The sequence below is a fragment of the Tenrec ecaudatus genome, chromosome 13, assembly GCF_050624435.1.
Source record: "Tenrec ecaudatus isolate mTenEca1 chromosome 13, mTenEca1.hap1, whole genome shotgun sequence".
NCBI lineage: Eukaryota > Metazoa > Chordata > Mammalia > Afrosoricida > Tenrecidae > Tenrec > Tenrec ecaudatus.
Genome location: NC_134542.1, coordinates 112944618 through 113088796, shown reverse-complemented (window position 1 = coordinate 113088796; position 144179 = coordinate 112944618). Strand labels below are relative to the sequence as shown.

General features: G+C 40.5%; 1 protein-coding gene across 1 annotated transcript; it reads left to right on the top strand.

The window, feature by feature from the left end:
* Positions 1-28695: 28695 nt before the first annotated feature.
* HNMT (histamine N-methyltransferase) lies at positions 28696-74914 on the top strand. Its single transcript, XM_075530022.1, has 6 exons — positions 28696-28854; positions 35112-35164; positions 57183-57290; positions 58302-58432; positions 65276-65369; positions 74014-74914. Exons 1-6 carry the CDS (start codon positions 28718-28720, stop codon positions 74367-74369), a joined length of 879 nt encoding a protein of 292 aa, XP_075386137.1. The 5' UTR covers positions 28696-28717; the 3' UTR covers positions 74370-74914.
* The last annotated feature ends 69265 nt before the right edge of the window (positions 74915-144179 follow it).

Here is a 144179-nt window from a genome sequence, read left to right as displayed (position 1 = left end):
TTTTAATTAAAACAACCTTGGAGAATCACAGAAGACATAAGAACCTATTCTTCGTCCCTGACTGTTTGGTTGTCTCCTAAAATGAGGTTTTGCCAACATGATGCAAAACCCTGGTTACATGATTTGTTTACATATGCAGGCTGCCTCCTGGTGCTCTGTAAGGAAGACCTGGGGCAAGTGAGACAGACAGAGAGAGAGAGAAATTGTCATTGAACATCCACTGGGTATCTTTTCGTGCTGCTCTGGGTATATAGTAGGTAAGATATAGTAGGATAGAGTAGTAGGTGAGAGGGAAATCAGTACTTGGGGCAAATTGCTCTTGAGCTAGGTACTTTCTGTAATCACTTCAATTGTGAACTCGGGAAATGTAGCCTTCCTGGCAGATTCTCTGCTTCTATTGGATTGCTTATGTCACTCTTTGTCATCTAAGACACCAAGTATCTCCTTCTCTCTGCTCTCAGATGTCCATTTCAAGATCTACCAGTCATTTATTTATGTCCACAATAGGCCAACTTATCCTTGATGTTTAGACATCTCAGAAACAAAAATTAGAAATCCATCCCAATGTATGGAGGAGACTCCAGGTGTGTTCCAGGAGAATTATGCTTCATTGGGTTTTCAGGAGCTGACTACCTAGGAACATATGGCTAGACCTTTCTTCCGAGTCATCCCTGGCTAGATGTGAACCTCCAACTTTTGTTGAATAGCCCAAAATGCTAATTGTTTGCCCCACCCAATTGAGACTCCAAGTCTCCATTTTCAATCGTGTCTGCATTCCATTCCAATGTCAGAGATTAGCATTGTGCTAGTCTGGGTAAACTAGGGAAACAAATCTACAGAAACTCATATATATGTAAGAGAGAGTTTTACATAAAGGGTAAGTGTACATTAAGAAAGCATCCCTTAAGACTTCAGGTGCTATATCTTTTGGTAGCCGGGCACTATCAGCTTACTTCACCATATTTGCTTGTGCACCTATTGCCTTCAGCAACTTCAGGCACTATATGTTTTGGTAGCTGGACACCATCAGCTTTCTTCACCACATTTGCCTGTGCACCCATTGTCATCAGCGATAGTGCCAGGCAGGTGAGCATCCCAGACTGCCGAATTGTTAGAACAAAGTGTTCTTGTGTTGAGGGAGTACTTGAGCAGGGGCCCACTGTCCATCTGTCTCCTTAATATTAAACCTATGAATATATGTACATAAATCTATTACCCCCTCATCATATATAAATATATTTACATCTTTATATGTCTGCATTTAATCTCTATAACAACCCTTTGCCTCCTAGGTATTTCCTATGTTTCTTTGAACTTTCCTCTTGTCCCACGATCATGTTCTGCCTCCCTGGAGGATGGACAGTGGAGAACTAGGTGAGGAAGACATCAGATGGTATAAGATATGATAAAATAATAATTATTTATACATTATCAAGGGGAGGGGGAGCTGGAAGGGAGGGGAAAATGGGGAGCTGTTGCCAGTGGCTCAGGTGGAGAGTGGGCATTTTGAGAATGATGATGGCAACATATGTACAAATGTGCTGGACACAAATGATGTTTGTACAGATTGTAAAAAAAGTTGTATGAACCCCTAATAAAATGATTTTTTTTTAAAAAGCATTGCAACCCAGTACTGTCCAAGCTCAAAGGTCCAACATTAGCCCATATGTCTGACACCAATCCACAAAGTCCTCCATCTCACAAAACAGACGCAATGATGCCTACTTCAGGAGGAAAGCCGAATCAGTGCACGTGTAAGCATCTCAGTGCTGGCAGGGATCTCCACACGGCTGTTCCAGCACCCACAGCTGCATCGGGGTAGGTCCATGTGACTTCTCAGGGATGTCTTGCAGGAAGTGAACCTTGCCAGCTGAAGCAAGGAACTGGCTAAGGCAGCTGCACCCGGGTCTGACCATCAGAAAATCAAAGAGATCCCAGAACTAGAAAGGTGAAGCTCACTGAGTCATTCATCCCTCCGTCCTTCAATTAACCCCACATGTGTTTATCAGCCTGGTTTTCACATTAAACCTTAATTATCTCAATGTGCAGAAACGAGGATGGGGAGACTTGCGACGTGTTATCAGGAAAGACTATTCCCTGGGAGTGAAAAAGAAGACTTTACGAGTTGGACTGAGAGCGTAGTAGCAACAAAGACTCCAACATAACAGTTGTGAGGATGGCACAGGATCAGGCAGTGCTTCCTTCTGTTGTGTATGATGGGGTCGCTATGGGTGAGTACAAACCGGATGACACCCAGCAACAGCAAGAGAAGTAGTTTGTTTTTAAAAACTATGGAAAACGAAATGAAAAGAACCAAGACTCACCTGTCTACTGGAAACAGCCACGTAAGAATATGTGAGCCCCCAGATGGGGCAAAGGAAAGACACAGCATGGAATCACATTTGTTCACGGAATTTCAGATCGTTAGTGCTCCTGCCAGTACTCCATTTATCATGAGCAAAGAGTCGAAGCGGTAGAACACCAGAGTTTTGGATGACTCAGTGACATTGCCCAACTCAGGCACTTAGCAGTCTACAGAAAACTGGACTGGTCCCCGTGGTTTCAGTTGAGGTGACTGCGTGTTCTAGCAGAAGACAGGACCACATTCTGGGGAAGGGCAGACCCAAAGAGCAGGCAGGATGACGATGAAGAGAAGAAAATGACCAGAGAAAGAAATCAATTACCAATACAATATGGTCGTTGTATCTGCAATACGTGGCTGTAACAAATTACCACAAATTTAGTAGCTTAAAACCTGTATTTGTTCTTGTGAACTGTTGATAGTAAGAAGTCTAAAATGAGTCTGACTGGGCGAAAGTCCCAAGGCTGCAGTCGTGAATTCCCTTCTAGAAGCGCCCGGGTGGCTCTCTCATCTTTTCCAACTGCTTTGCATTTCTTGGTCCAGGCACTTTTTCATCTAGAAATTCAGTGGGGTTTTCCCATGATACCATCTCTCTGGTCATAACTCTCCTGTATCCTTCTCCTAATTTTAAGGAGTTGCTGGCTACATTGGGAACCTCTAATTGTTTTGTTGTCATACCGCAGCAGACTCTTTCTTATTTGAAATTTGATGCTTGGCAACCTTCATTCTACCCACAAACTTTATTCCCCTTTCCCACGTAACGTACCAGGTGTTTCAGGAATCAGGACATGGATACCTTTGGATATTCATTATTGTGCCCACTATAGACTTCATGTATTTGTCCTCTCAAATGAAATTTGTGTTGAATATTGCTGAAATGTCAAACATTGTCAGCATAAATGAGAGATGCTGATATCATAAAAAGAGTTAGAATTTTCATTCTAAAGAAACATAAGAGACCCAAAAATATTGCCTACACACAGTCAGCAAGAAAAGCCTTAGTGAAAGAGTTAAGCACTTGGCCAACATCTTTGATGAAACCTACTTGTTGGCAAACCCCACTTTTGCATCATGAGACCCTAAAACTAATCATGGACTAAAGGTCCATAAGTGTCAAACATATGCAGATTTTCACATAAACACTGTTTTTATTTCCTATCATTCATAGAATCTGATGTCCTCAACAACCCCAGTGTTGTGGGAGAGAAGCATTATCTAGTCTAGCAGCATTAAACTAAATTGATGTCTAAAATACTGAATTTAAAGAACAGTGTCTGATCCAAGAAGCCCAAAGTACAGTGACACTGGTGTGCATTTAAACATATATAATATGCACCGTTTTTATTGGAATATAACAATGAGTGGGTAAAGATATAGATGGGAAGCAAAACATGAAGTCAGTGCACAGAGGGGAGAAACGATCCATCGATTGGAGAGCATTTGTTATAAAACTTTGCAATAAGAGTTTCTGGGAACAAGGAGGAGGCCTGATGGCCTTGTGATTACATTTCTGGCTGCTAACCACGAGGTCAGCCGGTTAAAACCACCAGTCATGTTGAGGGAGAAAGGTGAGGGTTTCTACTCCTGTAAAGAGTTAGTCTCAGAACTGCTCACAGGGGAAGTTCTACCTGTCCTATAGGGTCACTGTGCATCGGAATCAACTCACTGGCAGTTAGAGTTGGTTTTTGTTTTTGTTTTGCAGGGGGGGGCAGAAAGTTGAGATGGTGGAGTCTCCAGGCAGCATAAAGCATTAAGTAGTCTTAAAAGGTACTTTTGTTCGGTACTTTTGTTCTTGAGAAATGATCAAATATTCTTGGTAATGGAATATTGTCCTTGAGAGTAAATCTCCAGTCTCAGAATCTAGATCAGGTACAAGTGTAGAACCATACACAATGTTACTTATTCCTTGAAGAGTTTCAGATTTCTAATATTCTTTCTTTATTACCCTAAGTTTGCTCACTCTCACGTTATCATTCCTGATGGACAGTGCTTTCCAACATCTCCATTATTCAGTAACTCAGAAGAGAGGGGCGAGCTTAAAGCACAAGGTCAAAGAGAATAAGAGCTAGTACACATTTGTTGAATCAAAAGGTAGCTGGATCCCCTAGATCTCTTTATATTCAGTAAAGCAAAAGAAAATAAATCACTCAAGGGTTATAGGCTTTTAGCTCTAGAAGATTATAATGCTATATATTTCCTAGAGGTTAAAGATTATTTAATACATCAGTGTTATTTCCAAATTTAACCACAGACTCATGGATAATGAATGTGTACCATCCTGTGACAAGAATCCACTTTTTTGGGTCTCTGGGATAAACTCCTTTAGTTAATTCACATCCAGAAAATGAACTTACCAGTTGATTTAGTATTTCAGGAGAATGGTGGTAATGCTAATTTCATTTTGACTGTATGGAATAATTTATAACTTTATAAAGTGAGTTTGCTTGTGCTTCATAGGAATCATATAAATAGACAGTATTATGTATTTTCTCTTACAGAAAGGAAAATTTAATTTCAGTGGAAATAAATATTTCTCCACAGTGGTAGACACGTGATCTCTATTTGGGTTTCCAGACCCCGAGTTACAAATATAAGCTGGGTTGGTTTTTTTATGTACAAAAAGAACATTTTGGCTTTGGCTCATTTTCTACTGGACTCTGCCACTGAGGTCTGGAAGAACTACTTTGTCTTGTCATCCAAGAAAAGTTCAGAGAACAGAACAACGTTTAGTGAAGATAAGAGAACTTTTCCCTGTTGCCCAGGTGTAGCAGCCAGCACTTGTTTGTGCAGTGTTGCAGCAACATTCTTGTACACAAGGAACATTTCAATGGAGTTGTACTTGTTGAGGGAGGCAGAACATCAAGACAGCAACATCCTTGGGGTTAATCCATCTTCTCCACATAGCTCTTGGGATTCTCATTATGGACAGCAGCTAGATGCTATTGCTAGATTCTTACTAGGGGCTGCCAAGTCAGCTTCAAGTCACAACAACCCTATCTATGTACAAGAGAACAAACACTGCCCGACCCTGCACCATCCTCAGCCCCTCGCCAGCCACTGTCAATCCCTGACATCCAGAGAGGCCTTTCTTTTTGCTCCAATCCTCTGCTTTACCAAGCCTGATGTCCTTCTCTAAGGAGTGGTCCCTTTTGATAACATGGCCACAGAGCACGAGGGAAGTATTGCCATCCTAGCTTCGAAAGAGCTTTCTGGCTATACTTTTTCCAAGACAGTTTTCTGTTTGTTTGTTTCTAATTCTCTGGCAGTTTATGATACATTCAATATTCTTTTCCTACACTGTAATTCAAATGTATTGATTTTTCTCTTGTCTTCCTTATTCATTGCCCAGCTGTCATATGCATATTAGGTGACTGAATATGGCATAGTTTGAATCAGGCCCTCCTTAGTCCTGAGAAGGGTATCTTTATTCTTTAGTTCTTTAAAAAGGTTTCTTGGTGCAAATTTGCCCAATGCAACACACCGTCTGATTTCTTACATTTATTCCTGACTTAAAAGCTTATACTCTTTCCTTTTGAATAGCTACCTCTTGGATAATTATAACTAATATTTTTCTAACTAGCTTTATATGATTCATGTGAGTCACAAATGATATAGATGCTACTAATTCTCCACAAACATTGAAAGAGTCAATACTCAAGTAGCTTTTCTTCATATTAACTGTGATTCTATTTATTTGCTATTTGCAAACTTGTGTGTTTTTCCTCAAACAAAAGCAAGGCCATGTGCATATTTAAGGGGTAAGTAAAATTCCTGGTACAGAATATGTGAATAATGAGTATTAGTTTTCATACTATTTGGCATACTATTTCAAGAACATGCAATTCAGAACAAGACCAACAGAAAGAGCATTTGTCGTCCTCAAATGTCCTCTTTTCAAGCCACAGAAACTGATCCTAGAAGCCGATTATGGCAGAACAGTTATTAATTTTGATTTTCCAAGGGATTTTGGTTCTCTCACAGACTCACGGAGCTCTAGAGAAAGGAACAGATATGGAGGCTGTTCCGTCAGAAATGTGTCTGAACTGATGCCGTGGAATTAGTGTGACGTGGACAGTGTGGCTGTGGCTACTGCCAGACCTGCCTCCACTGTTGCCCAAGAAAGCGTGTTCTGCGTGTTACACCCATTGCCAGCAGAGGAAGCCTGCGGCCTCACTTCCCGAGTCTCCACTTCCCATTCAAGTGTCTTGGTGAGTTGGTCTGAGCTCTGATTGAAGGAGTCTTGTTATCATCCCTTCATATTCTTCCTGCCGATGCAAGTGAGGTTGTACAGCCTGTGGTTAGCAAGTACCTCCACCACAATCCACCAGATGTAGAACTGGCTTGGATGCTGGATAATCAAAGATAGTGACGGATGTATATTATATCTTTGGTCCAGATCACCGGTTGCCTTTGAATAAATGCCAACGCATGATGATTTCATGTAGGTCAAAGGAGACCGGTCCTTTGCGGTGTTTTTAATGGGTGTCTTTTCAGAAGTAGAACTCCAAGCCTTACTTCTGAGTTGTCTCTGCATGCACTTGAGCCTCCAACTTTTCAGTTATCAGCTGAAATTGTTAGCCTTTTGTACCATGCTAGCACTCCTGACTTCAGATGAGTCATTCTTAAGCGTGGCTGCACAGGTGAATCTCCTGGAAGTCGAGAAGGGAAATAAAATGACAAAATACCATGGAAAACCATTGAATCAAAATCTCTTGGAGCTGGGCTTCAGACCACCTTGTAGTTAGTCCAGTATTAGCAAGGATTCTAATACACAGCAAGAATAGGAAAAACACCAGCCCACACAGTCTCGGGAGTATGAGAGTAAGTCTAAAAGCATTGCTACACAATCATAGAAGCCATTATGAAACACAAATACCCTCATGTGTACTACTGGTTCCCGACATATCCACCATCCAGGTTTATGCACCCTGCATGCAGTCTTTCCGTCTCTCTAGCCTTTATCCTGTGGTCTTCATAGGAGTAGCAGCAGGACGAACCAGGAGGCAGAGTATGGAACAGAGTAATAGACTTTCCAGCCCACAGAGCAAGTAGAGTTGAGTGCTATGGGCAGGAGACTGGCTTGTGGAACGGGCTGCTTCTGGACCTTAACTGAGGGAGCTGAGTTTGCTGAGTGCCTTTGAATGGAGGCTTACAGCAGAGTGACACGCTCTTTGGGCATTTATTAGCAGCCCTGAAAGAACTTTGTAACTTGTCCTGACTGAACAACTGTATCTTGAGCATTTTTTTCACCTGCATTGCAATCTGTTCACTTCCTTAACAAACCCTCTAATCATGGATATTGTCTATAAATTCTGTGGGACAATTGCAATGAAATGATAGATCCTGGCAAAAAAAAAATAGAGAGTGTTGTGTTTGAGAGAGATATTCGTTACCTTCTACTGTGCTACCTTGCAGAGCAGTTTGTAGTGAGAGCGGGGCACCCCTAGTTCTGCTGTTCTCAAGTATATGGAGGCTGGCATTCACTTGGTCCATTAGTCCATTGGATGGATCGTTTCCGTGAGTCTTTAACTTTTATCAGTTTTCTTTGCACAGGACAGAAGGAGACAAATAATTGCACCTTATATGGGTGCTCACGAGCTTCTAAGACTCCAGCCCCTGCTCACCAGAGTGAGATAAAGAACACCGTCTCTGTGAGCTGTGTTATGCCAGTTGATCTTGTTCCCTGAGACGATGGTCTACAGTCTCCACGTCAAATGACGCGTTCCCTCACGACGTCGTTACGTATAAAAAGTTTTCATAACTTTGACCCCGGCAAAAATCCCTTTTAATTTACATTCATCCATCTAGCGCTGCTAGTTTTAGGATTTCATCACACCTAGTCTGGTGCTCTTTCAACTACGTTTGCAAACTTTACTTCTTAGAAAACTGCGTTTCTTATGTAAAAGGGGGCAAAACCCAAGAACAATCATCACAGTTCTTCCTTTCAGCCCCTCTAAGTTTCACAAAAGAAAATGTTTTTAAATCTTTTTGACAACATGAAATGTCTTTCCTTTCTTCCTCTGATGTGTACACCAGAGCTGGACTTCCCTGGTATCAAGAATTAGCTGCAATGACGTACTTTCTTCTTACCAGAAGAAATGAGACAGGACGAGAATGCAGGTCACAGCTTTCACTGGCTCCATACAAAGGTTGGCAGGAAAATTCTCTGGGAAAGAATTATAGGCACTAGCTAACAGTCGATTCCATCTATTAGTCATACCTGTGTGGTACCAATGTTTTATATACTCTTCTGCTAAACAAAAAGTTGGAAGTTCAGTCCCATTTAAAGGCACCTCAAAGAAGTACCTGGTGAGTTACTTCTAAAATATTACTTGAAATAAACCTATAGAACAATTATACTCCAACATGTATAGGATCACCATAGGTCAAGCTGCCTAAATTTGAACTGGTCCTTTTCGTGGGCCAGGAACCATGAAAGGCACTGGGGGTCACACAGAAACACGAGGGAGGAAACACATAACTCCCCATACTTGCAACATTTCAGTTTAAATCTTTGAAGATGTTCCAAGTATATTACATGTTTTAAAAAAAGAAGTCTAAGTTGCATAGTAAGGACTAAGAGGTTGCAAGGGGGTAGATGGGGGAGCCTACTTTGGTTTGAGGTACCCAGGATTGTACCCCAAATGAAAAATATTTAGATATTATTCCATGAGTTCATGTGGCCTGGTCCAATCTGAAAGGAAACCACCCTATTTACTCCATTTGCCCCTGTTTAAGAAGAGGTCTTTGGACAAACAGATGGGTATTTGCTCACTGGTTTGCTATTTATACTTCGAAACATATTGTTGAACACTGAATCCACTGCAGAAAGCAAAACACATACCATCTGGCAAAACCCAAGTCTTTTGTGGAATTTCCTGGGTGCTTTCTGGGGGTCATCTTCCTGATCTGTGTTCTGTTAACAGGACTTCACATTGCTTTCCTACTTAGACTTTTCACATTGTGCAATAAGACACACACAAAAAAAACAGGGGCAGGTTATCCTGTAAGTAAGTAAGTGTTTACTGCCTAATCTTGTGTTATCTTACCGCACCAACTGTTCACTACAGATTAGTAAGCCAGCAGGAGGTGCGCCTGATTTCCTTTTGCTTATTGGGTATGCTCACCACTTGTCATGTGTCCTAGTGTGATTGCCTATGTGCGGCTGCACTGCTGAAAGCTATGGCACCAGGAGTTCAAATACTCCCAGGGTGGGCCAAAGATAGCAGGTTTCAACAGAACTTGCAGACTAAGAACCAACTGTGGAGAAGGAACAGAGAAGGTCCACTGCTGAGGAATTAGCCACTGAAAACCTTCTGGGTAGTATCAAAATATTGTTGATACTGAAGACCTCAAGAATAGAAGCAGAAAGGTGTCAGAGGAGGAACCCTCGGGTCAGAAGCTCTCAAAACATGACACAGGAAGAGCTGCTTTCTCAAGTAGAGTCAGCCACAGTGATGCAGACGGAGTAAAGCTTGTGGGACTAAAGTCTTCAGGCACCTTCCTTTGTTGACGGGGCACAACTCAAAATGAGAAGAAACAGCTGATAGCATCATTAGAAATCAGAAGTTGGAGTGTACGAAATATGAATCTAGGAAAACTGCAAGTTATAAAAAAATCATTTTCATTGCATAAAGTTTCCAAGACATAGAATTAGAAAACCCAGAAGGAAGAACACTCTCAGCAGATCTGAAATGACAAGGACTGAAGAAAAACTCCAAGCCTTGAGTTGAGTATTAAACAAGGGCATGGGCACAAAGAACTAGTTGACATTCCACCATTCCCAGGGTATCATCTAAGCAAGAACAAATGGTACTAAAGAAAGAAGTTCAAGTTGTGCTGAAAGCATAACCAAAAAAAAAAAAATTCAGGAATTGGCAGAACCAATTGAAATGTTTCAATAAGCCAATCAAACACTTGTCTGTGCCAGGAAATTTGGAAGACAGTTACATGACCAACTGACTAGAAGAGATCCATATTTATACTCATTCCCAAGAAAGGTGATCCAACAGAATGCTCAAACTCTAGAACCGTAGCATTACTACCACATGCAAGTAAATCTCTGATGAAGATCAACCATCACAGGTTGTAGTTGTACATTGACAGCTATCTGCCAGAGATTCAGGCTGCCTTCAGTAGAACACACAAGACAAGCATATCCTTACTGATGTTAGATGGATCTTGGCTGAAAGTAGAGAAAACCAGTAAGATGCTTATTTGTGTTTTGTTGATGTTGCAAAGGCATTCGATTTTATGGATTCTAACAAACCATGGAGAGCCCTGAAATAAATGGGAATTCCAGAACACTTCATTTTGCCCATGCGGAACCTGTACATGATCAAGAGGCCGTTGTGTGAACAGAGAAAGGAAATCATGAACGGTGTGTGGCTGGTGGAATATGCTCACCATATTTCTTCATCTGTACGCTGAACAACCCATTAGAGAACTGGTATATATGAAGGAAGGTGTTGCATCAGGATTGGAGGAAGCTGATTAGCAACCCGAGAAATGCAAGTGACACATCCTTGCTTTCTGACCTGAGGACAATTTGTAGCACTTACCTGGTAAGGATCAAGAATTGCAGCCCTCAATATGGATTCGATTCTCACAGCGATTCCAGTAGGTGACTTCATGACAAAAGAAGAAAAGATTGAAGCTGTCAAGGATTTTATCTTGCTTGGATCTACAATCAGTGCTCAGGAAGGCAGTAGTCAAGAGGTCAAAGGAAGTACTGCATTGGATAAATCTGCTACCTCTTTAGAGTGTCATAAAATCGGGGAGGTTACTTGGAGGACTAATGTGCCCCTGACCCACGCCCTGGTGTTTTCAATCACCTTATGTGCATGTACAAATTTGACATTGAATAAGAAAGACAAGAAGAATCAATGCATTGGAATGAAGGTGCTGGCAAAGAATGCTGAATGTGCCACGGACAGCCAAAGGAATGAGCAAATCTGTTTTCGAAGAAGTACAGACAGACAGACTGTTCCTTAGAGGTAAGGACGGCAAGACTTTCTCTCACATACTTTAGACATGCTAGCAGGAGAGACCTGTCCCTGGAGAATGGCATTGTGCTCGCTAAAGTAGAGGGGCAGCAAAAAAGAGGAAGGCTCTTGACAAGGTGGGTTGACACAGTGGCTCCGATAATCAGCTCAAGCACCGGAACAACTGTAGCGCAGGACCAGTAGTGTTCCGTTCATTGGGCTGCTGTGGGTGGGAAGTGGCTCAGTGGCACCTAACAACAACAATTGGGTTCTGTCCATGTCACGAAGTATAAATTAGAAGAGGCATTGGTTCTGTAAGAAAGTGCTGCCTAGAGAGACAGATACCAGCCGTATGTGGAATTGTTCATCTTAGATTAGTAAGTAAGCTCAAGTAACCTCTTGCTTGATTTACTGATTGGGAAATCTGATGCTGTAAAATAAGTACAGATTATTTATTGCTGTTAATCCTCATCTACCGAATGAGGGAAAATCCCTCTGACATGTTCTCTTGAAGATGGTACTTTTCCTTATCAACGTGTTGAGGAATTGGATCTCGGGCACTCTTGTCTAGGTTTGCATTTTCAATGTGATGCTGTCCACCAAGGAGACTATCTTTGATTCAGAGATTGCCTCTCCTTGGTAGGTCTGAGCTACCCTTTGCCATGCCTTTTCTAAGCCAAGTTTAAAAATGGTGAATATGTGAACCCTGAATTATTTGCAATCAATCCTGAAAAGACAAACCCTAAATGAAAACTGTTAGCTCACTGCCCCATCCACAAGCCAAAGATTTTACTCATTGTGCCTTTCCCACTCAGTTGCTCTGAGCTGGCAATAATTTGGCAATGCATGGCATAATGAGCTGCTAATTTGAAGGTCTTCAGTTTGAATGGAGAAAGACAGATGAGGCCTTCCGCCCATGTAAAGACTTACACCCTCAGAAACCTTTGTGTGGTTGCTGTGTGTCTGAATCATCTTGACCGTGGTGGATCTTTCTATATGGTGGGTGAATGAAAGTCAGTGCTTGAAGCCAGGTATCTATAAGACTCAAGCTTTTCCTGTCCCAGCCCACGGACTGTTCTAGACCACAGTTCTCTCCCTTATAAAACAAAGGCCCCAATCCCTACCTGCATGATCAGATTGATAGAGTTAAAAAGATCTATTGTAAGGCTACAAAAAAATCTCTACAAAAAACAAAAACAACAGCTTCAGATGAAACTGGAAATCGTAAACGTGTAAGACTAGGGCTATGCTCCCGAGATTTTCAACAGCTAATTTTTCTTCAGAAGTAGATTACCAGGCTCTACTTTTGAGGCATCTTTGAGTGGATTCAAATTCCCAACCTTCCAATAGTTGCCAAGTGCGTTAGCGATCTGCACCTTCCTGACAGGATTATTATGGCTTTCTTCTTTTTCCTGCTCCCTACTTGGAGATTCAAGCAATCTTGGGCATGATTCCCTGGGTTGGCCTAACTATTTTGAGGTTGAATTTGTTAAGAAAAGAAATCCAGTGTGCATTCACAAGAACACAAAACAGAGCTCTCCCCATGCCAACTTTCTGTGGGAACCATTCCATCCGTATATTTCTCCACCACTGCGTGTCCTTTCTCAGGTCTTTCCACCACCGTAATTAATTTGAGGCCATGGTTCCCAAGGTTTTTTTGTGAAAAAGGAGTCAGAAGACTACAGCAAAATGTTGGATGAAGAGGTGAGAAAAAAGTTGGCCTTGAAATCGGAATAAAGGAGGTGGATAATATGAGGTTAGATGTTAAGTTCATATAAAACAAAACTGATATACATTTCATAAAAATTTCAAATCTTGGTAATGTTTCTTTTTTCTTTTTCATAAAAGCCAACAAACAACAACAAGAAAAAAACAAAGTGGCCCTTGAATCAACTCTGACTCATTGAGAGCCCATGAGTTTTACAGTAGGACTGTGCTCCAATCAGGTTTCCTGCAGTTGTGAGCTTTCCAAGGTGGATGACCAGGATTTTCCGCCAAGTGCTTTGAGGTCGGCTTGAACTGCCCACCATTCAGATAGTGGCCAAGTACTTAACCATTTCCATGAACCCAGGACTTCCAGCTTGTAATTCACACTCAGTACAACTCATTCTTTTTGCTGTACAGTTCTATGTGCTTTGACCAGTGTCCCTGCCACAGTCAGGGGACAGAACATTTCCATCACCTTGAAAATGCTCCAGGAGCTGCTCCTTTGTCATCAAACAGGAGGACTGTTGTCTTTCAGAGCATTCCTTTCACTGTTTTGCTAATCGCTCAGCCTTCCTGGTGCCAAAGGCAGGCCCTGGGGGTGGGGGAAGTGTTGTGTTTGCAAAAATGAACAAGATCTCCTAAAAAGGCCATTTTCAGCACAGAATTTCAACCCTGGTACAAAATTAGAATTGCGCTCAGTGAGAAACAGCCTTTATTAAAGTGAGTGTAAATTCTTTCAGGAGAATCCCAGGTTTGATGTAACTTTTAATTAAGTTTCTCAAAGGCCAGAGCCCATTTATTCTCCCCTCTGTTGGCCTGCTCTTCACAATATGCAGGGTTCTGCAATCATCAAGGCCTCGCTTTGCATTCTTATTCCAATTGGAGTTTTTATACAAAAATTTGACTCATTTCATGTTTTTTTCTTCCTAAAATCATTGGCATGAATATCGTCAGAATCTTCCTTCCTCTTGGAAATCACTCTGGGTATGGCTGTTAAGAGAGTTGAGCTATCTCCTTTTAACACTGGATTGCAGTGAGTATTTTAAAACCAAATTAAACAAAACGAATTCCCTAACCCAATTAAATTCTGATAGGCGCACAGTTTCATCCTAACTGGAGATGAAAAGGTGATAAAAGCGAACCGTTGAAAAATGATCCTAGCAGCACGCTTAGGAGATGCATGGGAGCTTTTCAGTGTCCATGTGACTAGTGAAAGGTGAATTACTGTAGAAAGTTGTAACCGGCTTTTAACTTCCAGCCTGCCTCTCTGCTGTCTTCACACTAAAGGAAGCCTGCACTGCAGAGGGAGCACTTGTGGCAGGGAAAGAGCACCATGTGCCCATTGAATATTAAAAACAAAACAAAATGAGTTTGAGTGATTGTGGTCGTTCCATAATCTGCTGTCAATTTGAGATTTACGAGTGAAGGGGTGGAATTTATCTGTCAATCAAGTTGCAGCTTGATGACCTCATTTAGAAGCATTGAGGAGACAAATAGCTCACTGGAGGCGGGACACTTGCTCACTCCCTGGGAGGCCTTTCTGACTAGAAGTCACATGAAGCCTCCCTGATGCTACCAGAGCCCTGGGAGCTGGAGGAGCCATGTGGAGACCCCTGCTGAGATGCTTATAATGCCACTGGATCCACAAGACTTCCCACCCACTGGCCTGTGATCTTCCTGCACTCAACATCATTGTATGTATTTTATGAGTCTGGAGAGGACTTTATAGATTGGTATCAGACATCTGGGCTAATATCAGATTTATGAACTTGATCTGAACTGGGCTGGGATGTTTTCTCAATATTCAATTGCTCTTGTATATAATATTCTTTCCTAGACACAAGAGTGTCTATGAATTTGTTTCCCTCATCTCCCCAGACTAGCACAGTGATGGTGGTGTTTCACAGCCCCCATGTCAATTGGAATTCCCCCAAATCAAGCTGTGGAGTTCAAGGACTAATCTCACCTACCTTCACCATCTTTCAACCAATCTGCATTTTGTTGCTGCTACAAAGGCATCAATGGATATATTAATTTGGACTATCCATGGGAAAGTTTTCAAAAAATTTACTTAGACATATTGATAAACAGAGCTTAATTATTTTCAGCTGTCTGAGAGCATATGGGTAATTACTCTGCTCCCCTTATGTTTTCCAAATGGTTAGTGCATTATGATGGTACCATTTCTGCTTAAAAAGAGCAAATTACTTTGACACCATTTTGGAGAAATCAGGCTAACAAAGCAAGAATGAGACTCAGAGTGACACATTTCTTTAAAATAACATCTTACTTCCAAACTGAACTATTAGTTGGGCCCTGAATAACAGGTCTGGGTTCAAATAATCTTAGAGTTTTAGAATTGTAAGGGAGAGAGTGGGATCTAATTTTTTACAGTTAAGGAATCACAAGACAAGTCGGGCTTAAAAATTTGCTCAGTGTCACACAGAAAGTTAGCAAGAAATGAACCAGGGTTGTCACTTCCGCTATTGACTCCCTGTTTGAACCTGAGAAGAAAGGAATCTATCTACCATAGATAGTTCTGACAAAATGAGAAGCTCAAGGAGGACCCGGTGCCCACTGGTGGTCTTTACTAATTAGCCTGTGAAGACTCTGAGGTTTTCAAAAGAAATGCAGCCAAACAAATAAGCTACCCATAAAACAAAGCCAATTGAGTTAGTTTATTGTGCCACCCTGGCTTATAAACACATGTGGGATTAATTGTAGGGAGGAGGGATAAATGGCTTGGTGAGCCTCACCTTTTTAGTTCTGGGGTCTCTTGCTTTGTGATGGTCACACCAGGGTGTAGTTGCCTTAGCAGTTCCCTGCTTAAGCTTGCGAGACGACTTCCTGCAAGACATTCCTGAGGAGAAGCCACATGGACTCCCGACTCCCCCGATGCAGCCCTGGATGCTGGAGCAGCCATGTGGAGACCACTGCCAGCACTGAGATGCTTACACATTCACTGAGTCGGCTTTCCTCCTGTTGTTGGCATCTTTGTGTCTATTTTGTGAGATGGAGGAGGACTTTGTGGACTAATGTTGGACATATGGGTTAATGGGTTAATGTTGGACTTGTGGGCTAGGTTGGGATATTTTCTTGATGTGCACTTAACCTTTATATAAAACTCTCTCTTATACATGAGTTTGTGTGGATTTGTTTCTCTAAAGTACCCAGACTAATACACCAATTTACTAAATGACCTTAGGAAGCAACTTTGAATACAGAGTGCTTCTCTGGTTAGCACATTGTGATAAGAATGAACTTCAATTATTTTCTTAAAATTTAAGTCATAAGAGAAAGATAAAAATAAAGAGTAAGAAAGAAAAGACCACCAGCAATATTTTTATAAAACCAGAGAAGAAATTTTTGCCATGGAAAAAGTGAGAAGTATTTAAGCCTGGACGACATCGTGGTGGCACAACACAAAGAGTGTACTCAGTGGCGCTGTGCTATACATGTAGAAGCTGTTGAATTGGGTATTTAATTACACCTTTAACAGTGAGTACGAGGAAGAAGACAATGTTCTAACATGTGGTGATGACTGTACAACTCTTCTTGATGTGATTCAATTACTGAATTGTATGACATGTGGATGAAGTGCCAATAAAACAGTTGAAGTGATTGAACTATGGAATGATATATCTATATTAACACCCCCCCAAAAAAAATTTTAAAAATTGTTTAGGAAATTTGTCAATATTCTATTTATTTTTATACTTTATATACAGAAAACCATACAAAATACAAATAGGAAGCAAACAATCAAATAAACCAAAGCAATAAAAATGACTAGACAAAACAGAAAAAATCTCAATAAAAAGCAGAAAATATTAAAAATGTTTACAAATGTAAAGTGATTCAAGGGGAGATAATAAGATAAAGTATTATATTTTAATCTAACTACATGTCCCATAATTGACTTTAAAATGTACTCTGTCTGAAAGCAAGAAGATTCACATCCCTTGAATAGGATCATAAGGGATTCAACAGAGGCTTAGTCCATGAGCGGACCCTGCAAATGCATCTCAGGCTTCCACTGTCATACATCATTTTCGGAAAACCTAGTGTTCACAATGCAAACTCTGATACTGTTCCCTCCTTTGGATTTGGATTTTCATATTTAAAATCCTTGGATCACACAAGTTGGTGTGCTTCTTCCACATGGACTTCGGGGGCATCTCACTTAGATGGCTACAAGTTGTAAGACAGCCTTTAAGACCTCGTGTGAAAAAAAAAAAAAGACCTCATGTGTTGATCATTCTGGTAGCTTGGCACCGGGTTTCTTTACCACTGTAGCAGGCGTATGCCCACTGATCTCTATGAGGATGAGTATGGTACGACAAAGCCATAAGAACTCACTGTGTTTAGAATGGGGCTAGAATTAAGTAGGAGCTCATTTTAAAGCTGCTTCAGTTTTTAATATTTTCTGTTCTCTTTTTCATGAATTTTTATCTGTTTTTTTTCTACTCATCATTTCTTGTTTTTGCTTCCTGTTTGTGTTTACATGATTTTCTGCATATGAAATCAAGGACACATATATCTGTAGAGACAGCAAATAGAGGGATAATTGCCTAGGGGCATGGCAGGGAAGGATGGAGGAAAGTGGAGAGATAACAACCATGTGTATGAGGGAAAATGTTCTGAAATTGATGGTGGTAATGGCTGCACAAATCTTTTTATTGTTGCATTTAAAAAAATCGTTTTATTGGAGGCTCGTACAATTCTTATCACAATCCATACATACATCATTTGTGTCAAGCACATATATACATTTGTTGCCATTATCATTCTCAAAACATTTGCCTTCTACTTGAGCCCTTGAGATCAGCTGCTCATATTCTCCCCTCCCTCCTCCCTCCCTCATCAACCCTTCATAATTCATAAATTATTATTTTGTTATATGCTACACGGTATGACATCTCCCCATCCCTCTTTTCTGCTGTCCACCCCCCAGGGAGGAGGCTATATGTAGATTCTTGTAATCGGTTCCCCCTTTCTACCCCACATTCCCTCCACTCTCCAGGCATCGCCACTCCCACCACTGGTCCTGAAGGGATCATCTTTTCTGGATTCCCTGTGCTTCCATTTGCTATCTGTACCAATGTGCATCCTCTGGTCTAGCCAGATTTGTAAGGTAGAATTGGGATCATGCTATTGGTGGGGGAGGGGGAGGAAGCATTTAAGAACTAGAGGAAAGTTATATGTTTCATCGTTGCTAACATGAACAATGACTGGCTCATCTCCTCCCCACTGAGGGGGTGTCCAGTTGTCTACCAATGTGCTTTTAGTCTCTACTCTGCACTCACCCACACATTTACCATGATATGAATTTTTTGTTCTTTGATGCTTGATACCTGATCTCTTTGACAGCTCGTGGTCACACGGGCTGGTGTGCTTCTTCCCGGTGGGCTTTGTTGCTTCTGATCTCAATGGCCACTTATTTATCTTCAAGCCTTTAAGACCCCAGATGCTATATCTTTTGATAGCCAGGCACCATCAACTTTCTTCACCACATTTGCTTATGCACACATTTGTCTTCAGTGATTGTATCAGGAAGGTGGGCACCCACTGATATGATTTTTAGTTCTTTGATGTCTGATATCTGGTCCCTTCTACACCTCATGGTCAGACAGGCTGGTGTGCTTCTTCCATGTGAGCTTTGATGCTTCTCAGCTAGATGGCCACTTGTTTATCTTCAAACCTTGAAGACCGCAGATGCTATATCTGTTGATAGCTGGGCACCATCAGCTTTCTTCACCATACTTGCCTATACACACATTTTTCTTCAGCAATCATGTCGGGAAGGTTGACTTCACAAATCTTAATATGAGTGAATGCCTAAATTGTATGATATGTGAAGTATATGCCAATAAAACAATTTAAAGAAATTCAACACTCATGTATGATAAACTTTCTCAGAAAAATACTAATAGAGGTGGAAAAACTCTACTTAAAGATTATTTATTTTAAAAACTACAAAGCACCACTAAAACAAAGTAGAATAGTGTTGCTTTTTAATCAAAATACATTAAAATCATCCAACAACAATGACTAAAAAAATAAAAGAAAAAACCTCAATGAAAAGAAAGCATAAAGTCTTAAAAACTGGAACAAATTTAAGATGGGTCAAACAGGAATCAAGTGACAAGGTGTTAGGTTTAACCAAATTGTTGTGGTTCGTTGCCATCCAGTTGGCTCCCTATCACAGCAGCCCTGTGCACAACAGCAAGCAACACTGCTGGCCCCTGCACCCTCCTCACGGTGCCCCCATCTCACCCAGGGTCTTCCTCTTTTCCGCTGCCCCTCCACTGTATCAAGCATAATGTCCTTCTCTAGGGTCTGGTCTCTCCTGACAAGATGCCCAAAATATGTAACATGAAGTCTTGACATCCTTGCCTCTAAGGAGCGTTCCGGCCATACTTCTTCCCAGACAGATCAGTTTGCTCTTTGAGGAGACTATGGGACGGTCCACATTCCTCATCAACACCACGTCCCAGGGCATTAATTCTTCTTTGGTCTTCCTGCTTCAATGTCCAACATTCGCAAGTCTATGCAGCAATTGAAATACCATGACTTGGATAAGGCACACCTTAGTCCACAGAGGAACGTCTTTGCTTTTCAACACTCTAATGAGATCTTGTGTCGCAGGTGTTTCCTCATCCCACTAGTCTTTTGATCTCTTGACTGCTACTCCATGAGCATTGATTGTGAATTCAAGCACCAAAATCCCCGACAAGCTCATTCTTTACTCCATTGATCACCATGTCACCTATGGTCCAGTGGTGAGGATTTTGGCCTTTTTTACATGGAGCCATAATCCATACTGAAGGCTGCAATTCTTGATCTTCATCAACAAGTGCCTGAAGATCTACTCACTTTTGGCAAACAAGATCATTTCATCTACAAATTGCAGGTTGTTAATAAGCCGTCCTCCAATCCTGAGGCCACATTCTTCTTCATCTAATCCAGCTTCTCTGATGATCTGCTCAGCATACAGACTGAGTAAATATGGTGAGAGGGTACAACCCAGACACACTTTTCCTGGTTCTAACCCAAGCAGCAGTCCGCTCCTATTCTGTTCTCACAACTGCCTTTGGAACCATGAAATGTTCAGGAATTCCCATTCTTCTCAACGTTATCCATCATTCATTATGACCCACACAGTGGAATGCATGGGCATAGTCAATAAAACACAAGTAGACATCGTTCTATTATTCTCTATTTTGAACCAATATCCATCTGACATCAGCAATGACACCTTTCTTCCAATCCTCTTCTGAGTCCAGCCTGAACCTCTGGCAGCTCCCTGCCAATGTACTACTGTAACCATTGTTGGATGATCTTAAGTAAAATTTTACTTGCAGCTGGTATCACAATCAACCCTGCTAACATTCACGTACAGTGGAATCTTATAGCCCATTCAGTATCTTCCTTTACCCCCTTACCAGACCCAGCAGAAAGCAAAGTTCACAGGGTGGAAGTAACTTAGGCTAAGTCTAGAAGAGTCCTATTAAATAATTCACTGGATTTCAAAGCATTTGTCTTGATTAAACATGAATAGCTTTTCCAAGTGATATGTGTAACTTCTTGCTCTATACCTAGTTATTTATACAGGACACAAGCACTGCCTTTCATTATAAAAACCTGAGCAAAATCCTCTCTTGGGGAATCCTCAGCTTTGAGTGAAGAGTGCATGCCTGGCTTGCAAATCATGCTAAGATTAAACTTTCACCATTTTCTACAATTTAACTTTCTGTTAGGTTTGACAGTTATATGATGTTGAACACTCATCTGCTCTGAATATCACTTGGAGATGCCAGTAGTTCATCCTTAGAAAGTAAGAGTGTTAAATCATTATTAATAAGAGTATTAAATGGTTATAAATAATTACACCACATCCCACTGTGCTGAAAAACATGTAAAAGCATCAATGCCACTATTGTCTATAACCTTTAAAAAGGTCATGGCAACTGGTAGCTGTGCTAAAATGTTGCTTCAATTTTCAGTGAGAGAAAGAAGGATTCTTGAAGGTTTGCAGTCAACTCACATCAGTACCCAAGAAAATCCTAGGAATATTATGAACCTCCAAACAGATAGCCTATGTACATTTAGAAGAGAACATGATGATTGCTGAAACCAACCCTTAACCACATGCTAGTCATGCCTAAATGAATATCATTTTTCGAGGCTGCCGCAACAGCACCAATCAGAGAAATGCTATGGAATTTCAAGAGGGCGCTGGAAGCACTCCAAAATTTTTCATATTGTGAATATCTAGAGAAGTTATGAATATGTATATACATCTTAAAGATTGTGGGTTCCGCACTATAAGAGGACCACTCGTATAAGACTAAGGAACACTAATGTGTTGCAAAGGTGAAGTAAGGGCTTAGCTGTTACGTTAAAGGGTGGCGGCTGCTACCTACCCAGCAGCCCCAAGAGAAAGACCTGACCATCTGTTTCTGTAATGATTACAGCCAAGAACACCTCGTGAGGCAGTTAGTTCTTCATTGTGCAACGGAGTCACTGTGAGTCAGAATGGACTTGATGCCACTCAACAAGCTAAGATTTGAAAAGTAATCATCTCCACTGGTTAAGCTCACTTTGTCGCATTGCATTTTTCCCCCCAAATACCATTTTATTAAAAAGGAATCTTGCAAATTCTAGGTTGTCCAAAGATAGAAGCTAGACAAATGTTTTCTATAAAAGGATGTTGTACATGAAGAGGTGCCCGAGAAAAAGTGAAGGAGCTGCCAAGGGTTTTATTAAACTTGGATCCATAATCAACAGCCATGGAACCATCAGTCAATAAATCCCATAGAAAGCTATGTGGCCCTTATCTCAATCTAGGAATAAAAATTCTATATGATCCAGCAATCCCTCTGCTGGCTATATATCTTTAAAAATCATTTTATTGGGGACTCATACAGCTCTTTTCTAAATGCATCCATCCATCCTTCTATTGTGTTAAGCACATTTGTACATGGATACATACCTTAAAGAAGGAAGAGTCATAACATGAAAAGACATATGCACATCCATGTTCATTACAGCACAGTTCACAATTACAAGAAGTTGAAAACAACATAGATGTCCACACAGAGAGGATGGACCAAGAAAATCTAGTACATACACATAATTGAGTACTATGCACGACTTAAAAAGATGACAAAACCATGAAACACCTCAAGGCATGGATAGATGTAGCAAAAATATTCCACAGTGAAATTAGCCAATCATAAATGAACTAGAAAACTGTGTTAGTCTGGGTATAACTAAAGAAACAAAACTCAAAAAACACTCATAAGAGAGAGTTTTATATAAAGGGTAAGTGTGCATTCAGAAATAATCCCAACCCTGTCCAGTTCCAGCCCATAAATCCTACTTAACCCATATGCCTGACACTGATCTACAAAGTCCACCTCAAACTCACAAAACACACAAAATGACACTGAATGCAGGAGGATCACAGGCCAGTGGGTAGAAAGTCTTTGAATCCAGTGGTGTTGTCAGCATCTCAGCACTGGCAGGGGTCTCCACGCAGCTTCTCCAGCACCCAGGGCTGCATAAGGGTAGGTCCATGTGGCTTCTCCTCAGGGATGTCTCACAGGAAGTGAGCCTTGCCAACTGAGGCAGAGAACTAGCTAAGTCAGTAGCATACTGGTCCTACCATCAGAGAGCAAGAGAACTAGAAGGGTGAGGCTCGCTGGGCCATTTATCTCTCTGCCCTTCCATTAAACTGCCCTTAAATTAATCCCACGTGTTTATCAGCCAGCCTGGCACAATAAACCTTAACTAGCACACAAGCCTATAGGGAGAAGGCAAAGATATGACAAAATCATAATGCAAAGATGAATGTTATCAAAGTTACAAGGCTTTCAGAAATTAAGGGCATGAAGACATATCCCTTTGAGAGAAATATGGAAGGCTTCATGTGATAGAGCAGAAAGAGTGGGAGTATCTTAAATTACTGAGACACAAGTAGCAGGTGTAGGCTATGATGAAAGGCACTATTATAAGGAGATATTAAAGGCAGGAAAACATAAGGAAAAGTCAGAGGCATTATTTGAAAGGAGAACACAGTAGTAAATCTCCAGGGAAGTGGAATTTGAGTCTGAATAGTAACTTGGATCTTCGAACTACTTTGTGGGACAGTGGGGAGACAGTAAACATTTTTGAGGGAAAAGATGTGATATTGCTAAAACTTTGCCTTTGAAAAAGTTAATTTGGCAATAGGAATACAATTGACTAGCCTTTTCAGGATTGCTAAATCAGGACAGGCAATAAGAAAAAAAATAATAAAACACACACGCATACAATAACACAGAAATGTGGGCAAAATAAAATCTCAAGTAAAGGTGGAATCAATGGGAATGGAGAAAAAAATGACAATGAGACCCACAGGATGATTTGACAGCAGATGAAAGAAGCAAAAATTTGGGGAGTAGATTTTATTTCAGTTAAAAGAATTTCTTAAAATATAATTTATTTACTTTAATTATTGTTCTTAAATATATATAGCAGAACATACATTATTTCAAAATTTCTACATGTATTGTTCAGTGTCATTGATTCATTTCTTCAAATAGTGTCTTCCCCCTCATCTTTCTTTTCCAAGTTTTTCCTTCTCCATTCATACAAATTCACTGCATTTTAAATTTCCTGTGTAATCTTGTGAGTTGCTGTTGTCCACTTCATCCCACAGAAACCTATCTTGAAAGAGCAAAATGCTCAAGGCAATCTAACCAGTGTTTGCTTTTAAGAAGCCTTCAATGGATTTCTTTGTTGTTGCTGACCTTGTTTTACATTGAAATTATCTCAGGGCAGTCTTGCCCAGGGGTTCATCAGCCTTCGTGCCCCCAGAAACTCCGGGTTTCTGTCGGTAACAATCATACCATGAGCAGACATAGGCACACCCATGTCTCTCACACACCCGTGTTCACACTAGCTGCTAAAAGATGTTTTTCAAGAAGAGGTTTAGGTCTCTGCTTCTAGTCAGAGTAGCACACAGTTGGGCCAAACTAACTCTTTGCTCAATATTAGCAGGAAGAAACTATTTGGATTGAAAGATTGCCAACTGGAAGATGGTAACACATCCAAATGTCTGTGGGAGTTAACTTGTGAACGTGCAAGTGGTTGGCTAGAGGTGGGGGGTGAAAGAGAACTTTCTCCAAAGATGAGCAAAGGACAGGAGGGACTAGAACAGGGTTTGGTCAGTCATGGTCTTAGGCCAGATCCAGGTTGCTGTCTGTTTTTTTTATAGCCCATGAACTAAGAATGACTTACATTTTTCACTGTTTGTGTCAGTGTTTCCAAAAGAAGGAGCTAATGCCCTCTGGGGGGCCACTGAAACAATCCAGGGAAAAAACCTCAAAGACAAAACCCACTGTCATTGAGTTCATTCTGACTCATGGCGACCCTGTAGGGCAGAGGAACTGCAGGAGTAGAAATTCTCATCTCTTCCCTGGGGAGTGGCTGGTGGTTTCTGTCTGCTGACCTCACAGTTAGCAGCCCAAGGCCTAAGCACCACACCACCAGTGAACAATCTAGACAGGTTGCAAATGATAAAATTCATAGTTTTCATTTTAGTGATGAGAAAACTAAAGTTTATGTTGCAAAGTTACGTATGAGGCAGACAAAACTCTACCTTGGTCAATCGGCATTTCCAGGCTTCCTATTTCCCCCAGGCACTGGATCTTGGAGAATGAGATCTTCGCCAGCAATAGAATGAAACAGGACCCCTCCCTCACACAATGTACAAAATCTAACTTGAGATGGCTCAAAACCTAAGTATAAACTGCCCAATTATAAAGACCATTGATTTGAAAATGGGGACAAACTGAAGGAACCTAATACAAGTCATAAATACACTATTGAATATAATAAAAATATCCACACTATAGAAGACAAAATAAAGAATTGGGACCTATTAAGAACACCAACATTTATGCACACCTGAAGACATCAAAAGAGTAAACAGAGAACCCACAGATTATAAAAAAATTTTTAGTCATAGGGTATGAAAACAATAAGAGATAATCACCAAAATCTATCAAATTATAATATCTTATCAAGGAAAACACAAATAACCCAATCAAAAAATGGGCACAAAACATGAGTAGACGATTTATTGAAGATGACATCCAGATGGCCAACAACCATAAAAACAAATGTTTGAGTTTATTAACAATAAGATAAATTAAACTAAAGCAACCATGGGACACTATCTTACACTGATAATATTAGAAAAACTCAATAAAACAGAAAAGAATCATTTCCAGAGAGGATGAGGAGAGATCAGAACACTTGTACATTGCAGGTAGCATTTGTAGAACTGCACAATCACTAAGGAAACCAGCCTGGGACCCCCTCAAACAAATCCGAATGCCAGTACCTCCTAAGAGATCCAGCAACTCCCCGCTGGATATATCCACAAAGAAGTAAAGAACGCGACACAGACAGACATATGCACACCTGTGTTTATTGCAGCAAATTCTACAATTGCGAAAACACGGGACCAACCAAAAACCTTTATTATAGAGACATGCACAAACAAACTCTGGTAAATTCATATAATGGAATAATGCGCATCAATAGAAAGCAATGACAACTCATTTAAACACCTCAAGACATGGACAAAACCACAGGAGCTGATGCTTAGTAAACTTAATCTGACAAAGACAAAAATTTAATAGCACCATTATTATAAGAAAAAAACAAAGAAAAAGAAAGCTGGTTTATATACCAAAAGACAAGACTGATGACTAAGAGGAGGCCAGGAATGGGGGAGGGAACAGGAAGAGGATAGGGTATTGAGGAGGGAGGGATGGACAATGTAGTGGGAATGGGGTGGGGGAGGAAGAGAACCACATTTATGAAGGGTTTAACAGGATACTGTTGTTGATTTTATTTGGGGGATGGGATATATAAATATATACAGCGTACTTTTAACAAAATCCCCCCATATTTCTGATCCCTCAAAATATTGGCATGAGTGGCTTTAATAGAATAAAGAATAAAGGAGGAAAAGTAAAACTGAAATGGACTTGGAATCTTTGGTGACAAACATGTTCATTTCACACACACACACACACACACACACACACACACACACACACACATACCCCACTGACTCTAAGGGAGACCAAGAAAGCTTACTTGGAAATGCTTCAAGGGCATGTTAGGATGGAATCAGAAGATGGGAATGGGTTGGGAAAACACATTTCTAAGAGACTTATAGGAATTAGTTCATTTAATTTCCATACCTCTTCCATCAGTTTGTTACTTTTATTAACACACTATTGTTAAGAAGGAGAAAGACTGGCAGTTTACGTTCAAAAAGATTACCGCCTGTGGGGCAGGTCTACCTTGTCCTATAAGATTGCTATGAGTCATAATCAACTCGCTACCAATAGTTCAAGAGGTCCCTGGGCTGTGTAAACACTACGTTCTCAACTAGTGGTCCAGTAGACTGCTAACCCTAGTGGTCCAGTAACTCTAGTGGTCCAGTAGACTGCTAACTCAGAGGTTGACAGTTCAAGCCTACACACCTGCTCCTTTGGAGAACGAGGGGGCAGTAAGCTTCTGTAAATATTTATAGCTTTGGAAACCTTAAATAGCAGTTCTACTCTGTCCTATACGGTCACTATGAATTGGAATCAGATAGTAGTGTGGGGGGGGGGAACTAACTTAAAGATTAGTGGTTCAAAGCTACCCAATGATGCCACAGAAGAAAAAACTGGCAATCCATGCCCATAAAGATTACAGTCAGGACAATCTATGGAGCAGTTTGCTCTGAAACACGTGGGATTCTCATGCGTCTGGATTGAGTAGATGGCAACAGGTTTGATTTAGCTGGATCTTGGCTAAGGGGCAGCCTTCTTCAAGACTACTTTCAGGCAAAGGACTGAGAGTGTGTATACTCTGAACCTTTGGGTCCTCTGGGGATAACAGATAATATTTAGTCCTACCCAATCCTAAGTGTCCACCATCCAGTGTTCAGATTCATTTTTGGAAGGAATTTTAAGACTGAGTTTAGCACTATGTCCTATATTCCTATTTTAACATTTCCTTCCCACTACCCTCATTGGCTTTTTTTTTTTAGTGAATTTAGTCAATTTCCTCCCTAATGGCTTATTATAAATGCAAAACAAAAGGAAAAAGAAAAAAAAAGAAGACATCAAACCAACCCATTACCATTGAGTCTATTCTAACTCCAAGGGACCCTCTATAGGGTTTCTAAGAGCAAAATTTTTGAGAGCAGATCGCCTCACAGTTCTCCTATAGAGTGACTGGTAGCTTCGAACCACTGACTTTGCAGTTAGCAGACCAACAGCTAACCCAGGGTACATGAGGGCTAAATATTCCTCCCATTAATAAAAAAAAAACAAAAACAACAGTTAAGGAGTTTGGCTATGAACCAAAATGTTGCAAGATCAAGTCCACCCTGAGTCACTTTTCTAAAAAGCATCCATTAAAACCCTATGGTGCACAGTTCAACTTTGAGTTGAATTGGATCGCTGTGAATCAGATTGCCGTCAGGGCAACTTTCTCTCCGGAGGAATGCGGCAGATGGGTTAAAGTCCAATATTACCAACCGAATGAAATCTGAGTCATAATAACGCTCTAGGACAGAGTTCAACTGCCCGTCTAGGTTTGATGAAATCTGCATAAAAGTAGAAAGCCTCATCGTTCTCCTGCAGAGTGGTGGGGGCGTTCAAATTGCTAGTCTTGCAGTTGGGAGGCCTATTGTAATCCACCAGGCTACCAGGGGAACCTCTTGATAGTGTAGTGGTTAAGCACTGGGCTGAAGTCCTCAGAGTTGGCAGTTCAAATCACCAGCAGCTCTGCAGGAGAAAAATTGGGCTTTCTACCCCTGAGTTGCAGTCTTGGAAACCGACAGGGGGGTCACTATGAACCAGCATTGCCTCAATGGCAGTGAGAGCTGCCGCCAGGTTCCCCTAAAGTCAAGTATTTCAACAGCAACACACACACATAAAAATAGTCCCCGATCCTAGTTACCCTCTAGGACAAGGTAAAAGTGTCCCTGGTGGGTTTCTGAGATGGTAACTTTACAGGAGGTAGCAAACCTAGTCTTCATCCATCAGAGTAGTTGGTGGTTTTGAACTGATGACCTTGCACTTAGAAGCCCAAGGTGTAACTCATGACGCCACCAGGGCTTTAAAAGCATATCAAGACATGAAGCTTTCCCACAGAAAGCACAGAGGCAACTGAGAGCTTTGCTATTGCTTATTTATTTGTTTTTGTCAAACATGTCCGCAGCTGTTGATGCCGGTAGCCCGTGGCTGTGGACACCCTGCGTTTATTCTCGTATTTACCACCGCTGGTCTCTAAGCAACTTGACATCTGCTGACAAAACAGGAAGTGATCTGAATGCAGGCTTAGCTTACAAGACTAAACAAATTTTACAGGCGGATTTACTGCTTTGCTTCACTCTTCCTGCTGCTCATAAAATAAGGGCGGAAGGGTTAAAGTAGCAGCGCAAAGTCCTGTGCAAACACTGGCCCAGGAGTGAGCTCTGCACACAAGATCCGGTGCCAGTTAAACTCCAAGCAAGCTTTTTTTTTTGGCAGAGACTGGGGGTTGGAGGGGGGGGCGGGGGAGAACCAGAGGGAACTGGGAAAGAAGGCAGGACAAGTGAAACATGGCATCTTCCATGAGGAGCTTGTTTTCTGACCACAGCAGATATGTCGAATCTTTCCGGAGGTTTCTCAGCAATTCCACGGAACACCAGTGCATGCGGGAATTTATGGACAAGAAGCTGCCAGGCATTGTAGCAAGGTAACAAAAGGGACGTTGTTTTGTCAGAAAGACAAACAAGTGATAGATGGGGCGAGCCCAGCCCAAATGGCTGGGCTCAGGGATAAGGAGAGCAGTTGAGTTCGCCCCTTCTCCTGCAGGGAGACCAGAAGCTGGCTTTAAACATGCAAAGCCTCAGATGGGTGCTGTTTTCCCAGCTGCCTGCAGAAAAGCCTTCACCATTTAAAGGCACAAACCCATAGATACAATCTTTCAGATTTTTTTCTGCCCTCCTCCAGAGTTTACGTTTCAAATCGGTCCCAAACGGAGCCTGGTTTTATTTCCACTGGAATAATGAGTTGGGTCCCCCTCCATCCTCCTTATGTCAATTTAAATTCATTTCCCTTCTCCATTATTATGGTTATCACCCTCAAAAAAAAAGATTGTCTATTCCTTTCAACTTAATATTAACAACGTGGCCCAGAAAAAGGGAGCGTTGTCCCGTTATCAGTGAAACTCTCAAGTTGCTGCTCATCTTGCAGACTTTTTGGGGGGTGATTAATGTGTTCAATTTGTGCCAGCGCTGATAAGCATTATGACTGTAACGGATAATCCGATCGCCTATCTGGGAGTGGACTGCTGTAATTTACCCTGCTTCCAGAAGTAATGATGGAAAGCTAGGAATATGAGGGCAATGATTGACTGTGGATCCAATTTGCAGCATTACAGGGTCGTCCTATTTCATCTGTTCATGGATCTCCCTGTCAGCCTGAACCCCTTTCCCCAGGGCAGCTCCCTAGCCTGCCTGGCACAGGCATTGTTGTAGGAATGTAGAATTCTGGATTTTTTTCTACTTTCTATTCTTCGTGGTGCATTCTTTTCTATTTTTCATGTTACCATATGTATGTAATATAATGGGTGGCACAAGAGGCTTGCAGGAGGCTGCTAACCGAAAGGATGGTGGTGGGGACTTGCTTAAGGCCTCAGAATCTGATTCAGTAAAGATCCAACCAACCATCTCATTGCCATTGAACTGATTCAGACTCCTACGGCATGTGAAAGAAAACATGACTGTCACATAGCTACAATATACACAAGAAACTCAAAGTTACCCAAAGAGAATACGAGAACTGACTGACGGGGTATGCAAGGCTATGATCTTTATAGATATACAAGGCTATGATCTTTATAGAAGCAGACTAGCGCATCCTTCTCCCAGGGAGCTAGGTTTGAACCATCGCCCATTGGTTACAAGCCCTTTCTTTAACCACCGCAGCCCTGTGCATGTAGTGGTTACAGGTTGGGCTACTAATTGCAAAGTCAGCAGTTCAAAACCACTAGCTACTCCACCAGAGAAATGTAGGGCATTCTAGTCCCTCAAAAATTTTAAATCTCTGAAACTCACCGGGGTGCCCTATGAATTGGCATTAATTTGATGGTAGTATTTTTGTTTTTGGTTTTTTTAACAACAGGCAAAATGATAGCAACACTCCAATTAACAAAGGACGGTTCAATTATTTATTTATTTGTCAAGGGGGATGGAAAGTGGGCATGTTTGTGCAGCTACTTTAATAAACCCACTTTTGGAAATAGAAGAATTCATATTAGGAAAGAAATATCGCAAAGAAACAGATAAATGAGTTCAGTGTTAAAAGCAGTTGCTTCTAGGAACAGAAATCAGGGATGGGCAGTGGGTGGGGCAAGTGAGTGCTAGTTTTGTTTTTACTGTAATTGGAATAAGTTCCCTGGAACAGTTTAACTCTCTTTCTCTTTTTTTTTTTTTTGAGTGCATTCAGTTTCTTGATAAAATGAAAACTTAAATGAATAACTAACTTGCTTACAACTCATACACAAGTTTAAGCAACGATTTTAAAGGTCTTTCAGCTTAATATTACTCAGACATCACCTTTAGGAACAAGCATTTTGTTTCTCTCAGTTAAAGTTCCAATCCTAACCAAGAAGTTGTTGTTTCAAACCTACCCAGAGCACCTTAAGAGACAAGCCTAACCACTGCTTCTCATCGATCATAGCCTTGAGCACACTACGGGGCACCATCCTACTCTAAAATGCATGGCATCACCATGCTTGGCATCACCCTTGACTCATCAGCCCCTATTTTTATTTTTGAACGCATGATAGTTCAAATAAATCTTAATTGTATATATGTTGCCATTAAAATGATAACGTGATGGTCTTTTAAAATCCTTAGGTCTTTCGCAAAGTTTATAGTTAGTTTTCCCAGTGAAGTGATAGACATCTTGAAAACAGGAGGAGGGTCATCTTTCATTAAGCACCTCTTCACACCAAATTGTTTGGCTGAAGAAGACCAAGGGTCTGGATAAACGTCAGACCTAAGCACAAACTGAGTTCTGAAAATAAAAAACAAACTTAGAAATTAGCCCACCACTTTGAATTTTAGAAATTTAAATAAAAAGAGTCAAGAAAGTAAACTATGAGTTAGTTCGTAGATCATAAGTTTTCTATGCCTCTTGTTTGTTTTGACTTTTGTATCATAGCCTATCGTGTATTAATTACTAATGTAATGACTGCCATCCAGTTAGTTGCCTTCCACCCCCAACTCCTGGGGACCACACTTGCTGCAAAGTAGAACTACTATTTAGGGCGTCCTTGGTAGAAATATTTACTGGTGATGCTGTTGCATATGCATTGGGATCCTAAATTCAAGGTCTCTGGTTCAAACCTGCCAGATGTTTGTTAGTGAAAAGATGCGGCTGGCTCATTCCATAAAGGTTTACAGCCTCAAAAACTCTAGGAGGTGATCCTAGTATGTCTTATAGGGTAGCTTTGATTTCCTGTAATATGATGATTATGTCCTTTCACATACAACTTTTAGGGACTTTGCTAGTTAATAATTGTCTTGATTAGTTTTCTTTGTAGCTATCACTAATTAAATAAACCATTTATGATATATTCAAACAGATTAAGTAATTTGTTAGCTTCCCTCCTCCCATTTCTACCCCACCCCAACCCCCCATCACCATGGGAACATCTTTCCTGAAATTTCTATACCTTTTTCAGAGCTGTTTTTTCTCTTACATCAGGGAATTTACTCACACTCTGAGAATTCTTTCTCCTTCCAGTACCAGGTCTCCCAAGTCTGCACACCTTGGCTGTCTTTTCTTGGTTTCCGCAGCCGGGTTTTCCCCCTCTCTCCTCAGCTCATCTTTAAAGGTTCACAGAACAGACACATGGAAAATAAACTTTCTCGAAACTAGATATTTGAAAGTGCATTTGCTATCAGTTCACCTTTGTAATAGTAGCTGGGCATAGAACTCTATCTAAAGATGATTTTTTTTCAGATATAAAAAAAACCCTAAAGGTAGTTTTCCATGTTTTTTAGCAACTAGAGTTGTGGTGCGATTAATTTTCTGATCTTTAATATATGGCCTGTTCGTCATTTCATTTGTCGCTTGTTTCCTGTGTTTGGAAGTCTTCGGAATCACTCTTCGTTCTAGATGACTACTACACTCGTGGATTCTGAGTCATCTTAAAATTGTAAGAAAGTGAGTTAAGGTGTAGGCCATGTTGATTAGGTTAGGTATCCCCTAGGAAGACTGGGTCACCTACTTCTTAAAAAAATCAGCCACTGAAAACCTATGAGCACCGTTCCAATCCAGCATGCACGGGGCTGCCATGAGAGGGATGGAGTCAATTCAACGGCCACTTGTTTTGGTGTTTTGGTCCTGCCAGTTGAGAGTCAACTGCTTCAGTTTTAGGAAATGTAGGTATTATTTAATCACCCTTCTCTTATGTTTACTCTTTCTGGAACTTCTCATCAAATGTGAGAGCTCTTGGATTGAGTTTCTCATTTCCCGCACCTTATATTTCCAGGGTTCTAGGCCTTCTGTTACATCTCTGCTGTTATATTTTTAATTTTGAAGAAGCTGTTTCCTTTTCGTAACATCCTGTCCCTGTGTAAGAGCTGCAATGTCTTCTCGTTCCCAGGGTGATAAAGCTGCACCCCGCTCCCTGTAGCTTCCTGCTGAGTTCCTTGTTTCAGTTCCTGTGGTTCTCGGTTGCTCAAGTCAGGGAGGTTCCGAACTATGTGATGTGCCTTAGATAGCTCTCCAGTCCAACAAGGAGACACGAAAAACAGCTTGAAGGCTTGCATTTGTAGGGACAGGGTATGAGTTGAGGACAAACAGTGGTAATTGGACATGGACTCAGACTCAGCCGCTTCCAGAAAGGTCCTCAGGTGGCAAGGCGTGAAAGCTTGCACATTGGGATACCTTATTTCCTATCTGTTCCCTATCTGGGGAGAGATGGAGTACTGTACAAAACAGAAAATGGCCAAGTTTTTGTATTGTTTGTGTAAAAATGGAGTGCTATTGGCATCTAGTTAATATCATCAGCATTAACGTTCCAAAGCTCATTCCTATGGGAGTAGTTGAGATAAGCCCCAAACTCCAACCATTTCACCTATTTTCACATCGATATACCATGGTGCTCTCTACTACTATACAATGTTCAGACAGAATTCAGTCAATATTCATGGTCATGGGGTTTATTAGGGAAATAAATTATTATAATTCAGGACCAGACTTCAATCTGGATATTGTTCTTCAACCAGAACAGCCTCTTCTCTGCCCTGCCCACAGTTTCTCTCTGGCCTTCTGCATCTCTTGGCTTTTGCCTTGCTCACGTGAGTGTTACAAAACCCTTAACTCTGCTGATTAAGTGTGCAGAGACACCCTGCTCTGCCAGGAAACCTCAGTCTGAAAATGAGCAGCGCTAGCTCCCTGGATTGGAAAACTTTGCTCCAACAAGCACCCAGGGACATCCTGCTCTTCCAGAGAGCCCTCAGCATTCTCCATCTGTGGACCAGAAAACCCACTGCTTTGTCTTGGCCAAGTCTCCTTATTCTGCTGCCTCTGCTACTGTACCTTCTTTGCCATCGGTCACTAAGCCCCACCATCTTTGGTGTCATGGCTCTCTGTCTTTTGGATGGAGCAGGGGCGGCACTGGGATTTTGGATCCAAAAGACATGTTCCACTCCTGGTTCCTCTTTCTTGATGGTGGTGAGATGCTTCCTTCCCACCTCTGCTGTTGGTCATTTTTAAGTCTAGTCAGGTGGTAAGGGGACCCTAGTGGTGTAGTGGTTAAGCTTTGGAATACGATCCACATGGGTGGCGTTTCGAAACTACCCATGGCTTTCTCACTCTTTCCTTCATCCCTCTCTAGGTTTCCCTCTTCATCAAGTTCCTTTTTAATTGCACAGCCTTCTGATGGCTGCCCTCAAACTTCTTTTAAAATTGCTACTATCCACGACGTTCCTATTGCCAAACGCCTGGGGGATTCTTCTTCGCAATTTCATTAGTCAGCCCACTCGGTTCCCTCTGGCACTACTGATGATGTTTCCCCTCTCTAGCTCTCCTACCACCCCTTCGAGCGTAGTTATTTCTCTTCCCTCCCGATGGTGGAGTCCGGGAACGTCTCTATTTTAGGTTCCATTGTTCTTCTAACTCTTTGCCATCTCAGAGGATCATGGCGTCTTCTCTACTGGTTTTTAATGATGGGTTTTATGACGCTAATTCTTTAGAATATACCATTAATCCTTACTTCTTTCTCACCCAGATTTGATTTTGCATAGGCAAAAGCCCACTGAATTTATTCATCACATATTTTGGTAAGACTTGTAAACTTTCCTTTCTCACACCATCCTGAACTCAAATGTAATCCCCCCTGATTACTATTTATTTCCAAGTCTGTCTGCTGCACCCCATTCCTAGTACCAGTGCCAACATTTAAAGATGCATCACCTTACACTTCAATTTGAGAGCAAACTAGGGTCTTCTTAATTTTATAGACTCGATGTGTAGAACAGGCACACCCCAGCGCCTCTGCACATAGTCCATGCTTGTTAAACAAAATGTCCTCCATGTGAACGTGAGGTGAAGAATAGACAGGACACAGACATCTTCGCCATCAGGGTCGAATTACCCATCTTCACCTCCATCTACAGTGAAAGCTTCCGGGTGGAGAATGGTCACTACTTTGATGTTTTTCTCCGATCTCTCACCAGATGGTATTTCCCACCGACCTCCAAGATGCTTATTGATGTTGCTTCCAAAATCTCTCACTCAGATTTAGAATGAAAGAAACGGCTATTTCTAAAGATTTTCTCAATAATAATGTAGCCACTGAAATGATTTAGCACTTTCATGTGGGTCTAGTTTTGGTTTACTCTGTTATTAGCCTGTTTGCTTCAAATTAGCTTGATAATCAGATTTTATAGAACAAATAGAAGTTTTACTTTACTGAATTTTTTTTTTTTTCAGGATTGGGGACACAAAGTCAGAACTTAAGATCCTGAGCGTAGGTGGAGGTTCAGGTATGAGTAATATTTTCATGTTTTAATTTTTCATTTCACTTAAAAAACACTATTGGATGACAATTGTGCTAAGTCTATAGGAAATGTATTTTCCTTTCCTTTTGCACGTTCTTAATCCTAATAAGAACAATACCATTTCAAGTAAAATTAATGTCTCCATCGATTTCTAGGGTTTAGGACGGTTCACATGACCAGTGTAAACCATTTGCTGCTTCTGATTCAATGCCAACTCTGTCTTCTAAGCATTTGAAACATTGTCAAATCTCCTTTTATGAATATTTGCTTATTGTGAGATTATCTAGGTCACTTTTGTGAAGTACTGTGCACACCATCACTGCTCCCATCAAATGAATGTATGTCTCTTTTGCAATAAAAATAAGTAAATAAGAATGTTTCATCTCGAGGTTCTAGTGCCACATCACCAACATTAGTGCCGGATTGACTGGCAGCTCTGAAATGGAATATGGGAATTTTAGCTTTAAGGTGGTAAATTATGAATTTATTCTCTGAATAATTTTACTTCATCATCACCTTTCACCAAGAAAATAAAAAACCCACAGAGGCAAATAATGAAGGATATTGACACAAACAATAGAGTGTGTTTAAGTTAAAATAGTTTGTTATCAATTTCTGATATTCTAGGTCCAAAGGATTAATAGTGATGAACTGCCCAACGGGTGTCCTCTAATTAATTCATTTAATCAGGACAAGCATTCCAAGCATGCTTCGAATATGAATTTCAAGGAGCCAAGAGGCAATGTGGCTGCCACTTGATAGTGTCACTTATGCTTAGACAAGAAGAGAAGTCCTACAAGGAAAAGTAATTAAAAACAATCCCTATCATGGCTGAGTTAATTGACCTTTTAATATCAAGTTAATTGAATTCCAAATGTAAATTTGTCCAGATGCTTATAAGCTATCTAGCGAGAGGAACATTTGGCCCTCACAGTGAGTCGGTACATAAAGGTGGAGAGAGAAGCTAATATAGGGACTCATCGAAACAAAGAGAGCAACATTCAACATTCTTCTGACGGAGCCCTCGCCTTGTATTAAAAACACACCCTGCCTCGGGAGAACAGGGTGCCTCTCAGGTCATTCTTCATAAGAAACATATCAGAAGCAGATGAACTCCAAGAGGAAATTTAAGCTATGGACAATTAGGTCTCACTGCCCAAGATATAGAAATGAATTCAAAGCAATATTTTAAAATCCTTATGTCTGTGTGTCCTGGACAGAAAGATAAGTGTCTTTGGGGGCGATGGGTGCTCTGTTTCACTAGGCTTGAGTGTGCAGGTCAGACCTGGGAGAAGGCTATGGAATAGCCTGCTATAGACTCTCTGTCGACACCATGCCAAGATACAGTAGATGACTACACCGCCAGGAATTTGCTACCCCTGCTTTGGAGAAATGGTCCCCCAACGTATTGTGCCCGAGAGTTTTGCACATGTCACTGATCCCAAACCCTGGAAAACAAGGGCCTTGTCGCTATTGGTAGCTTGTGCTCAGCTCCCATAACGCATCTCAGAGGATCACTTTTCGCTCTCAGTTTTCAGGTGTTTTTGGATTCTATTCGTGTCTTCTGAAATCCCAGGCACCAAAAAAACATGTTCTCTGGCCTTTGATGCCAATATTCCTTCACTCTGTATTCATCATCATGACGGCACTTCTCCATACCACACGAAGAAAACATGCCAACCAACTAAAAGCCATTATAAATAGAATCACAGTTTTTATATCACTTTATCGCAGGGACTTATTTGGTTTCTTTTCAGAACATTGAGGAAGGGGTGCATATGTACACTTCTCTCTTCTGCCTACCGTCTCTACTGTGGGGAGACAGTCTGCAGTTCAAAGGAGAATGTGAAGGTGTGGGGGTGGTATTTAGGAGCACAATTCAGAAATCAAGGATTATTAGGGCTCTGAATTGTTCAAAAGAGAAAATTGAGGACTTTAAAAAACATAGACTTTAAATGATCAAATGTATCAATTATTAACTGTACTATTATCCATGGACTATATGTTGAAATGGATGCACCAAATATTATGTGACCTGAAAAAATAAAGCAAAGGAATTTAGAGGAAAATGAATCATGGCTAGAAGTACACATTCTGTAGCTCTTACAGAGCCCAAACTGAGAAGTTCGAGGTGTGTGTGTGTGTGTGTGTGTGTGTGTGTGTGTGAATGGATTTGTCTATGAGTTCTAATGAAATACAATGAGCAGCCAGGATGGCTTTATTCAGCCTTTTGAAATAATCAGCAGTTGTTTGGGGTATTGAAAGAAATTTCTTTGTGTTCTAAATCTCACAGAACGCACTTTTAGGTTCCTTTTCGACACTGGAGCTTCCTAAAATAAAACCATTCAACAGAGTTTCATTATTGTTCAACTTTTAATGAGTGTTGTCTTTATGCTGGATGGTGTGCAAAGAAAAGGAAACCCATTTTCTTTCTGTTAATTTATAGTACATAAATGTATGCCTGAAAAAATGTTCAAGAAGACAGTAATGGGCAATGCATTCTACTAGCCCGAGCCTCTGCTTAAAGGAGAATCATTTTATCCGGGTCATTGTTCAGTTCTTAGGGACAAACACCAGCAAGGTTTATAAAGATTGAAAATAATAATAATTTAGGTAATCTCGCTTTAATTTACTTTCTACTTCTCTCTTTTAATCAACATGTCTACTTTATAACCTTACCATATATAGCATAACTCTATACATATTTGTGCATAATATTTTCAATCAACCAAAACAGCTCATATAAAATATTGTTAGTATAAACCTGACTTTACATTTTTCTTTTTGTGTATAATTTTTTGCTGATCTATGTTGTGGCAGTCAGGTGGTTTTATTGTCCCCAAACACACTTAACCTAGTCATCATACAGACGTTTAAAAACAAAAAGATTTTAGAAGTCAACAACACCCTCATTTTGTAAATAAGAAACCTTTCAGGGCTGGACAAAACCCGGATCTCTTGAATTCAGTACAGTCCAGCAAACTGTGTTACACAGATATAAAAGGTAAATATTAGCTCAGCCATTAAGAAAGTAAGAACTTTCTAATATCTCGCATTAGAAAAACTACTTTTTATCAGATGATGAATCTTATCTCCTTTCATGAGAAATGCATTAAGGAAACACAGATAATTAATTTCTTAAACAAGGTGGACAGAACTACTCAGAGAAAGGATATCATTAAGGCAGGAATGGAAAAGCCAGGGTATCAGATTTTGAATCCAGGAAGTGGTAAGAAGCAGAGGTTGGTGTTTACAATGGTTCAAAGTAAAAGTCTAAGTCCACAAGTCAGGAATGATTGGGAAATACAGGCAATTGGAGGATGATGTGTCCCTAAAGACACCCCTCCCCACCCCACCCCACACACATGCACACACAAATCTGATTGTTACCTTCAGCTAGTTCCTGTTGACTAAGCATAAAACACTTTGCCCCTAAAGACTTAGCAGTTATTCAAAGTTCCAGAAAGCAATTTATTAGTACAAAACCAGAACCTCCTGGAGGTATTCCAGGTACATTTCAGGAGACAAGAATGACCTGGCTCTCCAGGCATGTAATCATAGTATGGAAGTGTGCTTCTCAGATATGCTGCAGAAGGGCCTCAGGCGCTGGTTTCTTGGGTGCTTAACCCATAAAGCTGCTCTCAGTCCTGAAAATGCCAGGTTAGGTGGAGCCTTCCATGCAGGGTCGGCCCTTCTCCAGATGGTACACCTGCCACTTTCTATCGGCTGGTGGGTGCCGAGTTGTGTCCGTCCAAGGTCACCATCTCTCAAACCTACTCAGAGATAGGAGACCACTGAGGCAAGGACATGCAGGGACACTGAAAGTTCCCAGGGTTGGCAGCCACATGGGCCACCAGCCCCAGAAGACTGACACAGGGCCCCAGCACACAGCAAGGAGGAGAGGCGCAAGCTCTCCACAGGAACTCATAAACAGGCTGCCCCGCGAGGAGACCTCATTCAACGATGCCCTGATTGAGAAGCACCTTACCCAGTTGGCATTCATTCAAGCGGAGTTCTGGTCTTCATCCTATAAACTCTGGCCTGTCGACTGGCGATGAAATATTGAAATGCTTGATAACTAGCCACTCTCTCGTAAATAGCCACCCTGACTGCCTAGGGCTTCCTCAACTGAGCTGGTCTTGCCTGCCTAGGAGAAGCATCCAGAAACAGAAGGATAGATGCAAGTTCTTTGACTTGTATCTTTTTCATTGGCTTGCATTGTTTTATTTTGAGCTGTGGTTTCCCTAGTCCTTAGGTAGGTTGTGTGTGTGCATGTGTGCGTGTGTGCGTGTGTGTGTGCATGCGTACTCAGAGATAGGAGGGTCATTCAGTATTCATATCTCCATATCAAGAGTACCATTCAAAACATTAATTTTAGTTCACAGAGTTAGCCTGAGAAAATAAAGATTTGCGGAAAACATCCATGTTTTTGTCAACTTTTTCTAAAGGCATAGGTTTATGTATGTGTGTATATATATACATCATATATGTATATATATAAAATGAACTATATATGAGCAAACTGGTGGTGTCGTGAGTTATGTATCGGGCTGCTAACCACACAATCAGTGGTTTGAAGCGAGCCACTGCAACAAGGGACAATAATGAGGCTTTCTACTCCCCTAATGCGTTTCTGCCTCAGAAATGTACAGGGGAAGCTCTGTCATGTCCTACAGGGTTACTCTAAGTCAAAAATAGCTGCATGGTAGTGAGACTGGCGAGTTTGGGGTATATGTGTTATTATTGTTTAGTGTTGTCGAATCACTTTCAACTCATGGCAACCTTGTGTACCAAAGGAAAGAGCTTTTCCCAATGCTGCAGCATCCTCACAATTATTCCTGTTTGAGCCTATTTTTGCAACCACTATGTCAATTCATCTTGCTGAATGCCTTCTCTCGTTTTCACTGCCCCTCTCTATTTCAGAAAGCATGGTGGCCTGGGCAGGCTCTAGTCTCTGCTGACAACATGTCCAAAGTGAATGGTATATATAATATAATATATACAACATCAATATGATGCTATTGATGAGTAGTACATATAAGTATTGTATGTATATGAGTATTATATATAAGTATATACTATATTCTGAAACCCTCATAACACACACATGCATGCACACACACACAAAGGAGAAGATTTCAAAATAATGGGAAAATGAAATTAAATGATAATGGAATTTTTCTGTGAACTTTTTGGAGTGCCTTTGTTTATGGCTAATATTAAATCCATTAGCCTACAGAAAAAGGAATATGTGTAGGCATTTCAAATAAGATATTTAAAATATATATTTATATATTTACGGTTTAATTGTTGGTGTGCTCATTAGAAAAAATCAGAATAATAATCCATAGGCATAATGTGTCTACCTCAGTATACTAGGAAACACCATTTAATCAAATGCAGAAAAAAGACCCCTTTTGGTTTTCTCTAACAATCCCATTGTATTTATTTTATTTTCAACTTCATACTTTCTCTGGGTCTTGAGCTTCCTGTAGTATTCAAGTATTAATTTCTAGCCAGTGATAGAGCAAGTGCCCCAATTAAAACCACCATTGTCTAACAGTGAGATGGTGGTATGGACTAGTCTCCCTGTCTCCCCTGGATACCTCCGTCTGTTTGACTGAAGCCCAAGCATTGTCCCCACATGTAGTTTCATGACAGGTTTACTCTGCCCGATTTGGATTCCCCTGTAATAGTTTTATACCTGTACAAATATGTAAAGAACAATCTCAGCTGCAATGCAGTTTAGCAGAGTTCTGCTCCAGAGCGTGGGGATTCTCCCTTGCCTAATTCAGCGTACCCATAGCAGTGAGGGTGTGATAATGTCTCTGTCTGCTCCTTGCGGTACTCGGTGCTTCCTGTGGAGCATTCCCCGGTTCTGATTCCACAAGGACCCCAGGCTTTCAGGTGCTTTTCCCGCACTGGAAGACAAATGGCAGCAGATTTTCATTTTGACCACGATTAATGCGGCCAGCCAATGAAGCAAAGCTCCAATGAGAGAACTAGAGGGAGTCTTGTGGCATTGACCCACAGGCTGCAACAATGGACTTCACACAATCATCGTGGAGACATGACAGGCCCGGGCAGTATTTTGTTCTGTAGGAGAAGGCCTGCCATGAGTTGGTGCTGACTCGCCAGGTAACACCTAATAACAACAGCATCCTCGCACGGATGTAATCACAGCAGCCAAGGTATTGCTTGGATTCTATCTGCTGGTTCAGGTGGCCATCCCCCAAACTGGTCCTTGGGCATAGAAAAGTTAGAAGTCAGCACCTCATTAAGAACCTGGGAGTAGCTGATCCATGACTTTGAAGTACTATGTCACGTATAATAGATAAGTGGGCAGGATTATGTGTATTTGAGAGGTCCAGAGCCTGGGTGTGTGCCCAGGGTCTACTCTTAGCTTGTCATTCTGACGGAACGGCTCCCATACTAAGGCATCTAATGTGGAAAAGGGTAGAGAAAAAGTGAACGGAAAATAAACGGATGGGAAATTTCTTTCACACTGCACCCCCAAATCAGATTGTGCTCACTCGATTGCAAACCCAGAGTTGAAATTATTTTTTATCACCAAACAAGGAGTTATCTGGGCAATCATTCTCTCTAGAAACATTTTTTTTTCGCTTGATAGAAAGAACAAGAAGATAATCATCTTAATGCAACATGTAATAGAATCCATTTTTTCCTACTGATAATCTAAAGAATTCACATGTGTTTTGATAGGAGGAACGAAGCACAGCAAGTCTGAAATCAAACGGCAGGAGCTTTCTCGGCAGTCGTTCATCCTCCTTTTGCCTGACCTGCAGATGTTCTTCACAGGGGAAGCCCCGGGGGTCTCAAGCTGGGACTCACGTCTCGTTTTAGGTCACTGTCAGACATCAGGAACACATGATGAGGATGCTTCTGAGTTGGTACTGTGTGGCAGAGTTATTTCTTACTAGTCACTATGACTGCCTGTTTTAAAAGGCGCCTCTTCATTCCCCTTCATTTCTGGCCCACTCCAGGCTTTTATCAAAGGCTACCTTTCACATGAAGGTGACTTGACCCCCCACCTGGAAATGCAGAGCCCCCACACCACTGCTTTGACCCCTTACTTCACTCTGCTTTGTGTTCACCATGGGGCTTTACACAGATGCGTGGTTGGTTTAAATGTCTGTTTCACTCACTGTGGAATCCCCAGGTTTTAGAAGCTGGCCTTTAAGCAAAGTTCAAACTGTTTATTCAGTACAGTGCTTAACAGCATCAGTTTGGATTGAGTCACTATGATATTTCGTGAACTGTGATGAATTACCACTCTATAATTCTTTCAAACAGTGGTTCTCGACTTTTCTAAGGCTGTGACCCTTTAACAGTTCCTCATGTTGTGGTGACCTCCCCCCTCCCCGACCATAAAATGATATAAAATGATTTTTGTTTCCACTTCATAACTGTAATTTTGCTACTGTTATGAATCAGTGACCCCTGTGAAAGGAGCGTACGACCCCCCAAAGGGGTCGCGACCCGCAGGTTGAGAACCACTGCTCTAAGCCCTCAAGATGTCCCTGTATTGTCTCTAATTTATATTTTTAATTTTCTGTCTTAAACCCTATAACTATTTTAATGTTTTAGTCTCAGATTTATAGACATTCATCTTTATAAACCCAATATTTTGGTCATTCCTGACACAATAGTTGTTTGGGGGAAAAAGAGAGATGAAACACAAACAACATTGCAACATACAAAATCCCCTAATCAGTCCTTGCCATTGATCACATAATTGTTGGAACTTTCATTATTCTGTCTGAAAATCTGAGCAAGAAATAACTATTGGGACTGAGTTTTAGAGCAAATTAGCTAAAATTATTTATAAATTTGATGTGGGAAACAAAGAAATTGACACAATTGATTTTTAAAAAGTTACCTCATGCTCTTTGGAGTAATTGTGAGTTAAATTTCCCCATTTCATAAATGAGGAAATGAGGTCAGGAGAGGTTAAATGCTCTATTAAAGTAATCCAGGAGTCTGATAGTCCCATAAGGAAAAATGAAAAAGATTGAACTGTTGACTAAGGCTGGAGAGAGCTAATTATATCATGATGAGGATAGTGAAAAATTTGATACAATCATGTCATGAAATTTTACTGTCTGTCTCAGAACATAGCATCAAACAAGAGTTGCAGTAGACTAACAAGAAGAGCTTAAAATAGATGAAGCAGAACACGGAAGAGCCTTTCTTTCTCGTTTCCTGGCTGAAATATGCCCAGGCAAAACGGGACAAGAACTAGAGAGAGGGAAGTAAGAGCCAACAAACTGCGGACTGTGAAAATGATCCTCACTTTGTTCTTCAATGTTCCTGATCCTTGAGAAGAGATACTGACACCCACCCATGATCTAAGTGCAAATTACCTGGGTCCTCCACGCCCTAAAAATCCCATTCCCTTATTGTGGTTTTCTGAAAGTCCTACACTATTGCTTGCTTTTGCAAACCAAAAGGAGGCTGAAGACGATTTTAATTCCTACAAAATAAGGTGAAAGTGAAACAAAGTGCTCAGTGTCTCTTTTTCAGCAAGAGTTAGAGAGGCCGAGTGTGTCCTGAATAGCCAGGTCAGTGGGACCAAGCTCCTCCCGGGGACTGGGCACTCAGCCCCAAGCTGCTTCTAACTGTGACTGTGGACACGAGGCTACTGCTATTTTACGTGCATGTTATTTAACATGATTTCGTAGCTTATTTGGGGGTCTTGACTATTGCAATTTTTGCCAATATAAACTCCTAGTAATTGCTTCTTACCTTTAATTCATCAGTACGTACACTCTCTTCTGGGATGGCGGGGAGAGCTGTGTGTGTTTGCTTCAACACTTGGCTCCAGGATCAATTATTCACAGGTTAATGCATTATCTCACTCAGGGAAGAGCCGCTGGAGAGCTTTGCTGGGGATTGTTCTCCAGACTCCCCTCTCATTTAAATATGCTGCTGTTGTGTCGTAGCAGGGTGGGAGAAATCTAGTCTTCCCAAGTTATGATTCTCTTCTTTCTACATTTCCCCCCTCCTAGTCATCAAAAGAAAAAGCAAGCAAACACACAAACAAACTCACGTCAATGCTGACTCTCAGAACCCCTGTGGGTCTCTGAGACTATAACTGTTTCGGAAAGTGGAAAGCCAAGTCTTCACCAGTAGCCATCAAAGTAGCCATGAATTGCAAGTGACTACTAGTCTGTTCATGTATTCATGCCTCTATCTATCCACCCACTTATTCAATTAATTCTCTACCTACCTATCCATATTTTAAATCAAGAAATTTTTTATTTCTGCAGCCTTCTTGGCTAGTGTCCTTACCTTGATAGACTGTCTACAGCTCATAAGACCAGCCCTTTAAGTTATGAGATAAAGAATATACATGATTTAACGTACAATCATCGAGGATTTCTGAGAAAGCGTGGCCACAAGATACAAGCATAGGAAGTGCATTAACCACAAACAAGAAAATCACAGAGAGAGGGAAATCGTGTACTTTCTGGAAGCCATAGCAACAAATTAAAAGCTAAGTACCCCATCACCTTGGTGGTGCTACTCTCGGTCTCCATGTCAAAATCCTTATGTATCTGGTCTCCGTGGCCTCTGCCACTTCAGGCAGAGATCATGTACATGCTCCTCCATGATGGGCGGGGTTTCTCTTTCTGTTGCAAGGAAGGCCCATCTTATAGCCCGGGGGCTGGTTACCAAAAGTGGCCCGTCTCCTCTATTAGGGTGATACATGCCTCATTTACAGAGTCCCACTCCATCATTTGGTGGGAGCGACAGAAGAGCCATATTAAGAAATTTCACTTCATCACACATCTGACCGTTGACACAAGAGGAAGGAGAATCAAACTACATCCACCCAAAGCCGACTCCTCTGAGATGAAGGCCATACATCCCTGCCATCTTTCCTTCTTTACAACGTCCGACAGCAACCATCCTCTATATTTCTGCTGGGTTTGATCATTGTTTATGTCCAGACAGAACTCAGACAATATTTATGACTATGGAATTTATTAAGGAAGTTGGCAGGTTAAAAAATGCTCAGGACACAATTCTTAAGTAATCAGTGCTTCTTCTCAGCCATGTCTGCAAGCACTATTCTCTGGATTGTGGATTTATATTCACATTGTCCCTTGGCCTCTGTCCTGCTTGGACAAAGGTCGCAAAGCCCTTGTAGGGCTATTATTAAATGCCCCAAGGGCACTCCACTCTACCATAAACCTTGGCTCCAAGGCATGAAGCTCTTTTCTGTGGCACAGCAAACCTAGCCCCCCAATTAAGTGCCTGGAGGCACCCACCCTGCAAGTGAGTCTTCTGCCTCATGATACCCACCCAGCAATACCCATTCCACAGGGTGGGAAATGAAGCACTCTATTTTATAGGAGCCCTAGTGGCATGCATACTAGTTATGCATTGGACTGATAACTCCAAGGTCAACAGTTCAAAACCACCTGCTGCTTCACAGGAAAAACGATGAGGCTATCTGTTTCCATGAAGAGGTACTGTTTCAAAGGCCCACATGGGCAGTTTCACCTGTCCTATTGTGTCATTGTGAGTCAGAATCCCTTTGATGGAGTTTTGCATCTTAGGCTCTTGTGCTACCAACCCTATTTCTGTCTAGTGCCACACCGTTAATGTCACCTTTTGTCTCCTAGGTTTAGGAGATCTAGTGCACAGGGATCTTGAGATCCAAAGGATGCATTCTGCTCCTGCTGGTAGTGAGTTCTCCCCTCCTACTTCTGAGATGGCTGGTTTTCCGTCCAGTTCACTATAGATTAGTAAGCACAAACCAGTCCAAGTGTGCCTTACTTGTTTAGTGATCCCATACTGATCATCATATCTTCTATGTACAGTGGCACCATTCACTAAAATGCAGTCATGCCTTATTAAATCAAATATATGTACCACATATATGGGAGAATACTTCTCCATTTTAAAGAGTCTATTTATATATGCATTCTATCTACCACTGTGCCGAGTGGGAACTGAGACTTTATATAATTGTCATATGTTGTAATATTTCTTCAAATAAATAGCAATTATAAACAAAAAAATAGTCCCCACCTCCTGCTTCTGAGAAACTTCTGAGTTCATGCCCTTCATGACGACAATTATAATGAGCCTTGTTGATGTCATGGCAGAATCCCATCAGTGTCTTCCCCGGCCTTCTCTTACCCAGACTCATCAGACTAGGGTTATCGGTGGGAGTTACCAAAGCTATGGCTAGAAAAACCACCTTAAGGAATCCCGGCACTATAAGAACCTTTATGGTACAGTGGGGTGTGTCCCCAAAAATATATGTTGTAAATCCTAACCTCTAAGCTTGTAGTTATAGTGCCTTTTGGGAATGGATTCTTTGTTATCTCAGTGAGGCAAAATTAGTGTAGGGTGTATGTTGAGTGAATCCCGTTTGCAATACAAAAGAGATTAAAGCAAACAAGTGAAGGAAGCAGAGATGGGGGAAGAGAGATGCGAAGCAACAGGATGGTCTTCAAGGAGCTGATGCTCAAAGATACAAGGACCTTCCTCCAAAACATAGACAGAGAGAAGCCTTCCGTCAGAGTCAGTACTTGAAATCCATACATCTAGTCTCATAAATGGTGAGAAAATCAATTTCTGTTTGTTAAAGCCATCCAGTTATGGTATCTCTGTCCTTATAGTACTAGATAATGAAGACAGCAGTGCTAGCCTTTGAAACGTAGTCATTGTGGAGAGCTTAAATAATTGAAATAACCTGAATGCCAAATTGTTGATAATTCAACTGGTTCCATATTTCACCATAAATATCTTTGGATAGTCATTTGCATATTAAAATTAGCCAGAAACATTCAAACCTGTACCTATTTTATACCAGAGAAGATTGGGGGCGGGGGGAGGGAGGAACTGGGTGGGATGGTAAGGCAGATTGTGTAATTGGGAAGTGAACATTTGAAAATAATTTATTTAAATAAACTCTTCTTGAGACAATATTTGAAACATTGTAAATTATAGATAATATAAAAGAGGAGAAGGGAAAGTAACTAATTCAACTATACAGAGATGACCACTGATTATAATTTGGCACATATTTTTCTAAACATTATAGAAATAAAATACTCCATCACCCATCTATTTGGCTAACACATACTTGGACTTGCCTAATTTTGTTTCAATGGCTCACATTGGTCAGCTGTGGAAATCAGTTCCATGATTATAGTAATCTCAGAGTCCAGAACTGTTTATTTTCCTTGCTTATTATTTTTTTTGAAGACCACTAGTGACTCAAAGGAATAAATGTTTGGCTGCTAACTAATGACCTCCAGCAGTTCTAGGGAGAAAGATGTGGCGATTTGTTTCCCTAGAGATCACTCCTCTCCAATGTAACACAGAAGGTCATTAAGAGTCAGAGAGACATTACAGTACCTAACACCAATGATATACAAAAAGCAAAAGATGAGAAAAATGGAAAAATATATAAAAGGAAGAGTGATATCTTAGAAGAGAATTGTTTAGTCATTATAATTTCCTTATTTGTGGTAGAAAACATTGCAAAATTTTTTTCTCCTTCTAGGGTGACATTTAATATGTCATTAATGAAAAGTTAGGACTCAGAATTATGACCAAGATGCCCTATGTCTTATGGGCCACATGTGAAAACACTGACTATAAAATGATCATGGATTTTCTTATTCCTCTTTAAGGGTTTTCTGGACCTCAGAGTTAAAGATTTCCAGAAGGCTTTAGAATCTACAGGGCCCAGGTGGTGGGATGAGTTACTCACTGGGCTGTTAACCAAAAGGTCAGTCGTTCAAACCCACCAGCCAGTCCTCAGGAGAAAGATAAAGCTTTCCCCTCTGATGAAGAGTTATAGCCTTGGAAATCTAAAGGGTCCACCCTAGAGGACCATCATGAATTGGATTCGACTGGATGACAGCTGATTTGCAATTCACAATACAAGTAAATTGCTGACTTCCTCAATTCTTTTTCTTTATACCTGCATCCCCCACCCCCACTCCAAAGAAATCAATTTCCTGATTGACTGAATTACAAATTCACTTTCTATTATCTTCTGACACAGGACTTTGACTTATGTTCTCTCTAGAAGCAAGTGTTCATGCTATGATTCCTGCTCAGAAAGCTTCAGCTGAGAAAAAACAAATGGTCTCCTTTCATTTTCTGTTTGTTTGTTTGAATATCTTACTGCTGACTCATGATACTATAGGGTCTGATAACCCCTCACATCCCTTTCATGGACAATCAAATATGCTCATTTATTTACTCCAGCATCTTAAATGCATTTATCCTCTTTTAAAAAACTCGTGGGAGTCAACCCTTTGCTAGTGACTCAAGCGATGACTAACTCCGACCAGGAAAGACCAATGAGTTTTACCAGAGTTGCCAACTGCAGTCAACCGATGGGGAATGACTGCCTGTGGGATCCAGAAGCTGCTTCCACACTCTGTGGGAAAGAACCCTAAGGTGATTCTGTGTAGAAGAATTCAGATGAGTAGGGTTAGCCTTATGAAATAGGAAAATTGTGACAGATTTTATGTCAACTTGAACTTGTGTAAAGGTAGAGTCAATTCGGTCAATACTGATGCCTCCTAGGAGATATGACCATTTTATAAGAGAGACCCCACTTCTCCTTCACCTTCTCCTTGCTGGGATTCTGTGTCTGCCTCCAGGGGAACACTGGACTCGGAGCTGTCACTTTGTGATCTTCCAATTAACCTTGGATCCACAAAATTGCACACAGCGACCTGTGATCTCCCTGCATCCCAATTCACTTTTCTGCATTATCAGCCTGCATTACATGGGTCTGAAGCATCAAGTCCATGGACTTGGTGTTGGACTGGGCTGGGTTGGCTTCTTGATATAAACTTACTCCTTCAGATAAAGTTCTTTCTTTCACATATATGATGTCACTTTTTGTTACTCTAGACAACCCTGCCTAACAGAAACGAAAGCAGAGTACTGGAGGCAGAGGACAAAAGAATATGGTACATGGGGAAGAGAAATGAAAGTCATTTAGGTTTCCTGAAGCTGTGCGTGTTAAAGTTTGAAATTGTGAGAGGTTAGAAAAAAATAAACATTTGCTATTGTGTTCAGTCTTAGAAAAAAAATAAACAATTTCTATTGTGTTCAGACTTAATCCAACTGATCTAAGTCATTAGGTCTAAATCAGAGGAATTGATGAGTTTGTTTAGGTTAGGGATTTGAATGATGGTGTGGTGATGGCTTGGAGTGATAAAAGACCCCAATGTCCAATGACCTTTTAGATTACTATCACAGCATTTTAAGATATAGATACTCTGTGCCTTAATAAGTGTAGCAGAGATGGGGGTTGAGTGGGGGTGGGGGAGAAGAACAAACATTTAGTAGGAGATCTTGCTCATGGTCAAAAAATTGAGAGAAAGGAAACACCATAGCTAATGGAAAGGGAATCGTATTGGTGAATGTTTCAGGAAAATTTAACCAAATGTGAAGAAAGCTGATGGTTCCTGGCTATCAAAATATATAGAGTCTGGGGTCATAAAGGCTTGAAGATAAACAAGTGGCCATCTAGCTGAGAAGTAACAAAGCCTGCATGGCAGAAGCACACCAGTGTGTGTGATCACGAGGTGTCAATAGGATCAAGTAACAGACATCAAAGAACAAAAAATCATATCATCGTGAATGAGGGGGAGTGTGGAGTGGAGACCCAAAGCCTATCTGTAAGCAACTGGACATCCCCTTCGAGAAGGGTCATAGGGAGGAGACGAGCCAGTCAGGGTGCAGTATAGCACCAATGAAACATACAGCATTATTCTAGTTCTTTAATGCTCCCTCCCCTCCACTATTCTGATCCCAATTCTACCTTACAAATCTGGCTAGACCAGAGGTTGTACATTGATACAGGTCAGAGCTGGAAACACAGGCAATTCAGGCCAGATAAACCCCTCAGGACCAATAATGAGAATAGCGATACCAGGATGGTAAGGGGAAGGTTGGGGAGAAAGGGAGAACCGATCGCAATGATCTACTTGTAACTCTCTTGCTGGGGGACAGACAACAGAAAAGTGGGTGAAAGGAGACATCAAACAGTGTAAGACATAAACAAATAATAATAATTTATAAACTACCACAGATTTGTGAGAGAGGGAGAGTGGGGAAGGGAGTGGGGGAAATGAGGAGCTGATATTAAGGGCTCAAGTAGAAATAAGATGTTTTGAGAATGATGATGGCAACAAATGTGCAAATGTGCTTGCCACAATGGATGTATGTATGGGTTGTGATATAAGAGTTGTATGAGCCCCTAATAAAGTGATTAAAAAAGTAGAAAATATAACCAAATGTCAAATATTTAGACTGTAGTAGAAGATCTAAACTACATATTTATTGATCTGTTTGTCGGCAAAGGCCTATATAAATTGCTGTTAAATCCAAAGCATGAAAAACAGGACATAAGGCCAGGGAAATATATCAAAGAAGTTATTTTATGGGAACAAATTGTACACATACTGCAACAAGCAATAAATGCGCCAGTCATAATAAAAGCAGCAGAGTAAAGAGGTGCTTTATGAATGCAGTGATGTCACTTCTTGCCCAGCTCAGGAAATTTGAGAGTGAGCATTGGAAGGAGAAGGTTAAATAACGAAAATCATTTTAACTTTTTAAAACGTGTATCTATTCAACTCAAAGTTGGGTTTAATTATTGTCCAGTTTATAAAGTGATTTCTTTCCAAAGCTGTTTTTTAAATAAAATGATAATATCTTGTTAAAAACTAAAAATATGGGATGGCAACAAGGAAAGCAGAGAGCACGTGAGAACCGCAGGCAGGAAAAGAGGAAGTGTGGGCGCCCTGCTAAGGATGTCACCAGGGGATTTTATATGTGTGAGTTCCTATGTTAGTAATTTCACGGTCTCCTCTTGTCCATTCACTTTGCTAGAGATCCAACCGTGAAGGCTTGGGCGATGCCTGTCCACAGTTTGCTCTGAGGACCCAGGGTTTCTGTGTCTCCATTGCAATTCTATTAGCATGCCTTTTGTTAATGCTGAGGAGGAAGGGTGGCCTGGATTTGATTATGATAGATGATTCTGGTAGTTGGGAATGAGATGAGATGGAAACAGGCCCTGAGGATCTAATAGGTACCTGGTGCCATTTGTGGAGATCTGAAATGCCCAGGTCCATCTTAGAAGAAAAAGAGCTCATCAAGCCCCAGGGTGAAAATAATTGCATCTCCACCCTTGGAATGTTAAAATGTTGGATTTCCAATCCCTATAATTGATGGTTCTTTATTTAAAATACATGGCGAGGCTGAAAAAGGCCAGGACAGAAGTTTCAGTCTTTCATCCCTTAGGCAAGTTGGAATCGCTCTATTTCTCACTATCGCACAACTTTTCTCAGAAACCTTTTCTCTTGCTTATTTCTTTCCCTCTTCCACAATAGTAGCTATAGAGAAAAATAAATTTCTATACATACTGTGCATATTTCTGAATAGATATATATCACGATGTCATTACTACTTTTAAAATTTTCTTATGTTTTAGTATCATGTCAGAAGAATAAACATTTGGCATTAGACATATGGGCCTTTAGGCTTAGTAATATCCCCTGAGTCTCAAATGCCTTAAATTGCCTGTGCTGGTTGGGAATAACTTCATGGAATTCCTGTTAGCACGGTGGTCAGGATTAAGGGAGCTGCTCTACGTAAAGTGCCCAGGCAACGTTTTGTCAGGAAATGGCAGCTAGAGTTTTTGTCTGCCCATTTGTCACACTCTGGAGGGTTGGGTCTTGCTGTACTGCCAGGAGCTATATCACCAGCCTTTCAAATACCAGAAGGCTCACTCAGGGTGAGCAGGTTTCAGCAAAGCTTCAAAACAAAGAACAGGATACAAAGAAGGAAGGCGTTGTACACTTCTGCAGGATTAGCCATTGAAAACTTCATCTGAGTGAAAATTGTCAGAGTGCCTGAAGATGAGACCCTCAGATTCAAAGGTACCAAAATATTACTGAAGAAGAGCTGCCTTCTGAAAACAGAGCGGACTGTACTGGCATGGGGGCGGTAAAACTCTCCGGACCCTCGCTTGCTGATGGTACACGACTCACTCTGAGAAAGTACAGCTGTAAACCTCTACTAGGAATTTCAGATGTATTAAGTATGAAAATAGGAAGATTGGAATTTTAAAAAATGGGCTGGGATATGTAAAGATTCATATCCTAGGCATCAGTGAGCTGCTATGGCCTGATATTGGCCATTTTGAACTAGACCATCAGATAGTTTATTATGTCAGGAACGGCAAATTTAAAAGGAATGGTGTCACATTTATTGCTCCAAAGAACAATTTAAGCATCTTGCAGAGCAATGATGTCTCTGACAACATAGCAGCTGTTCAAGGAAATCTAATCCATGAGAATAAACGATCATATTAATCTGAAGGTGGTGGGGGCAGGATGGTTTTGTGGTGCAGTTTGAGATTAAGAGGCATGCGCCACATACTAGACTAGTGAAAGCTTATCGTGAACGACAGGGTTGGTCAATGAGGCAGATCATATTCCAATTTGATGGGCAGCCAATCAATGAAACAGACACACCCGCACAGTTGGAAATGGAGGCTGAAGATGCCAAGGATAGCTTCCAGCGGCAGACAGGGGGCGTCTTCTAAAGGGCGACCTGCTCCTTTCCTCTGGAACTCTGGTCCTACCGACCGAGAATCCGTTCTCAATTAGAAAACCCCAGTTAGGTTCCACCACAGCCGATCACCACAGTATGTAGTTTCTGCTAGTCTTTCATTTCCCCTTCCCTGATCCCTTATTGCACATCCTGTAACTGTGTGCGTGCACAAGCATACTGCATTCTCATTCCTTTGTTTACTTTGATTTTTACTAAATGGTTTGATGGACATCAAGTGGAGACGGGATGGGGAAAATGCTGATTCTGTGGACACACCCCCTTCTCCATTCATGGCATGCGCATTCCGCTCTGCTCTTTTATATTCCTCTAAGTTCTTTGCCTTCACTGTTTAACAACAACTCTTGCGTACTTTGGAGAATTTTAATGTTTTTCATTCATCATTGTAAAACCAAAGACACTTTTATAACTTTTTCCCACGTGGCTGTTACATGTGGGCAATCTGTCTTTAAGCAGGGGTAAATTGCTCTCAGAGAAATGAAGCCAGGATAGTTTTTCTCTTCAAGGCAAGTGTCTGGTTGTTAAACTAAGCCACTTCTTTAATAAATAGTGATTATACACGTGGATTTCAAGAGGTAACATATCATCAAGAACCAATGGCCTGAAGGAAGAAGTCCAAGGTTTACTGAAGACATTATTAAACAAAACAAAAACAAGGCCTTAGGAATTGACAGAAGACCCACTGAAATGTTTCAATAAGCTGATGAAGCACTGAAAGCACTTGCATATGCAAATAAATTTGGAAGACCTGGCCAACTGACTGGAAGATATCTGTATTTGTACACAACCACCCCCATTCCCCCAAAGGTGACCAAACAGAATGCAGAAGTTCTTGAACAATATCATTAATATCACATGCATTTAAAATTTTGCTGAAGATTATTCACCAATGCTTGCATCCCTACATAAACAGGGAGCTGCCAGAAACTCAAGTGGAATCCAGAAGAAGACATGGAATGAGGTATATGATTTCTGACATCCGATGGATCTTGGCTGAAAACAGAGAATACCAGAAAGATGTTGACTTGTGTTTTATTGACGATGCAAAGGCATTCAACTGTGTGCATCATAACAAACTATGAATAGCTTTGATAAAATGGGAATTCTAGAAGGCTTCATTGTGTTCACACAGAACCTGTACATGAACCAAAGCACAGTAATTTGCACAGAACAAGAAGATACTGCATGGTGTCACATCAGGAAAGGTGTGTGTCAGGGTTGTAGCCTCTCACCATACTTATTGAATATGTAGACTGAGCAATTAATCTGAGAAACTGGACTATATGAAGAACAGTATCAGGAATGGAGGAAGGCTTGTTAATAATTGTGATAGGGAAATTAAGCAACATTCCTTGTTGAAAGTGAGAACTTTAAGAAGCATTTGTTGATGAAGATCAAGGATTGCAGCCTTAAATATGGATTACGATTCATCATAAAGAAAACTCAAATCCCCACAACTGGACCACTAGACAACATTGTGATAAATGGATAAAAGTTTTAATCTTGTTTCAATCCACAATTAGTGTTCATGGAAATAGAAGACAAGCAATCACATAACACACTGCATTGGGAAAATCTGTGGCACAAGCTCTCTTTAAAGCATTGAAGAGCAAGGATGCCATTTGAGGACTAAAGTGCACCTGACCCAGGCCGTGGTGTTTCAGTCTCCTCACAGGCATGCAGAAGTGGGACAGTGCCTAAGAAAGACCAAAGAAGACTGGTGTATTTGGATAAAGGTACTTTTGAAAACACACTGGAGGTGTCATGGACTGCTAGAAGAACAAACACATGTATCTTGAAAGAAATAAAACCCAAATGCTCCTCATAAACTGTAATGACAAGATTGTCTCACATACTTTGCATGTGTAATCAGGAAAGACCGGCCCTTGGAAAAGGACATCATGCTTGGTAAAGTTGAGGGGCATGTAAAAAGAGGAAGTCCCTGGATAAATGGATTGACACAGTGGCTGCAACTATGGGCTCAAACATAAGAATAGTCGTGAAGATGGCACAGGACTGGACAGTATTTTGTTCCATTGTACATCGCGTTGCTGTGAGTCATAACTAATTCAAAGGCACCTAACAACAACAACTACAGCACAATATGGGAATACATTTTTCCAGTGATGAAATTTTAGCATCGTAATTGACAGTGTTGTGAATATGTCTTATTTTACTTATTGAAATAAAAATAAGTGTTGATTGTCTCCTACAAACAACAGCAAAATCAATGAATGAATGATGGTTGACCTTTTTGTTGTTAGGAGTTGTTGAGTCAGTTGCTACTCGTGGAAATTCTATATATAACAGAATGAAACACTACCAAGTCCCAAATCAGCCTCATAATTATCATTGTTTGAGCCCATCGTTGCAGCCTGGGTCAATCCTGCTAGATGATCTTCCAAGTTTCTCTTCCTCCTGCTTTAGAAAGCATGATATCTTTTTTTAGGAGTTGGTCTTTCCTGATAGCCTGCCCAAAGTATGTGAGGTATAGTCCTCACATTCTTACTTTAAAGAACTGTTCTGGTTGCATTTCATCCAAGACAGTCCATGATATTTTCTGTATTCTTCCCCAACACCATAATTCAAGTGCATCAATTGTTCAGTTGTCCAACATTCAGATGCAGCTGAGCTGATTGAAATTACTATAGTTTGGGTCAGGGCTATCTTAGTCCTCAAAGTAACTGCTTTGTTCTTTAACTCTTCAAAGAAATATTCTGCAGCAGATTTGCCTAATAGAGTATGTTGCTTGATTTCTTCACTGCTGTCTCCATGAGCATCAATCATATATCCAAGTAAAATGAAATTGTGATAATTTCAATATTTTATCCACTTCTCATGATATTATCCATTGGTCATTTGGAAAGAGTTAGATTTCCATTGGTCCATTTGGAAGGAGTTAGATTTCCTTAATGTTGAGTTGTAAAACGTATTGAAGGTTGCAACTCTTAGTCCTCATCCCCTTCCCCTTCAATAAGCAAGATTGTGTCATCGGCATATAACAGGTTTTCAATAAGCCTTTCTCCCATCCTGATGCTGCATTCTATTCAGACAGGACAACTTTTCAGATTCTTTGTTTGTCATACATATTGGATAAATGTGATGAAAGAATATAGTCATAAAATTTAATAAATAGATTAAAGATTATCTGAAAGAATAAAATAGAGGCATTCATGAATGACTTTCATAGTTGTTGCTTTTTTTAATCACATTGTTGTTGTTGTGATTCGGTGCTATTGAGTTCGTTCCAACACATGATGATCCTGTGTACAAGAGAAGAAAACAATGCCATCCTCGGAATTATTGCCATGGGGAGCCCATTGTTGTAGCCGCTGTGTCAGTCAGTCTTGTGGAGAGTTGTTTTCTTCCTCACTGAGCACGCCCTTCTCCAAGGGCTGACCCCTCCTGACCTGACCGCTTGTCTAAAGACTGTAAGGTGAAGTCTCACCATTCAGAGGCATCTAAAGAGCATTCTGGCTTTGCTTTTCCAAAGACATATTTATTTGTATTACTGGCAGTCCATGGTATATTGAATGTCCTTCATCAGCACCATAATTTAAAGTATTAATTTTTCTCTAGTTTTTGTATTCATTATTTCGCCTTCACATTATGTGACACAAGTTGAAAGTTTTTTGTTAGGTGAACCGTAATTCTCAAAGCTACACCTTTGCCATTCATCTATTTATTTAGCTCCACAAAGATTTAACTTAAGGATTTCTCTCTGAAGCATCACATGTTTTTAAAATCACATGTTTTTAAAAACACACATTTTTAAGCAAAATCACGTTTTTAAGGAAAACTATCAAATGTACATCCATTATTTCTCAACATATAGACACTAGGGCAATATACTTCTAAAGACAATGTTTCCATCTCTCTAACTCCCCACCCCCCATTTTATTAGGAGCTAATCCAAACATTATACCATTCCATGGTTCAATCATGTCAAACAGTTGTACAATTGTTCCCCAAATCCGTTTCCAGGCATCTTCTTCCTGCTTGAACTACTTGATGTCTCCTCTCCTGGGTTTCGTTGCTTTCGTGCTTTGGAGAGGTCTTTTACTACAGCTTCCATGTACACAAAACTCTTTTGAATTCCCATTCTTCGCAATGATATCTATAATTTGGTATGATCCTCACAGTTGAATGCCCTTGCATAGCCAGATGAACATTACTATGCTTACTAAAATCTAGTTGTTATGTATTGCAGGTGTTGTGGCAGGCAAGAATTGAGCATTGTTTTTATTCTGGACTTTTGTTATAAAAATAAAATAATCAACCAGCTCAAATTGTTCTTCCCTTTAATCATTTCTTCCTCCAGTGACTTGACCCTTATCATGTGCTTGTCTTCTAGGTGAGATTGACCTTCAGATTCTCTCCAAATTCCAAGCTCAATATCCAGGAATTCAAATAAAAAATGAAGTTGTTGAACCAAGTGCTGAGCAAATTGCCAAGTACAAAGGTATCTGTCTGTACCTTGTGATGCTACCTGCCAAATCCTATCCCCAAGGGCTTATCATCCCCAAAGTGTCCCTTGAATCATTAACAGCATAGTTTCCTGTGGCATGCTCTTTGGAAGCTTGTTGGTAGAAGAATCTAATTAATTTGTTTTCTTGGCAGGCATGACTAAACACTTTAAATATGAACCGTAAATAATTAGACTCCTTTTCTTATCAACTCTCCATCTATTCCCCAGTCATCTTTTTTTTCTTTTAAACTGTTTATTCATAAGGTCAGTCATTGCTTAATCAGAAATATTTAAATGGAATTCCCACCCTTAAAGCACTTATGTTTAATGAATTACCCTGTGTTGATTATTATTATTTTCTGAAAAGAATCCAGTCAGGTAGTAAATATTTCAGGCTTAACAGGCCTGATAGTCTCTGACTAGAGTACTCAACCCTGCTATAGATGCATAAAAGCCACCAATGACAACATGAAAATTCATGCATGATGCTGTTTTTCAGGAAACCTTTATTTATGTAATTCTGAAATTTAATCTGTATCTGAAGATTATGCAATTACCACGTGTCTTAAAATATTATGATTATTTTTAGTCTTTTATCTATTTAAAATGTGAAAAATGTTTTTAGCTTGATGTCCATACAAAAAAGGTAGGCACCTGGGCTGTAGTTTGTTAACTTCTGGTAGCAAAATCATAGCTTTTATTTCACATCAATTTCGCATTGGAAAAAACCTACCCCTATTTCCCCATTAAGAGTAAGATCATGTAATCTATGTGTGACCAGGATTCTCATTGTTATTTTTGATTGACTCTTTAACTTCTAATTTCATTTAATTCAAGAAAAAAAATCAGAAGGAACTCTCTGATCTCCCAGAGCTCTGTAAGAAAGAAAAATGTGCCTTATACCTGTTATGTATATAACATTGATTGCATTAAAATTCTAAATGGAAATGGGTTCCACATTTGCAATTAAAATTAATGGCGTGCTACTGCTTCTCTGTATTTCAGAACTTGTAGCCAAGACATCAAACCTTGAGAACATAAAGTTTGCTTGGCATAAGGAAACATCGTCTGAATATCAACATAGAGTGACGGAGGAAAAAGAGCATCAAAAATGGGACTTTATTCATATGATTCAGGTAAGAAATATTTATTATAATATACTGTCAGACATGTATCGGAAGGCTGCCTAACATTCTAACGTGTAAAGAAAAAAGAAAAGTCTTCTGATTGTAGTTTTGGTAAGTGAACTTTATGTGTCCAAATTGAAGATAAAAATTTTGGAGGTGACTTCATGGCAGTGAGTTTGGTTTGGGTTTAATGAATTGGAATTGATTCCATAGCACTGAGGATAGATTGCTTGTAAGCATTTAAAGTTCTTATTTTTTAAATTCAGTATACCTCCACATTTATTTTTTTTTAATGTTGGGTTAATAATTTGTTTCTAGGAATCATTCTAGGGTTGAAACTTATGGATAGTTTTGAGGATATTAGAGTGATAACATATCCTATCCTATTAATTTCCTAATAATATTAGCAGTCTAGAGTGCCTTCACAGTCCCTTGCTGTGGGCTTTACTAGGGGACCTGGCTAGTGGGCATGTAGAAGGAGGAGCAGGTGAGGCGAGTCTTCAAGTCATTCAGCTTTACTGATAGCGGACAGCCACACTGCAGATAATCATCTCCTTGGTTCTGCACGGACTGACAGGATAATGGATTTGGAAGTGGGGGTCTCTTGTGTAAATGATATGGAGCCATATTTCCAGGGAACACAGATAGTGCTGGTTATCATATGGAAGGTATAGACTGTATTCATTTTCAAACATTTCATTGTGATTGAGGTGAAAGTTTACAGAGTATGTAGCTTTTCCATTCAACGATTTACACACCGTTTGCTTCATGACGATAGGTGTACTCCTCTCAATGGAACAACAATCTTCCCACTTCTTCCCTGGGTGCTCTAGTTCCATTTTTTCTTCTTTCCTACCACTTCCTACTCTCTGAATGTATTTGGGGGCAAATATTGCCCTTTTGGTCTGAATATTTGGATTGCTTGTGGATATTATTGTCCACCTGATAGGCCTATCTGGTTTTTGCCTGAGAAGTGATCTCCAGGAATGGATTCAGTTCCATATTTAGGGGTTCAATGATCTCTATCAGACCAGCCATTCTCCCTTCACCCACTTTTCTGTTGTCTGCCGCCTAGGGAGTGGGTTATATGTAGATCATTGTGATTGGGTCCCCCTTTCTTCTTCCCCCATCCCCCTACTCTCCTGGTATCTCTAGTCTCATTATTGGTCCTGAGGGGTTTATCTCTCCTGGATTCCCTGTGTTTCCAGATAATATCTATACCAGTGTACATCCTCTGGTCTAGCCAGATTTGTAAGATAGAATTTGGATCATGATAGTGGCGGGCAGGAAGCATTAAAGAACTACTGGAAAGTTATATGCTTAATCGGTGCTATACTGCACCCTGACTGCTCCTCTAATCCTTGTGACCCTACTGTAAGGGGTTGTTCAGTTGCCTAAAGATGGGCTTTGGGTCTCTACTCTGCACTCTCCTCATTCAAAATGATATGATTTTTTGTTCTTTGATGCCTGATACCTGATCCCTTCGACACCTCATGGTCACACAGGCTGGTGTGCTTCTTCCATGTGGGCTTTGTTGTTACGAGCTTAATGGCCACTTGTTTACCTTCAAGCCTTTAAGACCCCAGACACTATATCTTTTGATAGCCTGGCATCATCAGCTTTCTTCAGCACATTTGCTTATGGACCCACTTTGTCTTCAGTTATCCTGTCAGGAGGGCGAGCTTCAAGGAATGCCAAGTTAATAGAACAAAGTATTCTTCAATTGAGGGAGTACTTGAGTAGAGGCCCAAATGTCCATCTGCTACCTTAATACTAAACCTATAAATATATGTGCAAAGATATATGTCCCCATCATCATATATACATGCGTATTCCCTGGAGATTTCATTGCTCTGTTCCCCTCGCTGTTCTATTGCACACCCTTATTGCTTCCCCTCAGTGTGATGGGGTCAGATCAGGCACAATTCCTGCACTGTCTCCAGTGTTGTCCTCCATAGTGCTATGGGTCAGTGAGGGACATCATGTCTCATAGTGTGCTTTGGTTGCTCTGAGCAGGGATATCATCCTCAAGGTTTGAGGGGCTAGGACGTGCTCCATTCTCTCTTCCTCCTCCTTCATTTGCTTCTGTGTGTTCTGATCATACATATCCTTCTTCCTGAGCTGTAGCTTCAGTGCTGTCCTCTGAAATGAATTCTTGTGCGGGGAGTGGGGACTGTTCACATAGTTGGGATTGGGGCCAGCCCCGCAGACCTATTGGTCCCCTGCTTCATGCCGGTATGTTGCATTCATATCTTGGAGCACCAGGTGGAAGTCTGGTCCCTCTTTCCCTGTGGAGATATAAACAATGCCCTCCCCTTGGGTGGGTTAGTGCCCTGTTCCCTCATTACCCATTTATTTTTTTCTCCACCCCCCCGCCTCCTTATTAGTTGGCTACTATATGTATCCCTGGATTTGGTTTGCCTCCTGCCATACTATCTGGACCTCACCCCAGGAATGTTTGTATACAGTAGTGTTTTCCCTATGGCCCTTTTGCATTTTTTAAGCTTACCTCAGTGGAATCATGTTGTACTTGTCCTAGTGTGTTTGTTTACTTCGGTCAGCATAATTTCCTCCAGTTCTTCCCATGTAGTGATGTGCCTCGTATGCTCATCACTGCTTTTTAGGCATGCGTAGTGCTCCATTGTATGTATGTACCGCAGTTTTGAAATCCACTCAGGTTTTATGCAGTATATTTGCCCAAATGTAATACTTAATTTGGTTCCTCAGTTGAGGCTTCCATGATCATTGATTATGGATCCAAATACAATGAAATCAACATTTTCTCTCTTTATCATGCTGTGGATGTTTTTGTTTTCCCTGTATGAGTTGTAATCCATATTGAATTCTGTTGCCCTTGATCTTCACCACTAAGTACTTCAAGTTTATTTTGATGTGTTTTTTTATCTTGAGCAAGCAAGATTTTGTCACCTGCATATGTAGGTTGCTAGTGAACCTTCCCCTGCATTCCCTTTCACATAGTTCACGTCTCTGATTGTTATATATGAGGTTAAGTAAAGTGGATTGTTGCCATTGTTCCAGTTCATATGTCCATGGGTTTATTCCCCCCCCAAAATCCAACATGCTTAAACATGAGTATATGGCTGTAAACAAGTCCTTTCAGTCATACCCTTTACTGAGTTTACTTAAGGTGCCCTAATTTTTAAAAAAAGTCCAATTAAAACCTTGACTTCTAAGGGAATCTGCTGGGCCAGTTAAATTCAAGGTCAAGCCATTACTCAGAAGGTTACGGTGACTGGGGGGAATTCTAAGGAATAATTCAGCTAGATTTTCTTGAAGAGCACAGAACAATCACTATGTTTTATTATGAAAAAATATCAAGAAAATTAAAAATCACAATGATGAGAAAAATCCAGGAAGGTTGGGCTAAGGCTTGTTTTCCGTGCGTCACAACAATGCTCACCTTTGAAGGTAGCAAAGGCCGTCCCATGAGACTTCTGTGGGCAAGCCTCGTCTCATCTCTCCTCAAGTCCTGATTCCGTCCCTTCAGACATCACTTTTATTCCCCAAGCTGAAGGATTACCGAACGTGAACAAGATCTGAATCCTTCAAGGACAACCAAGTTGCCATTGAGGTGTTAAAGAGCCCAGGATTCTTAAAGGGAAAAGGTTGAAGATATGGAAAGACCATCTTAAGAAATGGATAGACCTACATGGAGGATATGCTAAGAAACAGTAGCTTTACATTATATGATATTTTTGTTTAATAAAAGTTTCTCTGAATGTGGTTGGTCTTGCTCTCATATATAGATATGAGAGATACAGAATGTACTCACACATGTGTGGCCATGTCAGCTGCAAAACTTATATATACTTCTGGGTATATTTGTGCATGCTCTCTCACACCTGTGTTCTGATTAGAAATGTTAAAGTGTTAGTTAGAGTGTTCTGCATAAATCTAGGAGGTTGAATTAATTGTTCTCATCTTTATCCTTTCTGAGGTTTTTTCTCATTCTGTCTTACAATGAAAAGAGTGCATATTTTTATTTTCATTATATTTATTATTTTATTATATTCTTATTGTTGTGTAACTGTCTAGCTCTCTTTTAAAGTATATTAGAGCTTGTTTCATATCTTTTGAACCTAATGTACACATTAGTTGTGGACATATTTATTATAGTTATGGTGGATTGACCTTTGAACCATTATATAATACCCATCCTTATTTTATGGATTTTGCCCTTAAGGTCACATTGTCAGAGAGTAATATGACTATGTTTTCTTGATATATATTTTTACATTTTTGAATTTTATTTTATTTATCACTTGGCTTGTAAGCGGTCTCTTGTAGACACACATTGCTTAGTTGTGATTTTTAAAATGCATTCTTTCATTTCCAACTTATTTAGTGATATATTTAAGCCAATTGCATTTGGTGTGGTGATCAATAAGTAAATATTTACTTCTGTTCTTTTGTTATGTGTATTTTTAAGGTGTTGATCGTTTCTTTGTTTTACTTATTTTTTTCTATTAATTTCATTTTGTTGGTGGATTTCCTGTCCTTTCTTTCGTTGTTAATGTTGTGTCTATCAAGTCTTTATGGTTTTCATTTATTTTGCTGAGTAAATGTGTTAATTTGACCACTGGCTTCGAATGGGGGCTCAGGGAGGTAGTGAGTGAGGTGAGGAGCCTTTACTGTCACAGATTGGGGTACTTTTTCCTGGCCCTGGGTGTGGGTGCAGGGTAATTCCTGCGTGTCAGCACCAGGTGGTGGAAACTTCTACTGGAAATGCTTCCTGGTTTGCCTCAATACGGTCATGCGGTGTGTATCCATCTAACAGAGCTCTGATGCCTGCTACTTCTTTGGGCCTGTAGCTTTTGCACCACTTCTCTTTCCACATTGCACTCAGTCCAGTTTCTCAGCCTTGCTTTTCGTAGTCAGGATTCCAAAGTCGTCATCTCTCTCCAGTTTGCTTGTTGTGCGTGTCTTTGTTGGATAGGGGCATTCTGAAGTGTCTGACTGTGCCACCATCTTGATCTGATTCCTGCTATGTAGGACTTACATGTTGGCTGCATCTGAAGTTGTGCATGTCTTAGAAATGACCACTAGACTGACTTTAGGACACATCTTGATTCCAGTAGACCACACTACAGTCACCTCAAAGGAATAAACTTAGAAGAAATCAAATGAAAAAAGTGACTCCAAGACGGACCCCAGATGGTCCAACATTTCACCTGCCTTAGCTGACAGCATCATTTACTTAAAACGGAATGCTTTACCTTGTCCAGCAAAACTACGCTGCATCTTTACTATGGAACAAATAATTATTGCCTACTGTTCCCCTCTCCTTGTACCTCCTCAGTCACAGGTGAGGATTTTATTTTATATTATACAGGGAACAGAGAATATCAGACAGATATTAACCTTGTCCTTATCATTTCCTTCTTTGATCTTATTAAAAATGTCTCCTATTGACAAGAGTCAACATCTCCCCATGTCTCTGCATCCAATATTCCTCCCCATTATGAAAGGTTGCAGCTTCAGACATCAGCTTCTTCTTCCTCTTCCTCTTAAAATACCCATGTTCTCTATTTTGCAGCAGCTCTGTGTCCCTTTGTCTTGCTAGTCTTTGTTCACTCTTTCCCGTCTGCTCTACAGTTTTCTTGGGCCGTGTGTCTTCCACGACGATGCTGTGCTTGATACTCTCATGGCATTCTTTCAAATTAATATCTGCCGACAACTGTGGAGAATGTCATTGCCTTTTAGAACAAATTACAGATGTCTAATACATACAATTTCCTCTCTTTTAGCCAGAATATTTCTTAGGTTGTTGAATGTCTTGCTGATCAGTTGAATTTGGGTAAGGTCCCATGGTAGACAGCATGGAATAAATATGGGATTGAGGCAGAACTGGCCCCAGGCAGGTCAATTTTATTTTATTAGTTAATAAAAGAGGGAAATAACTTCAGTTGTGTTCCCTTTATGGAATGACTTCTGTCATAGGGACATAGTACACATAATACTAAATTCTTGTCCAAGAAGCATGAAGATGAAATCTAAGGAGAAAGTATCTATGAGAATGGATTTAAAAGATTGAAGTCCTTAGTGAACTTTCCCATTCCCAATGCATAATTCCAAGCTCTGTCTTGACATTTTTCTGTTCTTCCCGGTGGTTCACGCAGATTTAGTAGCAATGGGTGGGATGACCGCTAAGACGCAATGATCTAGCATGTAACCTATGCTCATCCACTCCTGTTTTCCCTAGGGAATCTGTCTATAACAGCCTTACACTTTTTCTATGATTTTGGAAAAAGCATCTGTGAACATATGGCGAAGCTAGTGCAAAGGGTTTAATTTTAAAGCATCATTCCATGAACTGGGACCTGTTTTTATGCTGCCAGCACCACTTTCTCCCAGAAGAAATACAATTCACGAAATATAGAGTAGGCATAGAATCAGTGCCCTCATGTGAAGTCGAGATTAAGCTATAAATGTCTGTGTTGTTGAAGCCAGAAGATAAATTTACAGCTGTTTGGCACTGGCTGTGCAGGACCACAGTTTTCTTTTTCAAAATATTTTCTCAGATGATTATTTCTGCTCTCTTTAGAAGATCATTAATTCTAACTTTCTTCAGAGCTTTGTTGTAAAAAGTCTCTTAATTGCTTAAGTGGAGAGCAAATGCTTTGAAAATGATAAGGGCAAAGAATATACAGATGTGCTTTATACAATTGATGTATGTATGGATTGTGATGAGTTGTATGAGTCCCTAATAAAATGTTTTTTAAAAAAAAGTCTCTTAACTTGAAAATCAAACTTTGTAGTGAACACGTTGTCCAAGCAATAAGATGATCAACATGAAAAAAGTTTCTCATTTCCTTTTTCCTTCATTTCTAGATGCTGTATTATGTCAAAGACATCCCGGCTACCCTGGAATTTTTCCATGGCCTCTTAGCTACAAATTCTATGATCTTAATTATTGTTGTGTCAGGTAAGTTATTGTCATTCAAGTCCGACTTTCAGAAAAGGAGTGGTGTGTACATAGAATTATGTGTTTAAAGATGATTGGCATAGATCTCCTAAAGTATGACGTGTTTTTTTTCTTTCTTTTTTTTAAAGTATGATGGTGTTGATCTCTGATCTGATCACAATACAGAGAACATAGTTACCAGTAACTGTTAAGTCAGTAGTCCCATGAAATTGCAAGTTTCTTTCTTTCTTTTGGGAAAATATCTTAGTCTTCCAGATAGGAATCATTTATATATAACTTAAAACACATATGATAAATGAACATTGTTTTCATTTTAATAAATTTTATCTTTATTTTCCAAAGAAGGCATTTGACTACGTCATATTGCTTCCGGTGGAAACCTCACATTGAGTACATGAATAATATTGCTGGAAAGTGAGCTTTGGAATTGTTGAGATCTTTCATCCATTCCTGCTGTCAGTTAGCATTCGCTACCGATTGCCCACTAAGTTCTGGGCTGATTAATTCCAAGTACACAACCGCACATCTCTTCCTTAGCTTGTTTCAGACCACATACTCAAAACCCAAAGGTCACAACATTTGTTTGCTTCCAAATATGAGAAAGAGCTTCAAGGCTAGTGAACATGGGGTTGGACTTATGTGAGAGCATGCTAGTAGACCAGAGACTTTTGATACACCACTTCCTCTCCAAAAGAACAATTTGTAAGACTATTTTTATTTCTAAATAAATATTGCATTCATATGGGGAGTAGCTGGATTCTCATTTAGAAGTGCTTATGTGTACTGAATCCTTCATAGTAAGTTCTCTCTCAAGAAAGACTTTTATGGTAAACCATTTTGTATTATATTTAGGAATACAGAAATAAACTTAGTAGACAGTCCATGCTTGATTATTGACATCAATAACAGAGAAAATGTGTTGTAAGATTCCTACAAGTCATGTTTATAAGTTCCTTTTAGTTACTAGCAACTATTTATCACAGATTTCTCCCCTCTGTTTATTTTTTTCTCTCCAATTCCATTTTCGACTCTGCCTCTCTAAGCCTTTCGTGTGTGTGGGCCGCTCTTTGCCTGTGTTGTTAGCATGGGCTTAACTCTATCTCCTTTACTTCCTGAAGCAATGTCGTTCCCACTTGGGGCAGACATCGAGGTCTTTGAAGAGGAAGAACAGCATAGGACAAAGCACAATGGCAGTGTCTCTCAGCCCTCTCTGCCTGGCATTTCTCTTGCTTGGTCTGGGGCCACCATCTTTCATGCTATAATCACAGATTCTTCTTAGCTTTCCTTCATAAAACCGTAGCTGTTGGCTTTTTTCTTTTCTTCTCCCTAGAAGATGCTACCTCCTCCACCTTGTTAAGTCAGTTCATGAAACTAGTCACCAGGGAATCTATTCTAACCCTTAGTGGACTATTTGTATCAGGTGGAAGATGCTTTGTTGAGTCTGTTTAGCTAGAACTTAGTAAGGATACAGTGCACAGAAGCACGGCTACGAGAGAACTAGAACTCTTCCCTATGAATGTGATCTTTAACTAGAGATAAAAACAGCTTACCAATGTCTTCTTGTGGAGAGGAAGGTGTGTATCAAAGATCGCTGATCTACAGGCAAGCTCTCACATAAGTCCAACCCAGAATCATAAGCAACAACCATGTTCACCAGCCTTGATGCTCTTTCTCATATTTGGAAGCAAACAAATGTTGTGACCTTTGGGTTTTGAGTAAGTGGTCTGAAACAAGCTAAGGAAGAGAAATGCGGTTGTGTGCTTGGAATTAACCAGCCCAGAACTTGGTGGGAAATCAGTAGCGATGGCTAAATGACAGCAGGAATGGATGAAAGAACTCAGCAATTCCAAAGCTCATTTTATAGCAATACTTATTTGTGAACTCGGTGTGAGGTTTCCTTTGCCACTGGAAGCAATATGACGTAGTCAAATGCCTTCTTTGGAAAATAAAGATAAAAGTTCATTAAAATGAAAATAATGTTAATTCATCACATGTGTTTTAAATTATATATAAAGGATTCTGTGTTAGTCTGGGTACTTTAGAAAAACAAAAACTCATATGTATAGTTTTATATAAAGGGTAAGTGCACATCAAGAAAACATCCCAACCCAGTGCTGCCCAAGCCCACAAGTCTAACATTAACCCATTAACCCATATGTCCGACACAATCCATAAAGTCCTCCTGCATCTTACAAAACACACACTATGATGCCGACTGCAGGAGGAAAGTTGAGTCAGTAAACCTGTGAACATCTCAGCGCTGGCAGAGGTCTCCACACAGCTGCTCCAGCGCCCAGGGCTGCATCGGGGTAGGTCCATGTGGCTTCTCCTCAGGGATGTCTTGCAGGAAGTGAGCCTTGCCTGCTAAAGTAGGGAACTGACTAAGGGAGCTGCACTCTGGTCCAACCACCAGAGAGCAAGAGACCCAAAAACTCGAGAGGCTGGTCTCACTGAGTCATTTATCCCTCCACCCTTCAATTAACCCCACATGTTTTTATCTGCCAGGTTAGCACGATAAACTAACTACCTCAGATTCCTATCTAGAAGACATTTTCTTAAAGGAAAGAAACTAGTAATTTTACTTTACTACAAAGGTTTTCAATGGTTGATTATTGTTTAAGGCATTAGCCAGGCTTTTGTTCTAAACCGCCTTGGGGTAGACACAGACACAATTAGTAACCAAGCTTGCCAACCATTTGCACTGCCAAAGGACTCACTGTGGTCAACAGGAGAAACTGTTGCTTACCCTTTTACCTAAATTAACCTAAGTATCCATGACCCTGTTTTCTCAAGCAACGCATTTCTTGAGATCAATCCTGTGCTTATATCAGCCTATGCAAGCAGCTCCAATTTTAGTTTTTTTCAAACAGCAGTAATTTCTTTGTTGCATTAATAATCCAATATAAATATAATGGCAAGCTTTTAGAAAAATAGACCAAATTTAACTTCAACCTAAGAAAGAAATGTAATCATGTTTAAACCATATATTTATATGAATTCTTATATTTGTATCGAGATCGGTCAACATATATAGGGATGATCCACCTTTTTACTCATTAATTTTGTAATTTGATGGTTTCACTTCAAATCTTTATGTACTAAACTAGTTTATTGGTACCAAATGAGTTTCAGAAAGCTCCCCAGGTCATTCTGAAACGTGCCCTACTTTTCCATTCTCACCCTTTTGAAAGATGCATTGCCCTAGCGTGCCTCTTCAAATGCTGAATCCCAAATGCTAAGTTGCAACATTTCCAAAATTGAACATTGAACAGTGTCCTAAAATTTGGAATATCTACCCCAAAATGATACACCCTAGGTGCTGTTGTTCATTAAGCTTTGTACAGTCATTTTCAGAGAAGGCTTTTTGTAAATTCCCTTTATTCAGGATAATACACTTGTATAACTATGTTGCAATGTAGAAAAGTTAAGTGTCACTGTACGTATATTCAGAATAGCCCAGATCTGTTTACAAAAACGGAGTGTCTGTCTGGATGGGGCAGGTGGTTAAACGGTTGGTTGGCTGCTGATAAACTGGTGGTTTGAGTCCACCCAGAGGCTTCTAGGGAAAAAAACTTAGAAATATACTCTCTAAAAATTTCAGCCATAGAAAGCCCTATGGAGCAGTTGACTTACTGGTTGGATAGAGACTGGTGGTGCCCATGAGACTCTGATGCTTAATCACCATTCAGGTCTCTAAGTGAAGTTCACCCATGTGGCACAATTTATAGCCAAACGATAAGCCGGTCTACAGAGGGAATGATAGCACTATTTAAATATGCACAATGTAGAATAATAAGACATTTCAAGATCTAAGTGGCAGCACTTGCCCAAGAACAAAGTTGACAAGGAAAGAAGAGAGAGAAACAGGAGCCAGGGAGGAAGTGGGGTAATTGGTGTTACATTCAGGAGTTTTCAATCAAGGAGCTGAAACAATACATGCATGAATTGCTGAATGGAAAGCTGGTAGACTTTGTAAGCCATCACCCAATTCACAATAAAAAGTTAAAACAATACAGAAAGTCCTATGAAGCCCAGTCCCACTCTGACAGCAGAAGACCATCATGAACCAGGGTCCCCTGATGACAGGAGGTTTATTCACGAAACAGCATGTCTAAGAGCAGCGATCTACCAACATCTCAGCTAGATTGAGTTCAACATGCTTCTAGTTCAACACCTTGCCCTCGGGGGCCCTGTTAAATATGCCGTGTGACTCCTGTCTGCCCGTCTCTGTCAGATGCTGACCTATTATCCCTAAACAGGCAGTGCATGTCTCTGAATGCCGTGCATCATGCAAAGTCTTTGAACAATATATGTGCATTCACTCTTATTAGATGACAAGCTAATGCCACATGGATTCAATGTCTAGATTTCATTATGCAGACCACCAGTTTGGGCCATGGTCACATCTATATGCAGCCATATTGAACGCACAGACCATACTCCTGTACCCATATTGGCTAAGCAGAATAGCCCTTTTGTAGATTTGGTTCATCTACCTATGACTGAGTGCCTGCCATGTGCAGACAGACACTGCTAGACTATGAAACTTGCAAACATGACTATTAACTTGCTTTCTGCCTTGAAAAAGCTCCTAATCCAATGGAGGATTTAAACTTATACCACATTTTATCAGAGTTATGAAGAGTGGTTAAGGAGAGTTCTCTCTGGAGGGTGCTATTTCAATCCCCATATTTTTGCCAAGCCTTTGTCATACAGAGACACTCAAATGGGTTTTAATTGAAACAGACTTTTGTTTATGAAATCAGAACTACAGCTTGTTTGCAAAATTCACCCCCTCAAAAAAAGAGGCCATAACTACATATGACGAATATGAGATCAGAAGAGATAGAACTTTGCAAATGAGCTTAATAAAGAGCTCCATATAAAAGGCATCCATATTCGATCTCTGTGTCTCTGTGCATGAGATACATAAGTGCATGCAGGCACGTGTTGCGCACAGAAACAGCCAGACACAAAGTCACGTTGGAGAAGCAAGTAAAACTAATTAGGAAATGCAAGGGGAAGTGAAATCACATTGAAATGTCAGCTTCTACTGATCAATCTATTCGAATATTCCTTGAGAGGAGAGAGTCTTTACTTTGTGCGTCTAAGTACCCATTACAGAACGAATCCAGCTCAGTAAATGCTCATTTAATAATAAGTAGCAGAGGCAGTCCTGACTATAAGAGGGATCGATTTGAGAAACAGAAGCGAATTTAAGAGCAAGAGAGATGGATTGTTTTGTTCTGTTCTTAGTGAGGACTAGCCCACATGGAAATGATGTCGGCGGCATATCTTTTTTTCTGAAGATACAGTAGCCAGGCATGAATTCAGAGAGTTAGTTATTAAATTGTAACTTATCAGGTTAAAGCATATTACTCAGAAGAAAATGACAGAAAATCTCTGCCCTTCCTTCTCCTTAACTGACTAAAGGAGAAGGCAAATTATAGCTGTTATTTTTAATACAGTGGGAAGCCAGGAATCTGGTTTATATCACGTTGAAAACAAAAGTCACACCATATGTTGTGCCCACAGAGAGCCATTATGATAATTCATCAGTCAGAGGGTATATAATTGCTCTGCTCAGAAATGGCACGAGTCACAGAACACTGACACTAGCAAATTTCCTCCAATTAGTGTTTGGTTCTTTATTCTCTGCCAGGTTAAAAAAAAAAGAAGAATCGCGGAGCCTGTCCTCAGTACTGGAAGACTTACTTTCTTGAAGACTTGTTTGTAGTCAAATTCCAATCTCAGAAGACAATCTGCTATCTTTGTGATAAAACATTGTTTATGTATTAAATATTGTTTAATGTGATAAAATATTGTATAATACAATATTGTTTAAAATATTATTTACTCAACATCCTCATTGAACCGAGGTATTTTTTTTCGATTTCAACCCAATTCCCCCTACTTCTAAAGCACATTCTGCAGTGTTACTCCCTCTTCTGCAATCTTAGAACATTACTTATCCAGGCAGTCTATTAGTTGACAGCTTCCACCATGAACAGAAGGGGTCCTGGTGGCGCATTGGGGTACCCCTTTGGCGGCTAACTGGAAGGTTAGCCACTTGAAACTACTAGCTGCTCCTCAAACGAAAGGCAGGCAAGGCTTTCTACCTCTGTCCTTGAGCAGTTATTGGCTGGGAAACCCACAGCGGGTGATAGGATTGCCATGTTGGAATTGACTCGATGGCGGTAAGCTTGGTTTTGTGGTTTTTACTATGGTTGCATTATTGTGTTAAATTAAGTTGGGGGACTTTATCCTAATCCATCCAGGGGCCTCTTATTCACCCAGTTATTCCTTTCAGAAAGTCCATGAACAGATGCCATTCTTGATCCTGTCTGCACACTTAATAAAACCGAGGCACATGTTCATGGAGCGAGTCCTGGGGAAAGTCAGGCTACACGGGGCAATCTGGCTTTAAAGGCCGTGGGATTCATTACTGAGGTGTGATGAGTATGGAGGTACCAGGTTACACACATGCTTTAGAAGATCCGTCATTAGGTGGACCTATCATTTGTATTGATAGGTTATAGTTACAGAGTGAAGAACAGCAGGTTTCCTTGTACACTCTTTGAAGATTACAACCAATAGAAATACATTAGCACGCGAATGCCATGTCAGGTTAATTTACTGCATAAACACTTAGGCATCGGACACGTGCTTAGTGTTGTGCAATGACTCACATGGATTATGTAATGCCTGCCGTTTCATTTGAGGTATGGTTAGTTCCATTTTCGGTCTCGCCATTATGAGGTGCCACTGATTGAATAGATTTCCCCCCTCAGCAACCCAAAATAAAACTGCCCTGCAGAGTTTCTGGGGTAGACGTTTTGAGGGCGCCCGGGGTGGTGTTAAGCGTGTCATCTTTCAGTTAGCAGCTAAGTGCTCACCCTTGAGAGCTGCTTTATTCCCATCTACAGAAGAGGAAACTGAACTTCTGAGAAATGCCATGACAAGGTTTGCCATGAAGTAGTGGAAGGGGTCAGCTCATTTCTGCTCCTGCAGATGCCGCATTTCAGTCACTGTGCAGGTTCCATTCAATGCAACGGGCACCACGTAAGCACCTTCAGACTCAGGTGAAGTCAAGGATGAAAAAAATGCTAGGTGTCATCCTAATAAGTGGCGGTACAAGGTCACATCTTGCCATGGTATGTAGGCATGAGAGGCTGCCACCTCCACATACATTGGTTTGAGTAACTCGTCCTTATATTGACGATGTTCTTTCTTTCCATTTCAGTTTTTACTTAATCCTCTCTCTTGAGCATCTGACCACATAAACATCTGCTTTCCTCAGGTTGCCTCTTCAGTGCGCAATACGTATCACAAGTGTACATTGCCAAGACAAAATTGCCCGATAACCCCTTCAAAACTTTTCAACCCCCTTTCTTTCCGTCTTGACTATGGGCAGTTCCATTCTTTCTGTGTGCTCAACACAAAGCTGTGGGAGCATTGATAACTGTTTTCTTTCTCTCACACCCTACCTCCAAGCACTGGCAATCCCATTGGACAGAGGGTCACACTAAAGTCCAGCCACCTCTCAACACCAAGCTCATTGGTCCTAGTGAGTTTCCTATGTCACCCAGACTATTGCAGTAGCTTTCTCACCGGTGTGCCAGCCTCTGATCATCTCCCTGATAGTTTATTCTCATTTGAATGGGCAGAGTGCCTCTATCAAAATATATTAGGTGATGTCATTCTAACACTGTGCTCTCCACAAGAAGCCATATGTGGCTATTTAAATTTAGATTAATTAACATGAAGTCAAATAATTTAATTTCCCAATCACTCTAGTCACATTCCATCTGCTCCATGGCCAAGTGACTAGTGGGCACTCAATTAGACAGCACAGCTATAGAACACTTCCATCAGTTGAGAAGGATCCTATTGGACAGCACGACAATGACTTCCTAACTTTCACCACCTCATCTAGCAGCCATTTACTTCCCAAGCACCAAGCACTCATCTCCTTTAATTGTCCTCCTTGCTAACTCAACTCCAACTTCACTGACTTCCTTGCTGGTTCTTAAACAGGCCAGGTGTGTTGATGCTTTAGGTCTTTTGCAGTTGCTCTTCCATCTACCTGGAGTGCTTTTCTCGTTGTTATCTGATGGTTGACTTTGGGGACTCTGCTCAAATACCATGGAATCAGAGAGGCTTTCTGGATGGCCAACCTATTATCACACGGCAGCCCATTCACGGACCCGGCGCTCCTGTCCTTCTTTACCTGATGTGTTTCCATTAGCTCTTGCCACCCTCTCTGCTCCAACTCACTGCCATGGGGACACTTTTGACTCATAGCGACCCCCCCAGGACAGGGTGAGTTACCAAGACTGCAACTCTTTACAGAAGTAGAAATCTCCATCTTTCGCCCACAGATTGGCTTGTTGGCGTGTGGTTTCCAAGTCTTGCGGTTAATGCCCCACATGTAACTACTTTGTCACCGGGGCTCCTTTGTCACGATCTAGTGTATCATCTATTTACTAATTTATTTGCTTAATTTTATCTTTCCTTGAAGTCCTTGAATCAAGCTCCACAGGAGTATTATTTTGGGTTTTGCTCTAGTCTAAGGATCCAGTGTTCTGTTTGGCAAATAAAGGCAAAGATAAGTGAAAGTGTGAATGCTTATTCTCTTACACAGGAACCAGTGGCTGGAACAAGCTGTGGAAAAAGTATGAATCCCGTTTACCCAGGAATGACCTCTGCCAGTATGTCACATCGTCCGACCTCACGCAGATCCTGGATGATTTGAAGATTCGGTACACGTGCTCTGACCTTCTGTCCACTATGGACATATCTGACTGTTTTATTGAGGGCAATGAAAATGGAGACTTGCTTTTGGATTTTTTGACCGAAACCTGCAACTTTAACACAACAGCACCTATGGCTCTCAAAGCAGAGATTATGCAAGATCTACAAGAGCCTGAATTTAGTGTAAAAAGAGATGGAAAGATATTTTTTAACAATAATCTGAGTTTCATAGTGGTTGAGACATAAATGTCAATCTGGGCAGTATATTAGAAAAATTTTATTTTGAACAATGCTATTCACCACTTATTTTCATATTAAAATTATCATTGTAATCCATAATGTTATAAACAGAGCATTGTCCCATGTTTGTGAAAATCTAGACATTTTTGAACATCCATAAGGAGTTATAGGTGATACTGCTGGTCTTACCACTCCTTAAGGTAGACAGAAGCATGGGTTCAAACACAGGTGAGTTGAAATAATGAGACAATTATCATTGGCTTGTTGACCATCAAATCCTTTCATTTGCTGATTGTTCTGAGGTTTCCTTGAATAGTACTACAGAATATGTCTTTCGACACTTTGAATACTAAGAAAGTGTATGTTTCCTAATTTTCCCCTTTTGTGAATAAACATTCGCCTTTGTATATCTTTCTGTTTGGTTTCCATCTTATTTTCCCTGATCATTAAAAGTAAGCACTTTCGGCACACTACAGAATTAACTCTGCATCCATTGCCATTTCCTACTATTTTGTTCACTCTAGCACTTTCGGCACACTACAGAATTAACTCTGCCATCCATTGCCATTTCCTACTATTTTGTTCACTCTAGCACTTTCGGCACACTACAGAATTAACTCTGCCATCCATTGCCATTTCCTACTATTTTGTTCACTCTAGCACTTTCGGCACACTACAGAATTAACTCTGCCATCCATTGCCATTTCCTACTATTTTGTTCACTCTAGCACTTTCGGCACACTACAGAATTAACTCTGCATCCATTGTCATTTCCTACTATTTTGTTCACTCTAGCACTTTCGGCACACTACAGAATTAACTCTGCCATCCATTGCCATTTCCTACTATTTTGTTCACTCTAGCACTTTTGGCACCCTACAGAATTAACTCTGCCATCCATTGCCATTTCCTACTATTTTGTTCACTCTTAAATTTATCTATCATTTCATAGTGTTATATTTATGTTATTCCATATTTTTCTATTCACTCAAATATTATATTTTCCACTTTTAATATTTTAAATATTTTTAAATATTTCAAATCAAAGTTTGTTTTAGGGTCCTAATGAATTGCTAATAAGTTTTCTCACCAATTTTATAGTTGGCTTTAAAAGAAGTGCATCTTTGACATGTTTGCTATGTCTACATGGTAAGTGAAAGAATGAAGAGAAGAACCGGTTTTTTTACCTCCAAATGGATAGCCAATTGTATCAACATGATTTATTGAAAAAATACAATGAATTTTGGCATTTTCTAAATTTCTAGGAAAATTTTAATGTACTTTGATACACTAAAGTTGATTGTGCTGCCCTATTTCTATTCCAAGACTTAGACATATCTAAGGGCTGTGGGGTTTTAGGTAAAAAACAAAACCATATTTGATGTTCAATATGTAAAACAAAATGAGGTAGTTCGTTTATTGTGCCAACCTGGAAAATAAACACATGTGGGGTTACTTGAAGGGTGGAGGGCTTTCTGATGGTGAGGCCAGGGTGCAGCTACCTTCGCCAGTTCCCTGCTTTAGCTGGTAAAGCTCACTTCCTGCAAGACATCCCCGAGGAGAAGCCACATAGACCTACCCCGATGCAAACTTGGGTGCTGGAGCAGCTGTGTAGAGACCCCTGCCAGTGCTGAGATGTTCACATATTCACTGACTCAGCTTTCCTCCTGCAGTCGGCATCATTGAGTGTGTTTTGTGAGATGGAGGAGGACTTTGTGGGTTGGTGTTGGACATATGGGTTAATGGGTTAATGTTAGACTTGTGGGCTTGGGCAGCACTGGGTTTGGATATTTTCTTGATGCACATTTAACCTTTATATAAAACTCTCTCTTATACATATGAGTTTCTGTGGATTTGTTTCGTTAAAGTACCCAGACTATTACACAAAATAAATGTCCATCTTCCTTTTAGAAGAAGTGTGGTCCAGTGGCAGAATTCTTGACTTCCATGTGGGAGACCCAAGTTCAGTTCCGCCCAGTATCCCTCATGTGCAGCATCAGCCATCTGTCAGGTGAACAAGTTACAGTGCAACGTCCAGAGCTGAGAGAAAGTAAGGAAGATGGCCTGATAGTGTGTTTCTAAATATGGCAGGCAATGAAATGTCACCCACCACGGACCACACTAGTCAATTGTGCTGTGAGTTGAGTAGGGACACCATTCGTTGGAGCTGAGCCACTGACAAAAACGGCATACATAGAGAACAGTACTATTGTTGTGCAGAACTACCCCACAGCGTTTTCTACCATGTTGTTTTTAGTGGGAGCAGATTATCAGGTATTTTGTCTTATGGAGTCACTGATGGGGTTTGAATTGCCCTTTTCTTTGTTGGCAACCAATCGCAAAACTGTTGCACCACAAAGAATCCTTTTACAAGAAAGTACTAAAAATAAGACAAGCTGTGTTAGTTCAGGTAGACTAGAGAAACAAATTCACAGACACTCATAAGTGTATAAGAAAGAGGTTTATATAAAGAGTAATTATATATTAAGAAAACATCCCAGCCCCGTCCAGAACAAGTCATAAGGCCGATATTAGCCATAGGTCCGGTACCAGCTTATAAATTCCTCTTCAGACTCACCCAACACATGGAATGACACTGAATGCAAGAAGACCAAAGGTCAATGGGTGAGAGTCTTGAGGATCCAGTGGCAGTGGAAGCACCTCAACACTTGCAGAGGTCTCCAAGTAGCACCTGCAACTCCATAGCTCTAACATAGCTCCTTGTGTCGCCTGCAGGGAGGAATACTGGAGTTCTCAGAATCCTTTGGAGAAGGCCATGTCTACACAGAGGCTTCATTGGCTATGGCCTGATTGACAGGCTAGACTCCACCCCTTTGCAAGTTGACAGGAGATTATGTAACTGCCACACAAACAAAGCAAAGCAAAACAAAAATACCCCACTGATGTTGAGTCATTTCCAATTCAACGTGACCCTATTGGACAGAATAGACCTGCCCCATAGAGAACAGATCTTTGTGTCAGCAATCAAGCCTATTTAACCACGTAATCACAAGTCTCCTTTATAATAAATAAGTAAATATGTAAGCCCTTCAATATCTAGTCACATTTAAATACATTAATAATTATCACTGCCTGTTAAAACAATTTAATAAACAGATTATGAGTCTTTATTGATGAAGCTTTTGGGACAAGCCCAGTAAATTATTCACTCAGCCACAGCAGTAGGATTACCACTTAATGTTCCTCTCTAATCACTTGAAGAGTCAATTCTCCTCCCTGACCCTCCTGATGATCCCTAGGGTGTGCACAGGGGTACACAGTCTATTTATGCTAACAAATTACCAAGCTTTGTTGTTCATAAGAAGTGAAACTGGCTTGTCTTGCTCTCTTTTCTTAGACAAGTTCATCAATGTTTTTGAATTATAAGTTCTAACAAATGTAATGACAGCTATCCAATCAGATTCCTGAAGATGAACCCTGCAAATTCATCTTACTGAAAAGTACCACTGACAATGGAAATCCATGAGGCACAGATGATTGATGGATATGGGATCATGATGACCTTGAACAACTTTATCAAATGGAAGGAAATCAAGGCTGTGCAGATAAAATTTGTGTCTTTTCTAAAAAGCACATGGGCAGAACAAAAAAATAGAACTAACATGTAATTTAACAATAGCCATGAATAGCAATTTAAAAACTGAGAACCTTACACATACAACCATAGTCTCATTCATGGAAATCCTTCTAGTAAAAGTTGAGGATAAATAATTTCTCATTTGCTTAAACTTACTGTAATAGGAATACATAAATCTTTTTACAGGGGAAATACTGATGCATACTGATGAGTTAGCAATGGGAAACTATACCTATCTTTCTATCTATCTGTGTGTGTGTTTAATTTTCAAGGCCTTATGGTTCAGACAAAAGCCTATAGCATGAATTTGGAATGTGTTATAGATAATTCTACAACATGGTCTCCTGTGGAATATGATAAAGATGCTAATGAATCCTTGTACCTTATGTGCTTTTTCTAAGGGATTCAGAAAATTAAGAGAACTCCATTATTTTTTAATTCCATTTTTCTACAAAGTTTTTGAAGACCTCTCATGTTCTTCGTGATCCGTGAAAGGCAGCATTTTCCCTCGTCATTGTTTTGCCCGTATCTTCTTCAGAAGGGTGTGCAGCACTCTCTCTGCATCGCTCGGCATGGGGCACTGCTAAAATCCAGAGGAGAACATGAAGCAGAGTATTGAAAGCTCTGTCGATCTGGTACCAACAAACAAATGTGTGCATTTGGGGTACACACTCATAACAGCAGAAGCAAAGGACACGCAGAATATTAGATCCAAGTCTGTGAAACTACACAGAATTAAACATATTTGATATATAATATATGTTTAATTAATAATCATAATATATACTGTTTTACCTTTTTAAAGCTTATATTTATATGGTTGACTATCAAAAATACAAACAACAGTCCCAAGAAACCAAACCACAGTCCTCTTACTGAGCTATACAATCAAACAAATGGATAAAATAACCTGAAGCTCCACCTTAGGGCATCTGCCTTCTGCTCCCCTGGCTTTCTGAGTGCCTGTATGAAGTTGCTGCAACTTCATCCTTCGAAGAGGTGGGCACCTGATGCATACTGGCACCTCATAGGCCAGACTGAAACTTACTGAGGCTGTGTCTCTTGAAAAAGATGGAATGGGTCCACTAAGTTCTTCTCATAGAAGTTTAGAATGATATACTTAGGGGAACTTGACATCCATTCACTCTTCATGCAGTATACATTGAGCACATGTTTACTGAGCACCTATAACAGCCAGTACGTGGTGAGCCTGCTTTGTTTTCCTGGGTTTCAACATTTTTGCATTTGTCAGGATGCAGTCAGCACTTTTCTACCACATTCAACTCAGTGAAAAACAATTGAGTTATTCTTTAGCATTGCATACTATTCAATTGTGTGTATATACCAACATTTACTTATCCACTGACTAGCATTTACATAGTTTCCATCTTTTTACTACTGTGAATGATGCAGTCGTGAGCATGGTTTTACACACACACACACACACACATATATATATATATATATATATATATATATATATATATATATATATATATATATATATATCTCTTCTGCCATGCATATTTTTTCTCTAGGAAATGTACCAAAGCGAAGGATTGCTGGGTCAGATGGTACACGAGTCATATGAAAGAAAAGACCAAAGTGAAGGTCAGGAGTGACTCTTGAAATGCACTGTCAAACTTCACATAGTTAAGACAAATGGAAGAAATTGAAAAGTAAAATAGCTGATCAGAACGTTTGAAATGGCACCTCAAAACTATAACGAGTTTTGTAATGAAATATGCAAAGACTTCGAGTTAGAAAGCAAAAAATGAAGAACAGGTTCAGCATATCCCAAGGTGAAAAATGTTGAAGAAACAAAAATCAAGCTTTGAGTTATTATATGGAAGAATACCATGGAAAAACTACTGAACTGTGCAGGAAGCACCAACAAAAGATTGAAAGAATGCAGATTCATTGTACCCCAAATAATCAGATGTCCAACCATTTCAAAAGTGACCATGTGCTCAAGAGGGAATGGTATTGAAGGACAAAGTTCAAATGACATTGTAAGCATTAGTGGATAGCAGGCCTCCGGGAATTGTGAGAACATCAATTGGAATGGTTTAGTAAGCTGATGACATACGGATAGCACTCATTAGTCTGTGCCAAGAAATTTGGAAGGTAGTTTGCCCTCCCGAGATGGATTTTATTTTCTCCTGGCAGTCTAGGATACTTCAGGTATTAGTCAATAGCATGATTCAAAAGCATTATTTCTTTTGCAATCTTCCTTACTCATTGTCAAACGTTAAGCGCCTATGAGGGCATTGAAAATCCCATAGATGGGGTCAGGTGCACCTTAGTCCTGTAATAACTGTCATCTATAAGTAGATGTTTGAATAGACACAAGGTGGAATATATGTGGGAGGGAAAGCTGGAACAAAGTCCCTAATATCTGTAGGTTTAGCAGAAGATGTTTGCATTTACATGCAAACATATTCTGATATATATGTATCCATCTTCTGGTATCTAGGCATCTATGTGTATGTGTACGCACCTTGGCTGTAATAAAGTCCACGAGTGTGGTAGAGAATAGAAGAGCACAGTTATGAAAACATCTTGAGGAAATGAACCATCAGACCTAGGGGATCAGGACAACAGTCTTGGGAGGCAGCAAGGTCAATAGCAAATCACAGTTCACAAAGACAATGTTCTCCATCCTACGCCGGTGGGTAGGGACTGGATTCAGAAAAGCTCATAAGCAGCTGTCTACAGTGCGACGGTTGGACTCTCTCCACACAGAGATGGCTCCTTGCTGTTTCTGATCCCGATGAGTCCTGAAAACAGCTACTCATCTCTGTGTGGGTGTGCACTGCTTGTCTCTTAAGTATTCTATGTATAACAATAGATAAGATTCCCTTTGATTCTTTCTCGATGCGTTGGAAAGGTAGTGATTATGATTTTCATTTTATAAATGAGGCAGCTAAGGTGGTGCTAAGTTAAATGGCTTAGCTCAGCTCTCAAAGTATATTCCTAGTAGGAACACAGATAGACTGTAAACCTGACTCCACACTGTGCATCCATATAGTGGGTCTATTACTTTATAATCCTATTTCCACATGGGTTTAGCTTGCTGTGGTGCTCACCTAATCTGGTACCAATTTAAGGATCAAGAGTGTGGAGTGGCGTCTAGGCTGCCAATCTGGAGATAGCCAATGAGACTTCTGTGGGCATGGCCTTCTCCTGAGAATTGTGGGAAATCTGGTACTTCCTCCTTGGAGGCGGAGACACTTCTGTCTCCGTGGAATTCCCTGGGAGGCATTGCAGCTGACAAGACCACTGAAGCTAGAGAAGCCACATAGAGACCCCTGCCAACACTGAGATGCTTACAGTGCCACTACATCCACAAGACTTTCTACCCACTGGCCTGTGGTCGTCCTCATTCGGAGCCATTGCATGTGTTTCTTGAGTCTGAAGAGGACTTTATGGATTGCTCTCAGACAAATGGACTAATGTCAGACTTCTGGACTTGATCTGGACTGGGCTGGGATATTTTCTCAATGTTCAATTGCTCTCATATATAAACCTCTCCCTTATACACATATGCATGTTTATAAATGTGTTTCTCTAGTAAACGCAGACAAACACACTTGTCTTAGAGAATAAGATGCTTTAGAACTAAATCTCCTTTGCCCACAAATATTCATCTGCAAACTGAAGATAAAATTGCAGAACAAAGGAAGCAGTATAGTTGAAGGATAGTGTATGTGTATGAATTTTAAATCACCCCCTTCAGTGATGAAATAACATTCTTTCAAATATGTGCTGTTGTTAGTTTCCATCGAATCAGTCTGACGCATGGTGACACCATATGCAGCGAGCTAAGTGCTGCCTGGCCCTGCACCATGAGTGTGATTGGCTGTGAATCAATTCTTTGTGTCTATAAGGATTTCATGGGCACTTTGGAGGTAGATCACCAAGCCTTTTGTCCTACTCCGGCTCCGTTTGGAAGCTAACGAATCCTTCTCAGCCTCATAGAGACATGCACACCTCCGCTGACTGAAAGGTGACGCCTGTACCTCTAGCATATTTGGCAGGAATTGAACTTAGGTCTTCTGCAATTTGACAGTTCTTCCACTGAACGATCTAAAAAGTAACCTTCATTAATTTTTCCTTTAAAATAATTGTAGCTAACTGGGCCCTTCCATACAACTTCCTTGATTTTGCCCTTATAGTTCTCTATTTCTATTCCCATCAGGTCCCACACATCACCAACTTGACGTTTAAATTTTCTACCACCCATATCCTGCCTCCCTTATGATTCACCCACTGCAACACATATCCATAGTGCAAGATCCACTACTGTGGGGTAGTTGGATAAATCCATTTCTCAGTTTGACATACACCACAAAAAGGCAACAACAGTAAAAGGAGGGCTGATTTAGGAGGCTCCCTGCGAAATGACAGTCACTATTTCCAAATGTGCCAAAAATTCATTAGTGCTCCGCGTCAGATTGCTCCCATCTCAGTGGCAATGGATTTAATAAATACAGTGTTGCTCTGCTCGGGCGGCAGTAATGGCTCTTTGCGGGTATTCTGGATACGCAGTGTCTTCCGTTGATCATCTTCTTCCCATGAAGAATTATTGGTGTATCCGGATTCATCTTAATGAACTCGAAAGACTTTGCCAACAACTGGCTGAGGGTAGAGGATGTTGAAATAAATCTCAGGGGCCCATCAACCACAGGCCCCGCCTGTTGAGCTCCCCAAAGATGTTTGACCCAGGGACCCAGCCCAGTGTCAGTCTCCCTATTTATATCACACAGCTAACGAGGTCGGTGCTAATCTCCTTTCTATAGCGTGATTCTTTTTCTACATTTGCAGATGTATTGGTTTTATGAGGTAATCCACTGGTTTTCATGGCAGGCCGACTGGATATAAATCCCCAGGGTCTGGGAGAAGAGGCAGTTGTTCCATGCAACTTATTATCAGAACAAGCACACGGCAGCCTTGGCTTATTTATTAAGATATTGCTTCTGTCCTGTACATTTCCCAAGAGACTTTATCTATTCCACACTTGCTGTTAATGGGAGGTGCTTAACAATCCTTACTGTTTATTATTATATTTTCATTAGCTTTAAAAAAATTCCAGGCTTGATTGGAAGAAGAGCTTATTTTCCAGGGTTTACTTGCATTAAGAGAAAACTCATGGGGTAGATTTGACTGGGTCAGGCTGGCAAGCCATGCCTTTCCATTGGCACATCCTTAAGACTCGTGTAGTCAGTACCGAATTCCAGGTTGAGCTGCTTCGCTTGGCTCCTCTAACTTATACGCTCCCTGCTTCAAATCCCGTCAACAATCAAAGAAACCTGGTTTTGCTAAATAGATAAGATATTAAAGAATTTCTAGAAACCATACCTTAACACATAGTGAGCAATGTCTCTGTGGCGCAGGTGAGTGAAGATGAGGATGAATCTAACCACATGGGCTGGCACAGTGCATGAAACGAAGGCCTCCAACACAGCAGTGATTGCAAGGGTAGCACAGGCCTGGATGAAAGCTGGCCCCGGCCTGTGCCATCCTGGCAATAAACTCCACACTGTGCCTGCGTTTGGGGTCCTTTCACGTCAGGCACAGTGTGCTGTTTATTGCTGTTATTGTTGTTAGTCCGTTATTTCTAAAACACTGCCTGGTCCTAAGTTGGTCTCACAAGCTTTCCTCTTGCGAGCCCATAGGTGCAGCTACTGGGACAATCACCTTGTTGTAGGACTTCCTCTTTCTCATTGACCCGTCACCAAGCACAGTGCCCTTCGCCAGGCTCTGGGGCCTCCTGATGGCCTAGCCACCCCACACAAGATGAACTCTCATCCTCTGCTCTCCCCAGAAACATCCTGGCTGTACTTCTTCCCTGGCACATCTGTTCCCTCCCCTGGGAGTCCAGGGTATATTCAACATTCTTCACCATCATTCAAAGGCATCGATTCTTTTATCTTCCTTTTTCGAAGTCCAGCTCTCATATGCCTGTGAGGCCATTGAGAGTGCCATGGCCTGGTTCAGGCACACCTTAGTCCTCAAAATAGCATCGGAGCTGTTAGAGGTCACTGTAAAGAGGTCTCGCATGGCAGATTTGCTCGATGCAGTATGCCATTTTATTTCTTGCCTGCTACTTCCATTGTGGATCTAATGAAAATGAAATCCTGACAACCTCGGTCTTTCCTCCATGCACCACGAGGCTGCATTTTGGTCCAGGTGAGAAGGTTTGTGTTTTTTGTCTAGACCTTGGTCTAAGGCAGCCTAAGACCGTAGTCACTGTCTTCATCAAGTAGTAGTTCAGGTCCTCTGCACTTCCATCAAGCAAGGTGGTATCATTCACATATTGTAGATTGTTCGTAAGCTTTCCTTCACTCCTGATGCTATCTATAATCTTTCCAGAATCCAGTGTCTTTGGCTAGTTTCTCAGCATACAGACTATATGAATAACTAGACTGAAAGGATTGAACGCTGGTGCACAGCTTTCCTGAGTTGGAATCATGCAGTCTCTGTCAAAACAGCTCCATCTTGTTCTATGTGTAGGTTCTACATGAGAACAATGAAGTATTTTGGAATCCCCATTCTTCACAAAGTTTTACATAATTTTTTTTATGATGCACATCATTGAATACCTTTGCATAGTCAATAAATCTGAAGTAAACACCTTTCTGTTACTCTCTGCTTTTCATCTAGATTTATCTGACATCAGCAATAACGGCCCTCATTCCACGTCATCTTCTGAATTTCTGAATTCCAGCTTGAATTTCTGGCACAGCTCCCAGCAGCTTAAAATTACCTTCAGGAAAACATGACTTGCTCCTGATATTGATGCTGCTGCTGGATGATTTCCACACTCTGTTGTGTTACCTTTTATTGGAATGGTACAGATATGGATCTCTTCCAGTTGTCTAGCTAGCTGTCCTCCTAAATTTCTGGGCATAGACAAGTGATTGCTTCTAGTGTTGTATCCATTTGTTGAAACATCCCCATTGTTTTGTCCATTTCTGGAAGTGTGGTAGTTATATAATCTGTTGGCAACTTGAGAGGATTGCAAGTGAAAGGGGTGGAGTCTAGCCTATTAATCATTGTATAGCCAATGAGGCATCTGTGTGGGCATGGCCTTCCCCTGAGGATTCTAAGAATTCCTGTATTTTCTCCTTGGAGGTGGGAGACAAACTCTCTCAACTCACTCCCTGTGTAGAAGCCACATTAAGCTATCCTGATGCAGCCAGAGCCCTGGGAGCTGGAGGAGCCACGTGGAGATCCCTGCCATAGCTGAGATGCTTACAATGCCACTGGATCACAAGAATTTCCATCCATGGGCCTGTGATCTTCCTGCATTCAGCATCATTGCATGTGTTTCGTGAGTCTGAAGAGGACTTTATAGATTGGTGTTGGACATATGGGCCAATATTGGACTTATGGACTTGATCTGGACTGGGCTGGAATGTTTTCTCAATATTCAACTGTTCTTGTATATAAAGCTCTTTCTTATACACACGTGTCTATGAATTTGTTTCTCTAGTCAACTGGGACTCACATAGGAATCTTGATTTTCATTAACGCTGTCAGTGTAACTTGGACTTCTTTCTTCAGTACTACTAGCTCTTATTCATGTGCTGCCTCCAAAATGGTAGAATGTTGACCAATTATTTTGGCACAGTGATGCAATATAGCTTCTATCATCTCCTGATGATTCTGGTATTTGTCATTATCTTGAATATAAAATCTTTCAACACATCAACTCATGGTTTGACACCCCCCCAATTCTTTCAACTTGAGAAAAGCCACACATGTTCTTTCCCTTTGTGCTTATAAACATTACTTAATCCTCTTATGCAGCCTATGAGTTAGTTACTAGTTTTCTTTCAATTTCACAAAGAAGGAAACTGAGGTGTGAATTGTTTATGTGACTTCCCCATCTTCTCATGCTTAGTGAGGTCCAAAGTCCACCCCTCACAGACCAACCCCAGGCATCTTATTCTTTCACTCCCTCACTTTGCTGCTTCTAATTCTGATCTTAATTGAGTCTGTGTTTCTACCTCTCCTATCCCTTCAATCTTGGGTCGTGATTGTCTTCTGGATTCAGAATTTTCATTCTATTTTCCACAAACTGATCTCACTGGTGACTCTCGTAGGAAGAGACTATTTGTTGGGTTATTCAACTATGGTCCAACAATGTATTAATCTCAAAAGACAGTCCCTATATGACGGTGATGTGGCCTTTTGGATACGTCAAGTACAATCTTAATGAATTGATGTATCACTTTGATCTTGTGCAGACACATCCCAAATGAGTGAGTATGCATTTAAAAAGAGACATCACAAAGGTAACTCAAAAGGTCGGTGTAGCCCCAGCTGATCAGACCATTGCAAGGTCATGTGGCAGAGTCTGCTCTAGTGCTTCAGTTACAATTCTCCCTCTACCTTCCAGCAGCAACGCAATGTCTAGTTTTTAACCATGAACATAGCTGCCCAGACAAAGGGTACTACATTTCCCAGGATCCCTCAGACCGAGGCGTGGATGTACGGCTGAATTCTGGGTGATGAGATACACAAAGAAGTAAAATGACTGTGTGACATGAGCATAGGAAGATGAGGAGCCTACTCTTCCACATGTCCTCCTTTGCAACCACGGGACTACTGCTGTGTTAATGGGCTATTGAAAACCACTGATACGTGGGCAAAACCTGAGAAATGCAGAGCAACAAGGTAGAAGGTTCTGGGTTCATAGACAACCTAGTGGAGCTGAGTTGACATATCAGACATAAGTATCCCCTGATTGTTACATGCTGTTGTTTTTAGGTCCCATCAAGTCGGGTAGATTCTCACTTATGATCTACTCATGATCCTGTGTACAACAGAACAACAACGCGGCACCATCCTCTCCTTGTTTGGGCCCATTGTTGCAGGCACTGTGCTAGTCCACTTTGTTGAGTGCCATCCTCTTTTCTGCTGACTCTACTATTCTTACATCCGAGAGAAAAAGCATTCTGCCTTGTATGAACAAATGTTAATTTGAACAACAAATTAAATTAGATTAATTAAATTAATTAAAGTTAGAGCAACGGCAACTGATCCAATGCCCTAATGACCACAGGTAGCTTAATCTGACCCAAGCCTCTCTCATCTTCTCAGGATCTCCTTTTAATCAATATTGCTGTGGTTGTTGTTCTATGTCATTGAGTTCATTCTGACTTGTCCCCAAACCAACCAAACTCCCTTCTATTGAGTCCATTTTAAATCACAAACACCCTATAGGACAGAGTAGAACTGCCCCTTTGTGTTTCTAAACTGTAAATGTTTACAGGAGCAGACAGCCTCAACTTTCTCCCAGGAGTGTCTGGTGGGTTTGAACCTGTAATCTTGGAGTTAGCAGTCCAACGCTTACTCGGTAGTACCACTGGGAGCTCCTTGTCGCTGTGGTTAGTTGCCATGAAATTGAAGCAGACTCACATAGATCACATTGATAGGTATAACAGAATGAAACACTAGCTTTCCTTGCCCCATCTTCACAATCATTACAATCTTTGAGACCTTTATTGCAGCCACGGTGACAATACGTCTGGTTGAGAGTCTTGCTTTTTATTGTAGTGAATACCAAGCATGATGCCCTTCTTCAGTGACTGGTTCCTCCTGAGAACAGATCCAAAGTGCATATTATGCATCTTACTATCTTTTCTTCTAATAAGTATTCTGGTTGTACTTCTTCCAAGACAGATTAAATTTTCCTTCTGGAAGTCCATGGTATATTCAATAATTTTGCCAACAGCATATTTCAATTCTTCAGTCTTCCATATTCATCGTCCAGCTTTTGCTTACAGAGGAGGTGATTTAAATTGCCACGGTTAGATTCAGGTGCTCCGTAGTTCTCAAAGTAACATCTTCACTTCTTAACATTTTTTTTTCTTCTTAACATTTTAATGAGGTCTTTTCTAAAGTCTGATCTAGAAAAGAAACACATGGAAAAGATGTGCCAAATTTTGAAAAATATAAAACAGGTTGTATCCGGTCTAGGAGAGTGAGCGACAACTTTTGAGGAGCAAATTTTCTTTTCAAATGTGGCCCAAATACCAATACACAATGTGTGGCAGTGTCTCACTCACTCGGATTGTGGGACTGTAATCTTCAAATGCAAAACACTGACCTACCAGGATACTTAGCTATTAATCATGGTATGAAGTTCTGTTTGAATAAGCTACAGTCATAAATGTCAACAAATTCTCTACATGATGCCCAAACATGGGCATTTTCAATTTCTTTGTGCAGAAGAATGCCCTGGGGGGCTTGTTCCAAGTGTGAAGTTCAGAGTTTGGCCCCAGGTCTGGGTCATGGCAGCCAGGAGTCTCTATTTTTACTAATCACCCAGGTGATTCTCCTCTTTCCTAAAATGTCTTTAACATTGTTGTGGCTGCTGAGAGTACACACAACTGAACACATGCCAGTTCACCCATTGCCACACATACAATAGTGTGACATTAACTACACTTTACACATTGCACCGCCATTATCTTCCCCGCAATTAATGTAACCTTACTGTCTCCAGAGGTTCCTATCTGATCTTTGAATTTCTGTTGCCAGTTTGATCTTATAGAGACATGTCTGAAAACTCATAATGCTAAACACCAACCAGGTGATTTTCTAGTTCACCCGAGCCTGAGAATCTAGCAGATAATGGACTTTGTGGAGAATGTTGGCAATAAAGATGCTAGTTATAGAGATAGGTCTAACTAATTTTTTATTGACTCATTTGGGTCAGTTATTCTTTAAAAGCTGAACAGTGGTCACACGTGAGCTGCAATCTCTGCATGTTCAGTTTGAAACCACCAGCACTTCTGCCGGAGAAAGACGGGGCATTCTACTCTCATCCAGCGTTACCGTTTCAGAAACCCACATGGGGCGCTGTAAGTCAGCATTGACTTGATGGCAGTGAGTATGGTTTTGAGAATGAACTGAACACTTAGTATGTGGCATGCACTCTAGCTATGCTATTTAATTGCCTTTGCAACGTAGATATTCGTCTTTACTACTCGTTTTCACTTTCCGATGAAATCACCGAACCTAGTATATAGACTTACGCACAGTGGGAGTCATTACTTGTGTGACATACTTCCATTTGCCACTTCGGCTGCCCCACTTTTAGTGCAGGTGTCCATCTGCTGGGGGTTTCTGAAACTGCAGCATTTGAAGAATGGGACTTCATCTCATCAACCCCAGCTTCAGAGGTCCCTTGGGACATATGTGTCCCACTACTTGTATGAAAATCCCTATCCCCTGAAAAATACATTTCCCATTTCATTCAACATGCCTTTGGTTAGTAAAAACACATGGTTTCAACCAAAAATTCAAAGTAGATGAATTCAAATTTGAAAGGGTTAATAATAGCAGAATTGGTTTCACCTCTGGATTTGTTTCCTTCAAAAGTCCCAGTGTTTAATGCTTAGCTATCCAGGGCTATGATTTATTCTGAGCACTGTGATCATTCGGGGAGAAAAGCTTCGCTTCAAGCGTTATTGAAGTAAAGACAGTTGTAAGTGAATAGGTATTCAATACATCTTTATTTGCTGTTTAGAAGGTAGGGCCTATTTTAAAATGGACTATTTTTAACTCACTGCCATTGAGCTGATGTCTACTCAAAGTGACCATACAGGACAGAGCAGAGGGCTCCTGTGAGTTTCTGAGACTGCAAATGTTTGTGGGAGTTGAAAGTCCTGTCTGTGTTCTGCAGAGCGACTAGTGGTTTTGAACTTCAGACCCTGTGAATCACAGCTGAACCCATAACCACTCAACTACCAGGGTTCCAAAATGAATTAAGAATCAAGAAGAAGAAAAAAAGAGCATTTAAAACATGCCTTCTGAGTTTAATTGCCAAGTTCTTTCTAAAGCATCCTAATTGTTCACATACACACATTTCATGGGCATAAAAGTTTTTCAGGGCTTACAAAGATTGTGCCTGCTTTATTTTTAATATTTTAAATTGCTTATAATCTAACTCAAAATCTTTCAGTGAATGGTCTCATTTTTGTCATTTCATCTTCTATTGATATCATCATTTGTGTGGACAGGACTGAGCTGCGCTTAGGATTTTGCAATTTTGTCAGGCTTGGGAATGGGTACATCTTAATGATCTCCTGTGGTTGTAACAGAAATACCACAAGTGGGGAGGTCAGATAAGCAGAAATGTATTCTCTCACTACTTAGAGGGCTGTAAGTCAGAATCCGAAGAGCCATCTCCGGGGGAGGACTTTCTTTATCTTCTGATTCTAGGAGAAGCACATGGACCTCAGGCCCAAAGGACATAGTCTGGTCCTGGCTCTTCTTAATGGTAGTTGACTCATCTCTTCATCTAGCTTCTCTCTCCTTTTATCTTTAAGATAAAATGGGATGCTGGCTTACATTGGATCAAGGTTACACCCCACTTTACTTTCCATAAATAGTATCAGGACTTTTTGTATTAGATCTCACGGTGAGGGATAATTGCTTCAATATGTGATGGCCACATTACAACATTACACAACTGACAAACCACTGAGGAACATGTCTTACTGATGTTCACACATATTTCCAGGGAAGAAGGGGTGTCACAATTCGATCCACACCAGAGTACACAAGTATATGCTGAATGTGTGTACTTGTTTATGACACGTCTCCTCTCTATATGCATAACCATTTTACTGTCACAGTTGTCAATCTATACAGTGAGATGGCATGATGAGGATTACAAATCCGTCTTTATATAACACAGACACGTACATATTTCTTCATTTAAAATAATAGTTACATACATAAGACACCAGTACATACCAAATCTTAACTAGCTCTTTAATTACAGCAGGAAGTTAAACAAAGAAATTAGCATACAAGATGTTCCATTTAACTCAAAGACATCAATATAGCTCTTGCTTTCATTTTATAGTAGGGTTTTTTATTCACCAATACTATCTAGGACAAAAAACAGTCTCCTTTTTCAATAAAACAAAAATGCTAGAACTAAATAGATTAGCATCTAATTTTATACCTCCATTTATATTATGTGCAAAATTATCTTAAATATTTGTTATGGATGAAGAGGATTTCTGCCAAATTGGGCCTTTTCATAGCGGAAAATGTTAACATAAATTGTAGCATAAATCACTGCCTTGTAGAATACCAGAAGGTGCATATAAAAACCCATATCTTTTCTGCACATATTTCCCATTAACAATAATCTATTAGTAATTGAAGTTCATTACAAATTCTTGTAGACGTTATTGCTATCATGCTGCATGACATACCGTACCTGGCTTGCATAACAAGAAGTCCTTGCTGGGAAATATCCTATTAACAATGACAGTGCATTTGTCATTGTGATAATAAACCAAGGAGCTGCTATAGACTATAAATTATCGAGGCCCCATTTGTGCTGCCCTGGCTGGAAGGTTTGTCAGTGCTTCCATTTTCACCCCTTGATTTTCAGTGAGTTGTAACTCAACTATCAGAATCTGCAGTGAGCTGCAACTTCATGCCCAAGGACTCAGCTCGAGACTCGTAGTGAAACAATTCTTAAGTATGATTTACATTTTCCAATCAGAGAGAACAGAGGTCTGCTAGCTTGTGCACAATTGTATTGAAGGGATCTCTGAGACATAATCATTTCCCACTGACAAAAATATGCTTAAATCTGGCCCAGAATACTTACGGCTACTTCTAAATCAAAGTTTATAGCAGCCGCAGTGTTGCAGCTTAAAAGGGCATTATTTAATTTTCAGAAAGGTGACAACTACACTGAAATGTCAGATGGGCCAAGGTAAGCGCATAGGACAAGGGATTTTTCTTTTTCTGAAGGGTCTCACTCCCACCCAATTTCAGATCAATAATTAGAAAGCAAGAAGGAGTTACAGGAAGCAGTGAAAAAGTATTCATATTAAGGGATAAAATCATTTCAGAGGCAAGTATGAATATAAAAGAGAAATAGTCATAGCTGGAATGGAATGGTGTAGGGGTGCACCTTACCAGTCTGTGATATTTCTCAGTCCAGGGCTGACTAGACAGTAGGACTAGAAGGGGTTTTATGTAGGTTTTAAGTAGGTTCCAAACTACTTAAGCTTTCTTATTTACCATGCCACCATTTCTTCTTTGCCTTACAACATAAGGAGAATAATAGATTTCTATTTCAGGAATACCCATTAGCTTAAAGTGGGGTGGTCTTATTTATACTTGCCTAAATTCTAACCATGACTAGTCCAAAAATATAGCCAGATGGTGTCAGTTGTTCATCTTTGGGCCGAAGGAATCAATCTGGATTTGTTTCAGGGAAATGCTAAGAACTTGGTTCTCTTAGCTTCCTCTGAATAGGATACTGGACCTTCAGTTTCACACAATGATTAAATGTGAGAAACTTGAGCAAATGTGTCCTTTTCTCAAAAGCATTCCCAAAATTCCTTGGGGAATGGGGTGAGGGTGGTGGAAAAGTTTTCATTTAGGAGCTAGCTGTCCAACTTTTTGCACAGCAAATCCTATGTATAGTTCCCAAATATAGTGCTAATTAATTTGTTAAGTATGCCATTGTGATTCTGCACTTAGTGAATGGGTTTCAATATTTCCATTCACAGAGGGAGAATCTGATACTTCATTGAGTTCTGACAGGCTTAAAAACAGAAGCCCCTTGCAGTGGCATTGACTCCCCCCCCCCGCCACCTGTGTTGAGTGGAGCTGGTCCATAGGCTTTGGTGTTTGTAATCCTTGTGGAGGCAGCTTTTCTTCGGCAGGACCACGCAATGGATTTCAACCACCAACCCAAATGGTTTCCATTATCCAGGAACCTTAAGGCAGAAGAAGACTTCCTTAATAATAAACAAAGAGGCACACATGTCCATGGACATGCTAGCAGTAATCCACACTCTGAAGTCTAAGGGTTCCACAGATGTGATTGATTGTAGAGAGGATCCTTGGCTGAGCAGCCCCTGGGTGGTTAATGCTGAGAGAGTGGTGTATAGTGGCCACTCAGAGGCACCTTGGAAGAAAGGCCTGGCAATCTGCTTCAGAAAATCAAGCACTGGAAACTGATGGAGCTCAGTTCTACTCTGGCACACCTTGGATGTCCATTAGTTGTCGTCCACTCAACTGCAACTGGCTGCATTTGTGTGCAAGACTGGATGCTGGGTACAATGGCCATGCAAACATTGAAGGACACGATTTGTTTTAGGTCTCACAATGGCTATTTTATCTAAGGGTTGTATTTGTGTGCTAGACTGTCTATTCATGTGAAAATTGAGTAATGAATATAGAAGACCAGGTAAGAGTCAATGCCTTTGAATTATGTTTTTGGCAAGGATTATTGAAAGTAGCAAAGACTGTCAGCAAATCAAACCCAGCTGTCTTTCATGAAGTACAGTCAAAATGCTCCTCAAGGGTAAGATGTCACGACTTTGTAGGGGGGCTCAGACATGATGTAGGGGGGCTCAGTCTCTGAAAGAGTGTATCATGCTGGGAAGCTAGATGGTCAGTGAGAAGGAGGCAGATCCTCAAAGAGACGGGTTGACACAATGGCTGCAATAATAGGATCAAATGTAACAAAAAAGTGTGATCATGGTCAAGTACCAAGAATTGTTTTTGTGCTGTTGTACATAGGGTCACGGAGAGTCAGAAGTGACTTGACAGCGTGTAACAATAACAAAACAAAACTTATGTGGCACAGTAGAGACCCTGATGGCACCGGCTGTGCCATGCTTTCTAGGCCAAACCAAATCCATTGCCATTGAGTCAGTTTCAATGCAAGCAACCCTACACTGCAGAGCAGACTTGCCCCCATGGAGTTCCTAAGACTGTGGATGATTTTGGAGCAGACTGCCCATCTTTCTCTCATGTTCTGATTTGATAACTTTGCATCACTAATCTTTTTTTAACAGCCCGAGGTAGTTAGTTTATTGTGCCAACCTGGCCGATAAACGCATGTGGGGTTAATTGAAGGGTGGAGGGATACATGGCTTGGTGAGAACTTTCTAGTTCTCGGGTCTCCTGCTTTGTGATGGTCAGACCAGGTTGCAGCTGCCTTAGCCAGTGCCCTGCTTTTGCTCGCAAGGCTGACTTCCTGCAAGACAACCCCAAGGAGAAGCCACATGGACCTACCCCGATGCAGCCCTGGGTGCTGGAGCAGCCGTGTGGAGACACCTGCCAGCACTGAGATGCTTACAGGTTCACTGACTCTGCTTTCCTCCTGCAGTCGACATCATTGCATCTGTTTTGTGAGAGGAAGGAGGACTTTGTGGATAGGTGTCGGACATATGGGCTAATGGGTTAATGTTGGACTTGTGGGCTTGGGCAGCACTGGGTTGGGATGTTTTCTTGATGTGCACTTAACCTTTAGAGAAAACTCTCTCTTATACATGATTTGCTTCTCTAAAGTATCCAGACTAATACACAGCCATATACTTAATCACTGCACTACTAGAATCCCTTTTAATTTCTATCGCTAACCCTAAACCCATTGCCATTGAATTGATTCCAACTCGGGCTGACCCTGTAGGACAGACTTGAATGGCCCCATGGTGTTTCTAAGGCTGTAATGTTTATGGGAGCATATTTCTACCTCTTTCTCTCACAGAGTGACTTGTGGGTGGGAATTGCCCACCTTTTGGTCATCAGCTGAACAGTTAAAAACAGAACTCCCTTTGAATGCTATGTAACCCTATTACTTTCTCTTTATTAAAGCTAACTGGAGCATCAAGAGAGTCCATCACCATCCTCCAAAGCAGTTCATATTGCATTTAATTATGCTTCAAATATTTATCCTTGCTTTCTTTTTACACCTAAGTAATCTTATTAGTGCTCTTCAGACATGTCTCATCTTTGCTTTAATTTTATTCTAAAGTGCTATTCCAAAATAAAGTAATCTGATGTTTAACGTAAAGCAAAATATCAATAAATGAAAGAAAAATGTTATTTGCTCATAAAGCATATTCTATCAAAATTACACAATCTTCTCTTTCACTTATTTATAAAAATATCATAATTCAAGACCCACTTTTCATTTGAAAATGCTTCTGGCTTCTAAAGCAATCACACGAATAGATTTTTTTTAAACTGTTTTTGCTTACATCTAGATAAAAAAGTTCAATCTTGTGAATTTCAAATTCCACAATGTGCTCAGCTTCTTTCCCTCGCTGTTAGTATTGTGGCCATTTGGTGATGAATATCTGTTTCTTAACTTGCCTTCTTCTCCACTCCACACCTGGGCTCCAATAACTCACAGTTTTTTGTCCCATTGAGTTGTATGTCCGGATGTAATGATGAACATGACTTGCATAGCCCACAGAGTATGAAAACTGTAAACAAAATGACTTCATCCATTTGGACCCCAAAATATTTGCCTGGCCAATACTTTTCCATTTGGAAATAACCTGGGATCCAAAGAAGGGATGATGAGCCACCTGTTTTGTTCATTCTTGCTCTCTCATCCTCAAAAACAATTCATCTTAGTCCTGTGGCACCGATCTTTTGAAGAACTTGTTGTGACAAATAATACTGCATGTACCAGCTGAAACATTCCCCTAAAATTAATAGAAACAAACATCTGGAAAAAATTAAAATTGACATGCCCCCCCCACACACACACCATAATAGTATATCTTTTAGTGATACCATGGTGAATCTTTTTTTTTCTTGCAGAGAATCAAGGAATAAGGATATTAAAAGCCTTCCCCAAGATTATTTGTTAGTTGCCAATGCATGGGCTCCAAATAATAGAGTAACAGGAAGCAATGCCGCTCAATCTTGTGGCATCTTTCTGATCGTCAGTCAGCATGTTCGAGCCTGTTGCTGTGACTATTGCGTAGCGTCTTTCAACACAAGACATTCAACATTCAGTGCTGTACCTGACATGAATCTCTTGTGCCCATGAAATTTACATTGACTAATTTTCAGAAGTAGTTCGCTAGACTGTTCTTCCTAGTCTGTCTTAGCGTAGAAGCTCCACGGAAACTTGTCTACCATGCGTGCCTTGTTGGTATGTGAAATACCAGTAGCTTTGTTTCAGCATCATAACCATACACAAAGCACCACAGTATGACAAATAGATGAGTGGTGGACCTAATGGATAAAGCATATAATTTCAGTGTTGTTTCTCTTTCCTTGCCTGGCAGCCAAACTTCTACGGCCACATGAGGTAACAATGATTTGAACTCTGAACCAGCAGGCAAGTGTTTGGAAGAATATGAATGCTAGATAAGAGAAAACCATTGCTTATTGTTGGGGTTTGGGGAGAAGGTATCCCACTCCATGTGGGTAACACACACACATACAAAATCTATTTTAAATTGGAGACTCTGATGGTAGAGTATATCTGGCTCTTACATTCTGGATGAAACTCCAGAAGCCAGCAAATTTAACAGAGAAATCTCCATGTGGCTATATGCAGCTGCCACAGATCTAAACTGTCATTTCTAGTATAGCATGGGTAACCTTGTAAGAAGGAGCCCTGGTGATGTAGTGGTTAAAGCATTCCATTGCTAACTGAATGGTTCAGGATTCGAACTCGTGATCTATGCTTCAGGAGAAAGATATGGCAATCTGTTTCCGTAAAGGGGAGAGCCCTGGAAACCCTTTGTGTAGTTCTATTCTGGCCTCTAGTCAGACCCCATGAGTTAGACTCAACAGCAATATGGGTTTTGGGGTTTTGCTTTAGGCAAGGCAGGAGTCTTGGTGGCATGGTAGTGAAAGCACTCTGTTGCTAATTGAAAGGTGGGTGGTTCAGCCCATCAGCAGTTCCATGAGAGAAAACAGAGATCATACCTATTTAACATGGTGGTGTATGCCTACTTTGTCCTGTAGGATCCTATGAATCATGGCAGAATGGATGGCCCATACCAAGCTTGTTAAGACATGACAGCATGGTAGAGGGCACCTACCATGCTCCAAATTTCCCATAACTCAAGACTGGTAGGAGCAAGGATGCCACCCTTACAAGATTCCTACCCCCACTGTACCTGCTGAAATCCAAATGGGCGTTGTGCAAGAGTTGAGAGATAACCACTGGTATTGTACAAATCTCATCCTTACGACAAGTCGATATAGTCATAGAAGAAAGCTTGTGCTTATGACAGAGACCAGACAATTATTCCATGTACCATTTCCTGCATCCTCCCTGTTCGCTCACCTTCACTTGCTGTCTTTTCAGTTCAATCCTTCCAGTATCCCCTCCCCAATCTTTCTTTGACTCCAAAGGACGTGAAATCTCTCAATGCTGACCCCTCTTGCACTAGTCCTCCTCCCATATGGCCTAATGCCATGAGCAACAATTATGACCACTCTGTTGCCTATGTCTGTTACTGCCGTGGCCCTCTCATTTTATGGAGCCCTGGGAGCATAGTGGTATGTATTTGGCTGTCATCTCCATGGTCAGCAGTTCAAAACCACCAGCAGCTCCCCAGGAGAAAGACTGAGCTGTCTACTCTCATACACAGTTATAGATTCCGACAACCGTAGGGTGTCGCTAAGAGTCAGCCTTGACTCAAGGGCAGTGCATGAGAGTTTTCTCATAGGTGAAATCACCGCTCTAGTTAAATTAAACTGTCTATCCTATGCCTGCAAATATGCAACTGAATATGACTGAAGAAAAAACATAAACCCATGATCAATGGGTCACACTTTAAATTCATGACCACTAATCTCAAGTGGGCTCTTGAGGCTAACTTGAAATTATATTTCCATATCCATGTCTTTTCCATGTGACTAGTGGACTGTGTTAAATTTTCTGAGAAATTTCAACACCTCTATGCATCGCCTTCCTCTCAGTTTTATGTTTTACCGAGAAAATAAAAACAGCCAGCAGAGAACTTCTGCAAAGCCTCACAAAAACTCTTCATTTACTTCCTTCTTTGTCCATACTCTGCCTTTGTCCGAAGACTGCAGGCCCCTCCTAGCTCATCCCAAACTCGGCACTTGTTACTAGTTGGAAATCTTTTGAATCTGCTCCAAGACATTGTCACAACTATCCCCCCTTTTTCCTTAGTCATAATTTTCCTGCCCTAGTATATCTCGCTTGTTAGCATTATAATTTACTGCTTCCCTTCTATCCTAAAAATACTCTTTTAATCCTGATGTCTCTTGCAAGTATCCCTTATTTCTCTCTTTCTTTTAATAAAACAAGCAAGCAGAAAATCCTGAGAAGTAGTTTCTACACTGACTGCTGTGGATTGTTTGATTTTCATTCTCCCTTCAGTCCACTCTGTTTTATTCTCTTAACTCCACTGACACTGCTCTTGTCAGGATCATCAATGACTTCCAGGTGGCAAATCCGAGGGGAAACCCTCAGTCATCAGCTTCTAGTTACCAGCAGATTTGATGCATGTTATCTTGAACGGCTTTGTTCACATGCTTTTCAGCGACTGCCCCTCCTCTTTTGTCTCACTCATTCACCACTCTTCTAAAGCTCTCTCACTCTACCCCAAGCTGTCTATTTAATCTAAAGTATCAAGCACTTGGCCTCATTTTATCTATGGATATTCACTTACTTCCTTGAGGTTTTGCTATTTAAGTACCATTAGTAGGTTTACAATTCTGCATCTCTACTCAAATTTGAAATTCACAGAAGTAAGTGCCTATGTGACATCTGCTATCAAGTCTTTAATAAGCATATTCGATTTAATATGTCTGAATAGTATGCTCTGGATCTTCCTAACTCCATTCCAAGCAAATCTTCTGCATCAACACTTTTGCCTTGTTGCAGTTAATGAGAATGCTGTCCTTTCAGAGAGAATCTGTGACCATAAGCTTCTGAATCTCTTTAGATCTTCTCAGCTTTTCATACTCCACTCAATTAGAATTGAGTCACTCTATCCATCTATCTACCTGAATGCCCTTTACCCAAAGGCACTTGGCCCTCCACATCAGACTTTCCTTAAATTTCACCCTAAGTAAGAATTTCCCTGGCATTCCTATTTACAATTTCAATCCTCTAGTTCAAGTGTAAACTCTGCAAAAGGGACACTTACTTGTATTCCCATCCTCAGAAAGGAGACATCTTGATTAGACGAGCTTAATTCTATAGTAGGGTTTCTGGTGAATTAGCCAAAAGAAGGCAGAACTTGAAAAACTCTGAGGTATGTATATTTAATACATATTTGGATTTGGGAAATGTTTACCGAGTAAATTGATTTCCCCTAATAATTCATGTACATTTTGTTGTCTGACATGGGCTGCAATCCTCATGATGTCTCAGCAATGTTTTCATGTCTTCTTTCTCTCTCTTCCTACTTTCTCCCTGGGTTTCTAGTTTCCATTCTTCTTTCTTACTTCCCCTTCTGAGCTTTAGTCCTGGGAAATGATACCCTTTCTGCTCACATGCCTGGTCGTTCTCAGGAGTATCTACTTCCTTGGTGGTACTGGTCACCTTACACAACTGTTCTTGTTTGCCTGAAAATTGAGCCACGCCTGTGAGTCCCAGGCTCAAGGGAATTGCAATAGTCTCTGCAATTCTTCCGGTCTCTATCAGATATTTTCAGATGTTTCATATTTTGACACGCTCTCCAGGATCTTCTATTGTGAACCCTTTCAGAGGTTTTGGGAGTGGTACTGAGGCATCATGTAGTCCTTCTGGTCTCAGGGTCATGGAGACTTGGGTTTGTATGTCCTGTTAGTCCTAGACTAATTGTTGTCTAGCAGCTTCAATTGTCTTCAATATTCTTTGCTCCAGATAATTTCACCCTTAGATGGTTCCTCAAAAACCTTGAAGACTTCAGTGGCTAATCACTATAGTAGAACGTAGACCATTGTTTTTGGTGTACTGCGTTATGTTAAGTGATGTTTGTGTCCCCAAGACTATGATCCTGAGAACCCAGATCATGCTACCCATTACCTCAAGGAGTCTTGTTATAGTTAAAATGTTTTGATAATTTTGTACCCTGAATGGTAGATTTGGTATGGGTAGATCTCCACCTCATCTAAATACCCATGTAGAAATATCCTCTCTCCCTACTATAGATTGCCACTCCTGTTCCCCATGAGTATCTATCTATCAGCAGTCCATATTGAGTGTGGTCTGTGCTATGAAACTGCAGATGCTGTGTCTCCTGCTTGAGAATGAATCAGAATTCAGCCCTGGAGTTGCTAAAAGACCTAGAAATTACAATTGCCCAAGTGAAGTAAGGCCTTGTTTAAATCACTTCTAGCCCTTGCTCCCACCTTCAAGAAGGCCCAGGAAGCCCAGACAGTAGTCTTGAAACAAAGTGTGTGTGTGGGGGAGGGGGGGAGGAGATCAATGAAAAGGATTCGTAAAGAAGTGGATTATGACCTCCTTTCCTCATGCAGTTTTTCTAGCCTGAGGCAAGTCCACATTGGAAGAACAGAAAAGCTTTCTTTCAATTGTGTAGGTCAAAGAAATTAAAGTGCAGATGGTACCCTGGATTGGAACTTTAATATCTGCGAGGAATTGAAGAGGCTATAGGATTATTCATTGTGGAGGATAATGAGTCCACAGATCAAGGTTAATAGAAAGGTATTTTCAGCTACCATGTACCAAATCTAGTCCATTTCATAGTCTTTATTTTTTTGTGATAAAAGAAAAAACGACTTGCAGATTGTAATCCGTGCTACAAATGAGGTAAACAGGTTAGGAGAGGCCTCTTTCAAGGAAAGGTTATTAAGACGTGGACCAGAATGCTGCTCAAGAGTCAACCAAATCAAGAGACTTGGCAGGGGCATTCTTTACAGAGGCAACAAAAAGAACAAAGGCCACTACACAGACAGAAGCCTTCAATGATCTAGGAAGTCACCCAAGAGCGAAGTGTATCTGAGGAAGAGAAGGGTAGGGGTCAACATTACCGGCTGGGTCCAATCCTGTTGTACCGTTTAGATCATGGTCTGGAGTTTGAAATGTATTATAAAGGTGAGAAGAAGACGTTAAAGGGCTGGAAGCAGGTCTGCTTTTGTTTAAATAGATCAATAAGTAAATGCAGCATCTGTGGAAGCCATCAGCTCGTCGTACAGCAGTGAGTGTTTCGGTGTCTCTGAAAGCTGTGTCGTTATTAGTGCTGCAAACACTGACAGGATTACCCATGGCGAACAGGTTGCAGCGAAACATCTGCACTAGTACTGACTAGGAAGACAGGTCTTGAAACCCACTTCCAAACGTCAGTCAGTGATGAACACGATAAAATGCCATTCAGTGTAGCGCTAGCAGATGAGAAGTCCTCGAGATGAGGAGGCACCCAAAATACACAGCAGCCGAAACAGTGAGCTCGAGTCTACCAGCAACTGTGGAGATGAAGCAAGACTTGGCAACAGTCTGCTCTGCTGGTCATGGGGAATCTGGGTCTTGGGCAACTCGCAATGAGAGAGGACACAGGGGCTCATACTGCAAGCATGTTTCCAGTCTAGGTAAGAGATGATGATGACTTGACATGGGTTATTAGTACTTCAGATGGAAAGATGTAATATTTCAGGAGAGTGTAGGCTAGGTACTGATCCCTAAGAATCTAGGGAGACCCTGGTGGAGTAGTGGTTATTTCTTGGGTCTAATGACAAGACCACATGATTGCAACCACCAGACACTCTGCTTTCTACCCCTTTAAAGAGTTACAGACTCAGAAACCCACTGTGCCATTTCTACTCTGTTCTATAGGCTGTTAATGGACTCAATGGCAGTGAGTTGGGTTTGGTTTTGTGAATCACTCACTCACTCACTCACTCACTCACTGCCATCAAATCAATTGCAACTCATAAGGACCCTATAGGACAGGGTAGAACTACCCCCGTGGGGTTTTGAGACTGTCACTCTTTACTGGAGGAGAAAGCCTCATCCTTGTCCCTAAGAGTCTATAGCGAATGCTATACTGCTCTCTCCCCAATCTTTCTTTTAGCCAATATTCCCATTTGCTAACTGCTGCGAGTGCTGGATGCTAGTTGCTCACAGCAGGCACCTTCTCTTGAGAGTTGTCCTTAGCAAGCTAGTAGTTACAGTACTTGGGAGATGACAGCCTCGAACCCCACTTCTGAAGAAACCCATGACTCAGTGACAACAGGCCCGCTTTTTTTTTTTGCTGTAACATACGGATAATTTAGTGTTCAATTTGCATGCCAGAACTTCTCTAAGGCACAAGGCTAAATCCAGTCTCATTTCACTCTTTCCTTTGCCTTTCCCCATTTTCCTCACTCCCATTTTCCTGAGTGTGCTCCCTTAAAAAAACTTGTTCACATTGGTACCAACCAGCATCAATACACCACTTGAGGATCCCTGCCTGAGGTTCTGCTTTTTGAAAAGCCAACCAAAGGAAGAAGTTGATGTTGAGTGTATTTTTGACATGACTATGAGGTATCCAGATGATGCTGGTACATAGCCAGTTCGATGCATGATCCAGTATAAGGAAGATCACATATTTTGGCATCAGTAACAAATGAATGAGGAATGGATGGAAGCACTAAGGAAGTATGTAATTATATAAGAAGATTCTAGACTGAGATCTCTAAAATTTAAAGATAAACAATAAGAATTCAATCAAAGAGACTTTTTGCTATTTTGGAACCTGAATAAATCCTAGTTTATTCATAGATTTCAGGATTATATGAGGGTTATACTATATGGCATTATGAAAAGAGTAATACTCTTTCATGACTTTGGCTGATTTATTCAAATACAACATGGAGAAACTTTAAGAAATATGATTTTCTGGGAAAGCCTCTTTGGGTCTTTGACACCACCAAGTGATGCTTTCAGAGCCTTCATAACGCTTCCTTGTTGTTTGGGGCCATCAGGTGGATTCTGACTCATAGCAATACTCTGTACCCTAGAAAGAAACCCGGCCTGGTCCTGCACACCCTCGCGATAACTGCTATGTTTATGATGCTAGGTAAGGGTATTTTATGTTAGCTGCTCAATTAACTCGTCATCAATGAAGCTCTTTTCATTTGAATTAAGTCCCCAGTCCCTATAAAATTAGAATTTTCCTCATTTGCTGAAGTATTCCAATTACAAAGTTGAATTGGTAGTGCACTAAACTTTATTTCCAGAGAAGGAGTTCAAGCAGAGGTCAACCATGCAAATGAGTTGAGTGTTTTCACACTAGCACATCAGGGTGTCAGGGTTCTATCTATACTGGTTTATTTTTAAAGGCAAATAATAATAATATAAATGTATTTATTTAGAGAGAGGGGTCCAAAAATAGCAATTTTGTAATTACAAGCCCTTAATACCTAATTAAGTAGCTTATTGGGGAACAAAATTCATGATAGGACTGAGCATCCCAGTTGTCGATGCAACTAGCAAAAGGCATGAGATAGTGGCAAAATGTTTTCTGTTCAAAGTGCTACAGCCCCAGGCAGTCTGTCATATTGTAGTAGCTTGCACATCCTTCTGAGGATGGAATCTGTGCTCCTTTCAAGAGTGGCTTTGTGTACAAATGGAACCAAAAGATGTTAGCAGGTTTCTAAGAAAGTTTTGAGATCTCCTCCTATTTCAAATACACTCATGGGAACCCATGATGGAATAGTTTCGGGAGAGCATCCAGAGTAAGATCAGCCAGGAAGAATGACCTGGGGGTCTATTTCGGAAAATCACACACAAAATTCTTCTAGATCTTGTAATAGTTGAACAGTGGACTCGAACATGCATATGATCATAAGGATGGTACAGCACTGGACAATATTTTTCTTGTTAAATATTATCATGAGTCAAAGCTGACTTGGTAACAACTCTCACAACAACACAAAGGGACCGTGAATAGGCAATGTATATATTTCTAAGCTTGTACCAAGATACAAAAATAAGGTAATGGATTCTTTTAATTAAATCTAAGTTCAAAATTTCAAAATTGTCTTTTCATCTTCCCCATAAGGCTTTCTGTTAGATGTCAGTTTACCCAAGTGTCCTCATAACAGGAAGAAGAGGCCATGTGAAGAGAATTGTCTTAGGGTAATACAGCCACAGCCAGATGCCATTTAGAGCCACCAAGGGCGGATCCTCTTCCAGACCCTTCAGAAGGAACACAGCCCTGGCAATACCTTGTTTAAGACACATAGCCTCTGTAATTGTGAACAAAAACATTTTGCTAGTTTTAGGCCATGTGTTTATAGTAATTTGGTATGGAAGTTCTAGAAGAAAACTAATACAGTGAGTTAAAGTAATTTGACCACAGAATAGCTATATCACAAACACAGCCAAGGATGGAATATGTGTTCTAAGAGAGAGAAGTTATTGGCAATCTACTAGCATTTTGAGGGCATTCTGAGTGCAAGGCTATCTCAGGTTGCGTTGCCCTTTCACCGTTACAGACGTATACGAAATTGGCCTTGTTCATTTTGAGTAAACACAATGGGCTCACACATGCCAATCATCATAGTACACGTAGGACCAGGAGAGGATCCGTTCTGTTATGCAAGGGGATTTCAAGAATTTCATGGAGAAAAGATTCATTATATTTCAATCCCATTTTCCTACAACGTTTTGAAGCCCCTCTTGTACAAGGTTACTGTGTGTCAAAGTGGACCGGACGGTAACTCATAGCGACTCTGTGCTTTACAGGGCATGGATCTGGGCTCACAAAGGTGAAAGGGTTTCCCCAAAGATCACTGCCAGTAAATAACTGAGGAGGAATGTGTCCAGTTTAATCTAATTTCAAAACCTTTGCTCTTTATTATATCTTATTTCTTCTACATGTGGCTCATTTACTCTCAGTGCTATAAAAAACTGCTGCAATAGCTAGAGAAAATGTCATACAAATGCTATTGGCTATCCTAGCCCTCATATCACTAAATTCCCCACCAACTTCTTTCTCTTTGCAAACTATTTGTCTAGAATCGTCACCCTTTTCTGAGGAAAAGGTTTCATATTAATTATTGGTAATTCAGCTCTACATCTTTCCCAGCTTAATGTCTTCAGAAAAGGTTGAAAGGGCTTTGGTTGTAGCCGTTAGGTGACATGAAGTTGGCCCCAACTCATACCGACCCTGTGTACCACAGAATGCAAGAACTCTGCCTGGTTTCCCCCGGGCTCACAATCATTGTTATGCTTAGACTCATTGTCTCAGCCACTGTGTCAACCCATCTTGTAGCAAACATATTCCTCCTTTTCCCTGTCCTTCCATTTTAGCAAGCACGATGTCCTTTTCTGGAACTCGTCTTCCCTGATAACGTGTTCACATTACGTGAGACTGTGATTGCCATCCTCAATTTCAGCTGTCATCTCATGGTCCTTTCAATAATTTTTCCCAGCACCATAATTCTCCAATCTTCTTTATTCAGAGTCCAGCTTTCACATGCAGTGTGAAAGCTTTCATAGGATGCCGTTCATATTTCATACCGAGCCTTGGGGAGGCAAACTTAGTCCTCAAAGGGACTTCTTTGTTCTTAAGCAGATGGTTCTGCAGCAGTGGCCAATGCAATATGTTGTTTGATTATTTTGACTAATGCTATCATAGTCATAGATTGTGGTTTCAAGTAAAAAGAAAAAAATTAAGATAATTTTAGTGTGGGCTCTTACAAGCTCTTATAACATTGCATATATCAATTGTATCAAGCATAGTTGTACATATGTTGCCATCATCATTTTCTAAACATTTACTATTTAAGCCCTTGGGATCAGCTCCTCTTCCACCACCCCTCACCCCCTCTTGTGACCCCTTGATAAATTATAAATTATTATTTTTATATCTTACACTGACCACTTTCTCCCTTCAACCACGTTTCTGTTGTTCATCTCCCTGTCTGGTGGGGGTGAGGTTATGTGTCAATCATTTGGATCAGTTTCCCCTTACTCCTCTCCTTGCCCAGTCCACCTTCCCACTACCCTCCTGGTATTGCTACTCCTATCTCTGTTTCTCAGCGGTTTATCGGATCTGGATTCTGTGTGCAGTGAGCTCTTATCTGTTCCATCGGTGCTATACTCTGCCTTGGTTGATTCATCCCTTCCTTGGGACGCATCTGTGAGGGGATGTCCTATTGTCTACAGATGGGTTTGGGGTCTCTGCTCCAAGCCACCTCATTCTCAGCAATATGTTTTGTTTTGTTTGGGGTCTTCTGATGCCTGTTACCTGATCCCATTGACAATTTTAATGGCACGAATCTGTTCTCTCTTTATCGTGATGTTGCTTATTTAGCCAGTTGTAAGGATTTTTGTTTTCTTTACATTGAGATGTAATCCTAATTGGCAGATGTAATCTTTGATAGTGCTTTAAATCCTCTTCACGTCCAGCAAGTGCGTCCGAGATTATTAATAAGTTTTCCTTCATGAGAGACATTGAGTTAGCATTATTAGTGGTGTTTTGCCTTTGATGTTAGGGTTATAATTGCTTCATAGAATGAGTTTGGGAGTATTCCATATTTTTCTATAATCTGAAACCATTTGAGTAGAATTATGGTCATCTTTTTCCTGAAAGTTTCAAATAATTCACCAGTAAAGCCATCTGCTCCAGGAATTTATTACTTGCTGAAATGTATATTTTTAATAATATATTCAATTTCTTCTTTGGTGGTTAATTTGTTCAAAGTTTCTACCTCAAATTGAATTAAATTGAGAAAGTAGTGTGTTCCCAGAAATGTTCTCTCCATGTTTTTAAAAATCGTTGGAGCACAGTTCTTCATAATAATCTATCTTAAAATTTTAAATTAGAGAGGGATTTTACATTTCAGATAATCAATTTTATATTGAAAAGTTTATACTACTCATCAACACCCATTGTGCTTTTATTGCTCAAAAGTGTCCTCTGGATGCCACTATTTTGTGTGTCAAAGATCTTGGTCTGTGCTTTTTACATTCTCATTTGATTTAGCAATTTTTATTAAATTTAAAATTTTATCTATTACCTAGCAGTTTTTAAGCTAAGTTCTATTTAGTTTCCATGTATTTTACTTCCCCTTTGATCTTCTTATGATTTATTTCTGATTTTATAGCACTGTGATCTGAGAAGACGCCTTATAACATTTAAATGTTTTAAAATTCATCGAGGCTTGCTTTGTGACCTAACATTCTTGAAAATGTTCCATGTACACAGGAAAAGAATGTCTATTATATGTATTGTTGAGTGTGGTATTTTGTATATGTCTGAGTTCAAGTTGATTGATTATGTTAATTTTTTTTAGTTTAGTTTCTATCAAATTGTTCTGTCCCTCCTTGAAAATGGTAGGTTAAAGTCCCCTACTACTATGGAATTGTGTATTTACTATTTGAATTCTGTTAAAACTTAATTTATGTGTTTTGCTTCATTTTCACTGTGTGTGTAGCTGTCTATTGTGGTTATGTCCTTTTGTTAGGCTGGCCTTTTAATCACTATCTAATACCCTTCCTTGTCTCTTTTAATGATTCAAGCCTGAAAGTCTATTTCACAAGCTATTGCTATTGCTGTTCTTCCTCTTTTGTGGGTGCTGTTTGCTCCATTATTTTACTTTTTGCTTATATTTGATTTCTTGTCCAATGTGTGTGTCTTATACATTCGAATGGGGCCTGTTTTCCATTTTACTACTGTCTGCCTTATGCATGGTGAATTTAATCCATTGACATTTAATGTAATTATTAATAGGTAGGCATTTGCTGGCATTTTGCTGTGATTTCTTTTGTTGTGTGCATGGTGTTAATTATTTCTGATTTCTTTTAAAATATTTTTTTGTGCTTAGTTAATTTTTTTCATGGATTTTCTTATCATTTTGTTCTTTGATGTTTTAGTGGGTTTTGAGACCTCATGGTCTTTCTTAATTTCATAATGAATTTTACAACTTTTTTTTAGCTTTCCGTGTATTGATTATTATTTTCCCAAGTTTAAAAATCTCGTTTTATCTTGCTTTTATTCTCCTCTCCACTTGTAAATCTGATAACTACATAATTCATTCCCTGTTTTTGCTTTTTAATCTTTGTTACTTAGAATTTAACATCTCTGGTTTCCTTTTCTCAGGTTTATTTTATTTTGGATACTTTTATACCTGACTTGATTTCTCAGTGATATGGACATGAATCTTTTTCTTTCTTTTTTTACATTTTATTAGGGGCTCATACAACTCTTATCACAATCCATACATATACATACATCAATTGTATAAAGCACATCTGCAAATTCCCTGCCCCAATCATTCTCAAAGCATTTGCTCTCCACTTAAGCCCGTTGCATCAGGTCCTCTTTTTTTTCCCCCTCCCTCACCCCTCCCCCGGATATGGATCTTAATCTCAGGTTTTATTTACTGTTGCTGGTTGTGTAAGGTCTCTCTCTCTGGCCTAAATTCCAACTTCAGTCCTTGGCTCCCCGTGAGAAAGATTTCACGCCGAAGCCGGGCTCGTGATCCAAGTAAATTTAAGGAGAGTTAAAAGAAGTTTCAGGTTTTACGCGGCACCCATAGGATTCCTTTGACCATGCGGCCTGGCAGAGACTGCCCCAGGTCTCGCAAGGATCTCTCTCCTCCCACAAAGATGACCAGACCAGCCCCTCTCCCTTCCCGTCCCTGCCTTTTCAAGGGTTCCCAGGGGAGGCGTGGTGAACGACCCCAGGTCGATCCCATTGGATGAATTGCAATCACCTGGCCCAGGTGGGTTGCTCCAGGTGTAACATCCATCTGAGTCCACCGGCGGGATAATCCAGCTTTGTCCTATGCTGGCTCTCCTGGGCATGCATCAATGGACTTCCCAATTCCCTTGGCTAAGCTGCCTAACAGTTCTCTGTCTGAAGGACTGCCTTTAATACTTGTTATAAGATATGTCTGATATTTATAAATTCCCTTCATTTCTGTTTATCTGAATGTGTACTGATTTTGCCATTGAATTTAAAGGTCAATTTTGTGGTACATAATTCTTGATTGGCAATATTTTTCTTTTATGATTTTACATATGTTATTCCATCGCCTTGGCATTGATGGTTTCACCTAAGAAACTAGAGATTAGTCTTGCTGGTTGTGTTCCTTCAGAGCCAACTCTGCTTTTCCGAAGCAGCTTTTGTGATTCCCTCTTTGCCTTTGGTTTTGAAAAACACTTGATTGTGCTATGCGTTGGTGGTTCTCTTTGGGAGGTCGGTTCTGTTTGGGATTTATTGAGCGTTGTTTATGTTTCATGATGTCAGGAAATTTTTCCTTTTACAATGTTTTGGTAATTTTCTCTGTTATTTTCTTGGTCTCTCTTCTGGTCACATGGAAGTTATTTCATTTGATGGCATGCTACATAGTTATTGGGCTTTACTCATTTTTTTTTCTTGTTGCTCTTCCTTCCCTCTGCTCCAAAACTCAATAGAGACACACACAAATCTAAATAGCGCTTGGGCTCATAGACACACACAGAATACCTCACCCAACAGCACAGCACCCTGCACATTCCTTTCCAGTGTACCTGGGACATTTTCTAGAATGTTAGATCACAACTCAAGCCTGTGTATTGTCGCTTCTTGTTCCTTCAACAGACTGGTATTAAAAGAATCACCTCTTAGTTTCTTAGTTCATCCTTCTATTGAGTCTATTTTAAACATTTTCTTTTACAATTCTTTATCTATTTCTGAAACTATGAGTCTTCGTCTGGATTTTTGTTTGGTATTTTGTATGGTTTTTAATGTTCCATTTATTTTAAAATCTTATATCATTTTCCTGAGTTCTTTAAGAGTCTTGTTACTGGTCTTTCTTGATTTTCTCCCCTATGATTTCCTTGGTGTTGTTCTTGTTTTCCTTCATCTCGTTTTTTAATCTGTTGAAGGGCACTTAGTATAATTCATTAGAATCCCTTGTCAAAGTGTCCAAGACATTGTGGTGTTAATGTATTAATTTATAGATGTTATGTTGATTTGCCTTACATGTTTTCTTTGCTTTATCTATCCAGGCAATTGGGTGAGCATGGTATTCTGCTGGTTCTAATGGTATTCTAATGGTGAGCATGGTCACTAATTTCACAGCACTGGTGCACTTATCCCCCGTTTCTGGATACACGTGGCAGTGGCTAAGTCACATAGAGTAGCGGAGGGCAGACAGACAGGTTACTGTTGTGTGTCCTTTGGTCTAGTGGTGCTGCAGTTAAGTGATAGCATCTTCCCAGTGGATGGGGCAGCAGTTTAATGGGCATGGCTGGGTAGGGGCATGGGCTGGCCCCTGAATGAGAGGGAAAAGGTCGTTTTTTTTTCCTATGAGAAATCTCACTTCAAAAAACTCATAGTAATAATTTTAAGGAAAAGAAGTCATGCTATAGTCCAAAAAGTCTTTCTTAAATTGCTAATACACTCCTAGGTCTTTCCTCACACAAAACGAACAAACTGCTGAGATTCAGAACATTTGTTACTGTCATTGCAGAAGGTAAACTATTTTCATAAATATGCAAATATCTCCTACCTGGCTTGTATAATACTTGCAGGAACTCTGCTTCAATGTGTGTCTATTTCAAAGCTGGTAATATTAAAAAAGAGAAAGTGCAGAGTGTGCAGCTTGAAAAGCTTTCTGCCAAGGAGAGCTAGCAATTCGAGGTGCAGAGAGGTGACCGGGTCTAGGATAATGAACAGTACCATCATATCCTGTTTAATTTCATCTTCCCCCACGCCTGGAGATGTTGTAAAGGAATGAGCGCTATATCTGTAGGGGTGAGAGAGAGAGAGGGTGAAACAGGAAAATCTCTTTATGGTCTTGTAGATGCAGAGCTTTGTATTTTTAAGGATAAAAGTGGAAGTAAATTCAAGATAAGAACCCCTTGTCATAAGGGATCATGTTTGGCTCTGGTTGACGTCTTGTGGACTTTCTCCAACCATTCTATGAGCTTAAAAAAGTCAAGGTCACACATGTATAGGACCAAGAATGTCTCTATGTCCAAGTTTACTGTAAAAGTAAAGGAAACTACCTTAAGTATGGGTGAATGAATTAATGAATAGATAAATAAAAGAGAAATAAGAGAACAGAAGAGTTGGGATTAAGTAAACCAAAAACCAAACTCACTGTCATGGAGTTGACGACTATTCTTAGGGATCTTCTAGGACAGGGTAGAACAAGTCATGTGAGTTTTGTAACAGATTGTAACTGTGAACTGGAGCAGCAAGCCCCACCTTTCTCCCGTGATTTCTAACTGTTAATCTTATGGTCAGCAGCCCCATGGATAATCATTACTTCATTGGGGCTCCCTTGGAATCAAATAAGAACCTATTAAGTCAAAAGAAGTAAGTCACTTGTTTACCACTTGCCAACTCTGATTTTGGAGATGCTCTCAATGTCTGTGAATTTCAGTTCCCTCATCTATGATAGCTGTAGCTTGCCAGGAACTGAGCATTGGTTTTAGTACATAGCGAATTCATGGCAGTTGAAATGGTCTTTTTAAGATGATGTACTTTATGGCTGATCATGGAAGAGTTGACCTCGTAGGGAATTGTTTTCAATGGAAATCTACTTTTGAGCACTTATGCTATAAAAGATGCTGAATTTGGCTCTTGGGACAAGAGGTTAAGTAAAATAAGTGTTGCTACAAGACCATGAACACTTGTTACCCCAAAATATTAAAATATGAAGCCACTGTTTCTTGACATAGCTTCCAAGTAGGGCTTCACATTGATGAAGGTATTGTTTCCATCTCTGTAACCCTCCCCTGAAGAATTCTTTGCTTTCTAGTTTACACTATGTCAAAAAGCCATGTTTATTGGAAATGTTCGTTGAGATTGCTTCTTTAAAGTAAATCTGAAGGGGGATGCACAGCATTGTAGGATGTGTACAGGGAGGTTTCCTCACATAATTCGCATAGGACAGCCCCGGTTACTCTTGAAGAGCGAGCAGGGGCATGGTTGCGATAGGGGGAAATTTCCTCAGCACAATATTCTTGATATTTTTCCTCTGCAATGAAGTTTTAAGTTTCCTTAAAATGTATTGAAAGAACAAAACCCACATGGAAGAAGCACACCAGCCTGTCTCGACTCGATTGCTGAGGACAAAGCAGGTGCATAAGCAAAAGTAGTGAAGAAAGCTTATAGTGCCCAGCTATCACAAGATACAGCGTCTGGGGTCTTAAAGGATTGAAGCTAAACAGGCAGGCATCTAGCTGAGAAACAAAAAAACCCACATGGAAGAAGCATACTAGCCTACCCCAACATGAGCGCTGAAGACAAAGCGGGTGCATAAGCAAAGGCAGTGAAGAAAGCTGATGGTGCCCCACTGTCAAAAGATATAGAATATGGGGCCCCATAGGCTGGAAGATAAACAAGGGGCCATTTAACTGAGAAACAACAAAGCCCACATGGAAGAAGTATACCAGCCTTTGAGCTCACAAGGTGTCAAAGGGATCAGGTATAAGGCATCAAAGACAAAAAAAATCATAACATTGTGAATGAGCAGCAGATATTAAGGGCTCAAGTAGAAGGCAGGTGTTTTGGGAATGATGATGGCAACAGATGTAAATATGTTCTTGACACGATGGATGTATGTATGGATTGTGATAAGAATTGTATGAGCCTCCAATAAAATGATTAAACATTTTTTAATTAAAAGAAAGAAAGTAAATGCTACCACAGTCACAAAAGTCCACAAAATGACTCCCAAAATGAGGCCAGTAAGGAAAGTTGAAGAGAAAGGATGATGGTACAGATGTCAAATGATCCCACAGATGGGAATAAAAATGAAATGCTCTGTAGCTCTTTGGTTTCCAAGAGATAGGCTTTGAGTTCCATTTTTAGGTAATGTTCTGAGGATGAAATAAAATGCACAAGAGATATATTTTAATTTAGCAGAAATGTAATATGCTTCCTCCTTGTGCAATAAGAGCTAGGTGATTCCTGTAAGCACAAGAGTGATACAGAAGTAGCAGATAAAACCAAGCAATTTAGAGGAGTCATGAACAGAAGAGGAAAAATCATCTCCCCTGGCATTGCCTACAAACAACTGATGGAGGCTCCAAAGGGGTCCATGATATTGAAGATATAATGAATCACATCCCAGTATCTTGCCACTATATCAGCTCTCCACTCTCCTCGAATGAGCTTCAACACAGCCCAAAGGAACAGAGGTGGTAAACCAATCAAACCGACTATACTAAGGTTTCCAACACCCTGTAGAAATGAAAGTTCTACATTTATATTTGGTTGAAAAATAAAATGTCATGGGTTTTTCATGTGAAAAACAAAAAACAAGCAAACAACTACTAAGTTTTCCTATTTAAATTTATCAACACATTCATAAAAAAATCGTGAAGCTCTAACATAAGGATTCTGTTCAGTCCAAACTTAGATCTGGTGGTTGAGTATTTTGATACAGTGAAAACAGAAGACTTTCGTAGTTCTCTGCAAAAACGAAAACTTTATTGACGATGATTGTCCCTTTAACCATGCCATGTGATTTGATTTGGTCACTCGGATAACAAGTACCAAGACACTGGCTGTGCGAAGCCCACTACTAGAGCCCTTTCAAGGGAGGCTCACATCCAGGCCTGGCCTAACCTTGGACCTACTTAAGAAGGAGTAGGACTGCTGGAGGTGTAATGGAATGATTGCTTGTTGAAACTCACCCGTGGTTTTACCACAGGAGAAAATATCTGGGGACCTGTTTCCATGAAGATTACTGCCAAAAAATTCTTATGAGGGCATTAGTATTCTGTCAGATGGGGACACTATGCATTGCGATCAACTTGAGATATGGTATTTTATATATCAGTCACTGAAGCATCTTCTGAAATTATAGTTGAATCCTTATACTATTAATTATAACCTTTGAATCCATATAATCTAAAGTCAAAGGAGGGATCTGTGTCAGAGTCTACACTGTGAAAATCCAGTGTGAAGAAGGCAGGCGTTGGATGAGAATGGGAGTGCACGGTTCATTTGTGGAACTACATAGGAAATAAGCCTCCAGAAAACTCCCCCTACCTAAAATTGAGGGATGGGAGGACAGTGGTCACTAAACAGAGTGCTTGGGAAAGAGGAGTATAGAAGTTCAAAGGCAAAAATCTGACCGGACCAGTTAAAACTTCATCAGTTGTTTGCCCCTGCAAGGCGTGCTGGACGTGATCTCATTTATTAAAGTGTCTGTATCTTTGGGTTGTATTGTTCTGTTTGGTTTTTGCTTGTCCGTATTAGTGTGCATCTCAGAGGTGTCATGTAATTGGACGTCACCCTCTTGAAGTTGTGCACTATATATATTTTTCCATTTTTCCATTTCTAAAACGCAGGCTCGATGAACCTTTAGAGACATGAGGTAGAAGAAAGGTTTCAGGGGGCATGGTAAAAGCAGGACAATGTCAAGGAGTCATGTAGAAGAATCGTTGGACACTGTGCTGGCAACTGCACAATTCTGTTTGACGTGATTGAAATATTGAATGATATGTTGTATGAATTAAATCACAACTATTAAAAAATAATAACCTTGATTTCAAAAAGTCTCTTTTGTATGTTGTAATAATACCCTAGGAAAGCTCTGCCAACTATGACTGCCCTATTTTAATAGTGAAGACACAGTGATTAAGAGCACATGTTTGGGGGTTCAATAATGGGATTCAAATTTCAATTACACTACATACTACTTTTCAGTTCTTCAGAAATCTATATTAGCTCTTGAAATTTGATTTTATTATGTGAAAAAAAGTATTTTAGATAGAAATGCAACAAGAAAACAAAATGCTTCCTATAAGCTAGAGTCTAAAATATTGTGCACGTTTACTGATTTGTGTTGCTAAATCTATTGTGCTTGACTATTGTTATTTTAGTTAGAATTGGGGTCACATGGGTCTTGACACTGGTTTTGTTTCTATAGATAGAGGGTTAGATGATGATTGAATGAGATAAATTTTGTTTCTTGCTTTCATATAAATCTCTAATATTATTGTCACATGTTGTAGTGTTGACTTTGATTTCTAAACATGATATCCAGGGGCTGGTCTTTCCTGATAACATGTCCAAACTGCATGAGAGGACATCTTGCCATTCTGGCTTCTAAGGAGCATTCTGGCTCCACTTACTCCACACTCCGGTTTGTTTATCTGGAAGCCCGTGGTGCCCTCAGTGTTCTTCAGCAACAACATCATTCAGATGCATAAATCTTCCCGTTCACTGTCCAGCCCCCCATGCATATGCGGCAATATGGAACATGGGATGGCTTGGGTCATGCATATCTCAAAGAAATCTTTGCTCTTTAACACTTCAACGCAGCCTTGTGCAGTGGACCTCCCGCCATCTTCCTTTTAGGAGAGCAGGTCTTGTGCATCACAGAAACACATGAGCCACCGAAGTCCAACAAATTCATAGACACATCGAGACATTAATGATGGGCAATAAAATCTACCATCATATAAATGAAAAGTAAGAAATGGTCCATTTTTTAGGCATAGTGTATTTGGTATCTCTGTTTTAAAATACTACTAGGTGACGATCTTTCCAGCCAGATGGACCACCTCTCCAGTGACCACTGCTAGATGGAGCCCACAGCTTTGAAGGGTCTTATCTGCAAGGAAGGCAGCAGTGATCAAATCAGTGCCTTATCCAGGACATTGGCTCGCATACTAAGAAACAGTAGGGGAAAGACCTTGCCAGTAAGGCAGGGCAGGTTTGCTTGAGTCCCAGACCTGAGTTTGAATTCTAAGAACTCACCGATAATGCGTGTGGCCCCGAGCAAGCTGCCTTGCCTTTTCAGTCTCTGTGGAATGGGGATGTCATACGAGGACATCTTGCAAAGGGATAACTCCGAAAAACAGATCCACTGCCTTTGTGTCTATTCTGATTGATGGCGACCCTACAGGAAAGTATAGAAGTGCCTCTGTGAGTTTCTGAGACTGTAACGCTTCATTGGAGTAGCAAGCCAAGCCTTTCTCCCCTGTACTGGCTGGTGATTTCCTCCTGCTGCCATTTCTGTTATCAGTGCAATGTGTAACTCACCAGGATTTCTATAGAGACCCATTCTATAGGGATCAATCCAGTTGATGTCTATAAAGGACCTGCCTCAGTATAGAGACTCAACAGATGATACCTGCTACTATTACTATGGTCAAACTTGGTGGAACTAACCCATTCAGTCAAAACTGTCTAAAGGCCACCTGGAAGCTCATGTCGTATGGATATTCAGACACAAACAGTTTGATGAAAATTCAGTCATCAATTCAATAGACCCAGGTTATTTTTATTGTTTGTTCGGCTCTCTTCCAACTCAGGAAGCCTAAGCATCCTTCCTACAAGGAATGGGGAACATTTCTGGGAGATCATCAAATAAGGCAGAAAGAAGCCTGCGTGAGGTGAACACACACAAATAGAGTGAAAACAAAGAGAACCTGGGATCAGTGGGAAACTTCATTTTCTTTAATTAGCATATTTAAGTGAAGCTTTGAAGCTGCTCCTGCCCTGAAACATTGCATTTTATTAAAAGCTGTTTACAGCTCAGAACCATTCTGCTGATTCTCTCAAAACACATTCTCCTTCTAGGCCGGCGCTAAACTGTGCATAGGAAATGAGCTCGGCTTAATGTTGTGTTCAAAGAATTTGGTCTCCAGAGCTGTCTCTCTTCTTAATAATATGTAATCATACTCCATCTATTTAGTTTGCATTTAACTTGCCCCATGCAGGCAATGAATCCAGTTTAATTAAATGTGCCTTTAAATAGTTGAGCGGCATTCATTTGCACCTAGCAAGCCTCCCTTCCCCCTCTAAGACCCCCTACAGATAGAAAAACCCAATAAAGCGGCCATGGAAGATGTGCATCTGATCGTGTAAAGGAAGCCTGACATGTTCTTCGTAATTGAGGGAGACCGGCAGTAGCTTTGGGCACACTGTCAGAGCTGAGTGGTGCCAGTGTGGGGCCTCTTGGTTTCTGGGGGGTTGTATCTGGATCATCATACACAGAACACTTGGAAGAAAGCTCATGATCATTTGAGGTGAAGGCAGCAAGGCAGACCTTGGATATCAGGCTGCCTGGGACAGTCTCAAAGGCTCTCTGTAGATGCTCAGGCCCAGACCTCTTGACATACTCTGTGGGGATATTGTGGGTGGATGGGCCAAGTTTTTTCCTATTCCATAATTTGATAAAGACAATCACAAAAATTGAGACCAGAGAGTTAGGTGATATTTTCCAACCAAGAAGAGATAATATTATAGAATGGTAACGGTAGTCATTCTAACCATGGTATTCCTCAGTTAAAGAATAAACTCTATCCAACTTAGAGCTTACAGTATTTCACAATTATATCATTGATTCAGTGACTGTTGATGCTAGCACCTGTCACAGACCAGGACCACATAGCAAGTGAAATAAAGCCCCTGATCTCTCTTAGCTTATAGTCTAGTTGGGGAAAGATGGAGAGTAAACAAGAATAAGCAGATAATAGGCAAATAAATATATTATAGCCAATGGTAAGAAAAAGAAGGAGTCCACTTTAAGGGTAAAGAGATAAATGGCACAGAACAGGAATGACATGGGTGGAGGTGGAAGCAATATCAGATCAGACCTCCCTTATTAGACAATATCTTGTCCCAGGTATTTAGCTCCCCCCTATAGAATACAGAGACACCGTCTTCATTTGCAATTAAAGATGTGAAATGGATATAACAAGAAAAATTCACTGGTTATCAAAATGCATTACAAGGTGCTCATTAAATCGGGGGGATTCACAACTGCAAACACGTAGCAGTAAGAACCGTCTGAAGAAGAAAGATGAGAGAGGATGCAAAGGCATAGCCAAAGGCCAGCTCACAGTGGGCTTAAGAACCTAACTGTGCCCAGTCGCTGGAACTGTTTCAAACAAGGACGTGGCAAGATCATGCTGAAGGTGGTGAAGACTGTGTGACCTCAGAATAGACCACATTTACTGACACCGCGTCAATGCTGACTGACAGCAACCCCTGGTGGGTTTCTGAAACTGTAATCGTTTATGGAGTAGAAAATCCAGTCTTTCACTAGTTTCGAACTGCTGGCCGTTATGATTGCAGCCTATTGTCTAACTCCGATATCACCAGCGCTCTGTGACGACTGTAGAAAATAGATTAAGCGTAGATAAGAGTAGAAGCAGAAAGACCATTTAGATGGCTATTATGAAGGTTCAGGTGGGAAGATGATCGTGGTGTAAGCTTTACAAAGGAAATGAAGAGAAGGTCAGAGACAGCGAGTATGTTTTGACAATAGAATGGGCAGGGCTTGATAATGAATTAAACGTAGAAAATAAGGGAAAAGGAAGTGATTCCTATGCTCTGAGTTAAGTAATGAAACCATTCTCTGAGGAAAGTAACATTGCAGGTAGGTTTGGCACTCAGTTTTCACATATCATATTGAGTTTGCTAGTGAAACCATATCAACCCTATATTGGATTTCTGATATTACAAATTGTTATGGGAGCAGACAGCCTCATCTCGCTCCTGAGGAGCAGCTGCTGCATTTGAACTGCCAACCTTGTGATCGGAAGTACAATATTTAATCTACGTGTCACAATTCACAGCATATTCAAATTCTCTCTCTCTCTCTCTCTTCTCTCTCTCACACACATACACACACACACACAAACACATGTTTTTTTTTCTTTAAGGAGGAGAATAGTTATTATGTATTAGAAAATCTTCTGAGTGAGAAAATTAAATGATAATTAACAAAACAGATTGTTGATGACCTTCGTGAGAGCAAATTGAGAAGGAAAGGTGGGAGAACAGATATAACAATAAAGAGGAGATAACAAGATATGAATTTTGGGGGGGAATATTAATTGAGACCTATTACTTACCATGTACTATTTTAGATGCTGAGGGTGGACCACTAAGTAAAACAACCGTGCTATAAGGTACTTCTTTTATACAGAGTAGACAGGCAATAAGCACACAGATGATTAGCATAAAAAAGCTCTTTGTGGAAATGAAATCAGCATTCTGAAAGACAAGGATGCCCTGGATGGGCTGCTGTCTCATTCAAAGAGGCATCGATTTAAGGGAAGTCGGCTGGGAACTCCACTGTCACAATGTGATGTTGGAGTAGAGACCGGAAGTGTGGAGTGAGACCGGAAGTAGAGACCGGAAGTGCACTCCAGACAGGAAGAACGGCATCCGCAAAGTGCCTGGACAGCTGCACACAGAGCAGGAAGGATCACTATGACACCATATCACTTTCAATTTGCACCAGGGTATAGTGGTGAGCATTTTTGAAAATTAAAAAAAGCAAACATCAACTTTTGGGTATATTGATGCTGTTGTTAGTTGTCAGTCCATTCTAACTTGTGACGACCCTGTATGTGCAGAATAGAACTAACTACTTTTAGATAGTTCAAAGTTGCCATCTTTTGGAAGAAGATAGCTAATTCTGTCTTCTGAAGTGTCTCTGGATGGACCTGAATAGCCAAGTTTTGGAGTAATTGTTGAATGCTTAATATTTTGCAACACCCAGAGACTCCTATTTTGAACCTAGAGCTGATGTAATTTGCTAATAAATTGGATGAATATATGAGCAAAGAGAGGAAATAAGTGTGACTGGGTATGCAATTTTAGAAGACTGTCAAGGGGAATGTAAAATATTGGACAATGACTAGATGGGGATGCAAATCGAGGAAAATGACTTCCGAATGTGTTGGAATGCTTTTAACAAGAAGAATACACTAAGGAAGAATAAATAAGAACACAAGGGCAAGATATGTAAGAGGTGCAGGACATTGAGAAGGTCGGGGTGATTGTCTACGTGTCAAGGATAATGCTTTTCCTCTGAAAGAGGAGGGAAGAGGGTGCATTTTTATGCCAGAAAGTTGATAGACTTGGTATCAAAGGATAGAGTCTATTCTATTTTGTCATTTTGATGTTTATCTTTATGAATTGAAGTAAGGTTTTTGAGGGTCAGTGAAATTAAATGGAATAGTCAAGTATATGAGGGAAACAGAGAATATAGCAACTATATTTTGAAGTCAATAGAAACTTTTGATCATGGATTTATAATCATACTAATCAGTCTAGTTATGCAGTGTTTCTTGAACAATTCTCAACTGCTTAGATACAGACATGGAAAAGGGAGGCATCACAGCTACCCAGAAATTATGTTTTGCTGGCAAATTAGATGAAAATATTGAGGTGGCAATTAGTGTTTGCATGAGAACTATTGACATGATGTGCCATGATCCTAGACTGGATAATAGAAATCTTGAAGACAGGGGAGGAGGCCCAACAGATGCAATGTGGATGTGACAGAGAATTACTCTTGTTGTAACATAAATGAAATACTATGATAAACGCCTGAACAAATAAACAGTAAAGAAAGTTGAAAGCTATGGCAGAACAAAACAACATATAATGTATTAATGACTGTGTTAGTCTGGGTACATTAGAGAAACAAATCCACAGAAACTCATATGTATAAGAGAGAGTTTTATATAAAGCATAGTGCATATCAAGAAAACATCCCAACCTACTGATGCCCAAGCCCACAAGTCCAACATTAGCCCATATGTCCAACACCAATCCTCAAAGTAGTCCTCCATCTCACAACACACACACAATGATGCCGACTGCAGGAAGAAAGCCGAATCAGTGAATGGGTAAGCATCTCAGGGCTGGCAGGGGTCTCCACATGGCTGCTCCAGCACCCAGGGCTGCATCAGGGTAGGTCCATGTCTTTCAGGAAGTGAGCCTTGCCAGCTGAAATAGGAAACTGGCTAAGGCAGCTTCACTATGATCCAACCATTAAAAGCAAGAGACCCCAGAACTCAAAAGGCGAGGCTCACTGAGCCATTTATTTCTCCGCCCTTCAATTAACTCCACATGTGTTTATCGGCCAGGTTGGTACAATAAAATTTAACTATCTCAATGACCCAGGGGTAAAAGTGACTCTGGATAGGTGGACGAGATGAAGTGGAAGTGAAGCTCATTTGAAATGAGAATATTCAAGGAAATGAGAGATCAAAAATCTGGAAGAGTCATTTCTTAGACATTTTCTTGGAATTGGATCAATGATGAGGTTCACATCGAGTAGGAATATCACTGTGATAGATGTAAATATTGTCACCGAAAAATTAATGTGAAAGTTGTCAAATGGGAGCCAAACTTGTGGTGCAACTTTCACCAAAAGCTCAATAAAATGTTAATTTAAAAAAATAAAATAACTGATAATCTACCTCCAAAATTTTACCTAGTGGAAAACTTATGGAGCATAGGTATGGCCCTGACTCAGAGTTGATTCCGTATGGCAATGGAGAGTGTATGCAGATGTTTCCAGCCCTTAGAAGAAAGGCAAATCATTCTGAAGGTAAATACAGGTGACCTATTGTGGATGTGCTTGCGACATTGTTGTATTTTTTTTCATATTGATGTACTTTTGAACAACTTTGGTTCCAAACTTACATGTACTGGAAAAAGCAACTTTTAATTTGAAAAAGAAATGAAAAAAAGCCTTCTAAGGCATTTATGTTTCAGAAAAGTTTTTGTGAGTTGAGGGAAAAGATACCATGCACATTGATTTTTCATGCTACAATCCATACATATTTGTTTGTGATGTTAATTGCTATCCCCCAAATCAAACAGCATTTTTCCCAATTTTCTTCTTGTGTTTATCATTTCCATTTGTCCTTTCCTCTGCCTTCTTATCTTTTGAGCTTTATCCCTGGGCCGATCCTGACATTTGACGGGTCATCCATAGTGGTCCCATAGTGATTTATAGACCCCACAGTGATCCTGTGCATAGCAGGGAAAAACACTGCCCAGTCCCGTGTCATCTTCACAATTGTTCCTTAGCTTGAGCCCATTGTTGCAGCCGTGGGGTCCATCCATCTCCTTGAGGGTCTTCTCCTTTTTCGCTGCCTGTCCATTTTACAAAGCATGATGTCCTTCTCCAGGGACTGGTCCCCATTGACAATAGGTCTACAATATGTAAGGTAAAGTCTTACCAACCTTGCCTCTAAGAAACACTTCGGCCTATTTCCAAGAGAGATTGGTTTGCCGTCTTATCAGTCCATGGTACCGTCAATATTATTTTCTAGCACCAAAATTCAAAAGAACTGATTCTTCTTTGGTCTTCTTTATTCAAAGTCCAACTTTCACATACATATGAGGGAAATGAAAAGAGCATGGCTTGGGTAAGGGCCACCTTAGTCCTCACAGTAACTCTCTTCAATATTTTAAAAAAGGTCTTGGGCAGCAGATTTACATAATGCAATGTGTCTTTTGATCTCTTGACGGCTGCTTCCATGAGGATTGACTGTGGATCCAAATAAGACAAAATCTTGACAACTTAAACCCTTTCTCCATTTATCATGATGTTGCCTGTTGGCCAGTTGTAAGGATTTCTGTTTTCTTCACTTTGAGTTGTAATCCATACTGAAGGCTGATCTTTATCAGAAAGTGTTTCAAGTACTTGTGGCAGTTACATAATCTCCTGTCAATTTGCAAAGGGGTGGAGTCTAGCATATAAATCAAGTTGCAGCTTGATGATCTCATTTGGAGGTTTGACTGAGATAAATAGCTCACTGGAAGCCAGATACTCTCTCACGCCCTGTGAGACATTCCTGTTGACAAGCTAGAGGGGGCTACACTGATAAAGCCAGAGCCCTGGAGCTGGAGAAGCCACGCCAGCCTTGAGATACTTCCACCACCATTGGATCCACAAGACGTTCCATCCACTGGCCCGTGATCTTCCTGCATTTGGTGTTATTGCATGACTACATGAGTCTAAAGAGGAATTTATGGACTAATATCGATATATGGGGTAATATCAGACTTATGGACTTGGTCTGGACTGGCCTGGGATGTTTTCTTACTGTACAATTGCTCTTTGATATAAAGTTCTTCTCCAGTCTACCCGGACTAACAGAGGCCTTCTCATGTCGAGCAAACAAAGCTATTGTGCCATCTTCAAATCACAGCTTGTTAATAGGCCTTCCTCCAAACTGGACTGCACCTTCTTCTTCACGGCTACCCGTTTGCTGTACTGTGGTGGTGTGTGTGTTGCTGTGATGCTGGGAGCTATGTCACTCACATTTTAAACTCCATGCTGGAAGCTATGTCGCTCGTATTTCAAAAGCCAGCAGTCATCCAAAGGGAATAGGTTTCAGCAGAAATGGAAAATGCAATGAAGAAAGTGGCTGCCCACTTCAGAGGAAGTGGCTGTGGAAAACCATCTGCATTAGCTTCAGAAGCCTTGCCAGACACTGAAGACCTAACAAGAGAAGCAGAACCTTGTCAGAGACAGTGCTGCAAGATGGGCCCCCGAGGTCAGAGGGCACTAGCTGCATTCCCAGTTTAAGGGTACCCCAGAACAATGGTTGTGTGTGTTTTATTGACTATGCAAAGGCAGGTGGCTACACCGTATGGACCATAAAAACCTATTGATAACATGACATTCTGAAGAATGGGAATTCTGACTTAACTGTGCTCATGTGGAACGTGGCAGAGAGACCAAGAGGTCTTTATTCAAATAGAACAAGGGATCCTGCATGGATTAAAATCAGGAAATGTGTGTGTCAGGGTTACGTGCTTTTGCTATACTTACTCAATCTGTATGCTAAGCAAATAGTCCGTAGAAGTTGTATTATATGAAACAGAACTGCTTCATGGGATTTCTGTGGCTATAAATCTTTAAGGAAGCAGAAAGACTCATCATTCTCCCCCGGAGTTGCTGATAGGTTTTAATTGCTGAGCTGGAGGTTAGGAGCCCAACATGTAACACCCAGAGGTGGGGAACCTTTTTTCCTGCCAGGACCACTTGTATATTTACAACATCAGTTGTTGGCCATCCTCAACAAACATTTAATTAACTCATCCCCAGTGTAGGCGTTATGAGTTGGGCTGCAATTTGAGGAGTCAGCAGTTTGAAACCACTTCTTGGGAGAAAGACGGGGCTTTCTACTCTCATAGGGAGTTACAGTCTCCGAAACTCACAGAGGATATTCTACTCTGTCCTTTAGAGCCACTCACTGCTGTCATCAACTTGATGCCATGGCCTTTGGGCGTTGGCTTTCTAACGGTTGTGTATTGGGCTGTGATCTGCTTGACAGCTGTTCACAATCACCAGCAGCTCTGCAGGAGAAAGGCTAGGCTTTCTACTCCATTGAACAGGTACAGCCTCAGAAATCCACAGCGGTCACTGTGAGTCAGCACTGACTGGATGGCAGTGAGTTGGGTTTTCAGTTTTGAATTTGATGGCCTAAGGGACTAACTCCTCAGGGGCTGGTTCCACTGCAGCAAGCAGTGGTGGGGGGACCTTTCTGTATCCCACAGGTGTGCCTCTCCCTATCTGTGCCATGCTTCTCAGCTAGTAGTTGGATTCCTGGATCATATGATATTTCCACTTCCAACATTTTAAGGAAATGTCATGCTTCCACAATGGCTATACCATTTTACATGCTCATGGAAACTGTAGGCTAGAGGTTAAATTATGCACTAGGCAAATTTCGCTAACATATTGAAATGTGAGGATATTACTTTGCTCCTGACCCAAGCCATGGTGTTTTCAATTGCCTCCTATGGGTATGAAAGTTGGACATTGACTAAGGAAAATAGAAGAAAAAACAATGCATTTTAATTACAGTGCTGACAAAGAATATTGAAAGTACCATGGACTACCAAAAGAACAAACAGATCTGTCTTGGAAGAAGTGTATTCAGAATGCTCCTCACAGGCAAGATTGGTGGGATGTTATTGCATGTACTTTGGACATGTCAAGAAAAACCAGTCCCTAGAGAAGAACATCATGCTTGATAAACACTGAAAAAGAGGAAGATTTTGGATAAGATCAACTGACACTTTGGATGCAAAAATGGACTTAAAGATAATAGCAGAGGTGAGGATGGTGCAGGACCTGGCAGTCATTTGCTCTGTTGTACACAGAGTTGCTGTGAGTCAGAACCAATGAGATGGCAGCAAACAAAACTAGTGTTAGAAGCTAGAACTGCTTCTCTTTGGTGCAATGTTAGCTGGTATTGATGATTTCTCAGGCCTTATGTGGCCAATGGGCCAGACATTTATCACCTCTGCACTATGACATGGGGGGCAGGTGGGGGTATATTAAGCTCTTGACCAAGAGCCAAAAGGTGAGCAGATCAGGATTAGAGGAGAGAGACTGAAGTCATCAAGTACTCCATCTTACTTGGATTCATGACAAATGTCCATGGAAACAGCAGTCAAGAAATCAAGCTAATGGGTCAGGAAATATACCTCTGTTCCCTGGAGGCCCCCTCACCTCAACCCTGCTATAACCTCAGTGCCACCTCCCAATCTAGACTAGAGGGGAGCATGTACATAAGTAGAGGCAAGAGATAAAACGCACAACACATGGAAGCCAGGAACAGGAATGGGACTAGGGATACCAAAAGGGTAGGGGGAAAGGGGTGAGAAGAGGTGGGGAGGGAGGGGGGCACCTATCACAATGAATGGCACATAACCACACACCCCCTAGTCAGGGAGAAGAACAACAGAAACTAGAGGAGAAGGGAGACAGCGGTCACATGGAGATTTGTAAATAATTAACAATCTACAATCTATTAGGGGTCCATGGGGGTTGGGGTGGGGAGGAGGGAGAGCAAAAAGGAGGAGCTGATCTCAAGGGCTCAATGGAAAGTAAATGTCTACAAAAGAAAGATGGAATAAATGTACGAATATGTCAGATACAGTTGATGCGTGGTTTGTAACAAGAGTTGTAAGAGCCCCCAATAAAGTGATTTTAAAAATTAAAAAGAACAAAAAATAAATCAGACTATGTATTACATTGGTCCAATCTGTTGTCAACACCTCCTAAGGTGCATCTAACTCAAGCCATGGTATTTTCAATTGTCACATAAGTAATATGAAAGCTGAAAAATGGACAATAAATAAGGAACATAGGAGAAGAATTAATGCCTTTGGATCATGGCACTAGTAAAGAATGCTAAAATTACCACGGACTGCCAGAAGAATAAATAAATCTGCCTTGGGAGAAGCACAGCCAAAATGCTCATTAGAAGCAAAGATGGCACGACTATCTCACCTATCTTGGACATATTATCAGGAGAGAACATTCTCTAGACAGGCATTTCACGCTTGGCAAAGTAGAGGGTCAGTGAAAAAGGAATCTCCTCCATAAGACTGCTTGACACAGTGACTCCAAACATGGGCTGAAAAACAGGAAAGATGGTGAAAGTCAAGCAGGGCCAAAGAAGAGTCGTGTGTTCTCTCAGTTACTATGAATCATGACCAACTTGAGGGCATTTAACAACAGTAAACAGTATCTAATAAATCATCTGCAGTTTGTGTACTTTGCATTATGCATAAAAGAGTGTGTAATAAATTAGGGTTCCTAAGTTTTGCCTCTATTTTTCACTGAGACTCTTTATAGGTTTAGTTTTTATGGTTAGGTCTTTGATTCAGATTGAGTTAGTTTTATATATGGTGTGAGGTATGGATGTTGTTTCATTTATCTGTAACTATAGATCTAGTTTTGGAAGCACAAATTTGTTACAGAGACTATTTTTTACCCCATTTGATGTTTTTGTTATTTTTCAAAGGTCAGCTTTCCCTAGAGAGATGGATTTCCTTCTGCATTCTCAATTCTGTTTCATTGGTTTATAGCTGTTATTGCATCAGGACCAAGCTATTTTCACTACTGTTCCTGTGTAGTACATTTTGAAATAGAAAGATATGAGACCTCCTGTTTTGTTTTTCTTCAGCAGTACTTTACTTATCTGGCATCTCTTTCATTTTATATATAGTGATTGTTTTTTCCATTGTCTTAAAGACTTTTCTTATATGTATGTAGTTTTATTGGGTTAAAATGTTTGAAGGAATCTAGATCAGCATTGCATTATATATACAACTCATTTTGAGTGGTATTGGTCTTCTAAGAACGTTAATTCTTTCTATCCATGAGCATATCTTCCATTGATGTGTGTTTTAGTTTCTTATAGATTTTTGTAGTTTTCTTTGTCTGTCTCCAATTAGGTTTATTCCTAAGTATTTTATCTTTTTTGTAGCTGTTGTTAATGGTTTTGGTTTTCATTTCCTGTCATAGTTCTCTTTGTTAGTGTAGAGCAAAACGAAACAAAACTCACTGTCATGAGTCGAGGCTGACTCACCGCTACCTTGCAGGGTAGAACTATAGGGGCTAGAACTGCCTGTGTTTTTCTGAGACTGTAAATCTTTATGGGAGTAGAAAGCCCTGTGTTTCTCCTGCAAAGCAGCTGGTAGTTTCGAATTGCCGACCTTCACATAGCAACCCACTCGGAACCACTACACCAATAGGGAAATATCCAGCCTACAGACCAGATAAGGCCCAACAACTCGACACCAGCGAACATCACAAAGCACACAGAATGGGAGCACTTCCGGTCATCACATTAGGGCTGAGTAAATTAACTGCTTGATGACTATGACCTGCAAATGATGTTATAAATGACCAAATGGCGCTTGGCATTCCTCTACACCCCTGCTGTAGAGGAATCTCAATAGTTATTTGTCTGTTGATCTTAAGCCCTCCACTTTGTTGAATCTTTCAATTAGTTCCAGTTGTTGTCTTGCTCAAGCTGAAATTCTCTACCTATAGTATCAAATTATCTGCAAATAGGGATGTTGTTAGGGACCATCAAGACGGCTCTGATTCATAGTGACCCCATGTACAACAGAATGGAACATCAGCTGCTCCTATACCATCTCATAAGTGTCCTTATGGTTGAGCCCCTTGTGGCAGACAATGTGTCAATCCACCCCCTTGGCAGTCTTACTTGTTTTCACTCTCCTTCCACTTTTCCAGTTGCGCTTGTCCAGAAAACAGTCTCTCCTGATAACATATCCAAGTTACACGAGAAAATGTCTCATCATTCTTGTTTCCAAGGAACATTCTGGCTGTACTTCTTCCAAGACACATCTGTTTGTTGTTTTGACACTCCACGGTACTTTCAATATCATTTGTCAGCATCAATTCCTCTTTGGTCTTCCTTATTCAATGTCCAACTTTCGCATGCACATGAAGCAATTGAAACACCATAGTTCTCAAAGTAGCATCCTCGATCTTCAACACTTGAATGAAGTCTTGTGCAACAAATGTACCCAATGTAATGCATCACTTGATCTCTTGACTTTTGATTCCCTGAGCTATTGGTTATGGATCCAAGCAAGATAAATCCGTGACAGTTTCAATCTCTTTCCACGTTTCATGATGTTGTCTATTGGAACAGTTGTGTGCATTTTGTTTTCTTTCCCTTTAGTTGTAATCCATATCAAAGGCTGCACTCCTTGATCTCATCAACAAAGGCTTTAGGTCCTCCTCACTTTCAGCAAGCAAGGTTGTGTTATATGCATATGGTAGGTTGTTCATAGGCCTTCCTCCCATGCTGATGATACATTCTTCTTCACATACTCCAGTTTCTCAGATACCGTGCTCAGCGGACATATTTAATAAGTACAATGAGAGGATGCAGTCCTTTCGCATACTGTTCTTGATCTTAAATCGTGTACTATTGTAGATAATGGATTTCAAGTTGTTTTAAAAATATATTTGGTAAAATTTTCCAGTGAAGCTGTCTTGGTCAGGTGTTTTACATTCGGTATATCCCGCTTGTCAATTTGTGGCTCCTCTGTGCTTGTGTCCTTCCTTATTTCTGATAGCCTATGTACTCCCAGTGCCAAGGTTCTCAGATTTGTCCCAATTTCCTCATTAATGGCCCTAATAGTTTGGGCTTTTACCTCAAGGTCTGTGATCCACCTTGAGTTTATTCTTATGCATGGAGTGAGGAAAGGATCTTGCTTCATTTTTCTGCAGGTAGATAACCATTTTTTCCAGCACCACTTGTCGAAGAGGGAATCTGGTTCCCATCTGATATTTTTGGGGCCCTTACATGAAATCAGTTGTCTGTATGTGGATTTTTTTGCTGGGTCTTCAGCTCTTTTCCATTGGTCTGAATATCTGCAGTTATATGTATGTTTGCTTGTTTATTTGCTTTAGGAGTTGCTCAATTTCTTCTATTATTGTGGGTCTCTTCAAATGTTCTACAGGTCTGTGTTAGCTTAGTTTGGGTGTGTTCTTCCAATATATTTATGTAAATATATAGATTTTCTAATATGTTGGAGTATAATTCCTCAGAGTAGTCTCCTTTTCATTCCATTTGGTTATGTTGGGATGTTGCCCATTTCATTTCTTTTGTTGTTTGCATCTTCTTTTTCTTTGTTAAATTTATCAGTGGTTTGCTAATTTTGGTAATCTATTCAAAGCAAAAACTGCTAATATTTTCTATTCTTCCTATTGTTTTACTGTTTTCCAGGTCATTTATTTCTTGCCAAATCTTTATCAGGTTTGTTTCTTCTGGGGACTGTGGTCTCACTTTTTCTGTTCTTTTACTAATTACTGGGTTAAGGTGTTGATATTTTTCCTTCTTTTTTGATGTGTGTTTATTACTACAGATTACCTTCTAAGCTCTCATTTTTCTGTGTCCCAAAGGTTTTGGTATGTCATGTTTTCATCCTTGTTTGCTGCTTGAAAAGTTTTTCCACCTACTTTATTTTTTTCTATTGCTCAATACGTTTTAAGCAGGCTGTTACTTAGTTTCCGTATGTTTTCTTTTCCTTTGAAAAATAATCCATAAGGGAGCTCTTACAGCTCTTATAACATTCCATACATCAATTATTTCAAGAATATTTGTACATATGTTGCCATCTTCATTTTTTAAACATTTACTTTTTATTTGAGTCCTTGCTATCAGCTCCTCTTTTTTCCCCTCCCTCCTCACCTCTCACCCTTGTGATCCCTTGATAACTTATAAATTATTATTGTTTTCATGTCTTACATGGACCAGTGTCTCCCTTCACCCATTTCTGTTGTTCATCCCCCCCTAGGGGTGCATTGTGTCGATTATTGTGATTGGTTCCCCCTTCCTCCCCTCCACCCCCCACCTTCTCCCTGCCCTCCTGGTATCATTACTTCTAATTCTGTTCCTGAGGGTTTTATCAACCTGGGTTCCATGAGTCATGAGCTCTTATCTGTGCCACTGTACCTGCTCCGGTCTAGCCAGCACTGAAAGTCAGGTCTTGGATCATGGTGGTGGGGGTGAGGAAGCCTCAAGGAACCAGAGGAATACTGTGTGTTTCATTGGTGCTTTACTGTGGCCTGGTTGACACATCCCTTCCTTGTGACACTTCTGTGAGATGTCCCATTATCTACAGATGGGTTTGGGGTCTCTGCTCCGGCCCCCCTCATTCTCAACAATGTTGTTTGTTTTGGATTTCCATATGTTTTCTTATTTTTCCTTGATCCTATTATCTATTTAAAACAATATACAGCAGTTTGGTCCAGGAATATGGTTTGTATTGTTTTGAAGTTTTAAAATTTATTGATGCTTGATTTGTGACCTAATAAATGAGCTATACTGCATAATGATCCATGTGCCCTGGAAAAGAATTATTTTTGTAATTTTGTTGTCTGGAATTTTCTGAATAAGTCTAGGAGGTAAAGTTAATTGTGTGTTGAGATCTCTTGTCTTTGTTGGGATTCTTTCTAGTTGTTTTTGCTGATGTTGAAAGTAATGTGTTAAAGTCTTCTGCCATTATTAAGCAGTTGTCTATTTCTATTTTCAATTAGGTTGATGTTTTCTTTATGTGTTTCAGAGTGAATATACAATTATTGTAATCATGTCCTTGTCTTGGATTGTAGAATACCCTTTTTTGTTCCTTGTGCTTTTTTCCCCTTAAAACCTATTTTATAAGATAGTAATATTTTCAATCCGTCTTGATTTTCAAATTACTATTTTTCTTTTTGTCTAATGTGAGTCTCTTAGAAGCAACACATGATTGGTCCTGTTTTCTTATCCTTATCTCTCTTTTAATGTCTCTATGTTTTGTTTGATTCACTGTTAGATATTGATTTACTGTCATCATTCTCTTATATGTTTTTTGTATGTATGTTGTGCTTATGATTTCGTTGTATGATTTTCTGTGTTGAATTCATTTTGTTACTATATTGTCATTTAACTTTTTTATAGTGGCTGGTTTTATATTTGCTAAGTTCTTATGATTTCCTTCTTCCTCATTTTGGTTAGCAGTTATTGTTAGTTGCCATTAAATTGATTCTGAATAAAACGTGGCCCAATTTTATATCATATTCACACTTGTCCTATATTCATCTTATGACTGCAGCCACTGTGTCAATCTATCCCCTGAAGGTGTTCTTGTTTTTTCTGACCCTCTACTTTCCAAGAATGATGCCCTTTTCCAGGGAAGACTCTCTCCAAAGTATGTGACGTAGAGTCTTTCCATCTTCAGTTTAAAATAGCATTCTGGCTGTCCTTCTTCTAAGACAGATTTGGTTGTTGTTGTTGTGGCAGCCCAGGGCATATTCAAAATAATCTCTCAACTCCCCGATTCAAACGTATTTATCTTCCTTATTCATTGTCCAACTTTCGCCTGATATGAGGACAGAAAAACCATCACTTAGGTCTATTTCTTTTGTTATTTTACTCTTGTGCTGCTTGCCTGAGCTCCTCGGGGTATTTATCTGTGTTTTCCTTGATTTTCTGTGTGGTTTTCTTAAACTCTTGGAAGATCCTACACATATTCTTTTAAATTCCTTTTCAATCAGGCTGTTCTACTGCCTGTTATTACATTGGGGAGGTTTCTTGATTTTTTAAAAATTCTGGTCACATGTTTGCATTATCTCTTCTTGCTTTTTGTTTTGTTTTCTGTAATTTTATTTGAAATTGTGTGCTGTCTCTGAGGCCTTTTGGAGTTTTGTTTATTTGCTGGGTCCATATCGGGTTGCTTCGTTGTGATTTTCTTGTGTGTGCTGCTTTGCTTTTCTATACCGAAGTGAGCGCATTACTTTGGCAGCACTGGTGTGCTCCCTGTCTGTGCAATGACTGGTTAGAATCAGTGGTGGGAAAATGGGTACCACTCCCTTCTTTGCTGGTTGTGAAGGGCAGCTGCAAGTGTGGAGGGCAGCCGCTGTCCACCGTGTGCTGTTGATCCACTGGTGCAGGAGCAAAAGGTGGCCTTCATGCTTGGGTGGCATGCTCGCTGGTAGGTGTGGCTGACTAACGGGGAAACGATGTCTACTTCTCTTTGGACGGGGCAGAGAAAAATAAAGACAAAAGGAGTTATGAGAGAAAATCGACCAAATTAAGGAAGAAGTGGACACGAATGGAAAAGGTCATCAATAAAAAGGAACAAGTCAGAAAGAGAAAAGGACAAAAAAAATAGTGATGGAGGAGGTAGCCATGGTTATCAGCCTTTCTAAGGTGGCAGGCGCATGCTCACTATTTACTGGGACTTACATCACCAGCACTACTGGCAGAAGGTAGCTATTTGGTAATCCACAGGAACACATGCCCAGGGTAGTGGCAGAAAGCTGCCACACCGTGGGCTCCTGCATACCTCTCTGACAGAAGGTGCTGTGAATACCTGCAATCTAAGAGAGCATGCCTGTCAATCCCGTAGACAGCGGGCATGCAGAGCAAGATCCACTGGCATGAGGCTCACGATCAGTCACAGCCCACAGACGGTGCTTGGTGAGGGGAGGCAATGTGAGCAAACTGGGCAGGTAGATGAAGGCATTGAAATATCCCTAACAGTTGGCGTGGTGTACGTGCTCACCCATGGTCACCAGGACTGTATGGTGGGAAAATTGAGAGACTACATTTCCTCACTGGCATGAGCTCAGCGCACTTCAGGATACGTGCCATCGATTATTGAGTTTCCACATGAACCTAATCCAGAAGGGATGGGGCTGCCTGGACTCTATTTTCTCCAATTGACACTCCACCCCTCCCTTCTGTGTGCTCCTTCAACCCGAACAATAGGACTCATTGCTATGAGTTGTTCTATCCCCCTTTATAGACACCTTCATCACTCTACATTTGTCTGGAATTGCCAGCTCAGAGTCTGCTCAGCCAGCTTCACTCTGCATCTGTCCACACAGTGACCCTGTCCCAATACTGCGACTGGGAAGTTGACTTCTCTTCAACGGTGTTTCCAGATGACAGAAGGCAGGATAGGGACCAGGTTCATCTCCCTCCTCAGTCACTGCTTTCATGTTCACTTCCTTTTCAATTTATCTAATCCAATTCGTTACACCCTCGTTTGAAGCTCAGCGTTTCCGGATTATCATCCGTCTCTGTTACACCTGCTTATGTGTTTTTCTTGGTCTCTTTTGTAGAGAGACTGGGTAGAACGTGTAATCTGGATCCTGTTTTGGAGTCTCCACCTTACAAGGCATCTCATCTGAGACTTTTTTCTAACGTATCGACGTTTGTCGTGTTTTGTGACTGTCCAAAGGCACACAACCTCAAGGAAGATGCTAACTTTATTTTCGAGTGTATGGCCGGCCACCCTCCCTGTATCTGGAACTAAACATGCAATCTAAAGGCTCCCGCTTCATGTGCCTTTGCAAGACGGTGAGCACGGAGTGAGGAGTGTGATGGCTCGCATGCTTCACAGAAAACATTTCTTTTTCTCTTTGTCAAGAGCTAGGCCTCCATTCCTAACCTCGAGAGCTTGGAGAAGAGTAGAAATGTCACAGTAGTTTTTTCAGAAGGGCCAAGTGCAGACAGTAGTGGTGGCTGCAGCTGTGAGTCCTGCGGCACTACAGGCAAAAAAAAAAAGGAACCAAGCTTGTTGCCAACTGGCCAAAGGTGAGTCATAGCGACCCCCTGTGGGTTTCAGAGGCTATAATGTTGACAGGAATAGAAAGCCCGGTCTTTCTCCTGGGGAGCTGCTGGTGGTTTTGATCTGCTGACCATGCGACTAGCAAGCACCCAATGAGCAGAGTTGTGCAAATATGTCACCGGTGACACATTTATAGTGACGCAGCCGTAGTTCTCTCGGCAGGCCAGTTTTCCAGCAGAGCTTTGCAGTCTTGCACTGAATAGTCAGCCTCCAGCCTGCTCTCAGTGATTCTGTGATCTGCTAAATGTCTTTTTAATAAACTCTTTTCTGCTTAATCATCCCGAGCCCGCTTCTATTGCTTGAAACCACACACCTCATCTGGCATACAATGCCCTTTCTTTTCTGGTAAGCACAGTTTTCTCCATCTTATTACATACCCAGCGATGTAAATCCTCCGTGGATGGTTTGGCAACTCACATAGCTGGGTGCTTCCGGCACATGCAATAGCCGCCGTGGGATCTGAGTTGACGACGGTGGAACACAGCTAGAAGGGCTGCAGGCGTGGTGAGAGTGTGTGCTCTCCGGTGTGCCACGGAACTGCGGGCAGGAAACTCCCTAAAGAAGGATGAAGCCGTGGGAGTGAAACCATCAGAGGCTGGCCCACCTTTTTCCCTAGTGCTAGTCTTGAGTATCACTACAGTAATCTTAGCCCATGTCTTTTTGGTCACACATCACACACTGGACTACAGTGATCAATTGGCCTGTCTGTTTCTACCGCTAGACTGAAACCAAGACTACGACTGGTGTGGGCGCACACCTAATACTGATGTTTGGGTTTTATGTAGGACCCAATGAAGAATCTCTCTCCACCTCTATTGCCCAATTCTATACTAATAGATTGATAAAATAAAGAGGTTATAAAAACTGATGTCATCTTCCAATACTTTCCATGAACTCCTTTTATCTATATAATAACCCTTTAAGACTCACTGTCATTGAATCGATTCCAAGTCAAAACAACCCTATAGAGTAGAGCAGACTAAGACTGCTGAGACTATAACTTGTTATGGGAACCAACAGCTTCCACTTTTCCCTGCAGAGTGGTTGGTGGGTTTGTCCTGCTGACCTTGAAGTTCGCAGGCCAGCATCAGGACTCCATATCCCTGTACATTGCAGCTGTGGTTGCTAGGTGCCGTTGAGCTGGCTCTGACTCCTGGTAAACCTGTGTGCAACAGAATGAGACATGGCCTGGCCCTGAAATGGCCTCACAATTGTTCTTATGTTTGGACTCAGTGTCACAGTCGTTGTTTTAATCCATCATGTCTAGAACCTTCTTCAACTTTCTCCTGCTTTATATTTAAGGAAACACAAAGAAGCTCAAACTAATAGGTGAAGTACTTTGCCATAGGTCCAGGATCCTGTTATTATATGTCTGTATTTTCTCTCATTTTTCTTCTTTCCTTAAATGCATAGCCATGTGATTTTTCTGGGTTCATTTGTACATATTCCTCAAATCAGAGTTCAAGAAGATTTTTTCTTCAGGAAGTGATTCTGGGCTGCCGCAGACAGAAAGAGACTCTCCACAAGTCCTTGGGGACACACCCATAACTTCACAGTCTGCCCAGCACATTCACTGTCTGTTTCTGTTTCTTTGGAAGTCACTCTGTGACCGAAAACTGCTTGAAGGTCTCTGCATGGTCTGGGAATGCTTTCAACCACCTAGCACAGGGGCTGGCCCACAATAGGCATTTCAGTATGTGCTTGGAGAATGGCTTCGTGAATGAATGCATCTATTATATTCTTTCCAAATTAATTTCTAGGCTACAGAATTTAGTTTCTGTAACTACAGTGAGAATAATTATGCTCATTTCTCAATATGTATATCTGGTTTTCTGCCAAATTTTTGCCCCTTTGGGAAATTTACTTCATGATGTTTTTAGCATTGACCTCATTTAATCCTCTAAAAGCAGAATTACAAACTGGCTTATTGCATTTTTCTCCTGCCTCCCCTCATCATGTGCCTTGTCCCCTATACCTGGGATTCAGTTTACGAGTGTACTTTCAGGAGCAGAAAATAATAAACTGCTCTTTTGCTAAGCTGCTGGATGAGTCCTTCCTTGATTCTGGCAAACATCTTTGCTTAATCCTTGGTGGTACATTTCCCTAAAGTGTATGCTTTGTTGTATAAATTCAAAGAGGTCTTATAAAACCATCTTTAATTATCTGAAGAACCCAAACAAACAGCAGACATGGACTCTGGCTAGCAGTTACCATTACAGAATTGGTGGTTGCATCATTAATTCAGGAAGTCGGCAAACCCACACAAGGATAACCTGCCTAGCCCCACACTCACAAACACACCAGAGGAAGAAGAAGAGATCGCGAAGGAGCCCTGATTGCAGACTGTAAATAATATCATATGAATGCTAGCATAACGTCTTCATTACTACAATCATACTCATTGCTGAAACCTTTACAACCTTGTGCATGCTGTGCACCGAACCAAAGCCAAACTCGCTGCCATCAAGTCAATGTTGACCTATAGGAGACAATAGGACAGGGTGGAACTGTCTCTGTGTGTTTCCAAGACCATCCCTCTTCATGGCAATAGAAAGCCCCATCGCCTCCTGTGGAGGGGCAAGTGATTCACACTGCTGACCCTTATCCTCCGTGGCCCAGCTCACAGCGATGATGCCCCCAGGGCACAGGTCATACTTAGTCCCTTACACCGTTAATGTGAACATTCTTAGCCCTGTGACTCCCCATCATACCCCGTTTGGGGTAGTGCCGCTAGCTGTGCTGAGTGTCGGTGTTGGTAGCTCCTCCCTCACGTTTTTTCTCCCTGCTCTTAATAGACCAACACATTTTAAAGGCTGCTTTGTATTTCTCTTTATCATGAGTGCTTATTGCTATGCCTGAAACATAATGGTTTACGTTGCCCATCTTCCATCTAAGACAGAAAGCCAATGCACTCCTTGGTAATAGGGTATGTGAGGAATTAGTAATCACAGAATTAGAATGTTGGGTTTTCATTGACGGAATGCTATTGGTGCTAAGGAGTATGAGGTTTCTAGAAGTTCTGGGAAGTTAGAGAAAGAATAATCGACATTTAAAAAGAAATGTGGACTATGAATGGATCTTCAAGTACTAAGCATTCATTTGGACTGAATTTTTGTAACACTTATTAATATTTGGATGACGCCCAATGGAAAAAGAGTCTAAATGCCACTCTTTTGCCTCCATAACAGTATTGCCTTCTAGCAACTATTGCTTTATTTCCAGTGATATTATCTTAGTTCCTTCTTATTTTTTGTGTGAATACTTGTAATTCTCCCAAAGGATATCCTGGCATCTAGTTTCTCCCCACTACAATCATCAGAGTTCCCCGGTGCTCGTAGACTCTTTTCTGTTCACGTCTCTGGTGTGGTCTGCGTAATAACCACATAGAACTTCACATATCTGGGGATATGCAATTCTCAATCTTGGCATACATTTTCTCCTGCTATCTCTACAGCCTGAGATGCCCATCGCTTTAATCTCAAGTGCCAATATCCAGGTGCAACGTCATCTCCTCAGTGACATGGCCCCTAAGTTGACGCAGCTGAATTGGTGCGCCTTCATCATTTTTCATAGAACTTGGTTTATACTTTTACTACAGCATGTCACAGGTGGCACCGGAACCTTTTGTTCTCTAAGTCGAATCTCTCTGAGGTTAATAGTCGTTTGTCTCTACCTCTCAAATTTGGTAATCTACCGCTGTTATAATACAATACTACAAGTCGGTACCTTTAACAAACCTAAATTTAGTATCTCACTGTTCAGGTGGCTAAAAGTCTGAATTCTGGGGGTCAGGTGTAGAAGTCTGTTTTGTCTGTAAACGTTAGTGAAGGTCCGCCTTTCTTCTGAATTTCTGTTCTGGGCAATCTTCCTGTGTCTTGGCACATACCTTCTCCTATCTCTACCCCTTTCCTTCTTTGTTCAATCTCTCTTACATCTCAAAAGAAATTAACTTAAAACATACCTTACCTCAATCCTGTCTCATTCATATAACAAACACAACTCCTGCCTGAATGAGATGGTAATCGCAGACAATATGGAGGATTGACAACATATATTTGGGGTATGAGTGGGGGGCACCCATGCGGAGAGAACCGGTAGTAGGTTACACTTTTATAGCAAGTCCTGAAATCTCTGTGGTTTATGACATTCAGTACATAATATCCACTCATGGCACACCGATATGACCAGGAAATGGATACAGTGGGAATTTTTGTTCAGCAGGCTCTTGTAACCTAGGCATTTTATGATACCACCACCTTCGACATTTGGATGTAAAGCTTGCCACAGAAATATTGAGCAAAAGATGGCACATGGGACTTGCTCACAGGCAAGACCAATGAGTAGTCTAAGCACCTTCAAGTTGCTTTCCTCTACCGTAACTTGGTGTTATGACCCCACCTTATTTCAAGGGACCTGAAAAATGTAGTTTCGTCATATGCCTAGCGAAAACATGAGACAGGGACACGGCGGAGTAGAGCATTTTCTGACATTCTGAAAAGTAAATGTGCGTTGAACAAAGTCTGTAGCCATCGTGCTCTATTTGGAGAAATAAGAAAAATAGTTCTGAAAGCAGAAAGCCCTCATTTCAGGCAATAGCATTTCACACCACTTACTAGCTCTGGGCCATGGCAATTACCCGAAGTTTCCTAAACTTCAACTTTCTCATCTGTAAATGGAGTTGGCATGAAGATCAATTGAGGCAACGCATGAAAAACACCTGGAACATAGGAGGAGCTAGCCAATAATTTCCTTGTTTCATTCAAACCAGTATTAGTTTCTTATTTACAGCATGCTGAGCATCAGGAATAGAAAGATCTACTAAAAGCTTCCTTACCTTTAGAGAATTCACAGAGCAGTTGTTAAGACATAATTATAGATAAGGAACTTTAAAATACACCATGCCAAGCAGATTCTTCACAATAGAGGATATAATAAAATGCCTAATATATGTATAGATAGAACTCAATAATTAGCCATGAGAAAAATGCACATTAAAACCACAATGAATTACCAATACACACTCAACAAAATAGTGGACATTTAAAAGATGAATAGGACCAAGTGTTGGCAAGGATATAAAAAACAACCCAAAACTTACTAATTTCAAGTACTTCTTATTGCATAGTGACCCTACATAAACTCTGAGACCATACATCTTAATGAGCGTGGACAGCCTCATCTTTCTTCCATGGAGTGGCTGGTGAGTTAGAACTAATGATCCACACCTAACACACAGGACCACTAGAGTTCCTTTTTCAAAAGTATTGGGAACTAAAACTCTCTTATCTAGCTAGGAGAGTGTAAACTGGTCCAGCCACTTTGGGACAGAAAAGAAAAAAAAAGCAAGTCTGTACATACCTATGTCCTATGAACTAGCCTTCTTACTTCTGGTCATCTGGCCAACATAAATAAATGCCTACACCCAACAGAATATAAAGGACTATCCATAACCTCTTTATAAGTAAAAGTTCTAAGCCGGAATAAAACTTATTGAGAATAAAGAGCCAAGAAACATTGTTGGTGAGGGAAGTGTTCCATATCTTGATGGAACTTAAGCCAAATCTCCTGCCATGGAGTTGATTCCGACTCTGCACATTATATAAAGGGTTCTGGAGGCTGCCGCTCTTTGTGAGAACAGACAGCTTCATCTTTCTAGCATGGGGTGGCTGGTGGGCTTGAACCACCTACTTATAGTTAGCAGTCCAACCCTTACCCAGCAATACCGCAAGTGCTCCTTCTATCTTGATAGGAATGTTGGAGCAACAGGTGTATGTATTTGCATAACTCATAGAACTATATATCGAAGACATTTGTATTTCAAAGTATTTAAATTATGCCTCAATAATACTGAAATAATAACAATGATAAATATAGTAATCATGTGAAAGTTAGGTTCTACCAGATTGGTGTTTACAAGGGTCTCTTGTCATACCACCATTTTTGTTGTTTATGAGTATGACTCTTATCTTTTAAGATATGTCAAAGCCCCTTTAGCAGCCAAGTGAAAATTAATGATATCAGTCATTTCAATAATTCTTTCCAACCAATTACTATTATCATAGATTAGAAGTCATCTGAAATTTTAGCTTATAGATAGTCTAGCTCTTCTATGGTTATCTGAGATCACCCTACTGGGTTCTGTACAATATCTAGACTATATTTTAAAGCAATGTATGTATATATTGTCCATTTTGGGTAAAAACAGGCAGCCAACTTGTTTGGTTACTTGCCTAACAAAATTGTATGTATGTGTATATACATGTGTATGTGTTTCTTTCTCACTTTAAAAGTATTTAGGGTAAGAAGTAGAAAACAAAGAATAAAGACTAGCAAAACAAAAGTCAAAATAAGCCACAATTCCACCACTCAAATAGATAAGGTTTGTGTATGAGGGGGTACCCCAAGGAAACTGGATTTCTTTTTCAAAGCTATGGGTTTAATATTTTTTTCAAAAAAATCTTATCACCTTCAAAGTACTCACCATTACATTTAATACATTTGTCAAATTTGTGATTCCATTGTTGGAAAACTCATCTGTTTGTATGACTGATAGCGTCTCCCTCACTTTTTTCTTCACCTCTTCTGTCATCAAATCGCTGTCCTTTCAAGTCCCTCTTCATTGGCAGAAACAAAAAGAAGTCACACGGAGTGAGGTCGGTGAGTAAGGTATGTGGGGCAAGAGAAGCATGCTGTTTTTTGCCAAAAACTGGTGCATTTAGATGGGGGTGTGAGCAGGTGCATTGCTGTGGTGGCAAAACCAGTCCTCCATCTACCACAAGTCAGGGTTGTTTTTTTTTTATCACACACCTGTATTGCAATCTTTTCAGACCCTCTAACTAGAAAGCTTGATTAATAGTCTGACCTGGTGGAACAAACTCTAAATGCACTGTGAGTCCACATTTTCGACCATTTGGGAAGTTGACGGAAGTCCAGAACGAGCTTTGTCATCAATCAACATTTCACCCTTTTTGGAAATGAGAAAATCACTCATGCACTCAAGATGTTCCCATAGCACTGTCCTTGTAAGCTGTGTTCGATAGCACAATAGTTTCTGTAGCATTTTTCCTGAGAGGAAACAAAATTTCACAGCAGCATACAGTTCTCTTAAATCAGCAGTCACAAAAAAATGAGGCTCCAGCGAAACTACATTCATGAAAAAATTTACTGTGACCAGAGAGAACCTTCCCAGGCAATGCCACTTGGTGCACTAATAAGCGAGTTGGCCCATGCTTGCCTAGTGGCAAAGATGTTTGCTATGAAAGCTCTGCTCTGTCCACCACAATCCAGGTTTTGGGGGTACCCCCTTTTGAATTTGATGCTACTGAAGGACAGTTACTCATGTTCCTGCTTATCCAAGTATTAGGTCTTTGTACCTGGAAAGAGAAAAAAATGGAATGTGAAGTATCTCATATCTGGATCCATCCACAGTATAAATACTTATTAATTTTCTTTGAGTCTAGCTTTAAGTTACTTTCCAGTTTTAATTTTTGTTTTTCTTTTTACCCTGAGTTTTCGTCTCTGAAGCTATCTTATTTGTTTGCATATGTGATGATGTTTATTTTAATGAATATTTGTGAATGATAATTATGAAGGCTGCGAGACTCCTAATAAAATAGTCAGCAGTTTGAAGCCACCCGCTGCTCCCCGGGAGAAAGAGAAGGCTTTCTTCTCCCATAAATAGTTACAAGGGCAATTCTACCTCGTCCTACAGGGTTACACCCCCACTTTTCTGTACGTTTGTCTCACTGTGGTGGCTTGTATGTTGCTGTGACGCTGGAAGCTATTACACTGAGATGTCAAATGCCAGCAGAGTCACCCAAGGTGAATAAGTGTCAACTGAGCTTCCAGAGTAAGACCAGACATTGGAGAAGGACTGGCTCCCCACTTGGGAGGGAGAAGCCACTGAAAACCTCATGCATCGCTTTGACACATTTTCAAATACTGAAAGTCTAAACATAGGAAACATTGCCAGAGCTACTGCCAGAGGAGGGGACCCTCAGGTCCAACGTCTGTTGAAATGTAACTAAAGGGGAGCTGCTTTCTTAGAGGGGAGTTGATCACGGTGACTTGAATTGGTAAAGCCTGTGGGAGGGGCACCTATGGGATCTTCATTTGCTAGTGGGGCACGACTCAAGATAAAGAGAAGCAATTGGAAAAGTTTTCTAATGGCTGGAACTTAGAATGTACAAAGTATGAATTTAGGAAAACTAGAAGAGATCAAAAATGTAATGGAATGCATTAAGCATGATATCCTAGGCATTAGTGAGCTAAAATAGTGACCATTTTGAATCAGAAAATCATATGTTTTAGTACGCCGGGAATAACACAATCTAGAGCAGCAGTTCTCAACCTGTGGGTCATGAACCCTTTGGGAGTCAAACGACCCTTTCACAGGGGTTACCTGATTCATAACAGTAGCAAAACTATACTTATGAAGTAGCAACAAAAATAATTTTATGGTTGGGGGGCCACCACAACATGAGGAACTGTATGAAAGGGTTGCGGCATTAGGAAGGCTGAGAACCACTGATCTAGATAAATAATGCAATCACAAGGAATGGCATGATATACATTATCACAAAAACAGAAATGAAAACAAAGAAATCAATAACACTCCAAAAAAGCAATCTTGTCACCACGAAGTCAATGCTGAGTCAGAGTGGCCCCGGTGGGTTTCTGAAACTGCGCCCCTTTTACTAGCGTAAGAAGCCCAGTCTTTATCCTACAGAGCTGCTTGTGGTTTCGAATTAACCACTTAACCACTACAGCACCAGGGCACGCCATTATCAGAAAGGATCTTGCTAAATGCATTCTGAAGTACAATACTGTCTGGCATAGGATTGTTTCTAACTGCCTTCAAATAAATCCAATTAATACAACTATTTTTCACATGTGTGCACCAACCACAAAAGCTAGTGATGAAGACATTAAAGAAGTCTAGCAATGATTTCAGTTGGAAATTGATCAAACATGTACTCAAGTTGTATTGATAAGTATTGGTGATTGGCATGCAGAAGTTAGAAACAAAGAGGAAGGAACAGAAAATAAGGACTTGATAGAAATGAAGCTGGAGAGTGCATGATTAATTATGCAAACCCAAGGACTTGTTCACAGCAAATACCTTTTTTCAACAACCCAAAAGACTACTATATGCATGGACTTCCTCAGATTGGAATACATAGATATCAGATGACATCTGTGGGAAGACACAGTGGAGAAGCTCAATATCCCAAAACAAGAGCTGACTGTGGAATGGACCACCAATTGCTTACATGTAATTCAGGATCAAGCTGAAGAAAATTTAAACAAGTCCACGAGAGCCAAAATCGACCTTAAATCTTAGGTTTGAGCATTCTGTTCTATCACGGACATTTGGAATAAGTACAAATATGGATCTCGTCCAGTCAGTTAGCCAGTATCTGTGTTCCAAATTCCCTGGCATAGATGAGAGTAAGTCCTTCCAGTGCTTCACCAGCTTGTTGAAACATTTAAATGGGTATTCCACCGGTTCCTGGAACGTGTTTTTTCATGAATGACTTCTTTGCCGCTTGAACATCTTCCTTCAGCACCATTGGTTCTTGCTCACATGCTATCGCCTGAAATGGTGGAATGACAACTAGTTATTTTGGTACATCTTTCTTCTTTTGATGCTTCCTGCATCATTCAATAGCTTGCCCATCTTTCAAGACTGCAACTGGAGGCTTGAATTTTTCCGAGGTTCTATCAGTTTAAGATATGTTGAGTTTGTTCTTTTGTGGTTTTCTAACTCTAGGTTCTTACACATTTCATTGCAATACTTTACTTTGTTTTCTTGGACTCCCCTTTAAAATTTTTTATTGAGCTCTTTATCTTGATCATTTTGGCTATTCTACAATTAGGAGCAAGTTTGAGAATCTCTTCTGACATCCACTTTGATCTTTTCTGTCTTTTAAATGATCTTTTGCTTTCTTCATGAATGATGTTCCTGATGTCTCCCAAAGCTCATCTGGTCTTCTGTCCTTAGTATTCAAAGCATCAAATCAGTTCTTGAGATGTTCTTGAAATTCAGGAAGGAAAGACTCAAGGTCATAGTTTGATGCTAGTAGAGTGGGTTTAATTTCTTCAGCTTTATCCTAAACTTATATCTGAGCCAGTGATGATCCGTTCACAGTCAACCCCTGGGCTTCTTTTAGACGCTGGTAATGGTCTTCTCTTCCATTGGATGTAGTCAATTTGATTTCTGTGATTTCTGTCTGGAGAAGTCCACGTGCATACTTGACTTTTGTGTAATTGAAAAGAGGCATTTCTTACAAAAAATAATTGGTCCAAAAAATTCTATCATGTAATCTCCAGCTTCATTTATATCTCAAGACCGTATTTTCAAAAGAGGGGCTAATACTAAGGGCTCATTTAGAAAGAAAAGGTTTTGGAAATGTTGTTGGCAACATTTGTATAAGTGTGCTTAATACAATTGAATGATGGAATGTCATTAGATTTTCAAGAGCCCGCCAACACAATGATTTTAAAAGACCCTATTTTCCCACTACTGTTCTTCCCTTGTTTCCCACTTTTGAATTCCAATTTCCAATAATTTCCATGGCATCTTAATTGCATGGTTGATCATTTCAGACTGAAGACATTTATATGCTTTTTCAATTTTTTCATTACTAACTTTTGTGCTTGGTGCATAAATGTGAATAATTGTAGTAATTGGAGTTCCTTGAAAGAAGATAGCTATAATGCTAGAACAAACAGCACTGTACTTCAAGATTGATTGTGAAATGCCCTTTTATATAATGAATGCACCGCCAAGCGTCTTAATCATGTAATTCTTGG

What these genes read in the sequence shown, in the direction of transcription:
- HNMT (XM_075530022.1), top strand. Translation starts at nt 28,718, where the DNA reads ATGGCATCTTCCATGAGGAGCTTGTTTTCTGACCACAGCAGATATGTC. An exon ending in CTGCCAGGCATTGTAGCAAG is followed by an intron (nt 28,855 to 35,111) that starts GTAACAAAAGGG and finishes TTTTTTTTTCAG; the next exon opens with GATTGGGGACACAAAGTCAG. An exon ending in ACTTTATTCATATGATTCAG is followed by an intron (nt 58,433 to 65,275) that starts GTAAGAAATATT and finishes CTTCATTTCTAG; the next exon opens with ATGCTGTATTATGTCAAAGA.